Here is a 128459-nt window from a genome sequence, read left to right as displayed (position 1 = left end):
TCTGACATCGACAAGGCACGTTTGCCCAGAGAACAGCTGCTCACTGGACATTTTCTCTTTTTTTCAGACCAACTTCTCTATACCTTAGAGATGGCTGTGCATGAAAATCCCAGTAGATCGGCAGTTTCTGAAACAGTCTGACCAGCCAGTCTAGCACCAACAATCCCCTTTCCTCCCCATTCTGATGCTCATTTTGAACTTCAGCAGGTCATCTTGACCATGTCTACATCCCTAAATACATTGAGTTGCTGCCATGTGATTGGATGATTAGATATTTGCGGCAGTTAAACAGGTATACTTATTTAGTGGCCGCTGAGCGACAGAGTGTGTGTGTGTGTGTGTGTGTGTGTGTGTGTGTGTGTGTGTGTGTGTGTGTGTGTGTGTGTGTGTGTGTGTACAGTATATATATATATAGCAGATAAAGAAAACATATTGAGTTCTTGAACATCTCTACATCTTTAACGTTTAGTACAGTATACTACTCTTCTGCACATGGAATCTTCCACATATACATATATATTATGCTTGGCCATCTTTTACTAACAAAGAAGACAACATAAGCAGCTGCATTTCTATACATGCAGCAATTAAGCAGGAGTCTTATTTTCATCACAAAGGGTTATAAGCTCTACTATATAATGTCAACAGAACATAATTTCCACTGGGCACCCCTCCAATAATAAGCACTGTATCAAGGTTAGTTTGCATGCTTCCAATCAACATTTGCAAATGATTGCAAGATTTAACAGAAGCAGTGTTTTCTAATTGTAAACCACTTTTTAGCCAAACATGATTGTTCCTCTTTTCTGAAGTAACAACAAGCATATCACATAGAGCAGATGAGATATGCAAACTAGGCCTCTAGTTTTTTGGGAACCAAGAAAGCTATTTGCTTCTCAGTTATGACTACCGCCAAATTATATCTAACCTAATATCTACCACCAAATTATGTATACTGTTATCTAGAAAATATTTTGTTTACTCTTTCATAAATAATATCCCTATTTTTTGACTGTGGAGACTTCTTTACTTGTGTCATATGATGAAATTATCCAGTTCCATCTATGTGTGTATGTGTGTAAGGGGCGACAGAGAGGAAGGAGAGAGAGAGAGAGAGAGAGAGAGAGAGAGAGAGAGAGAGAGAGAGAGAGAGAGAGATCTACCTGTGCCCTGTGTGCAGTAGGGATTCCACCACAGTGACACAGAGTGAAGATATCCAAGCAGGGCAGAAGAAATATGCCAGAGCCACCCACGGCTCCACTCAATGAGATTGGGCTTTTGTCCCACAATTCCCCTCACTTCATTACTGTCACACCGAGCAGATGGTGCCTTTCACAGACGTACACACACACACACACACACACACACTTTCACTCAAACACACTTTTTGCCCAAGCAGTGTAACTCCTCTGTAACAAAACCATACATAATTAACATAATTATTTTATTAACTACTATACCTACAGCTAAACCTAAGAATTTAACCCTCAATACAAAATATATATATATATAAATAAATCACATGCACACGGACGTAAAGCCGTTAGTTAACTCTGGACTCTGGACAACGATCCCACTTCAGCTAAACCAAGCCATTAGCGCGATTTTGCTGTGAAGAACAAAAAAAATAAAATAAAATATACATTGTGTTTTATCTTCTGGTATCTTTTTTTCTTATTTTGCGCATATCTCCGCAGACAAATACAGCTCTCTGTGTGTGAAAAAGTGTTACTTGTGTTGTTTTCATATCAGCTCCGGATACAGGTAACGTAGTTTCAGTTATGCGGTATGTGCAAAACTGAGTCAATATTGACACATTCAGAAAATAGAGGTTGACCAGTTCTTCCCAATTAATTCGCATGAACTAAATAGCTAGTTCGTGTGCAAACACGTTTGTTCAAATTCCTTCTCAATGCCTTTATAATTGGGCCAGTTTTTTTAAACTGTTAGTACATAATTTTCAACTTTTCTCCTAAGTGCTTAAGCATAAACTGCATAAGTGTAAGCGTCGACTTTAAACCGCACCAGCTCTTTAAGCAGTGCACTCGTACCTCGTACCAGAACATTCCGGCAGGTCTGGTGCCACGCAGCTGCTCATCTGCAGGTCTACTGATAAAGTGAATAAACCTCCAGAGGTCGATAAACAAATCGAACTTGGAAACATGGAAAAGCTCCTGCACCTGCCGTTCACATATATGCCGCGCAGAATCAACAAATGCGCGTTATCTAACCGAAAATCTGAGCCGGCGATAACGGAGGGCTCGCGCCATGTGGCCCTGTGGTAAATAATCACAGCCTCGCGCCGTCTAGCACGCGCCTTAATCGTATCTATTGGTTTAGCGCGGGTCATATTCCACTACAGTAGGACTACATAGATTTATGAGCGGCGAAGGCTACTCGATCGGTTGCGCTTTATCTCTCTCTCTCTCTCTCTCTCTCTCTCTCTCTCTCTCTCTCTCTCTCTCTCTCTCTCACTATTAAAACAACTTGGTCTGCAGTTGTACAATCACAGAGAGTGTGAATGTGGAATTAAGTTAGCATTCAAGGTTCAGCTGCTTATCACCAATGTACATAAAACAAACTGCCATTATTGGTTTTGTTGTTGTTGTTGTTCGGGGGGTGTGTGTGTGTGTGTGTGTGTGTGTGTGTGTGTGTGTGTGTGGGTGTGGGTGTGGGTGTGGGTGTGGGTGTGGGTGTGTGTGTGTGCTTGCATGCGTGCTTCTGTAATGTCTGTGAAGGCTATGTTCTAGACTGAGTAGAACACACATATACCTGTCTCTGTTCTCATGCTCAACTCTTATTTGAACCCCATCTGAGGTCCGTTACCGTAACATCTGGTCAAAGACCTCCTGGAAGGAAATAAGGCGAATCTGATATTCTCGTCATGGTTTAAGATTACTTATCTCTATTGTCCTGAGTAACACAGGCTTGGACCACCCTCTCACACGCACACATTTAAACACTGACATACAGCAAATGGAGAGCAGATGGAGATCATGTGAAAATGCATTTCTCCCCTGTCCTTCTCTCTCAGTACATCCTACAAAAAGCCAACGCTGAGAACAGCAAACTATAGTACTTTATTCTGGGTATAATATTGTACCTTACCTTTCCCCATGATGAGTGTTATTGCATGATATATAGGTAGAATGTCTTGTGGTATACAATCTGGGATGATGGACAAGCTCCTTAGTAAGCTAAACTAGGCTGTTACTGCCCCCCCTCCAACACCTCCTCATCCCCCCACCCCCACCCCACACCCTCTCAACAGTTATTTCCAGATTTTATTACCTGATTGGATGGAACACCTGTGAAAAGGTGTATGAAGACTCCCATAGTGCTGAGTTAGAGGTATCTCTATGTATAGGATGTTACTGGTTATTCCAGACATTGTTATTCTAGAATACTCTAAAATACTTTTTAATAATGAGACAATGTGGATTTGAAACTTGATTGTGTTCATTTGAGATCATGCCAAAGTCTGAACCTGCAGGACCAGAGTCCAGCCCAGTTCAGTGACTCTTCTGCTCTGACACACCTACTACACCTGAAAATTTATGTCAGATGAATACACTGTGTGTGAGTAGGGAAATACTCAAACTGTGTTAGAGTCTGGCCCACCAGGTCACAACATGGGCAGCTCGGTGCAAAACTGGCATTACTTTCCTTTTACTAATAAGACTGGACAGAATGTAACATTTTATCATGCATATCAAAGAAAACTCCATCTATTACTCATTTTTCATATCGGTCACTTCAGTCATGTGTAAGAAATGGTGACAAATCTGTTTTATGTTTTATTATTACCTGAAGTAGGTGTCATTTTAGCACACCCCCCCCTTCAAACGGGCACACACACGCACACGCACACATACACATACACATACAAGCATTTTACAGGCCTGAACTCTGCCCACCAGTGATGGAGCAATAGTGGGATAAAAATGGAGAGGAAATGGAGGTTTTGGCTTTTATTACCCATAACTACCCAGGAGTGGAGACATCACCTCTGCTGTAAAAGTGAATGGCACCTGCTTTAGTGTTGACTTAAAATTCCCCCCTCCACCAATATCTAATCATGTGCCACTGACAAACACTCCTCCTTCTGATAAACGTTTGAAACTTTTAAATGCTGTGTTCAGCACAGAGATTGTTATCCCACAAGGGTGTTTCATGGTCTGGCTAATGGTTATACCTAAGAGGTAAGAGGCAGCCATGGGTGCTACACAGACCTGGAGAGACCCAAGTACTGTGTTATCTCTGCGGAGCTTATTAACAGACAGCTAGTTTACTGGTGCAGACTAAACAAGCACAGTTGCCACAACACCTATGGACTCATTTACCTCTAAATGGCCACCGTTCGTGTTAAAGGCAACACAGTGTAGTAAAGATGAAGGAGAAAAGTCCTCCCGGTGATGTGTGGGTCTGGTTCTTTTATTTTCGTAGCATTTATACGAATGGGACAAGAATCAACAAACAGCAAGACACTTAGCAACAACAACAGAGCCTATGGTGACAAATGTTGGGCAGTGGTTCTCTTAAATCATTTCATTAAAAGTTATGAATCATTATAACAAAAAGCTTGCTGAAGAGCATATAAGTAAGTCTGGAAAGTTGTATGCCTGCAAGTTGATATATTCACAATAATATTTAATTTATAAGATAAGACAGAATTGACTGCTGTTTACTGTATACTTATGTAGTAAAATCAGTGTCAAGTTATTTCTTATCCCTTTGCATTGAGTACTAATGTTTTAACGCTATTTTCCATGTTTTTTGAAAAGCCATGTTAATTTAAGTAGCAGTAATGACCATAATACAGCCTAGTGCCGATGACAATTGATGGAACAGGAGTAAGGAACTCTCACTGTCAGATTTAATGAACACTGCACACACGGCAATAATTACACGGCCTGACCTTTTGCTTCATTCTATAAGAAAGCTTCTCCACCCGGCACCTTCAAATGATGGACCAATCAATCAGTGGTCCCCTGGCTGGCTTCATCATGCTGTCCCTCTCAGAGATGGAGTGGCAGCTCTCAGCCCCGTGCTTTTGTGCGATAAGACTGATTGGCCCTCCTGACTGGCTACCTCTACCAGCTTGTCGGGTAAAGGTTCCTATTTTCAAATCGACGTCCTTGAAAAACTTTGGAACACCTGCTTTTTAAATGACGCTTGTCTCCAGTTTTGAAGGGTTTTTTGGGGTGGTGTTTGGAGCTGGGGTTCAGCTGGGGCGCAAGGGAGCCAGGGTGGGGTGGGGGGTGTGGGATGTTACGGGGGTGAGGCAGCCTTCGCAGAAGGGGGGGGCAGAGCAGGGAAGTTTGAAGAGGACGCTTTGGCTCACAGCCATTGTTGGAACAAAAAGGCGACTCTCTTTACATGCATAGCCAGACAGAGAGGACTGTTCTAGCTTCCAGTAAATCCAAATAGAAAAAAAACACCCATAAAGAGAAAGCTAGAGAAAAACAAACCATCTTCACATCTGCCCACTGCAGCATTTCAGAGTGTTTCCCTCCACTGCTTTTAGTATGAAATATTTATTTGATTGCATGCATGGCAGTACATTAAAGAGCACAAACTGGTTGGATTTGATCGTTCTTACGTTCAGTATTGTTCATGAGGTTGTGGGCAAATGGAAGCCGTCCCTCTGCAAACAGTGAGTAAATAGGGGAGAATTTGTGCACAGGAGTATAAGAGGGACAGGTGCAGAGAGAGAGAGAGAGAGAGAGAGAGAGAGAGAGAGAGAGAGAGAGAGAGAGAGCAGTCAGAGTAAAACTAGAGAGATTCTCCAGGTGAGGTGGCTTTAGTCCAGGATGGGCTGGTTTGCTTTTTCTTTTTTTTTTTAACCCAACTGAATTGAATGGCAACACCTTTTGTGGTCAAAACTGATAGCCTACAGCACGGAACAAACTTGGGCTTTACTGGTCCTCTTTTTATAGCATCTGTTTTGTAGGAATCAAACAACACCAAAACTAAAAGTGATTTTAGAACGAAAGGACAACTCATGAACTAAGTGTCGTTACTCTAACGGGGATGGGAGCTTTTAAGCAAATTGTTCGTGTTATTTCATTTGCATTAGCATTCATGGCATTTAGCTGACGCTTTTGTCCAAAGCGACTTATGGCTTATTATTGAATCATCGCTTACAGAATGTGTAAGGCAGAGGTAGGAAGGTTGTTCACAGCTTTTCTTTACATCTGAAAGAAACAGAAAGAAACGTTGATGGTAATGGTGAAATAAATAATTTGAAGAATCAAAAATAATTGCGTTTTCTCTTTTCTGTGTGAGGCTACTATATTCTCCAGTCAAAACCTCTGAAACTACTCCAACGTGTCTCTGTCACAGAAAGGGTAAGCGTCTTTATATCTTTTGGCATCAGCAGCAAAAAGACAGAATTCACACAACAAAAGGGTGAAATGTTTCTTTGCAAGGTCTTATATTTCTCGAGGTGCTACCACCTTCTTCCTTTCTTTAAAATATCCATGGAAAGTACCGTTGTGGTTTCTTTCTTTTTATTTTCTTTCTTTTTTAAGCTCCTTTCTTCAAGTGGCTCCTGTCAGGCCTTATTGTGAACAATAACATGTTCTTGATCACTTGGCTGGTTAAATTAAAGGTAAAATAAAAATAAATAAAGCTATAATAAAATACACCACTCGATCACTGTGAACTAAGAGGACATTCAATCAAAAAATCTGAAGTAATTTCTCCTCATTCCAGCAAAATGCCACACTGCCTTCCAGGCTGCTCGGGGTGAGAAAGCACGGCTCTCTTCCCTCCCTCTCCCGCACTCTTCCCGTCCTTTCTTTTATTCCCCCTCTCCTTTCGCCCGGTGAGTATTGTGTGTGTCTCTGGGCAGTGTGACACTCAACATCATTAAATGCAGGCCTCAGCCTTTGGCCAGATCAAGATAATTAACTGGAGAGGTCACAAGCTAATGAAATGAAAAGGGTCCCTCTAAAACTGCGCCGACTAATCCGCCCTGTAGCAGCACCTTTTGAGACGGGCAACTACGGTGGAGAGGAGACCCAGAAAAGAGCAACGCGGGGCATTATCAATAACTGTGGATGAAGGGAAAGCGGAGCCAGCCGTAGTCTGGAGCGTAGACATTTGGGTGTAATCTCATATCTCATCTAACTAATCTGTCTAACAAAACCACGTGTTTAAGGTTTGTATAATACTCGTGTTGAACTGTAGTGATGTGGGCTGTTGATCTCCACAACTGACAGGGAGTAAACTGGGGGAAGCTATTGCGATTATTCTGAAGCAGATGGGGTTGTTTCAGGGTGAAATGTAACAGATCATGTCCCGACATGTTAGATTTAGTGGCAGAAGAGAAGTTCTCAAATTATTGGGGTTTAGCAAGTGAGTTGTTTTATGTATACTGCACAAAAGTGTTAAAGTTAAATGTGTTTGTAATCTAAACATTTGGCGTATTTCAAGAAGTGTGTAATAAACTGGAAATGAAGCTGGGATAGGAAGCCAGACCAATAGAACGGTATTCATAAGTAAATTAAGATGGGTTTTTGAGCTCGTCCATACATGTTCTTTACAAAAACATTTGGATTTATTAAGACATTTATTATGAAGCACTGCAGGGGAAACCCAATTTCAATTTGCAAAACATCTAAGTCTTTCTTAGAAAAAGGCTTGAAGGAGGATTCGATATTTTTAAGCAAGGGAAGGCCATCCGAACCTTTCTTAAAAGACTATAAAAGAAGAAACCCCCTAGCCTGCTGCAAAGCTCTCTATGTGAGCATATGTGAGGTAAAGGGTTGGTCATTTGTTATAATATTCTCAGGTTCTATATAAAGACTCAAATTACTACATTTCAGCCAGACATTGCAATATTCATTCTAAAATAGTGGGACTGCATGGTGAATGCTCTTATCAGTAGCTGGAATAAAAGTGGCATGATATAATGATGAACATCCATCTAATTAAATCACTTAAATATAATTATTAAAAATGGAAAGGATGTGAATTGAAAATATTCAGTTTACATATTTATTAAACACAATAGACAGTATAAAGAATTGTATAATATGCTGTTCAATGTCTTTTCAAAACTAAGAATGACAGTACTACATGGAAATCATGCTGGTCTAACTCAATAACATACATCCACAACACAACAACCATTTGTAACCTTTCAAACAAACCCCTGTGTTTTTTGCAGTTGTGAGTTCCTATTGCCACAGCAGCAGTTTTGCTGACTCCTAGGTGTCACATGCCATCTAAAAAAGAGGCATACTAACATCAAACAATGTGTGTTTCTAACTGGCAGATATTCATTATCATTTGCTGGTGGTAATACCTTCAAAAAGTAAGCCAAAGTATCAATCCAAAATACTAAATTGATCACATATGACGGCCCACAAATAAACACCTTACATGTTAATGCACTGTGTGAAAAATCTGCAGCACACTACAATCTGAATTCCATACCAGTTCTGTCCGATTTAAAAATATGCTCCACCTGGGTGAGCATATTAGGGTGACTATATGCTTTTTTGGCCACATAATAGTCCTTGCAGTAGCACACTATATGAGCACTCCTCTCACAGAGGATGACGAAGGCCTGGACAGAGACTTCACACTGCCGCAGCAGCGGTGAGTAGTGTGATATAAGCTCACTATCAGAAGAGCTTACCATCGTCCAAATTAATGAAACTCAATTAGCAGTTCTGTTGGTGTAGAATTACCCTGCAAATAAAGAATGCTTCTGACAAAAGGAACTGCAGATAGAGTGCTGAAAAAGAGCGGGTGTGACAGAACAGCGAGAGGAGGAGAGGAGAGGAGAGAGGAGGGGAGGAGAGGAGAGATTAAAATTGTTTGAATTGAGTCCACACTCAGCCCATTCATTTGGTATTCTGCTCAAATCAGAGCTTTTGTTCGGGCCAAAGTAAAGTGACGTCAATCATCTCGACCTGGTTTTGTTATGACTGAACAATTTATTATGAATTTGAAACCACACATAAAGAGCTAGGCAAGACAAGGGGAAGGGTGGAGAGAAAGACAGACAGATTGAAAAGGAGAGAGGCAAACAGCAAGACAGAGAGAAAGACAGAGCTAGAAACAAGCAGCTAGACAGAAAGAGGGAGACGAGAGTGAAGTTTGCCACCACCAGGCTACTTGCTCTCTGGAACCACATCAAAGTGACAGTAACGTCCAATCAGATTTGTCTTACAGGCATTACATGATGAATATGGCGCAGCCGCGGCACAAAAGCGCCTTTGTGGGGGCCTGGAGCGGAGGCCATTCATGGCCCCAAACAGCCAGCCAGAGTGGAAGTAAATGGTCAAAAGGCCCTCACCAAAAAAAAAAAAAAAAAGCAGCCAAACTTGTGCAGCACAATGGCCCATGCAAATGACAGCAACCCTCACACCCCTATGGTCCAGAACAAGAGTGAGAGAGAGAGAGAGAGAGAGAGAGAGAGAGAGAGAGAGAGAGAGAGAGAGAGAGAGAGAGAGAGAGAGAGAAGAGAGAGAGAGAGAGAGAGAAGAGAGAGAGAGAGAGAGAGAGAGAGAGATTCCCCTCCCCTGTTAGGTCGTCTGAAGTTTAGAGCTCCTTTCAGTTTTTGCTGAGAGGTGTCAGTTGAAAGTATTAGATTGTGCACATTCAAACCCCCTTTTCTTATGGCAACCTAAAAAAGATTTTTTTTCTTCTTTTTTAAGGTAGAAGTCCACTGACTTTTTTTGTCTGAGTGCACAGGCAAAATAATGCTTTACAGAAGGAAGAATGGCGCTCCCTTTCAGGACAGCGTTAGAATGCAGTAGCGAGGCCTCTTGACAGCCGCCTGCATGAAGAGGCAGTATAAAACTTTTGGGAGAGAAAACCAATGTACCATTTCCACTTGCAGTGGAAGGAAGCTAAAAATATGGAAATGGTTGTTGAAAAATTTCACTCTGTCAGTCTGTAGCAGGCTTCACTAGGTGTGTTCAGCCACACAATGAGGAAGCAAGAATTTACTTCTACACTGAGCCATTTCCTAGACGATCCAGTTTAATGTTTGAGGAAGTACTCTCTTGTGGTTCAAAAATATTAAAGAACAACTTTAGGGCATGTAGGGTCCCATCCAATAAAGTGACAGAATAGCTTTTTTTATGCCAAATAAACTTTGCCTTGTACATGTTTACACGGATTAGAATATGGACAAGTCGAGTACATTGTTCATGTATTATAAATGGCTGCATTGTGAAAAAAGACCCCTTCTGTCTTTTTTTGTTGTGCTGACTATAAATTAAAAATTATTCATTGAAAACAGTGTCATGGCTGCATACACACACACACACACACACACACACACACACACCGACACCTGCACGTACACAAAACGCATGCACAAGAATACACAAAATCACACACACAAGCACAGGCCCAAAAACACACACAAGTGCATGCAACAGAACATAAGTGTGCACTTTCAAATTGTATATGAATTAATATCTCCGATGACACTAACAAAAAGCCCAAAGACTTCACGAGCACTATCTCTGGAAATAGATTGTCTGAGAAAGCCCAGCACACACACCACACCAATGTCCACATCCATCACATATGTGTGGTGTTAATTAGTTACCTGGGTTGGTGTGCACAAACAACATGGAACTGGTTCCTATACTTTACCTTTTCTAGTTTTAGATTGACTGATCTGTGACTGCCAAAACATGACAGCAACATCACCAAGATTGAATGAACTCTTACATTGTTTATATCTATTTGGACTTATGTAAGCACTGTTACCACAGGAATGTTTGGAGTTATTGAGAGTCTGGCTCAGCTGTGATGCAGAGAAATAAAGACTGGGGTAAATACAGAAATAATAAAATGTTATGTTACAGATCTTTACATGATTTACACATGGCTATAATTTCACTATGGTGAGACCAGGTGTTCACTCAACACATTGGAACATTGGAATGATCTAAAAATGAGATGAACAAAGGCCCAGACGTTCAGATCACAGCAGCAGCAGTGATTAAACACAAGGTCTGATGAAGTTATCTGCTTGGACAAAATATAGTGGCAATGTTTTGGGTTGGGGAAAGGGTTGGGTATTGTCAACGCATTAGGCAATAAATATCAGCATTTCTGGAGAAAGCATCATATGTATATGCATACAAATATGCAAATGGACATGATTACATCAATTTGTGAAATAATTCATTGCATAAAAGTAACTTTTGCTTATATTATTTGTATATGTTACCAGTGAAGTTACTTTTGTTGTCAGATGTTTACATATAAAAAGAAGTCAGGGGAAAAAAAACAACAACATTTCTATAAATAAATAAATAAATAAAAAACTTTTTAAAAAACTTCTTTAAATGGATGAAGAATGGGAATGGTGAAAATTTTAGCATATCATGAACATAAATAGATTCCATTTACTACACTGGTTTCTCGCATTCATTAATAAACCACCGCTGGCTGATACTCAAACAAAACGTAACTATTGTTTTGAATACGGGGAATGTTAACTAAAGGGATGAATTATTGCTAATATAAATCATTTTCTCTTTTATTCATGTCCAGAGTTCATCGGACAGGCGCGAGTCACTGGCCAATGGAAGCCTCTAACAGATATGGGTTACTAAGTGCAGGCACGTGGCTTGCACCTGCTTAAAGACTGATCAGTGTGGTGGGTGCGAGCGCGGGTGGCTCAGTAAGCTAATGCTTGTCCATGAAAGAAAAAAGTGTGTGGTTTCCAACGGAGAAACCTAACACCTTGCCTTGTTATGCCTACCGGACATAAATATAGCTAGAACTAGAGCCATTTTCCCTTTACTTCTCCTACTGGTCCTCGTCATTGCTGTTTTTTACGGACGCAGACTATTGTACAACTATTTTAGAGTTGTAGGTCCTGATGGCAGTAACCGAGACGATAAATGGGCCCAACCCTATAACGGTTTATTATGAGGTCCCTGCGCTTTTATTACGCTCGTTTCGAATGCGAACCCCTGCAGGTGAAACTGAAGTCATTATATCGTTTCTGCTCGGCTGGAGTTGCTACCAGTGTTTGTTTACAATGGGAAGTCCTATATTACGTATAATGATCCATAAACGCCTGTACAATGGACGATACAATGAAGTGGTGTGAAAGGAAATTTGACTGGTTTATGAATAGGCTGAATGACGCGTCTGGTGTGCAAGAGGCTACAGCCACGACTTTATCTGAATTAATCTCTGCTGAGCAATAAGAATTTTTGACCCACTTTTCCTTCTTGACTTAACTGAGCCCTCAAAGTAAAGGATATACCAATACATTTTCTTTAAAAAAAAAAAAACAACACTGTTAGACATATCTTAATGGAAAAAGTTGACGTAACTGAAATTAACATGCAAAGTTGCAGAAAAAGACGGAATGTATATATAAATAGAGTGAATTTATTTATTTAAAAACTTTTTACACAAAATATATATGTTAAAAATCGCGTATATGTACATTTTTGCAGTCTACAGAAAACTGAGAACAAGTGCATACATTGAAAAAATATTTTCTTACATGCGCCTTCAACAAGGAGCAAAATATATCTAATCATCATACTGTATGTTCTACCGAACACATCCTATTCAGTGTTAAGAGCAACATGTCTTCTGACTAATTAGGCTACCACGGGGTCATTGTCACAAATAAGCAGTTTACATGGTTTTTTGCTCGGCATACAAAAATAAATCTTCATTTTTTAACAATACAGCTTATAGTACAACTTTCCACTCAAGAAATATTGGCGTCGAGAATTTCAGCAGACCCGGCGACACGCTTTGGGATAAAACTACCCCACTGACTATTCGACTTAACTGGTTGCTGTTCATTAAAAATGGATTTAAAGAGGTGGCATTTTATCAACATAAAGTCTATAATTGCACTTATCAACTCAAATCTTTGCGTTGAGTCTACGCGACAGTCCTTTATCCTTAAATCTTTAGAGCGAATGGTTCCAGACGGAGTCGCAAGGCGAACTTCAGCACCGTTTAAATCCACGTTTCTCTCACAGAAAAAAGGGGGACTCAGCATGTTGCCTAAAGCTGCAAACTGTTGGCATCTGCAACGTTTGGACGAATCGATGCCAATGCTGGAAGAGCAAAAAGCGTAGCCTAATTCGACGATCGGGCAACTGGAGATGGTGTCCCCTAGAATGAGTTTGTCATCAGTATCTATCGAACCATGTCGTGAAATCCAGAAGCTCTTGATCTTCAGAGCTCAGATGCTCGTAGCTGCCATCGTCGGAAGAATAAGACGAATGGGGCGATTCTGGGTCGCCAGAGTACGTGTTGGACAGAGTAGGAGACGGAACGCCGCACTGAAATGCTGCCGAAATGGCATCGTGTTCGTCTAAAAGTTGCTGCAGAGCGCGGATGTATTCCACCGCCGAGCGCAGAGTCTCCACTTTGCTCATCTTTTTGTTGGCTGCTCCGTTCGGCACGTGTTGGCGCAAGGTCTGAAAACCCATGTTGACTTGTTTAACCCTGTTTCTTTCCCGCTCGTTACGCCTGGCCACGGCGACCGGCTGCTGCTGCGGAATGTTGTAACCCAGTCCGTTGAAAGTGAGCCTCCTCTTACACCGCAGGAGTTCCGGCGAGCTGGAGCGCTGTCTTTTCAGCACTTTGCTTTTGCCTTCACTAGAGGCCGCGTCGGGGATAGCGCACTCTTGCGCTGATCCGTGCAAGCTGATGGCGGCGCGTCTCTCTGCGCGCCCAAAGGGGCACGGAACTTGTGGTAGCTGTGTAGTTATGACAGTACTGGTCTCCATCTCGAGGTTGGGGTACACCAAGCCGAAGGGTTGCGCCAATCCACCCTCAGACTAACAAGGCGAGGAAAACAACAAAAGTGGCCTCGTACCGCTCTCGTGTCTTTCGCGTGTGGGGCCGTTCTTAGTGTTGTGGTCCAAGTCTCGACTGCCCCCCTACCAGTGGTCGATCTGATACAAACTTTGGCAGCACTTGGCTTTTTCAACACGCGTCCGACACCCCACCCCTTAAAAGATGCACGCTTCTTTGGAAGACCCCGCCCCGCTGTGTGATTCTTCTGCTCACCGACTCAGCGAGCCAGGCGCGTGGCTCCAGGAGCTCAATAAACAATCCAACGCTTTCACTGCGCCAGCACGCGCTGTGCTCATTTACATTCCAATATCTCCAACTTGAAAGCCTATTGGTGGATTCAAACGACTTGCAAACTTGCAAAAAGAAAAAGAAAGAAGAAATGGGCAGAAATGAAAGTGAATAGTTTAGTGCTTTGAAATCCTTTTGAATTTAACAATGTACCGTTGGCAAGAATACAATTTATCAGTCTTTCCGTGTTTCTCAGGAGGGCGTTTAAATTCGTAATTCCGAGCAGACTCCGTGGTATCCAAGGTGATTGTAGAAAATTAATGTCAAGCGTATGGCCCAACGAGTGTCCATTGCATATTTGCATGGTGCAGAAACTTCACCGAAAACTGAGGATTGTAACATGTTTTTTTTTTTTTTTTCAGCAGACAGTACAAGTGCAAAAATAACCAAATTTCCCCTTCAGAATGAAGTTTGCAATCGTCAGCGACTTTTGGAATAGCCGGACCGGTTTGGCAATTCCGCGTCATGCACTTTGAGTGTTACTAAAGGCTATTGTTTAGGATGCCATTCGAAATATGTCGTGCACATTTCAAGCAAATATATAAACAAAATACTTTAAACTATGTTAGCTACGCCCCAAAATTGCCAAGGCAAGTTTTTACAGAAGACTGCCAATGAATGAAATCCAGTGACGCTCAAAATGTGCAGTGACAGTGTGATATTATTCTTTGACGTTGGCAAGAATAATGCTGTGTTCGATCTACAGCGCAGTTTGTGCCAGATGAACTATAACCTAACCGTATCTTCACCCTTCGCTAACCTACTGCTGAACTTTACTGGTGGTAGCCTAAACGACGAATAATTGAGTGTGAATTCTTCATTAATGTTTGTTTTACAAACTGTACGTATTGTGGAGACTAACTTCGAAAGAAAATAACAACAGTCTTAACCTGTATTACCATAGTGGTGGTTCTCGTTCACTTTTCGGCGACGCTGTATTCATCAACATCCTCCTCTTAAGACTGAAATGGTAATAAAATGGATATATTAGGACATCTTGTGGTGATTATTTGTAGTGCAGTTTACGTTTAGGAAACGGAGAGCCCGATCTTCTCCGGAGTTAACAGACGCGTGGACTTAACGTGCGTGTTCCCAAGAAACTCTACAGGGTGGGAGGGCTGCGTTCACATAGGCCGTAAGCCAAACAAATCAATAAGAAATACGGCAATGTAGCGATAAACAATCAAGTGAAAACCAAATATTTATAATTAAATGTAATATTATTTAATAATTAATGTATTTATTTAATTATGCACGTATGCATATCTGTCATTTTCAGCCTTCAGTTTTAGGGGGACAAAGTTTAGCTAATATTATCTTATGATCTACTATTGTCTTATGATCTAATACTGTCTTATGATTTAATACTGTCTTATGACAGGCAGGTCATTTTCAGACATAATTTGTGGTAATAAGGCTGCGCCAGAGATTTTGCAAGATTTGATGAGAAAAAAAGGTTTACTAGCAAGGAATTCTTTGAAAAATGCACTTGGTATTTTAGGAGTCTTGTGGTCACTGAGATAACAGAAAAGTGTGCATGGTGCGATGTGCCAAAGGAGAACATGGATGTCTGTGTAAATGGCCTCCGTATATCACTGGAGCCCCAGTGTGGTCTAAATAATCAAGCTATTTCTGCAATGAACAGGGAAAACAGGGATAAGGTTAACTAAAAGATAAACACACCCACAATGATGGCAACTACCCCTGGAAGCAGTAATAATCCAAAAAGAAGAAAGATAAGATGCAATAACTGCAAGTAAACATTTTCAGTGATTGCCTGCACACCGGCTTAGAGGTATTTTAGGAATTATGTTTGTATTTCTATAATTTGTTTGAATATCTCTGACTCTACTGTGCCATGGTGAGACCGGTGTCAAGCTCAGGAGGTGGCCTCATCCACCTTCTCCCTGTCTATCTTCCCTCTCCATCTCCTCCTCCTGTCTCCTGTAGTACCCTCCTTTCTGGCTAAGAAAAACAGAGCCAAAGTTTCTCCACCCATGCAAATAAACATCGAGGATCAGCACAGTTTCCTGACACTTCATCTCTGAATTTCTAACACTATCTGACACCTCGTTGTTGAATAATGGTGTTATCCTGAACCAAGAGAATTGTGTGCTGGACTTACTTCCTTTTAAGAGAGATAAGGACAGTCTGGTTTTTTCCTCAGGGACTGAGAGAAATATTCTTATAACTGATTGTTTATTCTGTTTCCTCACCATGGCTGATGGGCAATCCCCAGTAAATTTTGGGAGATTCTTGGAAACGTCATAAATATCAGACCTGCACTTCAGAGAACGGAGAGACAAAGGTGCCCGAGCAGACCGAGTAGCAATTCAAAGAGGTAATAGATCACAAAATAGATCCATGAGCAGAAGAAAATTCCTTTTAACTCTTTTTTTTCCCTACTGATAGACTCTAGAAAAGTAGGAGCAGATTAATAGACTGGCTGAAGAGTGTAAACATCATAAATCTTACCTCGCCCTCCTCTGCTCAACAGGCTGAATTAGTGGCTTTAACCCAAGCATGCAAACTTGCTGAGAGCCAATGGATCACTATTTGCAAAAACGCTTAGTATGAGTTTGGGATCGCGAATGATTTTGGACACCTGTGCTGTCACAGAGGCTTCTTATATTTACATTTATGTTTCTGGCATTTAGCGGACACTCATCCAGAGCGACTTACAAAAGTGCCTGCATTTCAGTCTGCATTCGAGGTACCTGTGACTGAGTTGGCACAGGTGCTTATGGGAGCAATTTGGCTATCCATTCCATTAGCCATCGTGAAAATCAAAGCACACACTAACAGTGATTCAAGACAACAGGCTCGCTAACATGGCTAGCCACTCATAACATCTCTCACTGACACAGACTGCAGGAATCCTGATATCTCCTCTACACATGAGCTACAGTCCAATTCTCTGCACTGGGAAACTTGAACATGGGTTGACTGGTGCAAAAGTTGAACCAAAGAGTATTTGGTCAAAGGGGTGTTAGGACCCTGTCTAGGCAATAAGGCTGTAACAGGTGTATAGGGGGTAACACCTGTTACAGCCTTAACAGGTGATCCGATATGAAAAATGACGAGGCCAGAAGGGACCAATTAGTGAATAAAGCGCAGGTGTGTTTTACAAGCCTTTTGTACAAACATGCAACTGGTATGCGTGATATAACTTTAGGAGTTATACCAGGCCAACATAAGAAACAAAAACCCATGCTAAAAGAAAAAAGACACCTGACCTACCCAAAAATCGCTAAAATATACAGTTTTACAATAACTCCTTAACCAAAATTACATAAAACCCTGAAAGAAATGGCAAGCACTCCCTAAAACCAGCAAAACTAAACATAAACCATATAGAAATATACAAATATACAAAGGCAAGCAGGGTACAAGTAACAAGGCAGATAGCAGAGTAGTATTCCAGAACAAGGCCTAACACAGGAGTCTAGCCAACAGTTGAGAGCACACACACACACATACCTCAAACATACCTGAATTGAGAATGCTGGCTACACTGGATATACTAAAAAGTGTTACATTTGAATTAAATTAATACATTGGATTTTTTTAGTGTTGCTTTTAAACTCTATATTTCTTTCTCTCTCTCTCTCTCTGTGTGTGTGTGTGTGTGTGTGTGTGTGTGTGTGTGTGTGTGTGTGTGTGTGTGTGTGTGTGTGTGTGTGTGCGCGCGCGCGCGCGTTATTTTTTGGTGTCATTAAATGAGTGACTTTTTTGACTTGTCAAATTGATATCATTCTTCCAGCAGGAGGCGTTCATGCGGGCGTGTAATTAGGTCACGGTTCTTCCCGCAAAGTCTAATTATATCTCCTACTCAAACCTTAGGGTTTTTCACTCATGTACTTCCCAGGAGTCCCAGGAGTAAACTGCATGCTCATGTATGTACACATTTCTTCGAGGCTGCAACTTTTTGTAAGTTATGGCAGTTTAAACAAATAACTAAACAAATAAAGGTGTGTAATCATAAAAAGTGGGTCAAACTACCACTTGAATGTTGTACAGGTATTATCACAGCCTGGCTGTCTGAGTTCATAATATTTCATGCTTCCAAATAAAGATTCTTCTTTTTTTTCTTTTTTTTTTTTTTTTTGGAAGAACTATAGGAGCTGCAATAATAAATGTTGGCTAGTGACTCACAACTGATCTGTTACAAGCCCTTACCATAAAAGTCCCACCAATGCATCTTTAGCCCATGAGCTTCCATGGCATTTTGTTAAATTCTGACACGAAAGAATGGCGAAGAGACTGCACTTGTCTATATCGACAAGAGTTTTGCTTGAGAGAGAAAAGGGATGTGAGAACTGCACGCATGTGAGAGAGACCCAAGCTTAGTCGAATCACGTCTGTGCAAGCTCATCTCAGCCACATGAAGGCAGGAAGACACTTCCATTAAGTTCTAAGAAGGAAGTGCACAGTAAGTGTGAGATTCATTTCCTTTTTTCATAAATTAATGTGGGAAACAGAGACATGTGGCTTTGCTAGTGTGAATGAGCAATATTCTCCTGGAAGACTGAAATCGTGTGGCACTAATTCTACAACTGGTTTCATATATGTGTAATATGGTAAAAAAAAAAAATAATAATAATAATAAATAAATAATAAAATTAAAGTTTCACACAATGGGAAACATGTTGTTCCCCTAAAGGATGCACAGACATAGCTAACCAGACAAACACCTGTTACTGTTGCTGATATGATGTGTCATAAGAAACCACCGTTCATGCTATTTGTGGGCATTTTACATCAAATGAAGAACCACTGTATAATGCAGAACATCACACAGCACACCACCAAGATCCCAAACACATAATTCACCGTTAGTGCCCATCTCTGTTTAGTGAACAACCAAAGCAGGTGTTGTCAGTAATAAATAACCACTAGATAGAAGTGATCTGATTCCATGACTAAGCCATCCAGAATGTAATCTTTGAATTCACCACAATAACTAGATATGATAAAGCATGTTGTATTATGTCTCAGTGATGACATTTTGTAGGGGGATTTTTTTTACTCTTAAGATTGTTGGTTATGCTACAATGATAATGATGATGATGATGATGATGATGATGATGATGATGATGATTGTTGTAGATGACAATGACGATGATTATTGTTGCTGTTGTTATTACAGCTTTTCAGCTTTTTATTTACAGAGTTTCACTGTTCAGTTTCGGCGTACTGGGATGAGGCCAGAGTTTAACTGTTATAGCTCTGCACAAGTAACAGGAGATATGCATAATTGCCACTAGATTACAATAAAACCAAAATCAGAAAACCGACACCTACGCACAAACTAGTAAAATCCTTAGAATTTTCATGATACTGTCCTGAAATGTTTTCAACATAGTTGTCTCGAATGCTGAATGGTTTTAAACGCGGATTTCAAGCTCTGCTGGTTTCAAGCTCTGCTGCAGTGCTGAGGCAATAAAGATGATGAAACTTTAACTTTCCTCTTTAACTTTCACTTCCGATAGGAAAATTGAAAAGGTGCGGCTGTCGCTGTGAGAAGCGTGTCGCAGTACTTGAACAGGTGGAATTTCATTGCGTCACCAACAGGAAATCCATACATGGATAAAAGACAACTCCGTTTAGGCTTAATGGTAAGTCCCTTAATCAAGCGTCACGCTGCGTATAAATACTGAACTTAGAAGAAGACTTCTGAGAATGTTTGAATGTTACAGTGACCTAGCTTATCAGCAGGTGGTCGTGAACAACATGTCAGCAGTATTCAGGTAGGCTAAACGGTGCCGACTGCGACTGATGTACCTTTTTACTGAACGTCAGTATCTATATGCACATTCTAGAGGCGTCGAATCGCAGCCGTCTATGCGCGCTTGGATTTCTAGTATCATTCCCTTATAAAGATAGACATGGAAATGACGCCGATTAGATTGCTGGTAGTCCTATGCTGAAAGTTGACGCTCTCTGTCGTTTCGCAGCATCGCAAAGCCTCAGTTTGGTCACTGGCTTCTAGAGCAGGTGAAGGGCGGCCAGTACGAGGGACTGTACATGACCGGCACGCACACATTCCGAATCCCATGGAAGCACAACTCAAGGAAGGACTGCGGCGACAAGGACAACAAAATATTCCGAGTAAGTAGACTGACTTGCTTCTTCCTTCGAGCGTCCGTGCAGGACGTCAGAGGGCTCTAATGCTGTCTTTTTCTGGTGTAGGAATGGGCAGTAGTTAGTGGTAAGATCAACGAATATCCCAATGACAAGGCAAAGTGGAAGACCAATTTCCGATGCGCGCTCCACAGTCTCAAACAGTTCGAGATGACAGAGGATAACTCCAAAGACGAAGAGAATCCCCATAAAATATATCGCATCATCGGGGCGCAAAGTAAGATACATCTGCTGTGCCTAACCTACCTAAACATTTTAGAAGAAACCATAAGCCATTGTCCTTTAAGGAGTTGAAGGACCTGTCAATTTTCCCCCGTAGACCAGGAGAGTCAGAATACTATGTACAACTCGGCAGACGGACAGTTAGAGGCAATGGAGGTACGTTTCCATAACACTGATCATCCGTAAAATGCATAGATAAAACTCTGCACACGTGTTGAAGCAAATGATTGATATAATTCGTACATTCCACACTGGATAATATTATTATTACATTATATTGTTTTCATACGCACACACATTCTCCGGAGTACACGGGGGGGGGGGGGGGAGAATATGACGGTGCTTATTGTACTATAAAATGTACTATGACACAACTGAGTTTCAGCACAGGAGACAAATAAAGTTGTTAAGCCATTAATCCTGTTTTTCTACAGCATGATGACTTGTTAAGTCACTTGGGCACTTTACATCTCAATCAACCACAAACAGGTATTTCCCTACTAATATTTCTTTTCCATAGTATAATTATTCCACCAAATAACATATATTTTTAGGGTACTGCTTAGAATGTAGTTCTAGAAGTATAAAAGATTAATGATGCAGCAATCCACAGTAACACCTTGCTGTTTTAACTTTCATTCTGTTTTTCCATTTTTATTTACAGACGTTCAACCTTGGCCAGTCTATCCACCGCAAGTTCTGGCAGGTCCAAGCAACAACTTTGCAGCATCCCTACCTGCTGGCCACCAGCACTGCCTGCAGAATAACAGCCTGCTTGCAGTACCCGTACTAATACCGGAGCCCTACACTACAGGTATGTACAAGTCAATAGGTCGTTCAATGCAATTCCTTTTTATGAGCCAGGAGTCATTTGCTTAATGTATCATATTCCCAGAATAACTTGTAACCATTGTGCCCCTATAATAGTTACCAAAGCACTAACTCTGTCTTTGTCCATGTCTCTTCTCAGTGTACCCGCTGGAGAACCTGCCCTGCCCTTATGAGTTGGACATCTCAATTTACTACAGGAGATCCGAGGTGCTGAGGGAGCGGCGCTTGGCTCCATGCATTCAGCTGCACTACCAGTGTGACCAGTCGGAGCTGAGGGGGGAGTCCGTTCCCTTCCCCAGCACAGAGTGCCTAGTGGACCACAAACAGATCCAGTACACTAAGCGCATCCTGGACAGCATTCAGAGAGGTCTGCTGCTGGACGTGAACTTGCTGGGCATCCACGGCTTCCGCCAGGACAAGTGCAGCGTGTTCGTCAGCACCGCGGACCCGGCCGAGGTCCAGAGGCCGGAGCTGAGGAAGCTGCCGCAGAACTGCAAGGAGCTGCTCTTCAGCTTCGAGAAGTACATAAAAGGTAAGAGGGCAGAGAAAGCAGAACCGAACCACGTCTTAATGGCGCCGCGTGTAAAGCTGCTGGAGCGTCTATAAAAAAAAGTACTGAGTATTGTGATCGCTGCTGCTCTTAGACTTCTGAGTCCACCATCCCACACCTGTATTAGTGGAATACCTCCTGATGCTACTCATGTAATGTCATGTGCATACCTTATATACGTATATATAGATACATACTGCTCCTGTGACTGCTATTTCTATTTGTTGTAAGAACTCTAGTTGCTATTGAAATTTTATTTCTAGGATGTCCATCTGTAACACCAACCCCGCCTATATTTTATTTATCCATGTCTCCTGTGCAATATTTATGATACTGTTACACAGCAATTTCCCTCAGGATCATAAGCGTTATAGCATTTTTTATCTGCAGCACTTTGCAGATGTACTGGACATCATTGTAATAAAAGAGGTATTTTTGTAGGTCTGGGCACTGAGTAAGAAACCCTAATGTAACGTCTAGGAATTAGAACACAGAATAGAGGCCTTTGTGGGTCTCTGGGTGCAGAGCAAAGTCTTTGATGCAGGTGGTTTCAAGGTCTCCATGCAAGCCTAAGGCACATAATTCCCATGAGAAATAACTTCATTAGTATCGGGAAATATCAGTTTTTAAAAGAGTTGAAAGCCTTTCTGAAAGATCTGTGGCTAAGCAGGGTTTATCTTAGCACCAAGGTCGGGGTGAGGCTGACCTACAACTTCAACTTGCAGATTCTTGGTGGTGTGAGTTAAGGTTACTTGTTGGGATAATATTTACTTAAACAGTATTGGATTCCAATTTGCATAATGATCGGTAACTATCATATTATTGGATCTCAGTTTGAATATATTGAATAATGTATGGATTAGATATAATGGGGGAGCTTTCAAACATTAGTGTGTAAAAGAAGGTGGGGTGATTACATAATGACTCCTGAAAACTAAAAGATTTTTGATAGTTAGTCATTCTTAGGAGGATGCCTTGTTAACGTTGACCTGCAATAAAGAACAGGACCAGCTATCTTCTTCAACTAATCCTCAAGTCTGCATCTTTATTCATAAATAAAGTAGAAATTATTCCAGCACAGAGGAATTTAGGAACAACATGGCCTTGCTTATTGACATTGTTTCAAACTAACAAATGCTAAAATGCTTTAGTTTCATACATGCTTATCAGTGTAGTTTTGTGACATTTGTACCTCTGCCTCTCAGATCTCATGGATTTTAAAGAGAACAGGTGTGGACCTCCTAACTACACAATCTATTTGTGCTTTGGGGAGAAATTCCCTGATGGAAAGCCACTGGAGAAAAAACTAATTCTTGTAAAGGTAAAAAAGCTAATTGTGCCTTTTTTGACTTTGTTTTTGTTTTCTGCCAAGCCAAGGACTCAATTTATCCCCTTCTTTCTTGTAGATTGTGCCTCTGATCTGCCACGAGCTGTACAAGAGAGCCCAGATGGAGGGAGCGTCATCGCTGCAAAACGACAACATCAGCCTGCAGATCTCCCACAACAGTCTGTTCGACCTGATCGAAGCCACCTTCTGTCTGCCTACAGCTGACTGAAGCGCCTAGCACGTCCGCCTTAGCTCTGCACGCTGGCTGCGCAGCTTTCACTGGAATGAATGGATTTTAAATGATTGTGTATATAATGTTAGGATGGGAAAACTGTAACAATGATGTAAGATGTAACAATTGTGAGTGAAACTTTTGTTTTTCTCAGTCATGCATTTAGCTGTCCATTCAAAGAAATGCCGTCATGAATCTGAACTTGGAAAACTCTAAGCTCTAGCAAAGAGCATGTTACAAGACTTTTTTCCAGTGAGAAATAAAGTGAGAAAACTCTAATTATTTAATTTATACCATTTGCAGTCTTGATCATGTTGCATCCTATGGAATTTTATAAGAAATCAGTAGTTTTCTCATTCACTTTTGCTAATAAGGACCTAACATGGTTCAGGTTTTATCTTCTAGTGAAGAATGTCCCTTGCTCTGCCTATAGAGCTACTTTTTATACCTTTTTGTATGTTACTTTAAAAAGTCTCTTTTGTGGGGGGGGGGGGGGGGTTTGGGGGGGGGGTTTCTCCAACTTCATGTATTTAAATAAAATTATTCTTGTTAAACCTACGTTTGATTTACTATATGCAAATGTACATTTACTATATTTATTATATGCAAATATAGATAAAGAATTTTCACTTTTATTAAATAAATGCCTAAAGAAAAAGTATTTACAAAACAGAGTGGATTCTCCAGTTCTCACTGAGAATCAAGTACAATTCAAGAATAAGACAGCACATACTACACATGTAGATTTCAACGGGCTGCCTTAGGCTACGAAGGAGAAATTTATCTCCTGAGATTTTGTATTCCTCATGCACTACCAGGATAGATGCAATTTAGACTTAGTTATAGCGAGTCACATTTTGCCTTGTGAGAAAGAAAAGATAACTAACTTATGTAATTATTTTTTACATATCTAAATACTGATGCAAAATGAAATCAAAGAAAATAATAAAACACACTGATGATTGATGCTTTTACATAGACAGAATTAACTCTTGATCCAAGTTGAAGGAAAGGCCAAACATGGTCCACTCCTACTTATCAGGGGTGATCCCAAACACCACCACTCTTTTCAGAGTGTACATCTTTATATTCTCACACACTTAAAAGCGCCAAACTATATGCCCACAAAAGAAAAAAAACAAAAAAATCAAATCCAAAACAAATTGGCAAACCATTTTCATATTCAGCAGAAATTTACTGGCAAAAACATTTAGTAAGAATCTGTTTCTATGCAGTTTAACAGAGGACATATTTGAAAACTGTGGCTGTTAAATATGTACTGTATGGCTTATGGATTAAACAAAACAAAAAGATTATTCTGCTGTTTAAAGTTGCCTTACAGTTCTGTCATGATACAATTTTCAATTAGTAGACAAACACACCATGTATATAAAGTTAGATCTCTTTTACATTTTTCTTTTTACTCTGAAAATAAAATTATTTTAAAAGTAATGAGGGGGGGGGGGGGGCATTAAAGGGACAATACCACCAGTTTAAAGCATCTTCTTACAACCTTACAAACACTGGACAATTGAACAAGTTCTCAGCAGAATTTCAGTTGGAATTTCCAGTGTCTATTTAGCCCCACAGAATCCCATGATTCATTAAATGATACTTCTCAGACCTAATAACAGCATTATAGGTGGAGGATTTGATATGTATTTGCAGTTACCAACAGGCCAGTACAAATTAAGCTCATATCACATCTGGATCCTCAGTTAGAACTTGGTTTTATGATAAGTACATACATCAGTACTAATTTCTTATTTTCAAACAATTTTCTTTTCACAAGTCTATAGTACACACCAACACAGAATGTTACATTGGACTTTGTGTGTGTGTAACCATGACAGATGTCAAGTACTGCTATTCTGCTACTGAACAGGGCTGATTTTCAAATGCAAAGGATTTAATTACATCAGTACAAATATGTGCCAAAAAACACGAGAAACAAAGTGGAGTGGCTTCAGTGGTCTACCAGTCTTGAAATGTTGCTTGACAACCATGTTTACCAAAAATGTTGAAGGAAAAAAAAAAATGCTCCTGTCATTATTATAGAACTAGCAAGCTAAAAATTATGAATATATCGTCTGTACCAGTGGCATACAAGTATGCTGATCTGTATGTTGAGCTCAACTGTACATCTGGAGTACGCCCCTACCATTGTAAAATATTTTTTCCTCCAACCCAATACAGTGTTTTTGTAAGGAGCTAAACCGAGACAAAAATCCAAACAGAAGTAAAACAATTAATTGAACAACTGAATTCACAATTGCTTTAGCCCTTGTAGTTCCCAGCAAGTTTTGAGAGGAGTTGGACTAACAAAGTTGTTGCATTGAGCAGACTGGATGTGTGCTTAAGGGCCACACCCTTAAGTCATTAGCCTGAAGATTCAGAGGTTTTGGGCACTTCAGCAGTCTGCCTCTGTCCAGAGTCCTCCCCTTTGCGATGCTTCCTGGCGTGTTTGTACTTATCCACATATGCTTTGACCAGGTTAGCTACTTTCACTGGGTTAATTTCACCACTCTTACTGTGACACACCTAGTGTGCAAAAGGAAAGAGCATGAAACCAAACATTGGTTAAAAAAATTCAGTATTGGGCAGACTGAACCACTTGTACCTTAGAGAGGGGAGAGAATGTGAAATTGCATACCAATGAAAACAATCTATTCTAGGCTTTTTCTGAGCCAGTTCCACTCTCCCCACCTAGAGGGGCTTGCCTGGCAGATTCTAAAACAGGAACACATTCTCTTACCTTCTGAACAGCCTTCCGCAATATTTCTTTGTACTCCTCCTTTGTTATGTCCCTTTTCTGATAAAAGGGTTTGATGGCCAGCTTTACCTCCTCTATTGCCCGCTCCTGCATGTGAAGTTTCTTCATGTACTGCATGTATGAAAGGACCATTCACGAGGTTACAGACTACATTTGGTAGCCTATATTTTAGGAGTTCTGGTAGATGGTTTGAGGATGTTCAGGTAACTTAGGAACAACTTTATGTCTATTGCCCTAATCTATTCCTAACCATTAACCTTAATGCTCAATGTAAATCCTAAATTTAACCATAACCCTAATCAAGATGAATAATCCTACTGTAGATTTATTGTACATTTCTAAAGTGTAAAAAATGAAATAATTTAATGAAATATTAAACATTGTAGACCAGGAGTTTTGCATCTAGTCTAAATTCCTCATTCATCTTTTACTCCTCCCCCTCCCCCACCCCCCCATTTACAGTCAAGGCAGATTCCTGGGATTAGAATAACCTGGGGTTATTTCCATGGCTCATTCCATAGTAACCAAAAGGATCCAGAATCTTTAATAATGTAGGAGTGCATTGCATAAAAATGACTGACACCGTGGATTCAGTCGGGACTATGATTACATTCCGCCTCCGCTTGTCAAACTAGTAGTTTGTAGTTTTTCCCCCATTTAAAAATGCATGAGGTAACTTCTGTGATGAACCAGAGCCAGTATCCTCTGCCGAGTCTAAAATGTCTTTGTAAAAATAAAAAAAATAAAAAACAGAAAAACTTGCTTGACATCAGTTTTAAATATCTGCTTAAAGTCTGCCTACGCACCTTGTCTTTGTGATGGAGATCCTGTAAGAGATCTTTTCGATGGGATTTGGATCCTCCCTGGGCTGGGGGATTAAGGCTTGCAGATGATGGTTTGGGCGCCACTGGGTTAAGGACTGCCTCCTTGGGAAAAGAATAAAAGGGGGGGTGGGGTGTGATTAGGTGCTGAGATCGATATACTTAATGTGTTTAACGTGCTTAACTGAATTGTCCATCATGGATATACCCTTAAGAAGTTCCACACAATGACTGCTCCAAAGCAAGCAAGGATTACTTTACATCACAATTACAATCTCTGCCTCAATTAAAGCATGTCTGAAGCATAATAAAAATACCTGTAATTATAAATACCACTGTTTACCAAATGAGTGCTCAAGCAGAACAGTAAAGGCAATGCTTAAGTCTGATGGGCATTCCTGTTAGGGTAGTCCATGCTCCTGACCGTCCCATGTGTGGCACAGACTGGCACAGTGTGCTCACCTGTACCAATAACCATCACTGGTCATAGTAACTGAAATAACAACTATGAAGACTGAAGATTATCGCTAAATATACACTATCATGAAACATGGTCAGCACACATATTGCTATGCTTTAATACTTCAAAAACAAGAATTTTGCTTTGAAAAAGCCTGTTGCAAAGTCTAAAACCAGCAGCCTTCCAAGATTCCAATAACATTGGCCTTGGCGCTTCACATCAAGTTTAATAAAACATGGACACGCTAAATCTAAAGTGCATTTGAACACTGCAGAGGTGTTCAAAATTAATAGTCTTTGTAAAAAACTTTCCTCAAAGGCAGCCATGTCTTATTGCTGGTTACAGTTTCCCAGCATTAGGGTTACTTTCATTTACCAGGAAAGCACTGCAAGGCTGCTTTCAGATTCAGTCATGTGGCCTGTACTGGTCTCTGCCAAGTGCATGTGGAATTCTTTCACAATAATAGGACATGCTGCCACCCGGTGGTTGTCACCAGCCATCACACATCTTCTAGTTTTGTGCAGCTCCTGTGCTCTGAGCCAGAGACAGAAGGAAGAGGACAGCACCGTACCTGCCCAAAGCTTTGTGTGGTGGAGGACAACGCAGCCTTGCGGGATCCTTCCTGCTTCAGTTTTAGTTTAAATAGTGCAAGTTCTAAAAGTGACACAGAAGAAAAGGCTGTGTTAACGCTATTAATAGCATAATGTATTATTAGATTAATGTTTTTGGGATGCCTTTCCTACCAAGTTAGCAAAAGCTTTGCATGTGTGTAAAGTGTATTTCTGTTGAATATTACATCAGCTGCAAATTTTGCATTCCATCACACAAATATTCATGCATCTTTCTATGGAAGGTAAAAAAGGACAATTATTTTAAAAGTACTTCATACACACAATGACTTTCTATGAGACCAGCAATTATCAGTTATCACTTTTTGCACTAGTCTTAACTTTGTCCACACATCTTGCATAAAATAAATTACTCATCAAGATGTAAATGATTAGTGATTTGAACTAGAACCATAAACTCCTAACTGCCAACTCCTAACCATAGAACTCATTTCAACTATGTTAGCCAAAAATTGGGCAAATTGGGCAAAATCTCTCTTTTTTTTGGCAATGCAATATCTAAATATGTCTAATCCAAAATATCTAATACAAAGTCTACTAGTGTACAGAAAACACTATACTGTGAAGTTGTGTGATCCCCACAGACCATAAAGACCAATCTCTAATCTAGCATATGCAAGGCAAATGAAGGATCACTCACTGCTCATCTTTTCTGGCTGAGGCTCCTCTGGTTCTTGGATGTTCCAGGTAACTCGTTTGCCCTGTGATTTGGCCTTGGTGCCTGCCATGACTAATACTGGCTCCATCTCTTGTTTAGACCCTGCCGTCTCTTCCTGTATAGTAGGCTGGGGCTCTTCAGTGCCTGTGGTATTAGTTACTGGAGCCTCCTTCATCTCCTTCTTAATAAAGTCTAAGTTGTCAATCAAGTAGTCCACATTGATATCGTCATCTGAAGAGTCCACATGTTCTTGCTTCACTGGGTATGGATGTTGGAAAGGTTCTATTTCCATCTCCTTACTTGCCACTTCAGGCAAACTCATCAATTCACCATCAGTCTCATTTTTAAAGTCCAAAGGAGCAGGGTCAGATGGGTTCAAATTGATGACTAGAGGACCATCACTGCAACAGTGGTCCTCATCATCATCATCCCAAAACTGCTCTACCTTAAACTGTTTTGATGGTTCTAAAATATCATTAGTACTTTTTTCATCTTGTTGTGCTGTGTAACTAGCCTGATCTCCCTGTATGGTTTCCATAAAACTGACATCAGTGAATTCTTGGCATTTTTTCATGATAGGTGATGCAGGTAGTTTTTCCTTTTTAATTTCTTCAGGATTCTTCAATTTGTCACAACATTTAGAATACTGCTCCTCTGTTTTTATATCCTTCAGTATCAGAGACTCTTTAACCTTGCTAATTGGGAAGACCTCTTCTTGTTTGATATCTTCTGGTTTGGTTTCATGGGGTTTATCTGATATACTGATCAATGGAATCTCTTCTGTGATTTCTTCCTGCTTCTTGCACTCTTCAGTTAAGGCTAAATACCAAGGACTACTGGGTTTAGATTCCTTTTCAATTGATACAACTGATAGAGTAGTCTCACAATCATTGCCTACAGTGTCTTTTTCCTTCTCCAGTGAGAGTAAAATGTCATTAGAACTGCGATATGGCTCCTTTGACTCCATAGAAGTAGATTCTAAAGTTTTTTGGATGTTCCGTTCTTTGTGGCGAGAAACCTCTGATATATCCGCTGTCTGTCGCCGATCTCTGGATGTAGCTCTAGAATATATCCTTTTTGAGCTCATCTCATCCGAATCCCCTGGTTCTGAGGAAGACATACATGAAGATGGCCACTCTCTCCTCTCTCGGGACCTTGATCTAGATCTAGATCTAGAGCGAGAACGCCTTCTTTCTTTGGATTTCTTCTGGCAATCTTTCCCCCTGCTGTCACACTGCTCATGGCTCTCGCGTTTACCTTTTCTCCTCCTTGAGCTCTCTCTGCTGCTGGAACGAGTCAAGCGCCTCCCGTCTCGTGAATGTGAATGCCTTCGCTCTTTAGATCTCGAGCGGCAATGCTTTCTTTCGTTGGATCGCGAGCGAGATCGTCTGTGGCTTGGAGATCTTAAGCTTTTGCGCTTTCTATCTTCTGATTGCAAGTGTTTTTTAACCTTATGACAGCTTTCAGAGTCTCTGGATTGGAGAGGTGACTGCCTCCCTTCCTCTGACTTGGATTGTGGTAATCTTGTTTCTTTCTCCTTGCTCTTGCTGCATAAATCAGAGATGCTAGGTACTGATAGCACTTCATCACATAACCCATTATCTTTGGGGACATGGGACTCAGCTAAAGGCTTAGATTTCACAGGAAATGTGAAATCGCCTGGTTCAGCATCTGGTTCAGTTTTCAACTCTACCTTGATCTTCTTGTCACCTCGATGACTGGAGGTTGAACTTGATCCAGAGTGACTCCCAGATTTTGGCGACAGTATTTCAGGAGATACACTCCTCTCTGCATCAGAGATCACAGGACTTCTGCTGGACGCTGTAACAGCAAGGCTAGTAGACTGCATTTGTCCAGTGGATGACTGGTGGGAAGGCCATGGCCATGGGTCATCCTTGGGAAAAAATGTTTCCTCTTTAACTTCCACACATTTTCCAGAACTTTCTTCTTCCTCAGGTGAATCCAGGTCCATGGGATCAGTTTTAATTTGATGTTGAGCACTTTCATTTTGTCCCACAGTTGGCAGCATGATCGTGGCACTTTGGCAATTTGCCTCATGGCGGTCATTCTCAGATTCACCTTCTGAGGAATCAGATCCTGTGGGATTAAAAGGATCATAAACCTCACTCTTCAAAGAGGTCTTTTTTGCCTGGGAATGGGATGACAGCAGCAGTCGTTTGTCCTTTTGGTTTTTCTTTAAGGAATCCTCTCCTTTTGCAGATATGGCTGGCTCGGGTGCAGAAAGCCGGCGAGAATGCCACGAGTTCCCGCTGGTGCTAATACGGAAACTGATGGAAGAAGAAGAGGATGGCCAAAGATTTGATGAAACACTGGCAGATGTTGAAGGAGTGGAGAATGAATTGGAGAACGAGGCAGAAGGGCCTGATCTAGCTGGCCTTTGTCTCTGGCTGTCTACGGACCTATTTTGCTGACTTGTACTTGCCCCCTGCTGGTCAACAGACTGCTGCCTGCCTTTGTCACCTGCTAAGCTTGACAAAGACGATTCCGGTAGGTTGCTGCTGTGGCTCCTGCTATGTCCATTTTCTCTTTTAATCTTTGGTATCCTTGGGAGCACAGACACATCCACCCATACCGATTTAGGTGGAGGTTTCTTTGCAGGGGCTTGTTGAGTGGTACTTTCTCCTTCCCCACGGTGAGTGTCATATGCATTGCTCATAACCCTTGTAGGGTGTTGGCCTCTGACTCCACAGATGCCCCACTGACAGTGGCCAGTTCCAGCAGGGTTTGAGTGCATAAGTCTCTGGGGGGGTGGCATTTGAAAACATGGGTGGACAGACAGAGGTGCACAGGGTGATGTGGGCACTGGTGATGCTGGACAGGGGTGTGGGGAGGAGTGTGATGATGAAGGACCGGATGAGGGTGCAGACTCTCTGCTCAACTGGAATATACTTGTTCCAGTGGAGGGCGAATGCCCCATCTCTCCTAAATTGGGAACACCACTCCTTGGAGAAGACAAGCATACTGAAACAAAAAGAAAAGTCAAACTCAGGACCCAAAACGGCTCTTGCACAGCAGATCTGCAAAGAGATATACAACAATCAGCCTCAACATTAAAACCACCTGGGTATTATTATATAGGTCCCACTTGTGCCTTGAAAACAATTCCAGAAAACTCCACATATGCTTAAATCAGAGTGTTTTGGGGAATTTGGACACCAAGTCAAAGCCTTTGTCAAGTTCCTCAACCCATTCCTGAATAATCTTAGTCATGAAGGGCTGTTCTTGGTCTGTAAAAACATTCAAATACATGGTGCATGTCAAAGTAACATCCACATGAATGACAGGACCCAAGTTTTCCAAGCAGAACATCGCCCAGAGCATCACATTGCCTCTGCCAGCTTGCTTTCTTCCCATACTGCATTTTGGTGCCTTCTCTTCCCTATGCAAGCGAAACACACACACTTGGCCATCCACATGGCATGATTAGTCATCCCAGATAACCTTCTTCTATTGTTCCATGGTCCAGTGCTGATGCTCATGTGCCCACTGTAGACGCTTTCGGCAGTGGACAGGGGTCAGCATGGGCACTCCATCTGGTGTGCAACTAGGTAGCCCCATATACAATAAGATATGATACACTGACTGTGCATTCTGACACCTTTCTATCATAATCGGGATTTTTCTTCAGCAAGTAGCTACAGTAGCTCTTCCGTGGAATCAGAACAGACAAGCTAGCCGTTGCTCCCCATGTGCATCAATGTGCCATTGACAGTTTTCCGGTTGTTCCTTGGACCGCTTTTGGTGGATACTAACCACTGTATACCAGGAACACCCAACAAGACCTGCCATTCTGGAGCTCAGATCCAGTTCACAAGCCTTCACAATTTTGCCTTTTTTAAAAGGTGCTCAAATCCTTATGCTTGTTCATTTTTCCTGCTTCCAAAACATCGCCTTCAAGAGCTGACTTCTCACGTGCTGCCTAATAAATCCCACCCCTTGTAACAAGATAATCGATATAATGACATAATTGATGTAATGAGATAATCAAATGTTATCCATTTTACCTGTCAGTGGTTGTAATGCTGTGGCTGATCGGTATATATTATGATTACAGTCAGTATTAAAAAGGGCAAATATATATATGAATCGTGTTTCATTTTTAAGTGTAATGTGTACTTCTGCTCTAATGCAGTTTATGTACAATCTGTTTCAACACTAACATTCTTCCTGAGTGAAACAAATAACAAAGCAAAGCAAACTTGCAGCCAAGAGCTCATGGCTTACCCGGTTTTGCGGCTTTGAGAGAGCCGTCTCTGTTGATGACCACGTCGGAGCTGTCCATGAGCAGCAGGCTCTGTCCGCTGAGGATGGTGCCCAGCAGGTCAGGCAAAGCTGCAGGCTCGGCCACCTCTTCTACCAGGGGGATACCGTGTCCTCTCCCGCTAACCAGCCAGATAAGCCAACCAGAGTCACACATCAACCAAACACGCACACACCTCTAGAGAGCAGATTTCACATCCTAAAGTGTATCCAGCATTTTTGATAAAAAAATACAGAGAGAACATGTTAAATGTACTGTGTCAGTCATAACACTGTGGTTAATCATTTCCATGTACTGATATCATAACTTAAATTTAAGAACTACACAACTGATAACAGAAGCACTCATAGACCTCAGTCGGGTCCATGGGGAAATACATCACTGCTGTCTTCTCACAGATAAAGGCCCAGGTAACCTAATGAAATACTGCAGTGTTTGAAAATAACCTCCTCTTGTCAGAGGCATTTGCATGAGCGCTGCAGTGAGAGTGCATGGGGCGACCCCTCACCCAGCCAGGCCAGCAGATATGGGTCTTGCCACAGGCTGGTGTGAGCGCAGCGCCGACTGTGACAAACCCCGGCGCTTAGCCTGCAGCAAAGAGGCCAGAGCCGGTGCTTGCTCCATCTCTTCATCCCTGAGAACCACACACAAATAAAAGGCACCTAATAATAATATACAGTAAATGTCAACTCTACACACATGAAAACAAAACTCTAAAAGCAGTGAAAAAAATACATAATAGTAAAAATATCGAAGATGAATGACCTCTGATAACTGTCTCAATATGACAACTGTTAACCTTGATTAAGGTTACAATAACATTGTCAAACTGACCTGTCATCAAATGGGTCGAGGTCGAAGGGGTCACCGTAAATGGAGAGGGAAGCGGCCCCAATGTCTGCTCTCATGCTGCCCAGCGTTTGCTCGGAGGGCCGATACACAGAGGGGATGGAAGAGCTTCGGGCAGGCTTCCGGATGCCTAGGTTCCGTGCGATGCGGCCGCGGGCCGTGACCTCCTTCACCACCTGGGAGGACAGTCTTCTTCATGAAGCTAATCACTACAGTGGTTCATATTAATCGGCATGTTCGGCCCCGCAGCTTGGACTGGGGGTAAAACTAAAGGGGGGCACTGTGGAGCAGAAGATCGAACTGGATGACATGATCCATCCTGCTCAGGCGCAATGACAGACAGCTCTTCTGCTGTTCCCCTCTCCTACAGTGTTCTTAGAAAACCTCATCCATTTACATTCATCATGGTTTAAATGCTGATTCAGCTGGGGGGGGGGGGGGGGTTGACATGTATTTTTATGCAGGACAAATCCCAGGGAAATTTCAAATGCTACAGAAAGTGCTAATGTGTGAAGTAGGCCACTACGTACCATTTTTTTTCTCGATTTTGCCCTCCTGTGCTTACGCTTGCGTCTCTTCGTTCCCGTGCTTGGAGCTTTACTTCCAGCAGCTTTCCCTTCTTTTTTGGTTCTCTTCCTTTTAACTGTATTAAAATATTACATATTCTGATATACAGCAAGAGGACTAACTACAGTAAACAGAGAGAATGTCAACATTTCAACTACTGCTGACCTAGTACTGTGTGCAGCGACAAAGATGCATTTATCTCTCTACACACTAATCACTAATCACTGATGACAGCAAACGGGGACGGGCGATGTCACTGTTCACGAGTCGTAGCCGCTACCTGTCCTGCGTCTCCTGTGGGATCGTGGGCGCGGCGTCAGATCGCGCACGTACACAGCTGTGTTGAGCCCAGCCACCACAGCATCGATGGTCTCGTCGAGCCAGGTGGACTGCGTCCAGTAGTGGGGAGCAAGCTGGCACACAGCAGCAAAAACAGCACAGCCGTCATTCAGCACGCCTTACAAACATATGCAGAAATAGCCCTGGCAGACACAATGCACTCAGTAAACACTTAGGATGTCTATTACTAAACAGCTTGATTAATGTGACGGTGACACGGTCATACACACTGACACAAGTCAAACACTAACCAAATAATGCAAATGAATCTGTCAGTGGTAATTCAATCAGATTCCAAACAGGCAAGATTAATAATCTGATGTCCACCATTATTAACGCACTACATTGTTTCTTAAAGCTTTTTAAACTTAAAATTAGATGTGGTCAGCAAGTTTTCAAAGGGCTGTTTCACTGAACATAAAGCAACTTTGACACCCCTCCTATAATAACCAACCAGGAGATGGTTTCCTGAACGCATCACAGCATAAGCAACATCGTTAAGACAGTAGTCTCCCTAAGTGTTCATAATGCTTTTATGAGGACCATCTATTATTAGTTATCCCTGTAAACCCACAGCTATAGAACATTAGAATAGCCAGGCAACAGCAGCATGCAAACCTGGGCAGCAGTGCGTGCCTGTGTGATGCGGTGTCGGTTGACGTTGGCGCGGACCCTCTCGCTGTGCTGCGTGCGTGCAATGGCCCGGGTGGGCCTCGGGCCTGCCGGCCGAGAGTGGCTAGTTGTGGGAAGAGTGCTGCTCTCATGCTCGCGCAACCGTTCACCCCCTGCAACAGGATGAAAGATCTTTCTAAAAGTGAGGTGGTTAAGTGAGTCTGAACAACAGTTTTCTATAGTTCTAGGCACATACATGACTTGTAACATGTTAGAAATAGTTTTGTTGCATTTTTTTTTTTTTACTTGTGTTGTGGTTGTTTGCCGCACATTCTGGGCAAAACCACTCTTCAACAGGTACAGCATTCAAGGGTGGTGTCAAGCACTCCATGTGATACCTATAATAGAAGAGAGAGAGCGTAGAGAGGTCTTTAAAAAAAAAAAAAAAAAAAAAAAACCTCACTCACTACAGCACTTTCCAGAACATGGTTGTTTCAATAGGCTGAATCTGTTGCTGAATGACAACATTTTAACCTGTCCTCTGACATTAGTTCTTATTCAAACAAAACAACAAACAAAAACAACAAACCGCAGCTAGAAACTGACTGACCCAGCATCACATCCATCACAGAGCAGCAGCCGATCCTCGCGGTCGGTACCCCCGCACACCTCACAGCTGGTCTGCTCCAGATCCACATCCAGCTGCCCTTCTTGGCCAGGCTTTATGGGTTTCTGAACTGTAATCTATACACAAACACACAGACAGACAGCATTTCTGTATATTCAAAGACGTCAAAGATCACTGTAAGAACTACGGTACCCAGTGCTGCTTTTCTTTAAGGTCACCAAAGGTATTCTGGCCATAATCATTTCAGCTACATACTGTTTTCTGGACTTTTCCTCCATAGCATTTTCTCAGCAGGATAGTAGTGAAGGCAAGCCGGTCCACGGGACATGAGTTGGCATTCTAATGACAAAAGAAAAGAAGGAAATTGAACATGCTGACCATTCAGACTATGATAATGAACATCGTGACCAATCTCATGGTCCACCAAGGGTACGAGCATGAAACCTCCTGAGAACTGAAAGTTTTGTCCAGGTGATGATACAAGAAGCTGCTTATTAACTGCATCTGAAGACTAGGTAGCTAGTTCTAGCTTTGATCCTGGGCTCATCCTACACCCTACAATCTTATAATGCATTATAATCCAGCTCTGTAGTGCTAACCTTGGCCCACTCCAGAATGCAGTCCAAACAAAAGTAGTGTTCACAGCTCTCAGGCGTTGCTACCGGTTGCTCATGGAACGAGTTGAGGCAAATGGGGCATTTGTCCGCATCCTCATCTGAACTCAAGCCAGCCAGGTGAGTAGGTGCACTCCCCACTGCCTCCTGTTGGTCCTTCTCAGCATCTTCACCTAGCAAGCACAGTATAAAGATGGAATAAAACACCCATAACTGAAAATATGAATATTTTTTCGATAATATACATTGCCATTGTTATATTGTGGAGAGCAAAAGTTATTACTGTCATTTTGATAATTTAACAACAAAATGCAAAACAGCACTTCATTGAAATGACACGTTCATACGTTCACTGGCATCGTCCTCATCCTCTTCACCATCCTCATCTTCTCCACCCAGGGAGTCATGATCATCTTCCTCACTGTCTGTTGCTCCTTCCTGTGAGTGTTCAGTATCTTCTGAATTGTCTTCAGAGTGACAGATATATTAGATCAGGGAAGGAATAAGCTATGAGGCCATGCATCCCAGAATGATGACTGAATAATCAGTAGGCTGTACACACCTTCATCAGAGATGATGGATGCAGCAGGTCTTTTGCCCTTTCCATGGGAAACATTCTTATTGATCAGCTCATCCTGACTGTCCTCTTCCTCCATGACTCCTGTGTATTTCAGTTCTGAACTAATGAATAGAAATAAGACGCTATAAAAATAGAATTATATAACGACAAACAACTCATGATCGCTTCAATTAATCTGTATTTAAAAGCATGAATCTTTGGTGAAAATTCCATAAAATCTTCCACTGATTTCGCTTGTAGCGACATTTGCGGCTTCAGTGCGACGCCGTCATTTCTATTTGCATCTTATTGTGGACACAGCAAACAAACAGTTGTTCATTTCCATTTATCTTAGCCTACGTTGGACAGTTATAAAGACATTCTTATGTTCTTTTCCATAAAGTAACTAACAATGACAAAAGTCTCATTTTACACAAGTCCGAACAACGGCCGGGATAACAACATCCCCGCTGGTATTTGGAAGGTATCTTAGCTAACGCGAAAGTGACAAGCTAGCTAGCTAAGCTACAAACAAAAGCATGACCCAACTCACATTAGCAATCTTTCTTGACATTATCATTAAATATGGGATTTCATGCTTTTCAGCTTTCCACACGTTTCAGCTATGCAGAGACTACATGCGCTGAGATTTACTTAGCTATCAAAAACGGGAGGGTATAATGAAGGATAGTTAGCTAGCTCGCCCTACTCTCTGGCTAATTTTAACTCATCTGCTATGCTTGCTATAATTAATGACTCGGCCGCTGTTAGTTGCACTCCAACTGAACCGCGGTCGTTTAAGACATTAGTGTGCTCATTTCTGACTGCATTGGGAATTTATAAGTGTAAGTCATATGCACCTACCCTGAACGGATATGTATGACATTATTTGCACTTTGTAGTCCAGCCCGTTCGGGTTTTGAGTGACGCTACCGGCTGGAGAAAGCGACGGAAATGGCCGAAAGCACTCAGATCACTGTCACACTCTTAAAGCAACAGTAACGGCTATTGTGCTTTATTTGCATTTTTATTCTGTAACTTTCTATAGACATATATTCTACCAAAAGTATGCTTCATTATATTAGTCTAATTACTGGGCTTGTCAAATCTGTTCTGAGAGCAGCACTGTAACCTCAGTAACATCTCACAACAGACTGCAACCGCAATTGATCAGTGTTGGGCAGCAGCTGCCTAATTTACCAATACCTAATTTACCAATTTCCAAGCAGATTGAGGTAATTTTCCGATCTTACTTTAGAAAATGTACCATTTTAGCATTATTATACATTATTTAGAACAGCCCCAAAAGCTAATTGTGAAATTCTGTCAGATTCAAATGAATGTTCTTTTATATTTATGTATTAACCACTGTGATAGTTTTATTGTATTTTCAATAGGAAGGGTTTTTTTTTTTAAATAGTCCTCCCACTTAGTTGACCAAAAAGAATTTAACAATAAGATTTTCATTTGTTTCTTATTTATTATTGTCATTAGTACATGCAGAACAGAGTTACCAAAAGGTCTAAATTTTGAGCTATGACTTTTGGAGGCTATTTAAGTTGTGCCTAAACATGCAGACGGAAGAAGTGCCAATGCCAGTAAGTCAGGCCATGTTGAGGCTGAAAAGTGACCATAAATCTATCTGAGCCATAGCCATCCCATTAGATGTATTAAAATGAAGTGTGTGGTAATTTGTTAAGTAGCAAGAGTGCACTAGTGGGTTTAGCATTCACAAACAACCTGGGAAACCATAGAACTCCCTGGTAAGAAATGGCTGAGAAATATGTTCAATCATACTTTCAATAATAAAGAGTAACTATTAAACTGGAAAGAACAAACAAACCACTATTCAGGAAGTAGAAATTTGCCTAAGATTGCCATAAAGAGAAGTACATAACAGCATGACTTCAGAGGGTTTGCCCCAGGATGCCAACCGCTGCAAGGCTTTAGACCAGAAAGGCCAGGTAGCAGTGTGTTATGGTACATGAAAATCTTGTAGAGTTATGGGACAATGGCCTCGTGACATATGAGAGGAAGCTTAACCTGCACCAGAATGATGGGAAGAGGAAAATATCTAGAAAAAAATGTTCATATTCCGAAGTGAACCATGTCCTGTGCGAAACATGGTGGCATGAGCATGCATGATCTTCACTGGAATGGTCACACTTTGTGCATGTAATGCCTGACAGTAGAATAAATGTGTCCTGAAACATCAGATCTGATCCAACTACATGTCAGAAAAATCAGTGGAAATTGTTTCACATTGAAGCATGACAAGTAGTATGTCTCAAAACATACTACTAAATCTGATATGGCACTTTTAAAGGCCAGAAGGTGGAATTGCCTTTAATGATAAAATTGTTCAAACAACCTGAACCTCTCACAATATTATTATATGTCTGTGCCAAGGTGTCAAGTGGTAGTGGCAGTGATAGTTCAGTGGTTAAGGTTCTTGACTTGTAATTGGAAGGTTGCTTGTTCAAGATGCCACTGTTGGGCCCCTGAGCAAAGCCCTTAACCCTCAATTGCTCAAGTTGCACTCAGTCATAATTGTAAGTTGCTTTGGTTAAAAGTGTCAGCAAAATGCTGTAAATGATCAATCAACTTTTGATCAGATGTTCTTTGTGTCCAACTGTACATAGACCATAAGCTAAGGTCCTCTGCAAGAGGTATGCTCACTGGCATGATTGTATTAAGGACACCTTTTTCAAAATCCCCTTGTACAAAATGGCTTTTGTTACACACCCTGAAATGGGGGGAGGAAAAGTGCCAGACCTCCAATATAGATGTCATTCTGAATGTACACCCTGACAGTCCTTCTTTTATTTTATCCAATGTCTTGGAGCAGAGCCAAAATAAGTCAGCTATAACGACGAAAGCATGCACCCTCTCAGTGACACATAAAGTGTACTTATATTACCAGAAATTATTAATCATCTAATGACAAGTCAGACTGTTACACCCATTGAGATTTGCAGTACACTGTATACTGACTTACTAGAAATGTAACACACACTAGACTTGTAATAAAGTCAGTATCCCAAAAAGTACAAACTGAAGAACTGTCTTATCATTAATTAAATTCCAACATATTTAGGTATCTGTATAAAATTTACTGGATATGAAAAATGTACAGTAAAGTGTTCCTTTAGTTAATTCCTTATAATTCTGTTCATTTAGGCCATAGAAGGCTTACGTTTAATATCAAGCTATCACGTTTTCATTTATTGCGTTTGTTAAAAATATTTCGCTCTGTGCTCTAGCTTTTAACAAGTATTTTTACAATTTCGCAATCCAATCCAAGACCCTATTCTTACTGAGTAAACTGTCTGCTTGGGTTTATTTGATAAGGCTATAAGGCCTTTCAGAAACAGACGGGGTTTTTTTGTTTGTTTTGTTTTGGTTTGGGGGGGGGGGGGGTGGGAATGGCGTCCTCGCGCCATCACACACTCTCTCTCTCTCTCTCTCTCTCTCTCTCTCTCTCGCTCTACTATCATGCTGCATCCTTGCTACGTGCACATTTACACTGGCTTCATGGCAACAGGGTACACAAGCGAACAGAGTCCAACCACTTTTTACGGCGGGTAGGGTATTCGTTTATAAAAGTCACAAAATCATTTAACATTGGTCTCCTATTCTAACGCTACGTTAGACCCCCCATTCTAAATTCAAATGGCAACTGAACGTGCTATAAAGTCACAGAAAAACTGTCAACAGCAGGAAATAGACGATGCGATAATGGTTCATTCCCAAAGTAAGACGTGCAAAACCGAACGCACCGCACCCCAACTATAACTCAGACAAAATCCACCAAACACGTTCGTGATACAACGTACGCCCCCTGAAGTCTGCCATTCGATGATTTTGTGTGAGGGGCGGTATTTATCCAATAAATATAAGTTGCTGCTGGCTGACTATTATGCCAGTAAAACCTGATTTGCATAAGCAGGTCAGGTTGCAGATGCAGAGGAGTGGGCAGGGTTGGGATAGCGCAAGTGAACTGAACTTCTGCGCTGGTCTTCAGAACCATGCTCAAAATGTTACTTCATTAAGAAACGTGTTAATTTGAAGAAACGATTGCTGTGTTCCTTTAATTTTAATGGGGCGGTCCACCTGGTAATTGGATTCATTATATTACCTTCGATTGAGGCCATTTGATGGAAAACTTGAGCGGTGAGTAAATGGGTTACAGTATAAATATCAGAAATATATTTTATTATTATATGTCTGTGCTATGTATACAAACATTACAGTAGAAAATGTTATATATTCGTATAACTGTGATTTATATTTTCCCTACATTCTCGGGATTATTTTTAATGATCAGCTAAAAATAGAGGTGCACTAATTATTTAACCATATAAATGTTGCCACTTTGTAGAGTGGCCTCTTTTTAAAGACACTTCGATAAAACACGAGTTAACTAAGACCAAACAGTGTTAAAACCGACAGTTTGGTTTGTTTACCCCGCAAATCTAATCTTATTCTTTGATTTCACATGCAGGCCAAACCTGTACTGGTTTAAATAAATCCCTATGCTTTAAATATTTAAGGTTGAAATGTTACCCAACAAATTGATTTATATTTAACCTCGTAACTGAGTAATATCGGCGACAATGGTGGTTTATTGTGTTTTTGTTTTGTCTTTGTTTTGTTTTTAAATTTAGTATTAATCAATGCTTCTCATAATTACTTTGATCTATTGTTTCCTATAGCATCGTGCGGCGCGTTTCTCAACATGTCAGATTTCTGAATGCAGGTAAGCCACTGACTAACGCACATTGCGCCTATTCTCGATTCCACTGTGCGTGTGACAGCGGCTAACCAGCTCTTGGATGTGTCTCTGAGTTGAGCAGTCGTGGGAATGCCCTTCGGAAGACTACTTCATATGTCGCGCTGAACGGGTATAGCCCTTTATTGGATGTTTTCCTTCGCCATTGTGGTAGTAGAGCCTACGTGCCAGATGTCACAGTAAAGAACTTTCCAAGTACCATAGATTTTTCATGAATACCAAGCGCTACGGAATCTTGACTGAACTCTGATATCGAGTTTTGATATGTAATGCAAACCCGTCTTTATGCGGGCACTTGTATTTTAATGTTGTTGTATTTTCTTTACACGCTACTTACGTGTTTGACCCCTCTTTCAACCTCTTAAACTTTTCAAGTTAGTGTTATTTGAACCAGTTTGTGATTGGAAATACCCAAATGGTGAGCACACTATAATAGCGCTATTTTGAGGACACTTTTAAAAGCTCAAATGTGCACTGTACATGTCAAAATTAAAATTTATTTTATGTAGATTGAATGGTTTTGCTTCTTTTTTCCTACTTTAAATATGGAAATGTTTTTACACAATTTCTCATTTTTATGAACATTACTAGTGACATCACACCCATAAGTAAAAATCACCCTTGTCCGTAGTTTTGTCCAGCACATGCTACATTCACTTTTCTCATGCATGATGTCCTGCGGAAGCAAGGTTTTCAGCGTGTGTGCGTGATGGACACAAATGTTTATACTATGAATGGCTTTGAGCCACAAAAGGGCATTTCAAAAGTTTACGGCGTGACCATATTCACGGAAAATACTTGAGCCTGTTAACCTCTCTGTGTAAGAATGCGTCATCATTCTTATAAGTATTAAGAGGAAGGCGTGAGGAATATTGTGGCTTGCCCCTCCTTTTTATCCTATATACATTTCTAATGTCACCTATTGCCCACTGGACAGTGTGAATGCTGCTTGCTGTGTCCCAGAACCTCCATGTTTCAGACTGACAGGTGCTAAAGCTGTTGGAAATCCCTGATGTTATTAATATAATCTGATTTCACATAATTAATTTTGATATTCAAACAGACAATCCAATACTGAACAGCTTGCACACATTAGTGTAACCAAGCTGGTCTTAATGATAATACTACCATGGGTTTGATGCTGTTGCATGCTCAAATCATTTGGAAGGAAAATGGTATATTCTCCTAATGTTAAACCTGTTTGTGCAAAACTGCCATAGGTAAAAAGTGAAAACAAGGAATAGTGTGTGTGTGTGTCACTGTAACTCAGGCTGTATAATTAGAGTCGTGTAATGGCAAGTGAATGTTGTGTGTGTTCTGATGGAAACATACAATATTTTGTAGCTGTGTTTCGTAAACATGAATGCACAGTCTTCCATGTGAACAAGATGAGTACTTCCTCTACCATTGGGGAAAGCTTTTTTTTTTTTTTAATATAGCTGCAGTACATATTATAAAACGTATTAAGATTATTTCTTGTGCTACTTCTCATTCTTTAGTGATAAAAATAGTAAATTGTGTTTTAATACTGAGGTTTAAAATAAATACATAATGGGCGACCTTCAGTGACCAAATTAAAAATGATGACACAACAGGCCCAGAGTCAAGGTTATCTAAAACACAATGCACAATGTCTTTATTACACTTAAATACATAAACAAAAGTAATAGTTCTCTAGATAAATCTTTCTGGTAATATCTTACAGTAAATACATGTTTTACAATGCAACAAAATGTAAATATATTTGTATATACAGTAGATATATATGGTTATGTTTATGGATGGGATCATGAGGACAGTAGATGGTTAAGTATATAGGTGTAATAAGAGATCCTTGGCCCTGCGCCCAGGTTTTACCTCCAAGACGACTCCTTGGATGTCAGGACTGCAAGACACACAAAAATATGATATGGAGTGATGCTCTCAGTGTTCGATTTTGAAAGCGTGACACGTTCAACCACCCAACAGACCCTTACGAGCAGAAAACCAAGCACCACAAGCTCTCCCCCTTTAGCCCATGACACACAAGAAGCAACTTGAGAAGAAGGCACCACAACCCAAAGGAAGCCAGGAAGAGTAAATTTTAAAAAAGTAGGTGCATCACATATCTGGTGTATTACACATCCGGCATGTTTCTTTTTTCTGTGTTCTTTCACACTGTCAACTATTCAGATTTAAAAAAAAGACATTTCAGCATAATTAGAAGTTCATATGATCATTATTAATAGTACCCAATTAATACTGACAACAGGCAACAACCAGAGGGCTGAGAGTTCTCAGGAATAGCAAAACGGTGGGCTGTCCATGCTACGGGACATCCAACAGACAGCACGTTAAGAGGGGCACGTAGCCATGTACACCGCAAACTCCCATTGGGCTCCAGAGGGTCCACTCTATCACCCTCACCTGCTGTCACAGACTGGGCAGCAGTTACCTGCACCAGACTTTAAGTGTCATGCTTTGACATGGCAGTAGCCCCTAAGGCCAGTATGACATGTAGAACTACAAACTATGTTTCAATGTGAAGAAAAGTTGGTAACGAATACGGAGAGTTCTCATTTTAAGATAATGGTCATGTTATTCCTTAACAAACAAACATTCATTCACACAGCAGCAAATGATTTTACATAGCATTAGACATTTTCTATACACTGGTCGATATTAGTCAAAAAAACAAACAAACAAACAAAAAAACCTCACCTAATACAACCATTTCACATATTCGAATATTTGTCTGTCTAGCACAATGGCTCATTCATGCTCCAGTATGTCTGTACAAAAACTGTGCCAATTGTACAACATAACGTACAACAATAACAGCGGTGGCATATCGTGATCATCATTGTCAAGCACAATGTCTTGTTCTGTTGATAAAGCAACTTACAAAGACGAGCATTGTCAGTGGAATTGTAATAAGAGAGCCATCCTATCACTCAGTATCTCTCTCTCATATTCTCCCTCTCTCTCACACACACACACAATCAGTAATGCACTCAGACATCTCACAGTTCATTTTCGTTTGGTTCTCTGCTGTTCAGCTAAACCAAGATACAGGGCTAACACACATGACTCAAGGGAGAGGGCACAGACACCAACCCAGATGGCCCAAAGTCCAGCAAAATGAAGAGAAAGGTGTTTACCAGAACAAGTCAGTAAATGCAGAGGCTCAGGGACAGAAGGAAAAGGAACACTTTAGTTTCTCATCATAAAATCAGAGCCAAAAAAACAAACTTCTTAAGCACCACGTATGTATTCACCTGTTGCCAAATTACTGTCTACGTACAAATGTTGTACTGAGTGAAAATGCAAATGATACAGAACAGTGCAAGCAGCATGTGATAACACTGCAGATCTCTGGTCTCTGATCTGGTCTAACATATGTTCAAAATTAGGCTTTTGAACACGCTGGAAAGATCTGGCTCTTAGTCATTTAAACTAAAGTGTTGGTGAGGACAAAGTTAACACTTTACATGAAGGGCACCAGACAAGGTCTTTCATAACAAGGACTATGACACTCCTTTCATTATAAATACATATTGTTTACGTCTACATATTGTATATAAATAATGAACATAATTCTTTTAGATGCAACAGTGAAACTTCCTTCGTGTACCAATCATGAAGCAAACTACATAAGGTCAGTAGATTGTTTGGAAACAGTGAGAACTTCAAAACATATTTCATGGGATTTCTGACTACTGACCCTTGCATCCAGAGCGCTCTGTAAGAATGTGACGTGAGCGCTGCTGCTCCAATCACAGCTGCAGAATGAAGCAGGAGCTCACAGCAGGCCAGGCAAGACTTTCTAGAGGAAACCATCCACACGCTAGTTTACAAAAACCTAATTTACCAAACTCTGTGCACTCATGCACGATTTTTATTTTCGACCTCATGCTGAGAAAAATGTGGAATGAACCTCTAAAGTCCAAGTGGACACAAATGGACAATATAAGGGTTCATTCGGTACTGGGTATTTTGCTGTACATTTATAATTATGAGTCATTCATTTTTTCCTCCAAGGGAAAGTGCAGTATGCAGGTCCCCTCATACCATCCTCAGTAGAATATGCATTCGTATGCTGTAATAAAGATTTTTCATGTGCAGACCACGACACTACCACTGCACAATGGCCACTTACACACATACAGGAATGTCCTCGACTGCTATATGTGTGTGTTATAGGTGTATAGCTTTTTTTCCCCTTAAAAACCTTGCATGGTGCCACTCAGATGAAGTGTTAGCAAAGACACCACATATACAAGCTTTATTAGAGAGGGGCTGTTAAGGAGAGGGCGCCATGCTGGGACGTCCACCCCGGCGGGGCCTCTGCCGCAGGGCGGGGGAGGGGGTGGGGCGGCTGAGTAAGCAGGGCTGCAGCAGGTGCTCACACATACACACCCTCGGGGTTGAGGCTGGACACCAGGGGGTTCTGCAGGTTGCGTGGGTGACCCAGGAACTGCTTGGCTGTGGGCCGCGAGGGTAAGGCTGTGGAGAGGTGATAGGAGCAGAGTCAGTTAGACGGTAGAACGTCCAGGATCGGCCAGCACGTTGACGACAGTGGCACAGGATGGATAAACATCTTGTGGACATGTAAATCACCACATTACCTGAATACAGTGTGTTCCTTTCTCTGACACAGGCTGAAGTTGCATGCAAAAGAGATAACTCTGTGTGTGTGTGTGTGTGTGTGTGTGTGTGTGTGTTTGCACATGGGTGCTGTACCACTGTCCATGTCCCGGTCCTGCAGTAGCAGAGTCAGCTCCAACTGGTCCAAGTGTGGGTGGAGCTCTGTACGGGTGGAAGGCGGGGCCGGAAGTGCTCCGGTCTGCTGGATGAACTGTTGCAGGTTGCATTGTCTCAGCTCCTTATTAAGCTCTTCCAGTTCCTCCTGCTTAGTCTGCACACATGTGAGGGACAGGAGCGCACACGCATTTACTACACACATCTCTATAGTGTACAGTTCATGTACTGCATAATCAAGACAGAACTCAGGGGTCCAGGTCTGCTGCCTTGCCCGATGTAGGTCTTGCACCCCTAATAAAGTGGTGCCGGACTAGGAGAAAGTGTGCAGGGTGGAGGCCTGAGGGAGAAGGGTGGTGGGGCATTTCTGCTCTAGAGCACTGGACCTTAATACAGGGTTTCATGACCCTCCACCAGTCCACATTATTGCACTGTTCCAGTTCCAAACAAAACAGAAGAAGGTATTCAGAGGAATATGAACAGAACTGTTGCAAATTGCCGAACATAAATCTTTACAAATTCTAGACGAGAAATAATAAGCTTGCCAAACTCATCGTTGCGATTAAACTTGGCAGGTATATTATAGAGACCTTCAGAAATATTTATCAGTTGCAGCATATCAAAGTACTATACAAGTACATGGCGCTGCCACCGGTGGGCACAAGAGGGCGACATGCTTTATAACATGACGTGCATTATATGAGCATGAAGTTCATGCCTTGTGGCTCAATCCATAGTAATCTAGGGATGTGTCCTCTTAGGGTGTGTTTTAACACCTTTAGACTGTGAATTATTAGTGAAATGACATAGGCCAATTACCACAGAGCCAGACAAGTCAAGACTAAAAACAGTCTCTGTGCCAGACACAACAAGATACCTGATGGTTTCTTTGAAAACATGTTAATTCTGACAGTTTTCATACTTTCTAAATGCTTGAAAATGGGTACTGCTTATAAGAACTACAATTTTCCTGACATCTAATATTACTGTATTATTTATTTACATATGATGAACATGATTCAAGTGCATGGTTCTTCCCTGTTTGAAATGTAGTTTGCCTTTTAGTCTATAAAGAACACATTGGGCATGTACAATGGACTTTGACGGTATAGACAGCAGTGAAAAACAGTTACAGGCCTCATTAGTGGGCCTCACCCTCTAATGGACCTGCCTACCTGCAGCAGAGTCTTGGCCTTCCCGAGGGCCTTCTCAGTCTCCAAAAGTTCCAGCTCCAGCTCAGCCCCATGTTTCTGCCGACTCTGGAGCTCCGCCTTGGCTACACCCACCGAATCCTCTGCCTTCACCTGGCTGGGTGGAGCCTCCAGCCTCTCCCTCTGAATGTCCTGCTCCAGCTGGTCCGAGTGCGCGGCGGCCTCGTGCAGCTTGTGGCCGCAGTCGTCCAGCTTGGCGTGTAGCTCGCCAAGTCTCCACCTCAGGCCCCGCTCCTGCTCCGTCTCCACCCTCAGCTCCTTCTCCCAGAGCTCCTCGTGTTCCAGCTCTGCCTGGCTCCTCAGCAGCGCCTGCTCCAAAGTCTCCAGGGCCTGCTCCGGACGCCGCGGCTCCGGGCTGGGCCGCCGCTCCCACGTTTGCACCTCCTGCTCCAGCACCTCCAGCTGGGCCTCCAGTGCTTGCAGACGCTCCTGCTGCTGGAGAACATGCCGGAACACCTCCTCTTTGGTGGGGCCAGGCAGGTGTGCGGCGCGGGGCGCCGATGTCCGAGGCTCTGGAGAGTCTCTGGCACATGGAGTCTGTTTAGGCTTGGTGCGAGGGGAGCTAGTGGGGCCCAGGTTGAAGGTGAGCGACTTCTTGGGCACTCCGCGTTTCAGCGGCTCTAGTTCCGAGGGTCTGTGGAGGGGGAGGGAATGGTCGTGCGAGCCCAGGCCCTCGCTGCTGCTGGGGCCTGTGCGACGCAGGTAGAACTGCACCTCGCTACCATGCTGCCCGAGCTTGGCCAAGGACTCCAACGGCCGCTCGGTGGCCTGAAGTTGCCGCTCTGTGTCCCTCAACCTCTGGATAAGCACGTAACGGCCCGTCTGGCCTGCAGAAACAAGCACAGTCACCTGAAATCTCATCTGTGTCCTCTTAACTGCGCAGTCAACATCAGCATTAAGCCAGTCACCCGGGACATAATTAATAGAGAACTATGCTGGACCATCAGGTCAACAGAGACCACTGTGTTTACTGTGGTCATGTCACTCTTTTAAATGAGTATTTCTGGCTTACAATTTGGGATGGCTCCTCGCTCCAGAGCTTCCATACTCTATTTAATTAAAACTATAAAGCCAAATCTTGAAACATTAAACAGAAAAAAAAAAAATCTAAATAGGTTAAATGGGAATGGGCAACTGTGCAGGGTATTCTAACACAGAATGCCAACTACTCAATGTGTTTCTGACCTATAGATAGACACATCTATCCCCAGTTCAAATCACACTGTTCTACGGAGATTCTCCACTGAAAATTATTTTGAACCTTGAACTACGATAAAACCAGCCAATGTACAGTGTAAGAAAATCATGTGCCACACATACCTATGGCCTGAGCCAGGGCGATGACCACATCCTGACAGGACGTCTCCTCGGACAAACCGCACACCACCCGCACGACGCCATCCACCCACACCTTGAGCTCCATCAGCTCCGCACTGGAACTCAGCTCAGCCGAGAAAGACCAGATCTGGGTCTGATCAACCCTGCATGACCAGGCGCAGCTCCTGGAGGAAAACATTACCAACGGCGACAGTTCCGTTAAGCCACACGTTGTGGATGGAAAAGATGAGCGCCAGTTCCAATGAACCGCGAGCCTGCCTTCTCAAAAGAGTTCCAGTGAAAGGACAGCTCATGTTTAATGACTGTGATTAACTGAGCAGGTTTACAGCCCACATGGTGAATGAGTGACTACAAACACAGTATGACAGCGCAAAAGGACTCCGATAAAGAATATTAAAAGAATATTCATCTTTCTGCTGAGAGCCTAAAGCTAAAGGACTTTAAGAGGCAGTTTAACTTGCTGTCTCTCCATTCCATTTTTGGGAATCCCTGTAGGTTTCCCAGAATTTGGAGTTTGCAAATTCCTAAAGTTAACAAGCAAGAGTTAGCAGGAGGTACTCATTGCTCAGGGCGTAGCTCTGTTCCAATTAAATGCACTGCTGACTCTTCAAAGGAGATACGGCACATTGATGCTTAAGGGAACAGACAAGTAGAGTGCAGTTGGAGTGGAAGAGTGTGGAGATTATATGTGATTGTGCACATGCATGTGTGTGAGCATGCGTGTCTGTGTGTGTACGCATGTGTGTGTGCGTTCATGCTTGTCTGTATGCAAATGCAAGTGCTTTCGCTCTAAAGCCTTGTATAAGGGACAGGCTGCACAGTTTTGCAAGCACGCCACAGCAGAAGCCCCACCAGTGCAGCAGGTAGCAAATGAGGCTGCAAGCATGAGATTAATGCGACTGGGGCTTGATGGATGTTGGCCCAGCGCACATTTACTGCACTAGTTTACAGCTTTTGTAAGCAAACAGTCTGGCAAAGTCAACCGTGTTGAGTCAGACAACCCTCTTATAGTGGAGCTGGGCAATGAGAAATAGCAAAAGCAATCGCCCAGCAAGCGACTGCCACTTAAATGAATGGCCCATCAAAGAATGAGAAACAGGTTGAAGGGAAAGGCAGATTTCGAATGAAGGAGGCAGAGGTAAGGAACCTTCCAAAACAGCTCCTCCTGTGGAGTTCCTAGACTACTTTCACACCATGAGGGGAGAATGGAAACAGGCGGGAAGCAGAATTCTCAGAGATAGCACCAAAAAAGGAGGTGCCCCGTGGAATGCTGTGACTTCATCCTGTTTGCCGAAAGTCCGGTTAGTCGGTGCACTGAAAGTTGTCTTCACAGGAAATCACTGCCTGACTCATCCAAGTCCATCAACACTCTATTTGTGATGAGGAACAACAGACATCGCTTTGGAACAATAAACAGAAAAGGTGTACCAGTGAGAAACAAGATTCAGTTTAGCACCATCCTACAGCACCTGTCTCAGCCAGCCCTCACCCTTTGACTGTTCTATCCATAAATCCTGCAGCTGCACTCAGTATATACTGATATGTTACTAAATATTATCAGGACCACTAGGTACAGAGTACTGACGCAACTACATTCATTTCATCAACCTGAGAGATGATCATTGCACAATCATTAAGATAAATGTGAAATGCTGTAAAAATGGTCTGTGGCTAATGTTTCCAGCTGCTGCCGATGTCATTCATCGTCATTATTATTACACCCGAGCACTGTCAGTAATATCAGCGGTGTTCCCCAACCCTCCCCCACGAGGAGTCCATGGAATGTTACCTTACAGGCCGGAGGGGGGGGGGTTGGGTGACAGTGTGTTGGCTGACTAAAACAAATCGTCTTTTGTCTTCAGTGCTTAGAGAGACTCGCAACTTAATTCAAGGCCCCAGGGCCCACGTACCTACCCAGCTTGTGGGTTACCAAGGTTACCGGTCACTAAAGCTATAAGTAGTGAGAGGAATCAACAGGTGCCACTGGGGTTAGTAACATTTTAGATTTAAGCTACGAGAACATTCCTTGCTTCCAAAGTAGTCTGAGGGGGGACTTTCCATTCAAAGTGTGGGTCTCAAGAGAAGATCAATTTTCATGCTCACAAAAGGAGTAATAGCTTTTCAGTACAAGAGGTGAAAAGTGAAAATCTAGCAGAATGCAATTACCTCAAAATGTAAACACTGCCAAGTATCTGTGGCAAAAAATAAATAAATTAATTAATTAATTAATACGATGCACATATCCCTGGTGGAGATCTCTTTGCGTGACAGCTGTGGATCTCAGCTCAGGGCTTGGAGGGGTCTGGGTGGGATGGTGTTCTCTCACTTTGATCTCTGGGGGGGAGGCTCATCTCACACTCACTAGATCACTCACACATGTTCCAGACCACAGCAGTAGAAACGAGGACGAACCCAGCCCTGAGTAACCCATCTCAGACCTCCCCTCCCGCAGACTGCCAAAGCTATGATTACAAAAGTCCCTCCCTCTCACCCCCCCCCCCCCACCACCAACACCAACACCACCCCCACCACCAACCGCCCCTGTCACAGATCCTCAGGATGGGCAAATCATCTCGAACAAAAACCAAGCACAGGAGTAGACTTTGACTGTAAGGCCGGGGACATTCAGTGGGGTGTGGTCATATCTTAGCTTTGTCTGTTTTGGACAATTACAGGGTCTCTTACATGCTAAAGAATGCATATGCAGCAAAACAACAAAACTTTGGATCACGCTGACTAGTAATGAGGATTTCAACATCAATAAAAAAACAAACAAACAAAAAAAAAATCTGTCAAAAACCTGACAGCAAAAACATCACAAAAGACACATTTACAATGATATACCTGGCATATATTGTACCACCATAAACTGATACCAGTCTGTTCACAATAAACCTTTGCACTTGATCTAGTGAGGATGGTTCCTTTGGGCAGAGGACATGCGTGAAGTTTCATATATCTCACCCAATCTCCACCTGTGACTCCCACTTGAGGCAGCAAACAATGTTGAAATAAATGATCAGTAAGGAATTACTAACCATGGCCTCGTACTAAATTATGCATCAGATGCTTAATAGTATCGAGGTAATAAAGAAAAGATAATCTTTTCAGATCACTGATACGTATAGAATGAAACTGCAGGAAAAGTGTTCCGAATACTCGAGGCGAGACAGTTGTGCCCTCCCTTCCGACTCACATGCTGACTGAGGCTGGGGTAAGCGGCCAGTAACTGGGGCTCTTTGTTGGGTCTTTGCTTTCAAACGGCTTCAGGGTGATTTACTCACAACAGCATCTCCGGCCAGATTTATTCGCTGTAGCTTCTACTGCCGGGTAGCTCCATTTTGACACAGCAGACTGACTGTACAGACCGTACAGTATCTTTACTGAGAATGAAGACATAAACAGGAATGCATCGGGGGAAACGCACGCACACGCATGTACGCACACGCACGTGCACACACATGCACGCACACGCACATGTATTTCTTTTCCCCTCATGCGGAAAGAGCAAGCCCTGGCACTGTTTATAATGAATGAGGGTAAGCAAGTAAGCAAATAAATAAACAAACAAACCCACAACACTAAAAGAAGGTCGGTCCCACATGGTTCTCCATGTTTATATGACCTACCTCCTGTTAAAACCAGTCAACAGAACAGCTGTGCATTTACAGCACTCCAGCCAACATGTCCTTGTGCACTTCCTGTGCCTTAATCGCTATCTGTCACACACGTCCTGGCCATGCCACCGAAGCAAATCACGAATGACCTCATTACTGCCGTTCTCTTATAACCTCCCAATGAAACGACCGCCCAGGTCGGATGTGTGGAGTTAGCGGGTGGATGCAGTCCAGCCCCGGCAGCTAAGCGGTACCAACTCTGCCATCAGCTTTCTCATTGTGCATGAAAAGGGTCAGGTTAGACTATTATTTGTAACCTAATCTCAGGCCTGGTTTCCTTTGGCTCTAGAAAACTGCCTCAAATCAGCAGACATGCCTTCCTGTTTGAAAACAAGCTGATAACCAAAAAGGTGCTTAGGTTCATTTTGTTTCCATAATTAACTGCTCTGTAATATGGCAACTGCAGTTACAAGCTAAATCGAGTTTGTAATGGCGCGTGTCCTCTTGCGTCGTTTCCTCCTGAAGAGAGCAGTAGGCTCTTTGTGTTATCAGAGCCAGACGTGCGTGTATAATGTCAGTCATATAATGCAAAAATCATTTGGCTTGTTAATTACGCGGAACGGTTGCTTGTCTGCCTCAAAGCGGGAAAAAAAAAAAAAAACAGACACTGGATGAATAATGCATTTCACAGCACAGTCATTTGGCAAATATTGTTCTGAAATAAATCCCAAACACGTGATTTTCCCATCAACGTATTTTAGCTTCTGTAGAACTACAAACACATTAGCTAATGAGATTGTAGATAGAAATGGTGGCACAAGAGAAACCACAGCCAGGGAGAGAAACAATAGACAGACAGAGAAAAGGAAAGAGGGGTGTGTGTGAGAGAGAGAGAGAGAGAGAGAGAGAGAGAGAGAACACTCGAAAGAAGAGTAGGACTACATATTTCTACATCTGGGTCATCAAAATTCTCATCAATGTTCCAACTTAAAAGTATGGCTCCATATTTCCAGTACAAAAGAGAGAGGAAAAGATAAAACAAATAAGCAACAAACTAAGTCAAGCAATACAGTGAAATACAGTGAGCTCACCATGCAGCTCACCATGCAGTTCACAGCCTGTCGTATAGCAATGGTCCGCATGCACCCACAACTGAGCAATTTATTACAGGAAACCTTTTAATGAAATATTTCATAATGTCAGAATGATGGTGTGTATTAATAAGGTCATCAATAAGTGACTCATCACGTAGGCTTGATTACAGAGTCAGCCTAGGGAAACAAAGCTTCCAGTCACTAGGGTTCTGGGGCATAATCCCTGCCTGGGCACAGGGGAACAATAAAAACACACACACACACACACAGACACACTTTGTGGGTGTCCTGCTTTGTAATTGCACCGTGGTGTTCTGACTCAGTGCACCTTTTGCTGTCATGGGGCACCACCTAGACTTTGGCCTGCATTGCTGCGACCACAAAAGACCGCCACCATTGTTCTGTGTTGCATTTGGAGAAGTGAACAGATCCTCACAGCATTGAGGAAGTGTAAGTCTGTGTTGAAATACTACTAATATCTGTGTTCGTTTTTATTTTAACCATTGTAAATTTTGGATATGTTTATGTTTAAGACGCTGACGACCAATGCATGAATAGAGTGTGCTGAAATAGTTTTAGTTTATGAAAATAGTTTTGACACTTAATACCAATACCATGTCCGCGTCTTCAAAACTCTTCACACAGTCTGCTTTTGAAATATGCACCTCAGCCCATCAGTTAACCTTTGGTGCAAAATGCACTTCAACCACCAAAACATGTCATATTTCATTCAAAACTGACTCATGCTGCAATAACTATAATGTATGCTTTCTCCCACAACACTACTTTGTCACTTGATGTACAGTTAACTTCAAAACGCAAACAACTTGTAACACTGATATTTCCCATTTTTGCATCCTTATATATTATTTCAAGGCATCTAAAGAAACTTTTGGTCTGTTGGCTTACCTCTCACAATAAATGGCATCACTGAATGTGTTAATGTTACAGTAAACTGTAAATGAATGAATGTTTTACTGTATCAAAAACCCAGAATAAGAATATTTACAGTATAATGTAAAATCAATATATGGTAAAGAAACAAAATCACAAAAGAAACAGTGTTCTTCAGGGGGTTTACTCTATTTTAGCATTTCTTTTCAAAAATATTTTCACTACATACAGTAGTTTGCACATAATTGTCTGCCTACCAGTAACAGACATCTACTGTTGGCCTGGTCCATCCATCCTGACCCCTGCGTTTAGCCACAGATTTTCATTGATATCAAACTGAATAACAGCGCACAAACAAAAACACCTGGGTAGGTCATTAGCTGAAATGACAAGCAGGTGATTCAGCCATACATGTACCGCAGTAATAGTGGACAAATCTCTTCAGTGACCACTACATCTTTATTTTCCCTATACACATGCACAGTTCAAGGCAAGCTTGACCACTTTTATTTTGATGATTACAGTGCTGCCAAAAAGCCCAAAACTGAATACACTGACAAAACCTTCTGCTAAAATCAGAATAATCTGTTTTATGCATTTCAAGTGTTCATTTGTCTGACAAAATGCAACATATTTCCATCTACAGTGATTAGAATTTTGTTGGCTTTTAAACTGACAGCGAACACTGACAGAGAGGTATTCAAGGAAGAAGTGATTATCTAATGCCTTTTGTATCAAAGCAATGCGCAAACAGACAGTTTAGTTCACATAGCCTACTGATATGGTGAATGTGTTGAGTGTTTTGAAAAAGTGGGCATAGTACTGAGTACAGGGCATGTGCTACTGCTTGTATAAAAAATGTTTTTTTTTTAAAGACCCAGGAAGGTACTCTACTAGACACAGAACAGACAACGTAGTGGCAATGGGGTTGTCTACAAAGTTCTGCTCGCTTGTTACAAACAATATGAGGAGTTTGCTCAGCAGAGGAAATGCAATAAGATGCACCTGTTCATTTTCATTATTAAATGACTGCATTCATTTTCTTCGGTGAAAGCATCCTGTCCTTGGTTGACAAGCCTGTGCTATTCCTGGCCTGTGTTAACATGGTGACAAGGAAGAGAGACACAGAGTCCTAGGAGCAGGAGACACTGAAACAGAGGCCAAAGCGATAGGCTTGGATTATTAGTCATTTAGGCTCTTTTTACAACATCTGCCGTTTTGGATCGTTCAGAAATGTTTTTTCACGTTTTTCTGCGTAGTGTGTCTGTCTGCTTTAAGGTCATGTAAATGATGAATGTCGAAGCCTGAGAGACCGAGCAACGTGAGCGACCTGGAGCTCCTGGACCATTTGCATGCCAACACGGGAGGCTCACTGAACATGAGACTCGAGGAACACAGGACTTGAACCTTCTGCAGCTCATACCACCGCAAAGACGAACACGTGAAACCCACAATGTCCCGCTCTACGTCTATATCAGAGGCAAGGGAATATAGACAGTAATTAGGAACTTGAGCATTAAAAAGTGATACATCTTGTCTCTAATTGCACTTTGCAGTACTAATGTTGCAATAAGCAATATATATATATATATAAAATTACATATAGAGCAAGAGAGACTGCCTAATAAATCCGTTTATTGACTGATTGATTTGTTTGTTTATCTGTGCAATGAACATTCCAACCAATTCCTGACATTCTAGATGACGATTGCACAGTGAACATTTCCAGATCGGTGAACACTGGCATTCACAACAGTTGTGATCAGTTTTGAACAAAGTAATCTTTGATGATGTCACATCAAAGGCTTACCGGTGTAATTTAACGTACTGCGAGAAATAACCCAAAAGCCAGCTACATCGCAGAGCCCGTACTGTGCGGCCATAGCGGCAGCCAGCTACTTTTGCCCCAGGCTCCAACTTTCTGAGCGGGAAACCTCCCCTTTCTGGGAGCGGGATCAGGGAGACAGGTGGAGAAATGCATACGGAATGTGCACGGTTCAGGTGACTCACCCGGACGGCGAGCACTGCATCTGCTGGATGGGAGAATCCCGGCTGATTCGTGCACAAACATCCCAAAGAATGTGCATTGCAACACACATTCCAAGTGTGGGAGCCTTTTAAAACATGCATTCCACGCGTCCCCCGGCCTATCCTACCCCGCGCTCGGATTCCGGGGCTGCGCGGCGGGGCTGAAATCTTAAGTGTTTTTCTCGGAAAAGCATCGCCGCAGCATGGCGGCGGAGCTGCGAGTTCAAGTTCCTACTAGTTCTTGCGGAAGCGTTCCGGCAGCAGACGGCAGGGAGAAGAGCGGCGCGCTTCTCCGGGCCGCCCTGGCCCCGGGGCCGCCGGCGGAGGAATATTTCTAGTGGAAGATGGAGGGGGAAATGACAACCTCAGCACACTGCAGGCTGTTCACTTGCTCTCTCATTATGAGAGCTCGACCCAGTGATTAGTCTGAAAGCCTGGAGGCGGGGGAAGGCACTGGCGCTTGGGTTTGTGTCGATGTTCTGCGCGGTGGTCATGATGCATCTAGTGAAAAAAGGGTCATAAATTTACTTGGAATGCCAGACCCGTCCTGCTTGCGTGCCAGTGGGTGTGAAGGTTCCGGTGGCCACAGCGCGGCAGGGGAGCGGGTTCTTGCGGCCGGGACGCCTCTGCCCAAGGGAAGTGCTGTTAAAGCGGAGCCGTAACACAGAGGAGAGCTAAACTCAGAGACCACCGAAGGACAACTGACTTCTGGCAGATGAGCCTGGGGAAGTTATGATGAGGTGTTAATATGAGGAAGACAAACTCAGAAGCATTCAACAGCCTCGTCTTATAGCTGGGATTCTGCAGCTAAACTTATATTAACGGCAAACACGGAGATTGGCTTCGGGTTGAAAATAAGAGCCAACAGAGGAAGAGCAAGAGCTTTCCGTGTTTATTGCGAGCGCTTGCGCCGACACCCAGAAATAAACCTTTATCTTCGTGGACTTGAGCACTCCCTCACGTGTGCAGAGCCAGGTTCGGCATGTTCGCCGTTGCCAATCAGTAGCCTGGCCCGACGTGTCCTCGCAACGCCACGGTCAGCCACCAACGACCAGTGGTGGCTGTTCACAAACGGGCCTTCATACTGGGACATTGAAAGTGCCTCAGTGCCCTGTGAACGTGCAGGGCTGGGCTGAGAGAGAGGGGAACCAATGGTATCGCCTTTCTCGTGTAGACTCGCTGCCCTGCTGCTTGCCTTTAGCCAGCACATGAACGTAACCGATACCGCTTAACTCATGTCTGCTGACGCAATCCGTCTCCACGCTGGAGATGTGCGCAGATGATGGTCACGAACTGTTGTGCGTGTTTTAAACTTTCAGCGGCCCCCCACGGCGTGTTGGTGTATGCAGCCGTTGGGTGGCGTGCAGACACTCAGCAGCGCAATGATACAGTGAGAAGCATTTTAGTGTTGAAATGATATGCAGTCGTGATATCATGCACTTAAGAATTTCCTGTACTGAATGCAGTGATAACCTCAACACCGTCCTATTTCTCTTTAAAGCTTGATGGCACTTTTCGGCCCGCTCTTTGTTGCGCGCGTACGGTGTGAATGCCTGCTTCTGTAGATCTCCACCTGTGTTCCGCGTGCGTGCAAAGCAGACAACAGCCGTCACACAGGTTAGAGCACGGCATTCACACCTCCAGCTCTCACTGCGATAAAGGCCAAATTCACTCCCCAATAGGGACACCCAGGTCAGACCCATCACCCCACCCACAAACAGGCCTTTATCAGGGCTCGCATGCTGTCGGAGGTCAGACGTGAAGGGGGCCGTTTGCTCTCACAGGCCCTTCTGCGTGACATGCCCGTCCCCCTCGGCCCGCAGCGCCGTGTCTCTCCGACGGACGGTGAAGCAGCAGGGACGGCCATGGTGCCAGTTCCCCTCGCTCTGCGTCACCGGGTGGCACCTGTGTGCACCGTGCAGCGGAGGGCTAGCTTCAGGAGAAGCTCTCCGACGCTGCCCGTCCTGGACCACAGAGTTACTTCAATATGGTATAGATTTCTCTCGCACCTCCTTCACAGGATGCTGACCTTGAAAGCTAAATGGGTTTATGCTGTACCATCTCAAAAGTTTCTCACTTTCATGCACATCTTTTCACACTGTGCCAGATCTGTCAATGAAGTGTGAATGCACGGCGTCACAGGGCAAGGCATGAGAACAGACACAAACAAAGCGAGAAAAAAGGGGGGTGTGAACCCGAGAGGGGAAGAGAACCACATCAAAAGCAAAAACGGATAGAATATATATATATATATATATACCCAGTAAATAGTTAGAAATCAGCTGAAACGTTTTCTCTCGGGTGAAACTGGGGACAGATCATATACACCTTTCACTGAACCCAGCAATTTTTACCTGAAACTACAAACACACATACACGCTTACTACTCAATACTGACTGATCATTCACTGATCTGCTGAATTCAATGCAGATAACTGCCTGCTAGCAGTGGAGTTTATGAGCCCTGCCCTTTTCAAGGAACTTATGAATAGGTAAAACTGCTCATCTGCCTTAAGATGCCTTTACCTTAACTGGTCTATGCCAAACAGGTAAATGAATCCTGCTTCATACAGCTAAACGCATCCTCACTGCTACCGAATGCAATACTACAGTCACAGCCTGGAGCAGTGAAGCCTAAAATGTTCTCTCCACTGTCCTTCTCTCCCCGTTTCCTCTCTAAGCCACATGAGTGTGGCGTGGGTCAGTCTCTTAGCACCCCACAGTACCTTCGTCCCTAATGGACGGCTCCGTACACATACCTGCGGTTTTCCATCACGACCGCGGGGCAGACAGAGCTCACCAGGCGGCCTGCGCATCACCCCTGTGAGCCAGGCCTCACATCACATTAACAAGTCAAGCGCTGAAGTGCGCCTCACCCCAGGGCTCCTCAGTGTGTGTGTGTGTGTGTGTGTGTGTGTCCGTAACTACTGCTGGGCTCAGCTGTCAATCACTGGTCCAGGGAGTGGTGGTTAGTCAAAAACCCAATACTCACGATTTTTATTTACACCGACGGTTTTGGAATTCTGCGATTCCTTAAAAGAAAGTTAAAGTTGGGATTTCATTTAATGGGGAGTTAGTTTACTCAGTCATCCTCTAAAATGAGAGTAAAATAAGATCAATAACTGAAATACTAAAATCTGAAAATGAGGGAGAATTCAGGCCCTGTCTGGGCATGAAAAGTCCAATAATGTCCAACTGCTCGTGGTTTCAGAAGCAAAGTAAGACATTCTGACACAGGGAAGGTACAAGTGTCCTTTCATAAGCTATTCTCAGCACGACCATTAGCAGGTCAACTTGGAGCAAACTCCGTAGATCAAGTAGACATTAGAGATGGAGTGAAAATAAACAAAGTTCAGAGGAACGTAGTGGGAAAAGCCCAGATAAAGGGATGAAAAAGAAAGATACATTTTTATACCCTCTGCTAATCACTCTACACACACATGCATGCGTTCTTTCCATCTTTTTCCCTCATCCTTTCCTCTCTCTCTTCCATACTGTTATCCGTTATCAATGACATTATCTTTTCAGGCCGGTGCAAAGCACACTGAGAAAGTTTAATCACGCCTGGTTACCATCAAGACAACAGGGGCAGAAACACACTTTTTCCCCCTCTAGTGCTTGGCTAAAAATACATTTCTGCCGAAAACCTCATTTACAAACCTCATAGCTTTTATGTGGAAATGAATCACCTACTTTCATTAGCAAGTGTTTGTTTTTATTGGTGACAGACTGTTGACTGCTAAATGAGAACACGACAAGCGTGCTGGGCAACTGAGTCAGTGGCCAGTGTCTTTGCTCACTGTGCCATAAACTATGCAACACTGAGCCAGTAGCAGAGGTTCCTCATCACAGGGTCAGCTGTGGGAAGCAGAGAGGCTCAGTGCAGGGAGAGTTTACCCTGCCTACTCACAGCTCCAAATGCAGACGCTACCGCCAGCAGGTTCAATTAAAGCTACAGAGACTATATAAAAAAAAAAAGTTAGCCATGAGTGAATGTGAGCACGCGCGCGCGCGCACACACACACACACACACACTTACACACACACACACACTTTGAATCTGTGTCTTACCCTTGGAAAATAAAAAAGGATCCTCAGATTCCTTGGAAAGTTGAGCTCCTTTAGGCGACCGGTATCAGGACAGGCTGAAGTAGGCTAAAGTCCAGTAAAGGTGTGTAGCAGCTAGGCTGAGACTCACTTTACCCGGGGCTGCTAGGGGTTAGTCTTTCTAGGGGCTTGTGAGGAATGCAGCCCTCGTCACAGCGCTTTTCTCTGAACGCACTTCCCACTCACATCTGAAGCTGTTCAATATCTCTCTCTCGCTCTCTCTCTCTCTCTCTCTCTCCTGACACTGCAAGCACCTCCCCTTCTCCAGGTAGGAGGAGTGTCTTATTTCCCCCTGCTTAGTTTCTGCGTTTCACTCCCCCTCTTTGCCTGTCTCTCTCCCTCATTCACAAACTTCATGCGCACACGCTGCCTTCAGTGATTAAAAAAGGTCTTTCAAAATCTTTTTTTAAATGCTCTTGTAAATGGAGAAATGGACAGTAAATGAGAGCCAGAGTAATGTCATGTCAGACAGATGGCTGTGGAGGGTAACCAGAGGCTTGTTCCGGATGTACCTATTTTATATGCTCATCTGACTATGCAAATTGCGTTCGCTCCCTCTCTCTCACTCCCTCTTGTTCTCTCTCGATCGCTCTTGTAAGGAATTATTTTGCATCTGAGGTAATAGTTCTTCACACATGTGCTAATTCATGCTGTTAATTACTTTGAGAGGAGTGTGTCCTATATTAGCAAAGGAACAGATATAAATCCAACTCTTCAGGTTAAACAACACACTATAACAAAGATCTTAATAATTAAACAAATGTAAACCGGTATCCCTCACATAGTAATGGTTCTAGACATGTAGATAGGGCAAAGATTTGATACAGATCATGTAAACATCTGGGCATCTCTGTCTGTAAGCTAACACTGGGATACAAGCCCCCCCCCCCCACACACACACACACACACCCACCCTATCAGACATATTCAACGAGAACCGCTCATCAGACCAAGGCTAGGCCTGTTTTTCATTATCACTTTTCTGTCCATCTACAAGCCAGCACGCATCTGCACACAACGCACACACAAACACAGTCTGTAGTGTCTCACAGATGCCTCCTCTTCCAGCTCTGTCTCTACATGTGCAATCCACAGCTGAGCAAATTAAAACACAACAGACAGCCTCCCTGTCCTATACAGGCCTATAGGAAGGGAAGAAAAGGAGCAAAATAAACACCGCTGCAGAAGACTGCTTATCCAGGAGCTGCCTACGAAAAGGTAAAAGGTAGGCCAGTCTATATATTAGTGCGACTGTATGGTGTAACAACATCTTGGGTGAGGCGCATGTGTGACTGTTTAAGAAATCATTCATAAACAAAAAAAGAACAGTAAAACAGTAATAAAATAAAAAAAATTAAAATAAAAACACACACACAAACAGTAGGTCTGTGTAGCTATTTAAGAAAAAGTCATCTTTCAAAACCTCCCAGTGTCTCAGTATTTTTCAGTACAAACATTACAGTACAAACGTAGCATTATCACAAAATAAGCCCAGAGCACAGGGTTTAGAATAGCCCCTGTGAAATCACAGTTACCGCTCAAACTCCTGGATTTACCCCTGGCTAAATTTCACAGATGCCTTGCAGGCATTCCTGGGAGTTACTCCTCCCCTCCCCCTCTGAAACGGTGCAGACCCCCACACTTTCTGGGTACTGCCCCTTTGGCACTGGGATAAGACTGTGGGCCTCCTGTAATGTTAAAAATACAGTATTTGATATTTCACATTACATTTGGGAGTCATGTATTAGCAAGCCATCCTGCTGCATGACATGCGTCTCACACGGGCACTGCAGTAGTAAATGGTAGCCATGTTCTGTAGAAGCCAGCGCCTGGTCCACTGTCTCCAACATGAAACATTCCGCTCCATTTACGCCTGTGAATTATCCTAATTTTGCACATATCTTTCTTAGCATTTCAAACCCAAACTTTCTAGTTAAATTGACTTAAAAGTTATCCTCAGCCACACCCAGTCTTTACAGAAACTGGTGCCCAGATGCTCAACCACAAGCAATCAGTAAACACAAGCCAGCGGAAGCAGCTTAATGAGGCTTATTGCAAAACCATTCACATCCTAGAGACCAGTACCTAACTGCTCATCTCACCTGCGCTTTTTTTCATGCTAAAGGGAACAGGAACAGTGTGATCGTTGAGATGCCAGAAAAGTAACACACGACCTGTCTAAGAAGTCCACGGTTAAAACAAAACTCTTTGCGGTACTGCAGTTGGAGTAGGAGTCATAAAACTAAAGGTCTAACAAAAAGAAATAAATAAACAAATAAATAAATCAGAGGTCTACCTGTTTCAACCTGACCAAAAATATTGATCTTTAAAGAAAAAAAAACAAAAACAAAAAAACCAATGCCTTTCCATGCCGCAAGCCTGCTGCATCTGTGTTCCTGCACAGGAGCTCCTCCTTGCCGCTGCCACCTTTGGCTCGGACCCGGAAATGTGGGAAGCCACTTTGTGGCAATGGTTGTTGTAAACATTGCTACATAATTACATTTGATTTTCATACAGGTACATTTTAAAAAACACCCAACTTGCAGATCCTAAATTCTTCTGTTATGTAGGTTACCTGCCTAAAGGCATTATTTGTTGTGGAAAGAACAGGATATCATAAACGGGTACAAATCTAGGCTGGTGATGTGGGCTGATAAACAGAACTTGTTTGTCAACGGCAGCTCGGCTCAAGACCGCTAAGCAAGGCAGGTGTGAGTCCTGGTAATAATTACACACATTCCAGGCAACATGTTTTAGACAAGCTCAGCTTCAACCTCACAGAGTTCAAATTCATACTCTGCAAAATGACTGGCTTCTAATAACACCCAGGTGTGAAGCAGCACAAATGAGAGATTTTTTTTTTTGTTTAGTTTTTTTTTAAACCACTTTCTGGCTTTTGTGGACATTACCTTCGCATATACAGCAATAAGAAAACAAGGCAGTATGGCCTAATTGCTGTTTATACTCTTAGAAGTTAAATATAGCTCTGCTCTGTCATTATGGTCAAAATCATAACAATGCTAAAATGTCAATTACACTCTGTGTTCTTTTTGGTTCCATAACAAGCAGTGATACTCACACTCCTTGACAATAAAAATTTGACATTTTCACTCTGGCAAGAGGAGCCAGGAGCACCACAGTAAGCCACTGAATTCCTCTCAGAGGAACTTGTCTGTGATTTTTTTTGTTTTTTTTACACGCCAAGCTGACTGTTATAAAAGATTAGGCCTAAAGATCCAGTTGGGAATAGCTGATAGTAACTTTAGAGCTAATTCTGGCACTATAAAACAGCATAGACAACATACATATTTTATGTTTTTAAAATCAGTGTTATGGATTTTTTTTTTTCCAATGCTTCTATACTAATGGTCTTGTAATTTGCAGCCATTGCTGTCAAAGCAAAGAGACTTCCTTAAAAGTGTCTGGAGAGGAGAGTGAGTAGGGCTGGAATGTGTCAGTAGCCAGTCCCAGTGAGATAGCTTTCATCACTCTCAGTGGTGGAGCAGGCTGGGTCAAACACAGGTCACCAGAAAATGAAGAAAAGCACAAGGGGAGCAAACACAACACAACCAAAGCTCTCGATCATGTGAACAATGAGTCTCTCTCTCTCTCTCTCTCAAACATGAACAGTTAAAAAACAAAAACAAAGGATGCCAATGTTTCTTGAATTTCTGCGTTTTGGGGGGAGGGGTTGCATATTGTGGGGGTGAGAGCACTCTCTCAGTCAGACACAGAAAACACAGAAACGTCACAGGTCAAAGAAGTGTCACAGGTCACATACAACCATACATCTCCGTCAGAAAGAGAAGACAGAAGCATCACAGACGTGTCACAGGTCACAGAATTGCTCCAGGCAGAACATGAAAAGTGTTAGCAGAGCCCACACTCCGCTGTGGTTTTGGGGGGGGGGGGGGTGGACATCCTTAGGCATGGCTCAACACGTGTAGTGAAGCATATGATAACAATACAGGAGTGGCTTTGTCAGAGGGAGGGCCAGCCATTCTGTGTTTTGTACTTTTGTATCCGTTGGAAAAGTTCTGTTCCTAGATAAGCAAGATGCCCACAGTCGCTTTCAAATACTACACGAGATGTGCAGAGAATCTTGTGGGTCAGTTGATGTGTTATTTTTTTGTGACAAAAGCTCTCAGAAGGCTTTTCGACACATGAGAAAATGGGACTGTAAAAAAGGGCCCCGTCAGGTGCACAAGGTTATGAGGTCAAAGGAAACAAACATGGAAGCTTGTTGGTCAAAGCATCAGTCCCCTCATCACCATCATAGTCAATTCTGCTCTACTGTCTTTTCTCTCGCTCTCTGACTCTTTTTCCTCAGACTCAAACACAAATAGAGACAGCAAATAACCAGAGAGAACAATGATGCTTTCAAAAGCTTTCACCTTCATGCCAATTTCCATCAGAGAGCGCTGCTGGCAAATATAGCATGGCGGTATAAAGCTGATGTATCAACTTTGCTTGACTGTTTCCAGCTTCACTAATGCCAACTTGTGAACTAACAGCAAGGCAAAAGCAAACAAACAAACTAAAAAAAAAAAAAAGCTATCAGAGTTTGTTTTGGAGAAGTATCTATGTGAATTCTCCCTGCAGCTGAATATGTGCTGCAGGTTGCTGGGCAGTAGAGAGGAATTAAGAATTAAAAGAATGTTAGTCTAAAATGACGTCTGATAGGTGGATTCCTGAAAGCGACAGCCTTCAGGGGCTAGGAGACCTATGACACGCTGCCAGCAGGAAGTTCAGGACTGCTCATGTCAATTATCCTCTTGTTTACTGTCATTCAGCACTGGGTTAGCTGGGATTCAGAACTGGCCCATCTTTTTTTGTAAAGCAGGCCTACCTATATTCAAAGGCACATTTGGTCAGTGTCAGTTCCAAACTTCTAACTACAGGTTAACCTCTAGAACCTGTCAGCTATCTAACTATTTGGAGGCTGGGACCGCGTCTAAGAAGGGCTCATTATCAGTAGCCAGTTCACTTAATAGAAGGCAGTCTATAGCTTCAATTTTTATTTATAATTTTCTATGGCATGTGTAATTTTCTCTTGCATTAAACACCTAATCCACAGCATTTACCAGATCAAGACGACGGACAAGATCCTGCCGGGTGCCCCACGTTATGTTCTGATATTCATGATTGATTTGTAGACCTTGCCAAAATTTTGGAAAAGTTGGCTTGTTAATTCTCACCTCTTAAGAGAACTGACAGTAATATACTGTATAGTTTTAAAACTAGTTTACGGGTAATTGCTCTCAAAACTTAAGTAACAGCAAACCTTTTCTTATATACCAACAGGACAGCTTTTTTATTACCGTAGAGAAAGAGAAAATAACTTTCCATTAATTACAATGAATAAGGACTTTTTGAAGATATGGGTAAGAAATAATGGGGGGGGAAAAAAACAAACAAACATAAAATTTTTTTCCAGTCAAATCTTAAAAACTATGTAGCACCTGCTCAGATTGAGCAGTATAAATCCACACATGTACATTAACTTTGCAGGAGGCAAAACATTCATGTGACATGAACCAGCCGAAGCCAACAGCGAATACCTAACACAGCAGGGTCTGCTCTGACTGCAACCAAGAAACAGAAGTAGGAGGTGGAGGGGGTAGTAAAGGGGTGCAGCCATGTTCTGTTGCCCAGGAGACCGATGCTCTTTCAAAGAAATGGGCCAATGACAAAGATTGCCAATTGTGCCAAGACAAAAAGTCACATGACGGCACGGCTGCTGTTCGCACTGCACAAAAAAAAATTGGGGGGCTGGAGGAGTGGGAGGTTTGAGGGCCTCGGAGAGTTACAAAAGAAACTCAAGTGAAGCAGCCCACCATGCTGAGCGCCAAACTTCACTCGTCTTCTTTTTGTCTGCGTAGGGACCTTTCCACTACTTGTTAACCAAACCTCAACTTAATTCACTCACCTACAGCCTCTGCTTGCTCCTGTGTACAAGAAGAGATTCTTCATTGCATTCAATATCTGTACTAGATACTGACCTAGTATAGATATCTAGTATAGATCAGATGCCTCTCACACATTGCGAACCAAAGTACTATGATTTTATATTAGGCTAGAGTGTAATATTAGTTGCACTGTAAAAACTGACAAGGCATTTCTCTTATAGTACATCTGCCATACATAGCCTGCCAGCGCAACTGTTGGGTTATATTCTTTATAACAGACCAGTGAACACAAGAGACAAATTTTCAGTTCTTTTTTTATTGGAAGGTCCAGTGAAAATTGCCCAAATGAGCCAACTTTAATGTTTAATGTGTGACATGACTGCTGATCGGTCTGAACTGTCTTATGCAGTCTGAACCCCTTAAACTGAAATGGAAAAAACACCTGACAATGCACTAATGGTTTATATTGATTCTTAAGTAGAAACAAAACAGGATTACTATAATAATAATTATTATAATTCCTTACAATTGTTATTATTATTATTATTATTATTATTATTATTATTATTATAATCTAACCTGGGGAACATAAGTCAAACAAGCAAATGTGTAATAAAGTAATTCTGTTACTCTCATACAGTAAAAGTTAGGAGTCTAACAGTTCTATGAGAAGTATATGCTGATCTGTGAAAGATGACATGAAAGTCAAAGCATGTGTAAAATAAAGTAGGGGTACAAAGGCATGTGGAAATGGTCAAGTTAACTCAAGGTTTACGGTGTGCGTGTGTGTGTGGGTGGACAAACTGTGAGAAGGACGACCGTGAATAAGCACGTGCTATCTCCAGCTGGTACATAAGCCGTTTTCTTCTCTTTCTATCAAACAGCTGGACAAATGGTTCACTGTGAAGTGCTTTGGAGGCAGAGGGAGAACTGACACCACTTGATATGGGCCAGCATTTCAGCGTCCAAATCACAGATTAATGTGAATAAGACAAAGGTTTAGACGAATGAGCAAAACAATCTAAACGTAATGTGTAGGCTAGGTTAAACATCATAGAAATATATATGGCTAGTTTTCAAAATCTGACTGTAACATGAGAATGTAGCCAAGAGATTTTTAAATAACAGAATATGGTGGTCTGCATTAGGTCTATATTAATACCAGTTAATGGGTGTATTATTTGAAACTTGATGTGCTTTGGTGAGAAATGCACACCACTGTTAGCACACACACTCACAACTGAGAAAAACTTCTAGCAGTGTTTTTATAATGATGTAAGCTCGAAAATAGCCAGGCTATATCACAACATCGGTTTTTGGTGGTCACTAGGGTATGCGTCACATTAGTGCACACAAATATGGCTTGATGTACATAAGATACAGAGCCACACACTAATGTACACTAAATGGCTAAAAGTATGTGAATACTAATTACTGAGTTCAAGTATTTTAACCATCCCCATTGCCAACAGGTGTATAAAGCAAAGCATAGCTATACAGTCTCCATAACCAATTTTTGGCAGTAGAATTGGTCATACTCAAGAGCAGAGTTGACCTTAAAGATGTCATTGTATGACAGTGCCTCATTAATCACAAGTCAACTGGTGAAAATTCTGCCATGCTAAACCATATTCTGCTCCATTCAACTTTAAATGTTGTTACTGTGAGATTTGCCACAAAAAAAGGAGAAAACAAACTCACAGAGCAGAGTCACTGAGTGCTGAAGCACGTAGCATGCGCAAAGTTTCCAACAGCCTCTGGAAGCAATATCAGGAGAAGAACCATGTGTAATGAGCTTCAAGAAATGTGTCCACACTGCCGAGCAGCTGCGCACAAGCCTAAGATCACTATGCGCAATGCCAAGCGTCATCTGGAGCAATGGAAATGTGTTCTCTCAAGCGATGGAGAACTTTCCGGCAAAGGGCAACGTTACAGGGTACAAAGACATTTTAGACAATTACATGCTTCAAACTCTGTAGCTAGAGTTTGGGGAAGGCCCTTTTCAGCTCCAGCATGGCCGCGACCTTGTGCACAAAGTGAGGTCCGTAAAGACTTGGTTTGAAGAGTCTGTTGCCGAGGAACTACAGTGGCCTGCACAGAACTATGACCTCCACCTCACTGAAAACCTTTGGGATGAATTAGAGAAGAGCAGGCCAAGCCTTGTCAGCCAACATCAGTGCCTGTTCTCACAAACAAGTGAATTCCTACACTCCAAAATCTTGTGGAAAGCCTTACTGGAACAGTGGAGACTAATAGCTGACAGAGTGGGGGCCATCTGCAAAGTACTGCCCAAGGTTTTGGAATAGGATGTCCATCAAGCTCATATAGGTATGAGAGTTAGGTGTCCACATACTTTTAGCCATACAGTACATTTCACTGTAGGTACCTGTCCACACAGTGGCAACAAACCGCAGTAATAAGTGTACACTATAAATGTATCAACATGAGGAAAAGCTTCCCTACAGAAATATGAGGACATGGAAACAGCTGTTCATAGCCAGACCTATTACATCCATCACCTTCTTACATAAACTAACGGTGGTGCCCAAACAGCCATTCTGAAGACAGGTGCAGTGCATTTCCAAATGGCAAAAAATATTAGTGACATCATACGACATGCTGAGTGCTGCCCATCATACACGCACATACTTGTAGTTGGTGTCATGTAGGTTACTTATCTGAATTCCCTTAATGCCCCAGAACACGGCTATTGGTCATTGGTCAACACAGATGTTGGTCATTCCTCTTATTAAGTAATTTATCACTCCTGCCTACCTTTACCACGTAGCGGAATGGACCTCGGGGCATAAATGAGAAGCAAGGCATCTCACAGAACTCTCAGTGGTGGCAGTCCATATGAAATGTGTCTCCAATCCTAAGCAAACCACACCTTTACTTCATAAACAAGAGGGACCTCATCCAGGCAACTTTCATTTTTTAAAAAAAGCACCGGTTAATTAGCTAGATATGCTAGTTAAGACTGCGAAAGTCAACTAAGTTAGCAAGTTAGCAAGCTGTCGCTAGCTAGAAAGCTAGCTAGCGTTAGTTACCATATGAACGCCGCTTTGAGTTAATCAGGTGCACTGCACTTGACCACTTCATGATAAAAGAACCAACTTGTGGCCAAGTTAACTTGTGCAATGTAAATGGAATACAGAGTCATGATAATTTTAATAAGCTATTAAACTTGATTAAGCCCGGCTTTATTATTTTGGAGCTAGAAGAAATTTCAATATGTCCAAGTTAGCTAGCAATAGCGTACATATTATTCGACGCCGACACGCGTTTTCCGATTGAATTATATTTTAAGCGGATAATTCGTGTAGCTACATAGACATAAAAGCTTCTTACGTGTCCGTCTTGACAAAGAAACGTGACTCGAACACACAGCTCCCAAACTTACCAACTTGTTTCTTTTCTCGTCAGTCTCGCTTCGCCTCGAGAAACGCAATGCTGACTCCTCGGTCCTTTCTCTTGCTCTGCCACATCAGTGTACACTTCTGTTGCCATAGCTCTTAAAGGAGTACCACTGATAAACAACTTACCATGCCTTTGGCTCTTTTACGAAACAAACAAACACACACACACAGTTCATAATAATAGTTCATAATAATAAACATTGTTATTTTATGAGTTAATCAAGTTCAATCTTACTGCCAGTCACAAAGTAATTTGTGAACATTTACAACAGCATCCTTCCATATGGATTATCGACAAGCTTCAGATAATACACAGCAAAACAAATGTTTAATTGCAACAGCCATACAATGTTGAAATAATATGAATTGCAAAAGAGGTGCAGAATGACTGCAGACATTAGCTTTTAAATTCCCCTGCTTTTCACAATGTGCAAAATACAACTAGGCTGTTTTCATGCATTAAGTCAAATAAAGCAGGCCTGTAATCTAGTGAAGCCTGATTTATAGGAGGGTTGTGAAGACTGTGTTCTATGCTGTTGGCTCTACACATAGTGTGAAGGGAAGTCCTCTTACACCAGTCTCCACAAGCAGAGATTTTCTCATGAAATTAAGAAGTTGTGTGTTAAAATAAGTAAGGTTGAACCGAGCCATGAATGTAAAGGTGAAAGTGGCTGAAACTGTATATAAACTAATTATTAAACATGTAGTATGGTTAGTGTCTGTCAGACTAAGGTATTAAAGCTTAAAAACAGGCTGGGCTGGACCCCATTAGGATATTCCAATGCATCCAATAATTAAAATTGATAATCAATTTTCAAACAAACATTGAACAACAAATAAATCATAACATTATGTAATATTATTCCATTAGACATTTTTATTGACATATAACTGAATAAATATGTAGTCATGATTGCTGTCATGTGCATTGTGTTTTGAGGTTCACTGGAACTGGGAAACATATTTGAGTGACACCTGGAATAGCATGTCTACATTTCTTTGATTTGCATTCAGAATTCCATTGCGAGCACACATGCAGGTGCATGGTCTGGTGCACAGGATTAGACTTGCTCAAAAATCCAAAGGCAATACTGAAGGCACTCAGCTGGTGTCAACATGGAACGGCAAATGAGGAGAGGACATACCTACCAGGGTTCCAATCAAAATGCAGAAAGTGTTCCTCATACGCTTCACCATCATCTGAAAGGAATTCTCACTCATTAATATATTCCAGAGAGCTGCCTCTGTGGTCAGAGCTCACATTTACCTCCAGTCAGCCCTGGGTTAGAGTCCTGGGTAGGGTGGCTGCCTTCAGCCTTTGTTACACATGGCGTCAGACGTGGGATCATGGGGAGGCCGTTAAGAGTGTTCCCCAGGTTGAGGAACCCACCCCTGCTGTGAGGGGATGGTGTAGCCCAGTGTGAAGACCCCTCATGTGGGGCATGGGTGTGGCCCTGATGGAAAGGGCAGTTGTATGTGGACAAGGTCATGCACAGGGGCACTCCCCAGAGGTGAAGGCAGTGTGACTGGGAACGTCACCCCCTGAAGGGGAGAATGGTGTGACAGAAAGTGTCACTTTTGGTATTGGGACAGACTGGAAGGCTAATTGGGTGCTTTGGCTATGGCAGGGAGCTGGCTCTTTGGTCTGGTGGGCAGCGCTCATGTTTACCTCCCATCAGCCCTGCGTTTGAGTCCCAGGTAGCGTGGCTGTCTGCAGCCTTTGTTACAGCTATACCTTTATGTTGGATGTGTGATCATCTTTCAGATATTATGTAAAACGCCTATAAGGAAAGCGACGTGGACAGGCACTCACAGAGCACCCCCAAGTGGTGCAAATAATATTACTAAAATCTATAGTTCATTTGTCTTGTCTTTTAGGTAAGTGGAAACAAGCCACATTTAAGTTTTAAAAGCAATTAAATAATTACATCTTAGCTTTAAAGGCAGATGTGAACTCTATGCTTTGGATAGGAAAGAACTGTAGCATAAAATATTCATATTTCAAAAATATTTACTGAGAAATTATGAGAAAATTAAAGCAAGACCAACATTTCATTATATAGTGCAGAAAGAATAAACAGTTTATCAGCATCTTTCATTCACCCACTCGTCCTCAAACATGTCAGGCCTAGCCTGCTCAGCATGGTGCTGGAATGAGAGAAAACACTATTACTACTATTATTACTGTCAAATAAAGAGCTTTTATTGATTCAGCACACACTCTTTCTGAAGGTGCCTGAGATCAAGGAAAGACAGGCAATGCCACTAGGAGACAGTACTTCCTTGGGAGACATAGCAGTCCAAAAGGTCTCAGGGCTAGTGGCTTCAGTCCAAGTTAGGACTTCCTTTGCCAGATAGGAGGGCTCGGTGGCCAGACGTTCTCTGAAGAATGGCTTTTGCTGTATGTGGGCGTGTGGGCGTCCGCCTCTCTTGCACCGTGGAGCATATGATTGGCTTGCGCTCACCGTCGGACAGATTATTTCCATCAGTAGTTCCTGCACTAAAATAAAATGGTTCAACTGTCGCATTAAGTAACTTGAGGTTGGATATGTGAAAGTAATAATGGAATTGCACAAATAAGAACAGAACGTACCTGTGCTCCATAAGCGGGGACGCCACAGGGCAGGAGCTCGGCCTGTGAGGCTTACAGAGGATGTGAGGAGGAACAGGTTGAGATTTCATAGGGCTCACAGCCTTAAGTGCTCTATCGCGTCTTGGTAATGTTGGATCTGGTAACAGGATTTCCCTGATAGGTTTTTGCATTCCAACACTTGCACTGAGTCTAAGTCTGCGGGCTCGGAGCGCCACTGCCATTCTGCCACTAGAGGGAGCTGTGTCTCTGGGTGGCGGAGATGGGGTGTGGTCTGATAAAGAAGAGAGCCTGGTCACCTCTGGGAAAACGGCACCACATGGATTTAATAAAGTAATAAATAAATAAACAGATAAATAAATAAATATTGATTAAAAAGTTATTTACTAAACGTGAGTCCTGCAACATGCAGAGAAACAAGGGGGTCTACCTGGTGGAGAAGACTGAAAACAGGAGTCAGGAGAGTCAGTGTCTCTGTGGTCAAAACTCTCTCCTTCCTGTTCGTTTTCTGCTTCTCTGTCACTGATGAGGCCGCGATTGTGACTTTCTTCGTCATACTCTTCATCACTGTCGTTACCATCATCATCTTCATTGCTATGGACGAAACTCTGGGCCTGGTCGTCTTTCTCAATGGCCAAAAAACGCCTATTATTTAAGATATATAATACATATAGTGAGTAAACAAAGATGACATAGAAACGTTTTGTTGACTGCTTGTTTTACAAAATGTGTATGTGGAACAGGCTTCAGTGGTCCGTACTTGCTGTGCTCTGCCCTCCAGGCTCGTAGTTCAGCAAAGATGTCACTGCAGTCCCTTTCCACGTCACACGTGTGTTCTGGAGCGTAACCTCCGAGCTGTGTACAGGGCCTGGCGTGGGAGCTGGGACCTTGAAGCTAGAGGAGAAGAAATGATTAAGGAGTACGCGGGAAAAAGAGAGTGAGCGAAACAGAGAGAGAGAGAGAGAGAGAGAGAGAGAGAGAGAGAGAGAGAGAGAGAGAGAGAGAGAGAGAGAGGGGAAAGAAGAAAAAGGACAGTACGAGTTAGAGAGAAAGAAAACGCAGAACATCAGACGTATTGTTGGTACAGATAAAAATGAGGCGCTCTCTTATTCTTGATAAGCATCCTTTAGTTTTGAGTTTTTCCCACCTGACTTTAGGGAGAATTTTATGATACGATGCAGGCATAAATTGCTTTATCTATGTAATATGATTTCACAAGTGGTCTAATGGTAGCACTTCTATATCCATAAGCCTACCCTTATCTTCTGACGTCGTGCCCGAATAGCTTGAAGAGGATTTCCACAGAAGAGAATTCTTCCTACCCCTAGGAAGACAGGTTGCAAAATAAGTTTTATTAATGAATGGATGGTGCATAGGCTTAGATATATATGCTGTGAAATGAACATTGGTTCAGATATTGCTTACTGTCATATGTATAATATGTATAAAGTGCTAATGCACAGTACAGTTCTAATTGTAGCAATAGTAATGTAGTACAGTCTCTGCATATAACAGGTAAAATTGTTCTATACACATTTTTAAATTTTAAATGTCCTCAGGGAGACAATTACGGGCAGTAAGAATCACATCGCGTCACACAACTCATTCATGGAATACTGTGGAGATGTGGAGCTACATATGGGCAATACAGAAACTCTATAAAAGCACACCACTGGGCAAATAACATTACTGTACTGCACCACACCACCAGAGGTGCCTAGTCTTGATGAATGGCAGTCTGTTCCATCAATTATTTAATATGAAGAAGGTGAGAAATCCACTTATGTCTGACCATGTGTCAGATCGCTGGCCTCTGGGTCTGGGGTATCTGGATCGGAGTCCACTGAGCTTGGTCGGGAGCCAGTGGAGGAGGACAGAGGCCTGACCGTGCCCGGCCCACTGGGGAGGTCACTGGGGCAGCCACTGGCATCTGGGTGTTGGGCGGAGCCGGGGCGACTCATGCCACGCGCACTGGCAGCTCTGTCCTCTATTCAGACATGACAAGACCCATCTGAGCATGGAACTTTACAGCTTTGCTTGGAGGCACATATACGAGGAAATGACTTAAAATTAATCATGAAGCGAATGATTAATAAATTATTCAATACATCGATCAGTCAATTTCCCTGAACGCATGATATCTGTCCAGACCTCGAACTTCCAAGCAGTTGCTGGTGCTCTCTATAATGGAAGGATTGTCTTTGATGGAATATTTGAGCAGGGCCCAGTCTTGCGTCATAGCGCTGGAGCAGCAAGGCTCCTCTTCTTCTGTCGGAACGTCATCCAGGTAACGCAGCTGTGGAACCAGCTTTCTCACTACAGACCTGTAGTTGTACCTGTAGTCAGGCACCTGTCAAACAAACACACTGAGTCGATCTAACAATGATCTAAAGAGAAGTGTCAGGTCGGGCTATGCAAATATGTTGTTGGTTAATTTTTACTGCAGAATAACAGTAAGAAACCTGAATAATTTTGTTCAAAAATGGAAGCAAATGTTTAACCATCAGTGTGTTTTAATGTATATTCAAGGCATAATCAGGATATATAGCACTATAAATCACAATCTGGTATTTTTATCCTCTATCCCCAAGGTTAGTGGAAAACTCAGAAATGTGCCCACAGACCCAACGACATTGTGTGAGGGAGAAGACTTAGGCACATGCCAACCTGATAAATGTTCTCACTATTATAAAAAAAAAAAAAAACGAACAACAACAAAAAAGGCTATGAATATGTCACCTGGAAGGTGACTGCAAAAACAAAACAATTCCAGGTGAATAACCAGGCATGTGAGTAACTGGAAATTCTGAACCAGATGGACCAATAAAAACTTATAGTCTAATAAACAGAATGTAACACATCACTCCAAGGCACATTTTTCCACAAGCAAAGAGGGTCTGTGCCTGTGCGCCTGCTACATGAACCCATCAAAGCCACCGTATGACCCAATTTTATCACCGGTATGAGAAGGGGGAGTGAGAGACCAGCAGACAAAACAGCCATGAGTGCAAATTAACACTGCGACCTTTCAAACCCATGTCCATGACTAACGGGCACGCGAGAACGCGAGAACGCAACAGGGACACAGAGGGAGGATAAAAGGCGTGCGAGCGCGGACATCCCTTATTCACTACGAGAGTTGATGCATTTTCAGGAGCCTCTGGCCTGCCTGTTGCTTTGCCCCAGTTTCATAATTCCTTGTGGTGAGTGAAAATAAACTGATTACTGGGTGCCTGGAAACCAGTGGAAGAGCCCAAATTGAATAAAGATTGGGTCTGCAATCGCAGCGGTCCCTCTCCAGTTTGTCCTGCTACGGTGCATTAATGAAAACCCTTCCTTAGCTCTTTTCGCTGTACCTCAAAACTGTCAGAAGGACTCCCCCACATACATTCGTATAGGTGAGTAGAAAATCCACACTACTGATCATTATCTGTAAAAAAAAAAAGTAACACTTACAGTGAGACCACAGAAGTCAAGTCACTTTCGTGATTTGATTTGCCATTCCTATTTTCTAAAGGTAAAAAAAGGTAAATGGGTCTGGCTCCTTGGATCTTTCCTTGTGTCTATCACTACTCTCTGGTGTTTTACACTTCCAGCCATGGTCTAATGGACACGGCCTGGAACGGCGAGATCAAACATCAGCCAGCCACTTTCATGTCTCCGAGGAGGCTAATTGCATTTCGATCACCTGCGGAGCCATTATGTCTCCGGCCCTTGAGGTCGGTTCAGGGAAAGAGAGACAGGGAGATGGTGGACAAGCTCGCGCAGCAGACACGAGGCGCGAGGCGGCACTGCACGACACGACGGTCGTACGCCTGCGCAGAAAGCGCTTCTGAAGCGACAGTGACTCTGTAGGTTTCCGTGGGAGGTGGGAGCTGTGGCCACACATCTGTTATGGTAGCATCTACACAAGACACAGCATTAACTTTGGTGCCGATCTCGGAAGTGCATGCCGGGAGCGGCTAGTGTGCTAATGCCTTTAAGTGTGTGGCACAAAGTCAGAGAGTGTCAACGCCGAGAGACGCCAAGCCTCATAATCTTCCTTTTGCTTCCAGCCTGCCCAATCTGATGCCTCACCACAAATCCCCACCAACCATCTTGAATCCCCAAAGCACCACTCACTGATATTAAGCAACAACACTCAGCTTTAAATAAGGGATCAATGACTAAGCTGTTTCTTTTTTGGTTAATATATGTTTGTGATTACTTATTTACTTGAGTTATCTGGGGCATCGGTAACAAACAAGCCACAGCGCACTAAGTGCTGATCTGAACTTGAATTATGGAACGCCAGGGATAATTGACTAAGAGCCAGCTGGGAGACTGCTGGTAGTAGCAAGATTTTGCCCAGGGTGTACCTCTACTGCTCCTGGGTGGGGGCTTGTGCATACAGGGTTTCCCTCCAGGGACAAGGCTCTGAGCTGCCCGCAGAGGCCCAGGTACTGCACCTGCACCAGGTCGTCCACGTCGTTCCCCTCCACATCCAGTAGCTCCAGCTGCTCGAGCATGCTGACTTGGCTCAGGTCCGACACATTGTTGTAGGCCAGGTACAGCTCCTGGGAAAAGATGAAACGGGGATAATAAGAACAAGGGAACTGCCCGGTCTGTCCCAATACCACAAACGAACACCGTTCACTAACCTGAAGTTTCAGATTACCTTAAGTGAGGAGAGCGAAAGGATTCCGTCCAAGTCAGCCAGGCCACAGCGAACCAGCGAGAGGATACGGAGGTGGGAGAGCGTGGTTCCGAGATCCCTAAGGAAACACAGTGAACCATGAGCGACCACACCCCGCTGCTCAGCCTTCGCCCTGCTGTGATGGTCTTCCCCCGGCCAAGTGCTGAGCCCCCCACCCCCGGTTGCCCCAGTATCGCCCTGCTATCAAGTCTTTCACGTCCCCTCTCAGTTTTGAGCAGTCAAGTATCGTCTGCCTGTGTCACGCCTCTCCTCCCTTCTGCCATGGAGTCCCTCACATCTGAACCTGTCAGTAATAATCACACACTACAGTAAATGATCCAGGCACCGCTGAAATCCCAGCAGAGAAGAAATGTTTGAAGGTTTACCGATGGTCTTGAAAATTAAAAAACAAATTGAAAATTAAAAATGAGTGAACTGTAGGTCCAATTGTAATGATTTAGGGGCATATAACCCAAACTGGAACCAACATATACGCTAATATTCAGTAATCAGAATTAGGACGTTTAAGATCGGTCTCCACACCTGTTTCAGTTTCCCTGTGTTTCTCACACATACACACACTTGCTCAAACTCACATACATTTCTTTCACTTACGTCTGGTGGACCTGTTCTCTAGATGGATCAAATCCACAAAGGCATCCTTAGGGACACTGGGTAAACATGCCACATCACCACATTCAGGTAAGAGGATCGAGTACTATACTCCAGCACTGGACTGGAGGAAATGCACCTGTGCAGTCTAGCAGATCACAGGGCCGGACTGAGCAAAGAGACCCAAGTTCTGATTCCTGACCACATCCCCAATTCCTGAAGCACAGAGGGCTCTCTCTCTCACACACACACAACGCATGTGAGTAATAACAAGAATTTTCCAATTGACATCACTTCTGTTTCATTCTGCCCTCATTCCATTACACTGAACTTAGAAATACCGGACACATGCATGCAAAAAGACATACACAGACTGATTTTCATTTTTCCATGTATTTGTCCTTTTAATATGAAAGATATATTTCTGAAATGTTGACAGCAACACAGTATGTCTGGCATATTGTAGGAGTGGCAACCAAAAGAAGAGAACTGGAGCCTTACCGCACAGATAAGATCAAACTGTTGTTCATTTTCAGCTGCACAAGACTGGGCAAGTGCACACCTGCAACACAACAAAAGAGTGGAGACATCAACACTTGATGATGTAAATATCATCAGTTGAGTCTTGCACTGCGTCCAACCACACCCAAGATCTTAAAACTCTGCTCATTAGCACAAAACGCATCCCTTCAGAGAGACATGATTCACTTCTGGCTGCATTAACTTCCGCCCTGCCTAAATGGATTGAGCAATTGTGCCTTTCTCATAGCAAAGGAAATCATTTAAGAACAAATGAGTAAGATCCCCGAGAGCATAAGAACTAGAACGTTTGAGCTCTTGCACTGTAAAAAACATATATCAGTCATTTGCCCTTTTTGTGTAATCAGTTATTTTACTTTTTGATTTTGTACGTTTGTAGAATGTGGAAGAACAGTATATGGATATTATGGTTTTTCCTTGCAATGACTCATTTACTAAAGAACAGTTGAGCCCTTGCAACATGTCCGTTTACTTCTACAAAATAAAAACAATAGTATATAGCATTATTGCAAGTTTTATTTTTAAATGCCCACTTGAATTAATTAAGGTAAGTCTAAATATTTAGGATTTTATGTAATTTTAATGAGATGGTTGTACAGAATCAAAAACTAAAATAACTGATTACACAAAAGGGGGAAATGGCTGATATGATTTTTGATGCAAAGGCTCAATTAATGCTGCCCCTGTAAAACAAGAGTAATTATCATAACAGGATAACAGTGTTTAGGGAAATTTAACTTGGCTGAAAGAACTGGCTGCTGGTGACCTTTTTAAATACGAGTCACAATTAGACAAGCATTATAGAAATCTTGACAACCTATGTACACATGGATGTCTCCATTTATCATATTCACTGACATTTTTGCTCAATAACTGGATAGGGCACTTATGTGTATCTCACCAAAGTTGCCCAACGTATTCTGCCGGGTGTCAACACACATCTCTAGGGTTGTGACTTGATCTAAATCATCTGATCCCGATAGATTTCTCTGCAAGGCAATTAATAAACACACTTTTGGATTCATTGACCAGAGCAGGCTCGTTTTTATTTGTGACAGAGAAGCAAGGAATCTGAGTTTCGAGACCTTACCAACTTTTCTGGAGAAAGGTAAAGATCAATCAGTAGGTGCGAGCCCTCGGGAGTTTTAGGACTTGGGTTTATTTGGTAAAATCCGTCGAATTCTGTAACAGAAGTACGGGCTGTAGCTGGTCGCCTAACTGGAAAGGCGTCTTGTGAAAAACTCATCTTCGCTTTCCACCAATGTGAAGACGGTATCGAGATAATTACACTTGAGTTCTTTCTCTTTTTTCGAACCAAAGCATTTAACCCTGTCTATCTTAACTCGTCAAACTTTGTCACATTATATAAGAGTTAGGTGACAGGCAAATTTACATCGCTAGCTAGCTAAATTACCTAGACTACCCTGCAAGTTAAACCAGACATTCTATACAAACAACCACTTATACCTAGCTATGTAAACTAGCTAACTAGCTTACTAAATGGTTAGAATAGTTTACATTACATAATCTAAATTTTATATTTCCAAGTATTTTCCTAAAATATGGTAGATGTAAAACCAATTTCTTTGTAAGTATTAATCCAGCTAGCTATCTTAGTTTGTAAAACATTTATAATTCCAGTGACTGATTGACCAGTTGGATGTTTTGCTGCGGCTCCCTAGACAAGTTTGCTTGACAACGGGAACATCTCTTCCTGGATACGCTTCGTCAGGACTACAGGGAGTTGTAGTCCGTTAATGGGGTTTTGGGACCCCATTTAAGATTACAGTGCTTTCATGTTGCCCTAAAAGTTGTTCAACACTTCAGGCGCATTTTGCCTATTCCATTCTTGTTATTGACAGCTATTATTCGTTAAGGGAAAAAGAAATGTGAGAAGCTGTAAATGTCGGAAAAAGTCCAATTAACATATTAATAGGACGTTATTGCGAAACATCTCGTCAAATACGTGTTTTCAAAATAAGCCTTGATGTCAAACATAACGGTGGTCAGCAGGAACGCCTTTTGTGTTTTACTCGCTGGGGCGGTGCTGCTAGCGGAGCTGGGGCGTGGGCTGCTTCAGTCTTCAGCGCTGGAGCGGAGCACATTGTTCGCGGGCTGAGACACTAAAGCTAGCGATCATCACCACCGATTGATTTCCGAGCAAAGGCGATCCGGCTGTTTTTGTGCTGTTTTCAAAGGTTTGGAGCTTTTTCAGACATATTGAGAAAGGGTGGTTATTTACGGTTATTACACCTTCTGTACTGAAATTTAATCGGGACATAGCTAGTCTGGATCAAGTGGACCGAATCTCCGTAGCAAATTGGAGCGCTGCCTGTTGTAAGTAGGACAAATTGTTATTGTAAAAAAAACTGTACAGAGTGGTCACCACCTTACAAAATACTGGTAAAATATGGTCGTGTTTAACCTACTGGTTTACCCTGATCTAACAGAAAACTAGATCGTGGTTTTGAATCGTCATTCAAAATTCTAGACCATCACCAACAGGCATAGTGGAGAAAATGTGGTTTAACAGTTTCACTTATTTGTAACACCGCTGATTTAAAAAGTAACACAAGCGGTTTCTTTTTGCACTGCCCTATGTTAAAGCAACAGGCAAGTGACACTGGAATAGCGGAGCTACCGCCAGCAGCCCGCTAGTGCCGTTGGAATCGATCAAAAATTCTGCCTCTGTCCTCGGGAACTTCCGAGTCGGCGTTGGCTAATTTTATCACACGCTTTCGGTTCCAAAAAGCAGGACGAGTTTTATGACCGTTAACGTGAGTTGTCTTATGTGAACTTGTGCCTTATTAATATAGGCAGATTGAATTCAAGTTTGGGTTGTCTCCATGTGACAGCTGAGACCTCCACACGGGTAGGGTTGACGCCCCACCATACTGGAGCGAGCAGGGAGCAGTGCGGAAGTTGCACACCACTACAAGCTATTAGAGATTTGTGGTCGTTTCTTCCTCGTGTTTTGCGTATACTCTTAATATTTCTATTCATGGTTTACAGAATGCAACAGTTATAAACCAACGCCGATGCCGCCACGTTCTGTGTGTATTTCACAGGTTAGAGGCTCTACATAATCTTAAAATCAATACAGTTAGTCTGTACATTAGCTGTTATTTGATAGTAATTATTCTTTAGCATGAATGTGACTGTTCCCACTCCTCCAACTGGCTGATTCTAATCTTAAAACCCCACAGGCCTAGAGGTGTCAGCGCATGCTTAGAGATAGAAGGGGGAAAAAACACAAGAATCTGTTGAGTCGCTGGTTATAGAGGAAAGATGAAGGCTTGCACTATACCTTCAATAACTTAGCTTAAAGCCCAGCAGTCATTACGTCCGAGCACAGTTTTCTTGGGGTATTGTTTTTATAAAGCATTTATTGCTGCAGAAGGAATTCTAGTGGTTGAGTCACTTTCCTTATTGCACTCTTAAGTCTTTTTTAGCAGCGTATTTTTTACTAATGCCCTGTCGAGTCAAGCCTGCGGTGCAGGATAGTTTTGCAGGACATGGCTCTCACTCGCCCGTGTTGTTTAGAGGAGTGATGTCAAAGCTGGTGCGGAGCCTCACTCATGCGTCCGCAGTGTTTAAGACCGTGTCCGGACTCTCCAGAGATCCCTTTTGCTGTCTTCACTCCATGGAAAATTGATCATCACTGTAGGAGGCAAGCACCTTAGCCAGAATTGATCCTTTAACCAAGTAGATGGATTGTAAAGGATCTGGCCCAGGGGAGATGTGTTGACCATATTTCAGTCTGCAAGTCAGTTTTCTGTTTGCCATTCTTCCTCCATTAATGCTAACTGGATTCATAAATATTTTTAAGGAATGCATACTGGATCACAAACAAAAGACTTCATGGACTTTTATATGAGGAAATAATCCTATCCCAAAACGATTTACTCTATCAACGTACTTTTACATTTTGAAACTAATGTCAAAATATTGCTACTGGGCCAGCCCTGGTTACAGACACGGTCTCGTATCTATGTCCAACGCAGTGGCCTCAGTGCCCTTGCGGTTGGATGTAACGCGCAACCCTTGGGTTTGTCTGTGGACTCTCCTACTTAATGTCTCAGTGTGCTGTCATGTAAGATTACCCTCAGGGTCCAGAGGGCTTATAGGGTTTCCAAGTGAGCCATTCATCCACCCAGCTTGCTGCTCCAGGCTATATGCAGCCCCTGGCATGAGCGTGGCGCATTCACAGAGCCAGGGGGCTGCGTGGCTTGTCCAGCTGCTTCCACGGTCACTTTCCAAAGACGCTTCAGAATCTGTCCTAGAGGTCGCACACTTTTTTATTTACTTAAGTCCGGCGGCTCAAACATGCGTAAGGCTGAAGCTGATTTTTCGAGACTTGATTTTTGAGATCTCTGTCATGATAAAGTGTGGTCAGGATATGTTGCACAAAAATCTCTGTTTCAGGGATTTGGTAGCGCAAAACATGGACCCAGATGTGTTTCATGTACGATTTGTGTTGGAGACACTGTTGGGATCGTCGATATTAAAAATAGCTGAACTTAAGCATTTTTTAAATTTGATTTGTCCAGCATAAACCAGATCATTTCAGATACAGATCAGTTATCTTTCATAAGGCTTACCATGCTCAGTAACTAATTATAAGAGGGAGACACCAGGCAAGGACCTCTGCTCCTCTCGGCCTCACTCTGAGCAGACAAAATGCCCCAACAAATAATGCTGATATCTTGAAAATTTAAATTTCCAAGAGTTTGCCTGTATTATTAATCCACAGTGCCTGTTTTGTCAAATGCTGTTTTGCTTTAAAATAGACAAAATTCAAATAAGACACAATCTAGAAGGTTGGTAGTCATTTGTTGACTCTTATAGTGAGAATAATAACTATCCATTAAATTGTTCATATTCTTCATGATCATTTTCACTTGCCATTTGATGGTTGGAGATTTTTTTTGCGCGTAATGATGGTTGTTGATTTGTGTGTGATGTGGCACGTTAAAGCAGAATTCTATTTATACCATGAGAGTTATATCAATTACCTACATCTGTGATGCTCAACATGTGACACCCCCCCCAAAAAAATTTATAGTGTGTGCCATTTGAAACTAACATGCCTGCAAAATCCCGTGCCTTACTGATGGGACGGGCATCTATGCAGATGTCTCATGACAGTGATGTTTACCCACTTATCCTTAGGATATATAATGAACAGGAAACCTAAAGAAAAGGTTTTTGGTCACATGACATCTGAAAAAGCTGAAAAACGTGGAACCCTGGGGGTTTTCAGAGTATCCACTACCTGTATACTGCCTGTCTTGCCGTCTGTAATCTGTTGATCTGGTCCTTCCTTTTCCTGTAAAATGAATCACCTGTTCAGGATGTGATCACAGTTAATCATTCACATGCATTGGTCTTATGGTTGATCTTCAAGCCTGCCATCACGCTGACCTGGCTTGGGGGAGTGGGCGAGGTGGGGTGACCTGGGGGGGCTTTTTTATTTTCATGTAATTTGAACCCAAAGCCGTACCGAATCTGTTCATTTAAATACAGCATGCAAGTGATACACATACCTGCCGTGTTTCGGTCATCAATCTTTCTCTATGGTGGTCTTCTGCCCTCTCTTCTGGCTCCTGGCGCACACTTGTATCGTGATTGTGGAGGATCCGGTTCAGCGGCACCCAGCTGAGCCTTGTTTTGTAGGGCGGGGTTCTAGCTAGGCACACGCACTCCTGCTCATCAGCTGTGGTGGTTGGGGTGTGGCTGGGATCAGACCAGGCCTGCCAGCACATGGCGTCGGGTTTGACTCTCGCCTCTCGCCGTCGTATGAAAGTTTGTGGTTTTGAGTATTTTGTGTCAGCTGGCTCTGGGCTGCTGTTACAATGAGGAGGTTGTCATCGCGGAGAAGCTGCTGAGCCGCAATATTATTACCTATATTATTTGCCATAAAACCACTACTGTTATCCCTTCTTCATAGGACTAACTGCTTATGTAATTATACATGCTTCTGTATTATTGTGTGTGTGTTAGTGCTATAAATGGCTATGAGTCTAGTAGTAAATGCATAACATATTACATGCTCACACAATTATTAAAGCAATAGCGTAGAAATACAAATACAAATTATTCATAATGAAAAGTATTTATACTAGTTTAAAATTGTGTCTCAGAGTATGTATGTTATATTAGGAATGCCTGTCATTTTGGACGTAATCCTGGTGCCTCTCCCAGAGCTAACAATGGCAATACACTTTGAATTGTATATATATATATTATATTATGTAGCTGTGATAGCATGAAATACCTCCCAGGAACTGCTGATATTGTTGCATTAGATTTTGCTATACTACTAATTTATTTTCTGCACGTATTTACTCTTATAGCTTGTGAAAAACCACTAAGTGACATTTATTAGTGGGTCTGTTTTGTCATTTCAGCAGCTCTCTCCGTTGCCAGTGAACTGGTAGATTGCTTTACTGTTTTGCTAACTCAGGACTGATCTCTGACCTGTAGGAAAACTTTTCTTTTTTTTTTTTACTTCTGTTATTTTGCACTTCCTCTGATACAAGTAGACTCGGGCTGGTCTTTTATTACTTTACACTGTTTCCTGATAAGGGCACCACATCTTGTTGAAATGAATGTGAGATACTTCAGATCAGCCGACAAATGCCTAAATCACCTCATGGTTTTGGCTGTCAAAATGCTCGATTAGTGAATGCTGGACTGCATGTGCTGGGCACACTCCTCAGAGCGAAGCTTGCACACTCTTGCCGTAATCAATTGGCTGATGGCTTTTGATCAAATGCTGTGATACTGCATGAGTCAGTGTTCCCTGTACAAGTCGTTTTCTTTTTCTGTGGAGCTTTAAATGTTGAATAATCCTGTGGTAGATGGTAATGTTTGATTCATGCCAGCAATACGTACTGGCCACACCCAGCCGGTCGCAGTTTATGAGAGAAACAATATAAGTGCATTTGTGTCAGGGGTTATAGTATTTATGGCAAGAGGTACAGAAAAATATTCCATATTTTTGGTTACTTCCCCTGTAAATTTGTAAAATGTCATAGACATCCACAGCGTATTTCAACAATACACCAAATATCAACTTGTACTGTGAAATATTACTATATCAATCCATTACCACACGGCACGGCTCAGGGTAGGAGGAACTGGCCTCTAGAATCAGGCTGATGATGGCAGGCCATTCTGCATGCTGGAAAGCCCACTGTAACCTAAGCCAGACTAAAGCTCCTAGTGCCTCACCCTCTTGGGAAGCAGTACCACTTTTTTGTTGTTGTTGTTGTTGTTGTTGTTTTTCATTAATATACAGCAACACCATCTGCCTGGGCAACTCTAGATTATATTTAGCCATGGGTTACATTAGCCTCTTTGTTAGGACTGGAGAAGCTCTGTACTCGTTAATAGAATGCTGGCACAGGAAGAAGCAGGGCTGTGGTTTGGCTCCGCTGGGCTCTCTTAAAAATGCATCTCTTAAAAAGAAAAGTCCTGATCTCCCCTCTTGATTGGCTGAGGGAGAAGGGCATCTAAAGGTGTTTCCCGTGCTGTTTTACAACAACCGGGCCTTTGACCCTCACACAACAGTTGAGTATTCCACGACATGAGAATGTTTGACTTTGTGCCATATATAAAGCTCACCCATCCCGCTACACACATGCTTGTTTGAGTTTCCATTGCCACCAATACTGTAGATAATTGCCAGCAGACCGGTTTATTTCACTATGGTAACACACGTGCTTATTCATGCCGCGTGTGTGGTGTTTGTTTGTTTTTTTTGCTTCTGTTCCCGTAGAGCTGCATTACTGTGAAGTCCCTCAGGGGTGAGCAGTTGAAGAGGAGCAGAGAGAATGACTGAGTACAAGCTGGTGGTGGTGGGAGCTGGAGGTGTGGGCAAGAGTGCTCTCACCATCCAACTCATCCAGAACCACTTTGTGGATGAATACGACCCTACCATAGAGGTAAGGTGCGTGTGCGTGCGTGCGCGTGCGCGTGCGTTTGCGTGTGTGCGTGCGTGTGTATGCCTTTGTGTGCCTGCATGTGTATGTGCATGGATGTGTCTGTGTGTGTGTGTGCGTGCGTGCATGCGTGTGCATGCCTTTGTGTGTGTGTGGGTGTGTGTGTGTGTGTGTGTGCGCATATATATTTGCATATCTATGTTGTTTATAAAGTGCTTTATGAGTGTGTTAGTTTAACTCATATATTTTTATTAGAGACTGGCGTCTTGGATATGAACACTGTTCTGGGGAGGTGTGTGTGTGTGTGTGTGTGTGTGTGTGTGTGTGTGTGTGTGTGTGTTGTGAATCATAGTTTCAGACCCCCTCTTTGGAACAGTATTATTGGAGTTTTGTTGGCATGAAAGTACTTGAAGTATTGAAGTACAGTATTACCAAAATCATTCATACTATTTGAGGTGGTGTTCATGACAAAGCATGAATTGCAGACCTAAATAAAGTCAGAGGTGTTTATGGGTTCTAATAGTGCAGTAGAAAATAATGATACCTTACTCTTCACTGATACTGTGGTGATGTTAATGGTGTTGCATGCTGTCCGAATCCATGTTGACATGCTGTTCATTTAATAAGTTCCAGTTTTGCTCAGATTGCTTAGGAAGCAATGTGCCAGAGGTGGCCACTACTAAAATTATAATATTCCAAAAGATTTGTAAAATACACCAAAAGAATCTGAAAAGATTTATACGCAATTTAAAAAAATACGCAATTTAAGTATTTCAAAGACTTGATTAGGAATTTCTGATTTTATTATGACAAATGTTAAATTGGAATAAAATGGTCTCAGGCTTTTTTCCTTCACCGGTGTGCTGACATCTGTGTGTCTGTCTTTTCTAAAGCTCAACACTGGTCTCTTAGACTCCACCTTTTCTCTCTCTCTTCTTTGACTTGTTTCTGCCTTCTTTCTTTTTTTAAAATCTCTCCTTCTCTCCATCTCGCTTCACTGTCGGTATGCTACTATCGTCGGACGAATCCTCAGGGCTATCCCTGTAGCCTGCGCCAGTGATTGCGCGCACGCGCGTGTGTATGTCCATGTGTTCGCGACATTCTCGTCTCTCTTTTCTCCTTTATCACCATGCCAGTCTCTGTGCAAACAATGTCCTTTTCATAGCTGGTCTCCCTGCAATATCTGGACCACTGGCCTACATGTTTGCGTGTGTTAGACACTGCTGTCAGTAGCATTCTGTTACAGGGATTACAACTCATTTGTTTTCTTTTCCCTTTTACTTTTATGAATGGATTATCCATATAAAAAATAAATAAAACACATCCATATGCATCCACTTTATTAGACATAGTTGTTAGAAAGACCTTGTATGTTTATGTATTACTGTGGATAGTTTTTGTTAGTTATACTTTAGCCCTTGATCACTGGGCAGCTTCTGTTCCAGATTGCTGTGGGTTAAATGACACTGCTTTGACACTGAACGGCTAAAAAATACCACCTGGTCAGCAATGGTCCTGAAACTGGTCAGTAACGAGCACAGTACACGGCAGATGACGACTATACAGTTAGGCCACAAGGTCTGTTCTATAATTGTAAACTCATAATAAAATGCTCATATGAAATAAATGAGTTTCATAAGGTACAAGGCAGGTGTTTCGGAGACCGGCTGGTTAGCAGCATGAGGCTTTGTGGTCTTCGAGCATCAACACCAGGGCGTGGACTTACGATGTTCCTTAGCCTGTCTTTAGGAAACACCTCCCTTTTCCCAGGACTCGTACAGGAAGCAGGTGGTGATTGATGGGGAGACATGTCTCCTGGACATCCTGGACACAGCAGGTCAGGAGGAGTACAGCGCCATGAGAGACCAGTACATGAGGACAGGCGAGGGCTTCCTCTGTGTCTTCGCCATCAATAACACCAAGTCCTTCGAGGACATTCATCAGTACAGGTGCTCGGGGTCCGTTCGTTATTTTATCGAGCCCGAAAAAAGACTCCAGGGTACAGAACAGGTGGGGAACGAGACAGCGTTTCACATCGCCTATAACCCACCACAGGCCCATGCTATTTAAAAACCGAGGAACACCACCTCCGAGCACAACCGCCCTCTGCCATTGTCGAACCAAATCTCCGACCAGCTCCTGCAGCATCTGTCACGGCTAAGGGAGGCACAGCCTCCTACTGCTAGGCTACAGTAAGATACCAGTGAAATCGATCTGAATTCTGAGAGCCAGTGTGTGGGTGGAGAGGCGAGATACCGATCACTCAAGGGCATGGAAAGACAACGGGAGAGGAGGATGAATGAATAACGCACACTTTGTCATTTAGTGGAATGCACCATAGGTAGTGAGGTTTGGTGGCGTATATAGTGATTTATGGTACACAATAGAAAAAGCATCAGCTTGGTCTATAAAAGCTAACCTTGAAATGTGGCTTAAACCTCAGCAAATAAATCTGTAGATTTATATACTGATTCTTTCAGTGTTCCACCCTCTTTGGCCATATGCTTCTTCCTGTGTTTTTAACAATGAAAGAAAAAACGAGTGTCCTAGAATACCTCTACTAGTCTGATAACACATCCAGTGGAGTTTTACAGCAAGGAGAATTTAAAGAACTGTGTTGGCGCTGTCTGTTTTACACACACATACAACCACTCACCCACCCACACACACACACACACACACACACACACACACACACACACACACACACACACACACACACACACACACACACACACACATATATACTCGCTCACACTCTGTGGTGGCATCGTCTTACTCCTGTGCCCTCAAATGGAAACCTGCCAGAGCACTGGTGTACAGGACTCTGCTTGCAAACATGCAGAAGCACTGGTCTTATAAGTAACTAAGACTCTCTGCTTTACCTGAGGCATTGACTTGAAGCGCCGTGAGCTTGGGACCACCTGTGCAATAGTTTACCACAAATGTTTGGGAAAATAAATAAATGAATAAAGGTTAGGCAAAGCAGAAGCAAATGTTCCTTTTTGAGTTTGATTTCCCAACGTGCCCCGTTTTGTCTGACAGGGAACAGATCAAACGGGTGAAGGACTCGGACGACGTGCCAATGGTGCTTGTGGGTAATAAATGTGACCTCCCGGTTCGCACAGTGGACACGCGGCAGGCGCAGGAGCTGGCCCGCAGCTACGGTGTCCCCTACATTGAGACCTCAGCCAAGACGAGACAAGTGAGCACCCACCACAGGCTTTAACGCTCCCACCCACAGAACTGGGGAGGACAGGGCCTCAGACACACACACACACACACACACACACACACACACACACACACACACACACACACACACACACACACACACACACACACACACACAGAGTCACACACACACACACACACAGAGTCACACACACAAAGACTGCGTGATGTTTTTGAGATGAACGCGTTGCGTGACGCTGTAGGTGATTCATTAGCGGTCATAAGACCGCTAATGAAGTCCATTCTCATCATCCTCTATTGCTAGAGTGTGAATACATAGCACAGAAAATGACTGTCAGTAGAGTTTAAGAAAAATAATTTAGCAAAAAAACAATTGCCTGCATCCTTTCCTGCATGTATCTCAGTGCTCTTAAATATAATAATACGCTAGAGAGCCTACCTATAAACCAGAGAAGTGTTTTATTGTTACAATGTCCTCTTACATTGAGAGAGGAGAGGGGAGGGGAGGGGAGGCGCAGGTGCACGCCGTCAGTGAGAGTTATGAGAACTTATTGAGAAACATATTGAAGAGGATCCAAAGCGTTTGCGTGAGCCTGATCTGCCCTTCTTGCTCTCTTGGCATCTGATGAATTCCCACAGTGCGATCATTCCATAATGTTAGTGGAACTCTTCCAAGTGCACATGACTGTGCTGTGCATTCTGTCTAAATTTAAATTCGGAATGTTCTGATGCTGTGGAAAATCTCAGAGCTCCGTATGAGAAGATGACTGCAGCCAGAGAGAGAGAGAGAGAGAGAGAGAGAGAGAGAGAGAGAGAGAGAGAGAGAGAGAGAGAGAGAGAGAGAGAGCAGACTCTGTCGGTAATCAGATAAGGCTGTGGTCCTGCCACACGCCGGTCTGCAGTCTCTGAGGCTGTGCTCTATGGCCTGGCAGACAGAACCAGTCTTTTGCTGGGGGTTAATGTGTGGGTGAGTGTGCTCTGGCCTCCCAGGGGGTGGGGGGTTAATGTGTGGATGACTGCACTCCGCAGGGCGTGGAGGACGCGTTCTACACACTAGTACGAGAGATCCGACAGCACAAGCTGAGGAAGCTCAATCCACCCGACGAAAGCGGCCAAGACTGCATGAGTTGTCGCTGCGTGGTGTCATGATATAAGGTGCTTAGCACACTTTGGAATACACACACGCACACACCCTAATCTATACAATCAAGCTATAGCCATAGAATAACCCTCTTTAACTTTTATTAAAGCCATTGCCAACGCAATAGATCCCTTCATCCCACCAACTGCAGGTTCATATTTAACTTCTGTATCTACGCAGGTGCTTGAAAAGGCTTATGGTTAAAACTAATGAGAAAGGAATCATCTTCATTACTGTGGCACTCTCCTGTTATTCACATAAGAGCATATTTATGTAACTCTAGTCTGAATGCACTCTGGGGTGTGATTGTATAAGCAGGCAATGCTATTTACGGCCTCCCTTTCCATAAAAGCACGGCTGTGCAGCAAGCACGGAACAGCGCAATACAAGTGAAAGATACAAATCACAGGAAGCTGGGAGATCTGCTATTTCCCCCCCAAGATCAGTAAAGATCTACAGAGCTATCTGGTGTCGTCAATGTCACGGTACTGAACTTAGATCAGTTTCTGCTGTTTATGTTGTAACAGATGCCGTTACTACTGTCTGGGCCGCACTGGGCTTAGATTAGTTTTCTCATGACGTTATCCCATGAATCATGAGTATAATACTGTATGGGCACTTTTATCTCACATCCGTGCATAGCTGCATGCAACTTTTGAAATGACTTATGAGAAAGACCCCTGTTAAAAGATTTGCATAATCTATAGCACCATTGTTACTTTAAATAGAGATGCAGTTGAAGGGAAAAATAAACCTATAGGTTTACTTTGGGCTGAAAAACAAAGGGTTATAACACACATTGCTGCTTCTAAGCCACTCCTCTGTCTGTATTCTGGGTGGAAAATTGCCGCATTTTTTTTGCAGTGCGTAAAAAAGACTGTTGTTTCCTCCTCAGCCGACCACTCTTTGAGTTGAGACGTGGACCTATGGCTCCAGCAGACAGAGTGGACCACAGAAGGAGGTACAGAGACTCAAATCATAACCGGAAATTACAAACAGGAGCCAAAGCAAAGGTGCCGCGTTGACCGCACAGCGAACATTCAGAGGAAAACTGGTGCCTTGCCCAAGACCAGAGCTGACCTCCTCTGGTTGTCCACATCTGCCTGACAACACACCACTAATGACTTGTTTCAGTTTGTCTGTTCTTTAACTCCAGTGTGATAATCCTGGGCAGCTCCTTCGATGTCCTCTTAATTTATTGTACTCCTAAGTCTCAACACTGGCTTTTTAATGGACGCCGGGGCTCTCACACTCCCATCATAAGGACTGGACACTAGTGACGTCATCTCAGGCACCTCGCGCCACTCTGATGCTGTTCACCGACAGCAAACGGGCCTGAAAATGAGAGCGCCGAGAGAAGCTGCCGAGAGAAAGAAACTACATGCCTCACCGGAGTTGCTTCTCTCCTCACAGTTAGCTACATTTGTTTTGCTTAACAGGCCATTGATTTAGCACGAGACTCTCGTGACGAGATTTGCGTTGATAACCGTGGGGACTTGGCTCTACCGCTGCATCAGATACACTGCGAGTGTTGGTCCATGTGTACCCGTTGTACCAGAGAAATGTTGAACAGGCTGGCTGATTTATTTTTTATTTTTGCCCAGTTACTGGACTTCAGTAAAAATAGTTTTCAAGATCTGCATGTTTGGCTAAAACTTTGATAGCACAGATGGCGTGTAACATGAGTGTGATGTAAAATCGACTGCATATAAGTACCAGATATTATAATACGGTTCTGGATACAACAATTCAATAAGATCTGACATAACATTCCAAATATTATTTAAAAAAAGTATCAAACCTTTTTTTTAACCTATTTGAAAGGTCCCATTTGTAATGTTAATTTTCATGGAACAGTATGAAATGGTTTTAAAGTTAGTTTTGGTTCTTGCAGTTAGTTGTGCATTGTCTGAATAAGTAAAACAAAGGAAATAAATACCCCTAGTGAATTTTTGGTGTGTTATTTTGCAAAATCTACCAGTTATCATAATAACCTGATACTTAGCGCCATCTACTGTTTGGCTTTAAGTATTTGGTTATTATTACTATGTGTTGACTATGGTCCTTTGCTGCTATTTAATGAAAAAATCTAATATGTACAATAACTGCTCTAATGCAGAAGGTGAAGCCATCCTCCAACACAATTATTTCCCGTGTTATGAGAACAGAAGCCTGCCATACCAGGAGTCACTGCACTTACAGCTAAAGAGCATTTGTCTGATGCTGATAGCAACAATACACATTTGCATATGGTGTATTGGTAGTAAATCTACATTGTGGAGATTTTAGGTCAAATTGAATGTCAAGTAAATGGATTATAGGAAGCAGCGGACTGCTAAAAATTAGTTTCTTGATGTTTGTCAAACCATCTGAACTATTAAACTGAAAATGGTAGTAACTTCTGTACTCATTCTGTGCCTTGATAATCAGACATGGGAATAATAGCCTGAAACTGCACTCAATTAAATAATAATAGTAATTATTATTATTATTATTATTATTAAGAGCTCTTTAAGGATTATGACTAATATTCAATTTACTCAGGTAAAACACACTCACACGCACACAGACATAATCTAATTTTTGCAAATTTTATCTAGATCTAAAAGAACCAATATTGATACGCGATTCTTGATTCAGTTTGTTGTCATTATGAACCTCAGCTACTGGTTCTGTATTACGATGGGCCTGAAAACCAGAGTGAAATAACTCAGCTCTTAAAACTGCAGTAATCGTGTATTTAAATAGAAGCCTCCTTTTCAATGATTTTGCCTGGAAAGGAATATTTGAAATGGATCTCTGTGCTGGGAATAGAGTTCTGAAGAGCTGTTTTAAGAGTGCGACGCTGACGTGACTGATTAAACAACGCCCAGAATATCACTTGAGATTAAACCAAAAATTGATAGGTACAGGATCAATAGAGCACCAAGTTTAGAAGTGAAATTGGTTTAGTACGTGTTTCATTGATTGACAAAACGTTGGCATACTGCTTTCTTCTCCATCATGGGAGTGAGGTGTATTAGGGCAGGTGATAGTCATTTACTGTTGTCCCTAACAGAAAGTATGTTGGTACTAAAAAAATCTGCAAACTCATCACATTTGTCATTTCTGTGTTCTGATGGGCCATGCTGTGCATGGTTATTGGCTAAATGTGTAATCTGAGGCCAGACTTATAAATAGCACCCATGACAGAGACAACGCGGTAGTAACCCGAATAGCACTCAGAGATGATAAACCGCCGCTGCAATATGTACATTCGTGTGCATGCTAATGTACAGCTGCAACCACTTTGAACTGTTGTGGTCCTTCATGATGCAGTAAAAATGTAATCCATCTGATGACTTTACTCCTTGACCGGAGTCCTCTAGCAGCCAATAGCATTCTATAATCAGCTCTGGCAGTTACTCCACAACATTTACATTTACATTTATGACATTTATGGCAGAACTGGATGCATTTACTTGAAGTCATTCACACTCTGATAAGGGTTGAGGTCATACTTTTTCCAGTTGCAAGAGGGAAAAATATTCAGTTGGAGTACTGTCCAAATCGGAGAACAGAGGCTTTATTTACTGTAGCTGTTTTCATTTCTAAGTGTTCGGAGTTCCGAGGTGTTTGTAGAATAGCAAATGTTTGGCTGCACGCATTGACCTTCCTCACTCAAACCATATTTGATGCCATTTTTGATTAGAGTGGCCCAGAATTAATTTAAACCTCATCCTCTGTCTCTAACTCTCATTTCCCCTGTTCCGTTTTCATTTCCCCAGCCGTTCTGTAAACATCTCAGAGTAGTTACTGTTACTTCCTGTTACTGTAAGTACAGCAGTGCTGCTTAAAAGTTCACTGGATGAACATTAGTTGGTAGAACATTGGTTGGATAAACATTAGTTGGATGAACGTTTGTTGGATGAACATTCGTTGGTAGAACATTGGTTGGATGAACATTAGTTGGTAGAACATTGGTTGGATGAATGTTTGTTGGATGAACATTAGTTGGTAGACCATTGGTTGGATGAACATTAGTTGGTAGAACATTGGTTGGATGAACATTAGTTGGTAGAACATTGGTTGGATGAACGTTTGTTGGATTAACATTAGTTGGTAGAACATTGGTTGGATGAACATTAGTTGGTAGAACATTGGTTGGATGAACATTAGTTGGTAGAACATTGGTTGGATAAACATTAGTTGGTAGAACATTGGTTGGATGAACATTAGTTGGTAGAACATTGATTGGATGAACATTAGTTGGAACATTAGTAATGTGGTTTGAATCCTTACAAATAATTGAAATATTGCAGGAAAGAACTGAATAAATTAGTGTAAAAACAGTTCCACATAAGTATGATACAATCAATATAGTGGTACATACAAAACTCTAAAGCAGGCTTAGCTGACTTTAAATTTGGATCAAGTTGGCAAAAGGAAAAGATCTATGCAACTTTGAAAGAGTATTCATTATTAGGGAAGAACTGTATTAACAAATTAGCTCAAATACAACTGTGTTTTGATAGTAACAGTAACTACAGTGATATCTGCATTTAAATGTATGGGGAAAACAACAATAAATTACTGGAGTTTAATTTTTACAACCATAATTTATATAGGTCATATTTACTGACCTAAAATACTTTACTTTTCCCAATAGAAGGTGTTGTCTAACATCTTTAATCATGATTAAGTTGCTAGGTTACAAGGTGATACCAATCTGTGTGCTAGTAATCATATATTATTTGACAGCACTAGTTTATTGGTTCTAACTCCAAACAATGCTATTGTGTATGGCTCAAGAGAGTTGTCTAAATACCTGATAAAGACTGAAAAATGTTGGCACACTAATCATATTGTTAGGGCAATTCCAGAACATTTGACCCAGAGAGGCTGGTACTAGTCCATTGTGATTGCAAGCTGGATCAATATTTTGGGAAATGTCTTGGAAAGTTTTCATTTAGAAAAAAAAAAAAGTAGAATATGCATAATTTTAAATTGCAGTAATCCACGTCGGACACATGCAAAAATGAGTGGACCTGTTTTTGTGCAGGAAATTACCTTTTCACTTTTTTTCCGTTTCATTTTTCTAATGTCCCAGCACTGACAGAAATGTGTAGAGGGGAGCTCCTTAATGTTAGTCCTTTTGAAGACAGAGTTTTGGTCTTAATCTTGCTAATCTTAACCTTAATATGATGTGAGAGTTTGTCATGAAAAACATTTCTCAGAGGCTAAGCATTGTGTGCAGGGATTTATTAAAATGTCTAAAGAATTTTACCTGAAAGTCAAGTCTAATAAAATATCCTTATATTTTTGCACCATTGACAATTAAAACAAACCTTTTAATAAAGCTGAACATTTTATATGTAACGGTGATCGGAGAGGAGCGAGATTTATTATGGGCAAATCCAAAATCAGAGTCGTTTAGGCAGTCCAGGGTCATAGAGCCAACACGAAGAGTACGGGGAAACATGATTAAAGAAAACAAACACACGAAGGCACACGGGAAAGCAGGCTATAACTAAGGCTAGGGAAAACTCAGGGCTAAGATACACATTCAAACAATAATTCAAACATCCATACAAACAATGAACAGCCACGAGCGAGGCACACAGCAGGGTTTAAATACGTGAACTAGAAACGAGGGACAGGTGTAAGCATTCAAACAATGCGAGGACAAAACGGAACTAAACTGAAAACAAGGAAAACAGGCAACACGGAAGATGGAAGGGACTGATCGTGATATTATAAAACCCATTCACAGGTTAAAGGTACAGATAAAGGCACAAGGCTAGGGTAACTAGGCTAGGCTGCATAAAAGGTTGGTGAAGACTACAAATTCCAGAGTGCACTTTATTCACCCTTAGACAGGTAGCTAGTTACACCGTGAGACTGACCATTTTAACAGACAGTAAATTCAGCTGTCTCTTGGAGATAAAGCTGGGAGATAATGATGCATGTGCGTATTAGCTATGTCACCTATGACGCAAAGGGTTAAAAATAGTTATCTCATTTGGGGCTTGGCTTTAGCCTGTTACATATAATAAATCTATTTAATATGTCTGTACTGTAAGTTGCAAAAGTGTACACATGAATGTTGTTAAACACACTGCTAGAGTCTCATTCAGAGATGTGGTAGCTGTTAAATACTATCATGTTGCTACCTACCTAGTGCCAGCTAGCTACCTTTATGCACTCATAAAGCTATCACTTGGAATCTCCTGCTGCCAGTTTACAGCTGGAAATTTGAACCTTTGCTGGCTTGCAAATTGCTATATAAGATTAAATACAGCATTACAAAATAGCAAAAATGATTCGTAATAAGTTTTAAATGCTTATCAAAGTGAATATTACAGGTTTCAGTGATTAATAGATATTCTAAATCTTATTAACGTTAGGAACCACTGAAAAAACGGGGTTGTGTGCTGCTTCATTGAGGCCAAAGTTACAGTTATTAGCAGGTTTCTGATGAAGAAATAAAATATCTATTGTGATTTTCATTTAACTGTCCAACCACAAAAGACTGGTTCCCATCTCATCAGAACTGTGTCTTACCTTCCTCTTAGTTCAGTGGAATGACTCATGCAGAAATAGAAATAGCCTGCCAAAACATTAATAATATTTAACTGCACTATTTTGATATTAAACGAAATCGGAATTGGTTGAAAAGGTTAACGTTAAAACTAAATGCTAAAACGTTAATAATAAAGCTTGTAGGTTAAAGTGGATTGCACTGTAAGGTAGCATAGAAAATTTAATTTGTTAGGTGCCATTATTCTTTTATTGTGACACCTTTGGTCTTAAATAAAATGCTACAATTTAAAAGTGAGAGGCATGATCAAAACAAAAGTAGTCCAGACAAGGTAACCCACAGAAAATAATGATATTAAATACAGAAAGTGGATCAGTAATTACATGTGAATGGTCAAAATATTATTGAATAAAAAGCAGTTTTGTGTTTTGTGTTTTCCAGTAAAGGAGATGGAGAACCCTTTGTGTCACGCTTGGGAGGTGGAGTCGCTCGCACGTAAAATCCAACAAATTTAATAGGTGAAGGACAATCCAAACTCCAAATGTTAAAAAAACAGGTGTAGGTTGATATTAAGAACAATAAGTACAAGCAGACTGACAATGAAAGGGGCTGGCTCAGACGGAAGACAAGGAGATTGGCAAAAGTCAAAACAAGGAACAACCTCAGCAAAAAATCACAATAGAACAGGGGATTCTGTGGAATGTAGTTTGCAGGAAGGCAGTCTGAGGCTGAAGGCATGACACTTTGTGGCAAAGTTTTAAAGTTGTGTTTTGATAGATTTTTAATAGCTGTTCAGTACATGTGAGTTGTTGTATGAGTGTGTAAAATATGGAATCAATTCTTAATATTGAAACAGATGGGAAGTCTAATCTCTATGTAGGCCATCCAGGAAGTAGTACAGGGCATTTTTACAGGAATTTGTAACAGAGCCTACAAGAAAACAGGAAAGACATGCACTTTGTGTGTGTGTGTGTGTGTGTGTGTGTGTGTGTGTGTGTGTGTGTGTGTTTTTATTTGTCTGTGGTTAGCATTTATCTTAATTTTAGTCCCATGCTTTTATGATACTGAAGTAAATTATATACTACAACATCAACTCTGTTAATTTGTTGTCATAGTTTAACATAGTTTTTTTCAACTAAAAATATTCTAAAAATGTCATGTTATCTGCAATTTATAGGCAATATAACTCCAGCTGGCTATTGGCTCTCCTTAAATCCAGGAAATAAGCCTGCAGAAAACCCAAGGCATAGTCCAAACACACGTACTTCAAGGAAAGACAAAAACATAGCACACCTATTGTGTGTTATAGTTCAGGAAAAAAATAGGGTGTCTATTTAATCCAGCATAATCATGACAACTATAACTAAGAAATCTGTGAAGAAAATGTTACCTAAGGTAAGAACTCTAGTTCTTTTCTTTTTTTTATCACAGTAGCAGAGAAATATCCGTCTTGAGATATATATATATATATATATATATATATATATATATATATATATATATATATAAAATGTGTGTGTGTACTAAGATGTGTGTTGGCATGCTCCTAGACATATAAACACAGAAAAGTGGTTTTGGCAGAGATCATAACTGTCCTGTCCCAGTACAAGTACCTGGAACCAGTGCTAGACAGATTTGGTGAGTGGTTCACAATTTTTGGCCAAGATAGAGGTACATTTGTGCTTAACATAACAAACTTGACATTCTTCAAATCACACAGAACTGTCATTAACAGTTTAATCTTACAAAATGTATATTTGTTCATATTAAACAGTTTACACTGATGGCACTGTGAAACAATTGATAAGCTTGGTAGGAACCATCCAAGTGGTGTGCCAAGGTAAGTGACTACTTATCTTTTTCATAGATTAAAAAAGTCACAGTGATATCTCACGATTGTGTCAGATTCTAAAGAATGCGGTGTGCTAAAACGTAAAATATTTTATGTTCTAGGGAAGCATTATAACACCCCAGTATGTATATGGTTGGAACAAAGCTATCCCTGCACTGCTCCAATCTGCTATGTACATCCCACCAAAGAGATGATGGTTATTTCAAGCAGCTATATGAATAATAATGGGCAGGTTTTACTACCCTATTTGGACGAATGGACACATGCAAGTTTTCTTTTTCTTTTTTTCTTTAATAAACACACTCAGTTGCATCCAATTTCTGAAAAGAGTTACAAATATGGATAGTTATTATAAAAAAACAAAACAAAACCGAATTATCTTAAGGTAAGCAACTGGCTAGTGACAAATGTCGAATTTAACCTGAACTCTGTGTTTGTACAGTGGGAAAATTTTTTTTAATAATAATTGTAATAATTATGTATACAGATTAATGCATTTGGCACTATATAATGTAAAACATTGCAAAGACCTTTTGAAAAAGACATCTGCAGAACCAATGTTAAACACGTGCAGTCAAATGTCTGTGCTTGTTTGTGTTTATCTGTTCTACAGCCTGAGTATGACCTCATTAGCCTGATTCAAGTGATGATTGCTGTCTTTAGTGAGACGCCTCCTTTGTGTATGCGGCCCAAGGCAGATAAAAGTAAGAATGCCACTTCACTACTTTAGTGGCTAATGCACCAACCACACTCTATACTCACTATTTCTACTTGTTTATCAAGTCTGTGTGCTATAATATGTGATATGACGTCAATACTGGTGAAGTGTGGTGAAGTGTGTATCTGTACCCACAACAGGCATGTCTTGATAACCAAGAGCTCTACTTTACCATAACACCAACTCTCTCTGTCCTTTGCTCAAGTTGTTTTAGGGAAATATAAATAATAGGAATATAGATTTAGCCTATCTTTAACAATACACTGTCTCAAATGTCTAAGACTATTAAAGACATTTATTACATACAATGATAGGATACTAAATGTAGCATAAATGTAGGCATAAATGTAATGAACAAATCTTAATTTGCCTCATATCTTAACCTGGATTACATTTGGCACAGGTTCGGAACAAAAGGCCCTAACAAATTCACAGGCATACTCAGTGGCAGAGAACTGTGTGGCACTGTTGAGAGAGGATGGGCTTCCTTTCCAAGGAAACAATGAAACCAACTGTTGACTGTACGAACTGTATTCATATTTTGTATTGTATGCATTTCATTTAATGGTATTTATTAACATTTAATTATGTGTAATTAATGTATAAAATGTATGGTACACATTACTAGGACAACAAAAGAGATTATCCATTGTCAGGAATGCAGTGAAGCAAGATTTAAGTTTGCTGTTATTAATCACAGATGTAATACAACTTGAATGCATCATTTGTTTTAATGGCTAGTAGAAATAAAACTACATTTACATTTACATTTACGGCATTTAGCAGACACTCTTATCCAGAGCGACTTACAAAAGTGCTTTGTCATTTACTCATAGAATAAACTAAAATTCTTTGAACTAGACTTATTTAAAAACATACATTCAGGTCTGTTTGAATATCATCTGTGAAAGATATTTTGAACGAACTATACTATCCTAGTACTATCCTACTATAAGCATTTCCCTGTCTTTGTTAATACATGGCTGGTTAACAGTAAATAAAAGACTCTTACTTTGAAATATCGTAGTCAGTTTGCGAGAAAGTCAGGCAATCCATTTTGGCAAAGTACACGTCACTTGTGTTATTGACCATTCCCGTGAAACTTGTAACTAGCTGTCAGAAATTTCAATAAGTGACTTGGTTAGAGACGGCTGAATTTTAACCTTGACTGGGTGATATATCAGTAAGGTGGTCGTCGTCTACTTATCTTAAAAATAATATTTAATGCATCAGGGTTTTTCGATTTGACAGGTTCCTGGCCGTGGCTCGGATTAGCGGAGACTAGGCGAGTGTCGAGGAAAGTAGCTAGCTAGCTAGCTAACTAGAAAGCTTAGCAGTTCGCTACCTGCTTAGCTAACATTGTATATATTTAATTTAGCTAACGTTATCTATTTATCCAAGTTTTATCTAGGCTTATTTCTCAACAATTGTACCTAGCTTGCTAAGTAAGTTTTAAGGGATCGGCTATGGCGGTTGTCAACGAAAGCGCACTTAAAAAGATGCTCAAGGTACGTTGGGTAACTAGCTAGGGGTTAGTTATTATAAATTAAGGGATTGATTATATTTGAGTGATTTATGATAGTCAGTCAGCCAACTTGCTGGAATGCGGCATTTAAATTTGCAAGCTAGAGTTAGCTAACCACAATCTAACGTGAACTAGGCTGAATTAGCCCATTAGTCACGCGGTGTTTGTTGATTGTAGTGAGTTACTGGCAAATGAATGGCTAGCCATGTACAGATGTGTGGCACCTTTACACGAAAGTTAAAACAACTGTACATGATCACTGCCACGACTGTTCCATCGTATTAACGTTAAACTGTTCAACCAATTACGATTTTGTTTATTGTCAGAACACTGCAGTTAAATAATTTTAGTTTTTGTAAACAGTAGCCATCTAAGTTTACATTACTTCATAAACTCAAAAGCTCAATCGAACTTCTCTTTTTTTTTTACTGGATGTGAGTGGTTCTTATTACTTAAATTGTATAAATAACCTTGGATATATTTTCCTGTCTTGTTCAGCAATACAAATACCGCGACCTAACTGTTCGTGAGATTACAAATGTCATCTTGCAATACAAAGATCTTAAACCTCTGATGGATGCTTATGGTGAGTTTTGACCCTTCTGTTTCCCATTAGTCAGATAGTTGTGCAGTATATTGTACAGATATAAAAGTTTGTTGTATCTGAGATGTTTCTAACCCTAAAATGAGTAATAGGCATAATTAATAATATTTCTTTCATTTCATTCATAGTGTTCAATGATGGATCATCAAGGGAGTTAATGAGTTTAACAGGAACAGTGCCAGTAAGCTATAGAGGTGCGAAGCCCAGGTTGACAAGCGAGTCTTTGTAATCATAAAGATGTTTTTAATCCATGGATTACAATTTCAGATGAATGCAGGTTATCCCCTAATGTTGTTCTCTCTTTAGGAAATGTGTATAATATACCTGTTTGTCTATGGCTGCTGGACACGTATCCCTACAATCCTCCCATTTGTTTTGTGAAGCCTACCAGTGCGATGATGATTAAGACTGGGAAACACATTGACGCCAATGGAAAGATCTATCTGCCCTATCTGCATGAATGGAAGCATGTAAGACACATTCATCTTGGCATTCATTAATCTATAAAGAACGTTCTTTATGTTTTGGGTGAATACATACATTCATGTTTCTAAGTACTTATTATATTAAATGTATATAATTATACTCACATTACCTTTTAGGTATAAAAGCTTGTTGAGTCGTCTTGTGACCTTAAAACCTTACTGTTCTGGCTGTTTGGTGGGCCACTTGCCTGGGTACCCACTTGTACAGTGGAATATAAGTATGTCATGGTCAGGTGATAAACATATGTGGTAGATTTGCATGATGCAAATATATTTTATATGGCAGTGGTAAGTATGCAGCTGTGCCCGTTTAACTGATGTTCATTCACGACAAGGGAAAAACGAAGTATCTGGTTACTCATCTGCCGCCTTAGGAAAAGCTAGCCTAACCCATATATTAGTGGATTTCTAATTTTTAGTAACCTTTCTGGTTCTGAAAGGTAATGACAGGTCTCATATTACTCAAGCACTTCAAATTAAGAGACAAATGTGAGATCAGTACCGGGTACCTTGTTTTGAAGTGTAATTGTAATCTGTTTGTGTGTGTGTTGTCTCGTCCAGCCTCAGTCTGACTTGTATGGCCTGATCCAGGTGATGATTGTTGTTTTTGGGGAGGAGCCTCCTGTGTTCTCCAGGCCCACCACTCAGCCCCCCTACCAGCCCTTTCAGGCCACCGGGCCCCCCACTCGTAAGATGCCTCAGTATGCTTTGTCACACACAGGATCTTTTAGACATTCATACCACGCCCGTGCATCGCTATCGGTTCTCAGGAAGCCTTTAAAAATGTAACTGTGAAAATGTGCATCGTATGACATCAGTTTTTCATCATGGAAATTGATTTAAAACTTTAAAAAATTTTGTCCTCTAGATCTGGGCCTTTACTTTCAAACATTCCATTGTCAGTGTAATTTAGTTCAGGTCTAGATATAATCTCTTCAGAAACGGGGTTGTGGACGTGTATGAGGGCGATCTGCGTAACGCCTGCCTCGGACTAAAGGTGTCCCTCATCCCCGGCATTGTTTTGAGCATTTGCATTATCGTCTCTTCCATCTAGAGTCCTATATGCCTGGCATGCCTGCTGTGTCTGCCTATGGGCCAAACCCTAATCCATGGTAATGCGCTTTCCAAAGAACTCTGTAAATTATGAACATGTCCTTAACAACATGATGCATCTGTGAACATATTACCACAGTGCTGTAGGTCTTTAACAAATAGAGGAGGTCGGTTTGATGACGAGAATACAATCATGTATTCTTGATGCATTTGGTATGTGTGAGCGAGTGGTTTTGTAATTTATGTATTTTTTATGCTGTAGTGGTTACCCAGGCTATCCTTATCCTGGAGGGACTACGTATCCTGCCACAGGGGGGCCTGCACACTACCCTTCCCAGCCTCCAGTTACTACTGTTGGTGAGTTATGATCCTGCTTGTTTTTTGGGATTTGTAGTTCATTAAATATATTTAACAAGAACTGCTGGACTGTATACAGGTTCCTGCTGAAAGTAACCCTGAAGATAAGCCTGAATCAGGATGCTAGCAAATGTAAATCACTTTAATTGCAAGGCCAAATTTCAAACCCCATCACGTTTCTTTTTTTAATTTTTAGGTTACACTCTAAAATTCAGTTTAGTGTTTCTAGGATGCAATACAGTAGACTATATTATGCAGTTATCCAATATGAATAGTAACTTTGTGCTGAGTGTGCGCTTTCCTTATCCTACAATGTCCACATACAGCAAACAGATGAGGCCATAATAATATTAGAGGTGTTGGTAAAAAAGCATGGCATTTTTATGTTGTTGACCTTTCCCTGACCCTGACCTCTGACTTTCTGTTTGGGTCTACACCTAGTTATTGTGACCCTGCTGGAGTGCTCTGAAAGGTCGAGGCTGTAACTAGATACAAGGTAGAAAAGGTCAAATTCCTTAGTGGATGTAGTTTGAAAGGGCCAGCGTGTAGCCTCCTGGCCTGCGAGCGCCTATATTTAGAGTGGGCTGGGAGGGGATAAGGTTCCATGAAGGGCTTCCCAATGTGGTGGTGATCTGAACTGTGGCATTCACAGTGCTGAACGCAGGTTGGAGGTGGAGTGCTCCTCCCTGCAGGACTGTCTGCTAGAGACTGTAGGGCTACAGCAGTTCTGTGTCAGAAGGGGCAGCTTTTAGCCCCATTAGTTCCTAAATCTGTAATGGTGTTGTACAATATCCGATGTTTCGGAGGAAGGCAGTGCCTGAATCTCCTTCCTCCTAGCAAGCTGGCTGTGTTCTCAACTTGCCCTCTGATCTCCCAGATAGGTTTTCACAAGCCATGTCTTCGCCCTCTTCTGCTTGACTTTTGCACCTGTCTCTCTGTTCTTCAGATGAGGGAGGTTCAGCGTAATAATGCAAAGCAGCAGCTGCTCCAAACCCCAGCTCAAGTGCTCAGTCTTTTCCCCGTTCTGCTCCTCCGACTGTAACTGATTAACTGAAGGCACGGTCTTTACTCGCAAAATAAACTTTAGAGGCTACATTTTTACTGTTGTGGCAGAAAGGGTCATTAAACAACACGATTGTCACCTCGGGCACTTATAAACGTTTTCTTTTTTATATGCAATGTGACATGCAGCTGCAAAATGAAAAGGACCCTCTCCCCTCTCCCTTCAGGGCCAAGTCGGGACGGCACCATAGGAGAGGACACCATCCGAGCCTCTCTCATCTCGGCAGTAAGCGATAAGCTGCGCTGGAGGATGAAGGAGGAGATGGACCGGGCCCAGGCTGAGCTGGACGCCCTCAAACGCACCGAAGAGGACCTGAAGAAAGGCCATCAAAAGTTGGAGGAAATGGTCTCTCGCCTGGACCAGGAAGTGGTGAGAATGGTCCCTGCTAGGCCCAGAGGGTCTTAAAACCTTCAGGCTGGAATCTCTCTTTTGTCAGCGTATGTTCTTGTGGAATGGTTGGTTGTGTTTTTTCCCATCCACTTTTATCGATAAATCCTATTGTGCATTTGCGTCCATAATTGTATTTTCAGGCTGAAGTGGACAGGAATATTGATCTCCTAAAAAAGAAAGATGAAGAACTGACCGAGGCTCTGGAGAAAATGGAAAATCAGTCGGAGAACAACGACATCGATGATGTCATCGTCCCCACAGCTCCACTCTATAGGCAGATCCTGAACCTTTACGCAGAGGAGAATGCCATCGAGGACACCATCTTCTACCTCGGAGAGGCACTGCGCAGAGGTGTCATCGACCTTGAGGTCTTTCTCAAGGTTGGTTCATCTTTTATATTTACACACACACACACACACACACACTGAATGGTCATTTTATTAGAGACACCTGCCCCTCACAGTTAGACATGTGAGCTCAGAGTGCAGCAAGTTTTCTGTGCATCAGTTTTTTTGTTTGTTTGGGTTTTGTGCAACCATGTCGAGAGTATTCTGAGATGATCAAGGAAAAACATGCAGCGAAAGGGGATCCTGTAGCTGTAAACAACTTGATGATGAAAGGGGTCGGAATAGAATGTCAAGAATTGTTCTGATGAACATGCAGTGGAATACAGGGCTCGTGCTACTGTGTCCAAACACCTAACTCATCCCTTTAGCAAAGATGGGCTATAACAGCAGACAACCAGTTCCAGTGCCACTGCTGTATAAGGGAACCAAAAAGCCAAGACTCCAGCAGGCAAAAGAGTGCAAAAACTGGATCACGTGGTCAGATGAATCCAGATTTATGTTTCACCATGCTGATGAGAGGGTCAGAATTTGGTGCAAGCAGCATGAATAAGTGAGCCCTTCCTGTCAGGGTCAACAGTTCAGGCTGGTGGAGGTGGAGTGATGGTGTGGGAATGTTTTCTTGGCACACCCAGGGTCCTCCGATACCTGTGGATGGAAGTTTGAATAGTAGAGTTTACCTAAGCGTTGTGGCCGACCAAGTTCATCCTTTCATGGCAGAAGGACACTTTCACCAGGACAATGCGCCTGGTTCTGAAGTCATTGATCATTGGTTCTGGATTGGGTTCTGAAGGCCAAAGGATGTCTACCATGCTACTAGATGGGTGTCTCTAATAAGTGGCCATTCAGTGTGTGTATAAATATTTGCCAGGAAGCATGTGGAGCTTCCTGGGTTGAACAGTAGCTGATCTCTCTGTTCATGGTTCCCTTGCAGCACGTGCGCCTGCTGTCCCGTAAGCAGTTTCAGTTGCGGGCACTCATGCAAAAAGCCCGCAAAACGGCTGGACTCAGCGACCTCTGCTGAACCCGCTGCTACCTAAAAGCATCTTTTGTCCTTTTCTTTTCTGTTTTCCTTTCTTGCTCCATTTATCACACAAATCTGTCTTTTGGAGTTATTCTCAGAAGTCCACCTTTTGCAGATACCTTTTACTGTTCTTTCTCCTCATTGTTTTCTCATTCGGGATTGTGAGGCACTGAATTATCTATGTCGATATGTATGTAATAAAGTTCTGTTGTGGTGAACGATACCCCGTTCAGCAGATTGGGGTCAGGGCTATGGTGTAAATGTCTGTCTGTTCACGAATGTAGGAATAATATTATGAATCTATGAACACGCTTCCCTGTCCTAGACCTTTCTCTCTGCATCTGTTATTTATTTGTGGCATTCAGACACTTCATTTATTATGTTTTTTTTATATCAAACTATGATGGCAGAGGATTGTAACTATAATGCCCCCCCCCCCAAGGTGGTCATTTAGCCAGAAACTGTTGAATGACTGTTCCACACTCAATTAGGAATAGCGAGGGATTGTGTTGTGTGCTGTATGGTTCTGTATTTCAAATGATTTTACTTCTGATTTGGGCCGTTTCTTCTGTCTCAGAGGTCGGCTTGCTGTATTCTGGTTCATGGCTGTTGCAATGTTGCAATGGCTGTTGCAATGTTTCAACTATAAAGTATGTAGCTGTGTTTAAAGGTATTTGGTTTTCACATATTTTAAATGTTAAAAACTAAAAAGGCTACAACACGTTAGACCTTTTGCCTTCACTTGTGTATGTGGTTTGCGTGGGCCTGTGTGAATGCTCGTATGTCCACTTAGTTTGAATGGCGTTGGCTTTGGAATGCTGGTTACTTTTTTATTCTTTCTAATAGGTTTCATAGCAATTAACAATAAAAAAAAAATTACTTTTGACAAATTATTTGTAAACAGGTTCATATGTTCATATTTTTTCCTTAAATGCACTTTAGGTTGTTAACTAGATTTTATTAATTTGTAAATTCTTTTTATTAGAAAGATCTTCCATGCAACTTTGTTTTCAGACCTGTAGGCATTGATAGCAGTAGCTCAATAAAGCAGGTCTTTTATACTCATGTCTGGTTTTTTATGTACTCATGTTTGTTTGCTTTGGTATTTTAAATTTAGACACAAGCTGTAGACTGACTACATAGTGCATTATTTTGTTCAAGTAAAATTAATCATTCATTAGGCCTACAAAACAGTGGCTGTAAAGTTGTGGAACTGCAAGCCATGCTGTTTCTGTGCAGTCAGCTTTTATCCCTACACATTCTCCCAAGATTTTAGGCACTAGTGCACACACACAGGAGACAAAAGCATTGGGCTCATGTTTAGTCCACCTTTATTTGGAGGAGGGAGTGAGTTGTGAGCTGGCTGTCTGCTGGGACATGACAGGTTCCATGTTTAGCTCCACATCTGAGCAAGATTCTCCTGGAAGGAACCATGTTCCGTTCCAAAATAAAAATACAAAAAGAACCTTTTTCCAGATGAAATGCAAAAGGATGAACAGATATGTATTACAAGTAGGTGGGATTACTATTTAAATAATATCTAAATACATCTCTAATATATGCTCTGCAATTCTTCTGCCAGAACAAACTTCCACTTGGTTCTCAATTATGGTATATTGTTCCACTTAGTATAGATGTGAACAAAGTGAACCTGTGTTCATATAACTGATGGCCATGAGGTCTGAGGTGGAGATTGTCTTTACCCATAAAACAATTACATCAGTGGTGGTGGGGTTAATTTTGTAGTTCTAAACTTGCATGCTTTGATCCAAGTTACTCCCTTGGCTAGCATTTAACTGACAACCCTGGGTAGTGAAGTTGGTTTGACTGTTTTTGCACCAGGATCAATAAATGGTATGGAATGCTTGCTCAGAATACAAATACCAAAAGGCCCAAACTGGCAAATCCTGCTCATAAATAGTTTTTTTCCTTTATTTTGTTAAAGTAAAATTACTAGCACAGCAAGGAAGACAAGGCACCCAAACAGACGATGAATTTTACAAAGGACATTTAACATTTAAATAATTAGTCATGTGAAAACAAGTACAGCATGTAACATTTGGACTTTTTACCCTACAAACATGCAGATATCTGATCTTCATTCAACAATACTGACAGAAAGGTGTACAAATCTACATTTTATAGTCTTTTGTATAAACACATTTTGTGTGGATAAAGTAAAGACACCCCTACCATTTCAGGTTTTTTTTTTTTGTTCAATTACATCCGTCACATATAAAAATGAAGATCAAATGCTGATGTCTGCATATGTTAAAAATAAACATGAGTTGTACTTCTTCACATGACTGTACATCCTCTAAGGTTATTCTCATGAGTGTTGGTCTATGGGACTGGTCTGCTTGGACATATCCAATGTGGTGGAACTTGAGGGGTTAACAGATTATTTTAGGCAAGTTTAAGATTAAGAGGCATTTTGGGAAGCCCCCCCATCAGGGCTGTGCCACGAGTTACATTCTGGAGGCTGGTGGTGCAGTTCACAGGGTCAGCTCCTTCTGCACGCTCCACAGCGTCTCTGCACTCTTCACCAACTGCTTCTCCTCGTCGGGTTGCAGGGTCATGTGCACCACGTCGGTCAGGCCGCTGTTGCCCAGCACACAGGGCACGCTCAGGAACACCTCATCCTTCACGCCGTGCATTCCCTGATGGCAGTCGAGAGAGAGAGAAGAAAAAAAAAAAAAAAAAAAAAAAAAATTAAATCAAGCACGCGCAACGACGCTGCTCCTTTGGGCCACGTCAGCAGGTCCAGACCGTTGTGGGGGTTTGCCATGCCGTGCATTCGGTGATGACTTCTGGGCTGCTATAACTGTGGAGGTATTAGGAGGTATATGGAAGGGACAGGAGGAGCCCTCACCTTAACCAGGGTGGACACTGGGTGACACTTGTGCAGATTCTTCAGGATGGTCTCGCACAGGTCTGCTACGGACATGCCAATGGCCCAGGAGGTGTAGCCCTTCAGCTTGATGACCTCATATGCACTGGAAATCCAGACAGGGAAAAACAGGGAACACTGAGGTTTATTATTTGAAAGTATACTCACTCAGCTGCTCTTAAATGGCAGGCTTACTAAATGGCTAGATCAGAATTTTAATGTTGGGCAATACAGGAAACAATATCTGGAGACATCTTCAAAATGTACACTAAGCATCAGGACATTTTGTTTGAGAATTGGGAATGGACACAGTGTACTAGCAAAAACAGGAATGCCACAATTAAATGGATACAAAAACCTGAGCATTTTCTTTGCTTTATATTATAATTGAGGGTGGAAAAAAAAAAATCCTAAATAAGAAATTGGGCTTAATGATCCATCAACATAATGGCTCCTTGCTATGCAGTTTTAATCTGTCGAAGTGAAACAACCGATTTAGACTTTATAGATGGTCAGCGTTTTAGAAATACTGACAACACCCAGGATATGCTTAGGAAAGACTTATTGCATCATACTAAAGGAAGTGCATTGTCCACAGCCAATAAAAGTGTCATAACTGAAGACTACGTTATAAAAAGATGCTCTGCACAGAAGCACACCAAGCTACCCGGCCAAGGACAGGATTCTCCTTCTAAACGTTTTACTCCCAGTGAACAAACTGCACCCCACCCACCCCCCTTTCATGCCAGACAAGAGGGGACTTGTCAGAAGCAAGTATATTCTATACTTTCAGATTCCCAACTGAGAAAACGTCTTATACAGGAGTTGTGCGTCAGTCAACTAAAGGCCACCAAGGTTGCAGTACACTCATTACCTATCGACCACCATCTTGTGGACGTTCTTCCAGTCTTCTTTATCCTTGTCTGTGCCAATATCTGGATTGAGCCCTTGCAGAGAAACACCAGCCACGTTCATGCCACTCCACACAGGCACTGCAAGAGAGACACACACACACACACACACACTTCTGAAACCGTGGTCTACTGACCATCCTCAACAGCATTATTAACCCATTATTCTAAGTCGCCTTCGTTTACGCCTGTATGATGAATGTGACTAAATCAGTCTGATAATAAGTAAAATGTTCATTCTACTTCACACAAGATGAGCAAAGTAAAGGGGGAAGACAAAAACAAAACCACATGGAAGGGACACGGCTCTCACCGCTGGAGTCGCCATGCTCGCCGATCACCCAGCCATGACAGCTGGAGGGGTGGATACCCAGCTTCTCGCCCATTAGGAAGCGGAAGCGGGCGGAGTCCAGGTTAGTGCCACTGCCGATCACACGGTTCCTGGGAAGACCGCTCAGCTTCCAGGCCACGTAGGTCAGGATGTCGACTGAACAAAATGCAGGAGTCATTGATACGGAGTCTGCAGCCATGATTCCTCATAGTACAGATCTTCACAACGACAAAGCCAATAAAGGTGACCTTTGAGCCGACATCTAAAGTACATTTTATTAAGACGTGAGCTGATACTGTATGATATTAACTGCCAAATGAGGGCAAGTCAAACAGGAGCTTTGTTGGAGGAGAATTTGAAGTCAATAAGAACTGTTGGGACAGTCTGAAGTTCACAGAAGCAGTTTTGGGGGAGAGCAGATGGCTAACCTGGGTTGGACACCACCAGAATGATGCAGTTGGGACTGTACTTTACGATGTTGGGGATGATGAACTTGAAGATGTTGACGTTCCTCTGAACCAGGTTCAACCTGCTCTCACCCTCCTGCTGACGAGCACCAGCAGTCACCACTACAACCTTGGAGTTGGCCGTCACGCTGTAGTCTGAGAAAAAACAAAAACTCAGCTTCAGTAGTGCCAGAGACGCGTCTCGGCTTCAACGGTTTGCACAAGTTATTAACTATGGTGAAGTTTGCCCTTCATAAAACTTTTTAATTTAGTTTAGTAGCAAAATCAGTGTTATGCTTCCCACACCTTTGTCAGCCACAATCTTGTGGGTCTTGAGGAAGAGGCTGCCGTGCTGCAGGTCCATAACCTCACCCTTCAGCTTGTCCTCGATGACATCAACCAGGGCCAGCTCGTCAGTTAGATCCTGGACACACATTACACATGGGTTTTATGCCTGAAGCAAGTAAAATGTTGATGCATTTGGACAAGAGACCGCCTCGTTCATTAAAATTTATAGTTTGATTTAAATTTAGTATGTGCGATGTATTAACTCAAAGGTTAAATAAATTTAGACACATTTAAAGTGTTGGAGAAGGCAAAATTTTGATAACGATGTCCTTAAAGTCACATGCTGGTATTAGGCATGCATTAGCTATTAATATTAAGCATTAATAATATTATTATTATTATTATTAACAACAACAACAACAACAACAACAATTAGGTGTGGGACCATGATTGAGTAACCTGCTTTTATCTGTGTAATGGACCTGGACAAAGGAGAAGTCTCACTCAGTCTAGTGACTTTGCTTAGTCTTGAGCTCTGGGGATCACAGTTGAATGTTGCCAGAGATTTTGATCTACTCAGAAACGGCAGAATTCAGTTTATGGGCAGTATGAAAAGCAACCCCTCTTTTTTAGCTTTCCTCTTCATAAACATATATATAAAAACTTCACGAGAGGAATAATGAAGCTTCTGTTGCTTTACGTCTAACGGGAGCCAACACCAACAAGGGTGGTTTCTGGACTGCAACTTGCCAGCGCCTCTGTGAATCACTGAGCATGCATGGGTGCGGAACGTCTCTGGACTACGCGTCTCTGCTCGAGTCTGACCCGAGTCGTCCTACAGCAGGGATCAGTGACCCTGACCCTTACTCGGCTCTCAGATCACACTCCGATTTGCCTGCCCGTATTGCTTGGCTCAACATTATATTCAGCCTATGGGCATGTCAACAAAATCTAGTTTAAACTGATGAATAGTCCAATTCTAATGTTCCATGTTACCAGATTTCCAGTCACCTTGTTCTGTTAAAAACAACATTCACAGTAAAACACCAGATCATTCAGATAATTGCCAAACTCAGCATGCACACACACACACACAATCGTAATACTACATGCATGCTAAACTTGGCACAGAATTGAGTGCACTGACCTTGAGCAGGACGCTGATGGCTGCCGCCATGCCAACCATGCCTACGCCAACCACAGTCACCTTGTTTGTGCTGCCCACGGGCGTCTCTGTGCTCACGTGGGCAATCAGCTTCTCCTTGGTGGATGCCATCTTCTGCAACAGCACAGAGGAATGTTCATTGGCTACTCCAGTCAGTGGTGTTTTGCTAAAGAGCTTTTTGATGAAATGGTCAAATGCTGACAACAATACAATCAAAGAAAAGAAACACTGGTCAGGGTGCAGCTTGCATGATGGTGGTCCAGTGCATTTCATCAGCTAGATCAAGAACCCCATCCAATACAGCGGGCAACAGAATCGACACGTCAAACGATCCAACCTGCTCTACCTCTCTACTGGAACCTTCATTATTAGGGGTCACCATTTGTAGTTGTTTAACACAAATTTGTTACTGCTTGTTCAGTAGACAAGACTAGGCACTAGTGAGTTCATTACTTCACAGGAGTATGTGGCACGCAGAAGCGTGCAGATAAAATAGTTTGTAAGGATTAATACTCAAGTGAGTTGTCAGAAGGAAAAAATCCATTTATTTAAAAAAAAAAATAATAATCACATAAGCCACTTGTAACATGAGGGAGAGGGCAGTCAATAATCAAGTCAACTAACTACATTTTTAATTTTAAAGTAGCTTTAAAAAAAAAAAAAAAAAAAAAAAAAACTCCCTAGATTTGGTAAAGGAGGACAAGGAAAAACGGCAGAATTAAAGCACTGTTGACAAAATTGTAGGAGTGAAAGTAAACTGAAAAAAAAAAAATTCCAAAAATAGATTGATTTAAGTGAACTTTAGACATTGGCTTTCTTCCGAGTGTCCGTCACGAAAACACCCTCAGCTTGACGTCTCAAATTTGCCACGATTCATCCCGGCCAGTGCGGCTCTTACGTAACGGTGGGAAAGTGAAGACGTCCCGACATCTGCAAACTGGAGCAAGCGCCGTGGCCATCTCGGGATGTCAATTTAGGATATGTGGCCCACTTTAAATAGGCTGTGCCACAAATCAATCATCATCATCATCATCATCATCATTTTCCTATGAAGCTTACATACGCTGAATACAAAATACACATACTCAATGGCCGGAGGACGCCTGTTCGTGAAACGCTTTCAGCTCCTACGTTGATCGCGTAATTCAGAACTACTGCTACCAGCATTCGTCACACTGCCCTCGTCTGAGGAACCGCAGACTTCTGCAGGAACCCGTAACCAGTTCGTGTTCAGTTTTACGAGGCACGCAGTCTTATGACTCACAGCATCGAGAAAGCGGCCCAAGCCGCTTATTTGCGCTCTCTACGTCACATGACCTTGAGAGACGAGCTAGACCATGCAACCAACTCGTGCAGATTTATACGTATAGATAAATGACATCCCGCCCAAAATTAGGCTGAACAACAGGTGATGTGACTGAAAAGCAAGATAATGGAAGCTGGTTTACGACAAAGTCTTCCTCGGCGATGGATTATATAACCGTGCATCTGAAGCGCACGTATTCCGCTAAAGGAAAATGGTGGGCCATCGCACAGAGGTTAAAACACGCCATGTAACCGAGAAGGCTACGACGCCATTAGAGGATCTGCACTACGCACGGAAGACCGTTTATTTTACAGCTATAGTACGTTAACACGGATGGACGCCTTAAATTAGGTAGAGGTCTTTTTAACAGCACGAAACCCCCAACGTAGGCCACCATCACGGCATCCACATCCTCACATCACGGGCGTGACAAACGTTAAGTATGAACAGCCTTCAGGCTACAGCCTGCGGTGCGTCGCCGGCCCGTTTCATCTCCAGAACGGAGATATTAAAAGACAGACAGCTATACTTGGTGAATAATATCTATCGAGTATCCACAGCGACCAGAACGTTTCTCTCCTCCCCGATGCAAAACGGTACAAACGACACGTAAAATCCCCCGTCATCGGCTCACCTGCACGCTTTTGTTGGGGGCTTTTTCAGTAAAAGGAGCAAATTAGATGTAGCTGGAATGTGTTCGGCTGGTGTGCAGTCCCGACAGCCTGTGGAGGAGCAGGGGTGTTCCGCAGCGATGGCGCTCAGTGCAGGGGGTGTCCGCTTTATAAAGCCCGGCCCGCTTTATACGGACGGGCTGGGCGGCGTCGTGGGGGAAGTCACGTCCTTGTTAGGGAAACGTCACGGAGGCAGCGGATATGGCCGAATGATTCACGCCTGGGGCGCCTTTCGCATCTTAAGGGTTTTTCCTCTTACTCGCCTGCCCTGTAATATTACGCTAACAGTCGGGTTTTTTTTGTAGTTCAGTGGTGGCACTAAAGCTATTATCAATACTATTTTTTTTACTACAAGCAATAAGGACAATATTTGGTATTATGGTTGGTATTTGGCTCTCTGATTGGTGCTTGTCATATATTAGCACATTTCCTTTCTGCCTAATTATTTGGCAAATCCCTTAGATTTGGTGATTTATTTTTCTCTTTATTTTTACAATATACAGTAATAAAAATCTTATCTTTATAGATTAGAATGTTTAGGTTAGATAGGCTCCTCGGTTACAATATTGCGACAGTGTGTTATGATATTTGAAACTTTGAAAGTGAGCGGAAAATCCAATTGAATGCATGCGTTAGTAAACAAACATTGGACAAAACTCAGCTTTGAATCATAGACCTGATGCAAACATCTGTTAGTGATAAGAATACTGTTCACACTCCAGCACTGTTATTAATTTCACTGCTGCACTAGAACGTGATCAGTCACATTAAAACTGCATGGCCATGTAACACCTCATTTTTTATATATGGCATAAATCGATTCTTTTAAATTCTGCAACATTCTCCTGAGCTTTTAGAATTTGACTACTTAACCACCAGACATAAATGCAAGCTATAGTACTTCTTGTGAACATGTTATTTAAAGGCAAATGACAGCATACATGACAAGGCTATGCCCTAGTTAATAAACTTGAAGTCAAAGATGAATAAACCTATAGGCTACACTGTACATATCATGCACAGATATAAAGCATTTTAGATCAACAGGTAATGACAGTACTAGAGAATATTAAAAATACAGAATAATCTAAAACTAATGCACAAATAAAGATGGTAAGATGCCTAAAATATGAGATCTCTTGTTTGGACAGTGTTTAACAGATGTTTGTTAATAATTTTTAAAAGGTGTGCTAGGGTAAATGTGAGTTACAGTGTACAGCAGTGTGTGCAAAAGGCAGTATTGCAACTGTCTAAAAAGAAATTTGCACAGATTAGGAAAGGTTGCGGAGACGTTTTCCTGGCTTACCTAATCAGATGCATCAGGTCAAGTTGGTGTCAAAAACAAGATGAAAGTTCATTCCGTGCCATGCCAGAACTTAATGATATGAATTGTGTAAGAAATATGCCATCCACTGGTGATAAATGGTAGTGTCATTTCTCCGAAGGAAACTGATTTTCTCTGTCCTACAGAATTATGATCCTAAAATGGGCTTTGATTTTTCAAACTGGCTTTATGGTTGCAGATTTCACTGTCCTTTGAATGTTCTGTCTAAGTCAGTCAAAAAAACAAACAAACGTTTATACAGTAACAAATTGTGAAAAAATGGCTTCTCTGCTTTCTCTGCTTTTCACCTTTCAGTTTGGTGGCTGCCATTCCAAACCTGAGAGAAGTATGGTTTTGTCATTTATCGACTGGCCCCTCCTACTGTCACAGATCCATCCAAAATGTTTAAGTGTTTCCCTGTATATTTAGGCTGTGCTGTCATTAGCATGTCTGACTGAGAGTGACTGTAATGATCAGTAAACACATCCCAGCTCTCGGCGCTGGAACTTGTGTTCGGCCACCCAACTGGGCCATGCAATGACAACACACGTTAAACATCCACCATCCCATACTGTTAAGACTGAAACCATTCCATACTAAGCCTGAGACTCATCATAGTATGTGTGCGTGTGTATATCTGTGTGTATCTGTGTGTATATCACGTGTGTGTGTGTGAGAGTGAGAGTGTGTGTATCTGTGCGTATTTCACGTGTATCTGTGTGTATATCGTGTGTGTGTGTTTGTCACGTGTGTGTGCGCACATGTATGCTGAAGGAGAAGAGTGTCTGCCAGTGTCTGCCACCCCTAAAGACCAGCAGAGGCAGAACAGGATATGAGATTGATTTCATATCATGCAATGTTGTTTTTTGTTCTTACAATCCAGTGAACTGAATCAAGCAAAGATCAGCACACTTGTACTTAAACAGCCAAATACCCCAAAGACTCCTTGTAAACACACCATCCGTTTAAGGAATCTCAGTATCAGGCTGTGTGTATAATTAATCCATTTCAGAGATAAAACTTTATGTTGATGTACAGTTGACAGAAAAAACCCTGCAATAATTAACTGACATACAGTTTCCTGAGCTAGTTTCACATCTGACCAAAGTACAACTGCTTGAGATTTGTGTGTGCATGCGTGTGTGTGTGTGTGTGTGTGTGTGTGTTTCGCCTACAGCTAGAATGTACTCTCATGTCTTACTGACTATTGTCTGGATCTTGACGCCCACAGACAGAGGTCTGCCTCTCCTCAGGTGGTAGCTCTGCTTATGAGGGAACACAGACAATGTGCTCCCCAACAGTGGCCAAGCACGCTGTGATTCACAGCCGCATGGATGCCTCTCCTTCAGCCTTCCATAGTTTCAGCGCATTTGGGGTGAAGGTTATTTTACATGCAAAGTTTTTTAAGAGTGAGTGTCTATTTAAAAGTGTAGTGAAATTCCTGGAATGCAACATATAAGTAAAGGATACTAGTCATACAACTTGAAGTCTGAAGCGAAAAAACACACACAGAAACACAAAAATATAACAGGAGCCAGTTCTGCTCATCATTTCTCTTGCTTTCAATAGAAAGGTTGATTTTGAAAGCACACATGACACCTGCCTGTCTGTTACACGTGTAAGAGAGTTCTTTCAAAAGGTTAGGCCTACACAACCACGTTAACAATCACATTAGCAACCACATTAACAATGGTTTACTGACTTTTCTAACAATCTTTCACTAGAGTTTCTAACAAACACCAACCTAAAATGTCAATATTAAGACAGTTAATGGTTATCTGTCAGGTTTTGGCAAGAAGTGACAAAACAAAACACAAAACAAAACAGAAGCGCAATGTCAGAGTTTGTAATGTTCCTCTAACAAAAACTTCAAATTAAAAAAAAGCAGTAAAGCAGTGTTGGGACACTCTGGCCAGTTATCTGGTCTTAGCTAGCCTAGACTTGGATCACACTGCAGTGCAGATGGTGAATTTCCATTGGAAATTCATTTAAGTCTGAGCTTATGCTTCATCTGTATCTTTGAATTTGGCACCCAAATTCTAGTTTTTAGTTGGGAAATTTACAGATGGGGAGTGTTTTAGGGGTCACCTCTCTGCAACATGACACACTAATAAGAGGTGACCCCTAAAACACTCCCCATCTGTAAATTTCCCAACTAAAATTTACTGAAACATTCATACCAGGTTGGACCTCAGATATTCACTGAGTTTGACATACAAACCCTGTTGCTATAAACTAGAAATCCATTTTTTTTGTCTGTCCTTAATACCTACACACAGATTTATTTGCAATGTTTTTTATTCTAAGCATAGTTTTCAATTGTACATTTACGGTATTTAGCTGACACTTTTATCCAAATACAACTTGAGCAATTGAAGGTTAAGGGTCTTGCTCAGGGGCCCAACAGTGGCAACTTGAACCCACAGCCTTCTGATTACAAGTCAAGTACCTTAACCACTGAGCTACAACTGCCCTAGTATGGTATCCTACAGGAACTATAAAGGCAAATCATATAAGAATATATTGTGATTTTGTTTTTATATAATGCATATTATTGAATTTTTATGCATATTGTTGCAGTCTGCCAGCTGTGGAAGATTACAACTTACAGTGTGTATAAAATATAAACTATAAAATATAATAAAGCAGTCACTTATTTATTACAACAAACTGTCCTAGACTGACACTCATCTACTCACACGAGCTGGATGAGAAGTGGAACGTCTGGAGATCTGCACTGAACAGCTCAGTGAAACAAGATCTGTCCTGATAGGTCACAGGACCAGCTGGAGTTTGTCTCTGTGCATGTATGCCATTTAACATACAGTAGGAAAGCGGCTCTCCTGCTAACACGCGGAGCTGGGGTTAATTGAACTCGTAAGAGTGGGAGTGTTCCCCACTATGGAGGGCAAAGATTGGGGTGAAGTGAAGAAAGTGAGAGAGAACGGTGCACTTACTCCTGCCATGCTGCCTGACAGTGATTCATGTGCCCAGTGACACGGTTTGTCTCAAGGTCAAGCGAATGCCTGCCAGGCGAATGCCTGCCCCTCTGTCTGGCTGTTCTGCTGGGCTCCTCCCACTTCTCACCTCCCTCCATCTCCGTCTCGCCCGCTAAGCCCCTCCTTCACTGCGCAGTTGCTTGCACACATCTGTCTGGCCATCTGAACTTAATTTCACTGGTGTTCATTGATGGGGCCTCCAAAGTTGGGCGGTGGGAGGTGGAGCATAGTGTACACACAGACTGTGGGTATGTAACAGCACAGGCCGGCAAGGCCCCGCACAGACAGACTGTGGGTATCTATCTGGACAGGCCGGCAAGGCCCCACACAGACAGACTGTGGGTATGTAACAGCACAGGCCGGCAAGGCCCCGCACAGACAGACTGTGGGTATGTAACAGCACAGGCCGGCAAGGCCCCGCACAGACAGACTGTGGGTATGTAACAGCACAGGCCGGCAAGGCCCCGCACAGACAGACTGTGGGTATGTACCTGGACAGGCCGGCGAGGCCCCGCACAGACAGACTGTGGGTATGTACCTGGACAGGCCGGCAAGGCCCTGGTTTGAGGTAACAGCTGAAAGCACACTACTGCCCTGGTCCCTGAGCTCCAGTGAGCTGTGCCTCTCACAGCATCTGAGCATGTTGTATTAACTCAGGATGCAAGACCCTAACGCAGCAACATCCAGGCTTTCCCGTTACCATGTGTAGCCGTGCCCGCAGTACCCTTGTTAGGCTGCGCAGGAGCACACCTACCTCTGAGAAACTAGCGCACGATGAGACGCAGGCAGCCGTTAGTCGCGCTGCTCAGACACATGCTGTCCAGGGGCTGGCATCGATCCCTCAGCAGAGCGGGCAGGGGGAGCAAGAGGGAGCCAGAGCGTGGTGCCCCGCGTTAGGACTAGACATCCGGGCTAACGCGTCCACCTCCGCAGCTCACGCCCCACCCTGACAGGTCTGCGCCTGCTGCTCCTGTCTGCTACCTCCCCGTCTCAGTCCATCTATCGCTTTCCCAACATCTCCCCTTTCCTTGCGAGAGAAAAGACAAAAACCTTAGAGGAGCTTTCCCCACGCCCGTTCTTTAGTCTGTGTCTGACTCCGAGCTCAACATAAGCCTCTAACACCCCCCCCCCAATATAGCTCATGACATCAGAGCACATCTTAGAGCTGTTTGAGGTCATGACAGTGATGTCACAGTTCCTTGTGAGCAGGTTCCCATTCTTTTCCCCAAAAAGCAAAAACAAGAAAAGTGAAAGAAAACACATATACTCAAGCAAATGCACGAGTGAACCAAAGACCGAGAAGCCTGCACAGGACGCCTCGACGACTGTTTCCAAACCCCCTGCCTCCTCTGGAACAGCTCGCACTGCCACTTTCACCGTCACACTCCAGTGGATAAAGAGTAAGCCATTCTCACAGTGCAGCTGGCCTTTTGGGCAGGTCTGAGGCACAGAGCCTGCGCTTGCCATTACCCAGATTCGTTTTGAAACCATTTTTGCGACTCTAAATGCCTCCATGAACCATCATGTTGCTTTGGTTAATGTGCTGGCAGTGATTATGTCCTGATGAATCCTCCATGCGCAGTACAGCCTGCAAGTATTTAACCCTAACAAACTTAATTAGCCACCACCATTCTCCATTCGATCGCTAACAATTAGCGTCTTATATAGCACTTATTCACCTTATAATCAGTACACATGGAAAAGAAACTTGTTTTTGCATTTCGACTTTTTCTCCCGGATGCCTTGTTAATGGTCTCTTTTACCTCTACCCTGCCACCTCCTAACTGCAATACCCTCGGGCGAACTGCGTAATCACCATTAAAAAGGAGAAGTGTCATTGAGATTGGATTGCATGCGTATTAATATTCCTAATGGGTGTTTTCAGTCATTGTTCACTAAACAAATTCCTCTCTTGGGTCATTTACTCTGATATGCCTGCAGGAATTGCAGCCTTTTAAATCAGTAATACACACATGCGGACGTGGACGTGTGTGTGTGTGTGTGTGTGTGTGTGTTGATGTTCAAGCACTCTGAATTTTTTTCATAGTTGTCTCACATGGAATACATGTGATTAGGAAAGCAAGCATGTATTCTATTTTAACAGCCTTGAAAAAATATATACTTGAATTTATCAAATGTTTGCTGCAGTAAATTTAAAGAAGCAAAGCTACTTTTACTGTGGATTTGACAGAGAAGCTGTCATGCACACTTCTGACCACCAGAGGTCCTCCTCCCCTGAATATTAGTGATCTTGGTGACTCATCCCACTCACCTGAGTCCTGTCTATATAACGCCCTCGGCGACTCCCAATACTTGTAATGTACTTGCGGCGGTTCTCTGTGTGTATTCCAGGCCGTTTGCTATTACTATCTGGGTTCTGACTACGTGGTTGTTTTTGTTGTTTTCATTTTTGTGATTTTTTTGCCTTACCCCTTGCCTGTAGTGGTGCGTATATCTGATTACAGGTTTTTGACCTCTGCTTTTTGCCTCGGGTCTTACCTTATTGTTCTCAGTAGTTACTCCTCTCCATGGATCCGCACTCTGCGTCTGCTTCGTCACACATTTACATTATTTCAGTCTGTTCATGTTTATTTGGGTTTCGTTTGTATCCATCCTGCATCTCTTTGGTACGTACTGTATGAGCTTGGTCATGAATGGTTTTGAATGGTTCTAATACGGCTACAGCTGTCAGTTTCTGTAAACCAAATACAGAGCGACTGGTTCACTCTCTTTAGTCCAGCAGGTGGCGGTACTTGGTTCTAATATGAATCCCTGGGGGATACTTGCTACGAGTGTGTGTGTGTGTGTGTGTGTGTGTGAGAGAGAGAGAGAGAGAGAGAGAGAGAGAGAGAGAGAGAGAGAGAGAGAGAGAGAGAAAGAAAGAATTGTATTGCCACTAGGCACAATCAGGTTGGAACAATGCCAGTAAATGTTTTGTGGTCTGTAGAATCAATCACTCAGTCTGAGAGTACTGTAAAAGTGTATCAGATTACCAGATGACAAGTTTGTGTACCTTTAGGCTGTTTGTTTGTTTTTTTCTCACAAGGTACACACACACACACACACACACACACACACACACACACACACACACACACACTTTCACATGCTTTCCTTTTATTCCCCTCTCACATGTCCTCAAAAACACACATAACCATACACACTTACCCCATGCATAAATTCACTTACCCTGACCACTCTGCCATTAATAAACTAACACATGCTGAAACTGACTTTCTACATAAACCTGATTCTGTGCTACAATGTAATGTAATATACTACTTTCACATGCTTTTCCTTCATCCCCCAGTCACATGTCCCCAAAAGCACACATACCTATACACACTTACCCCATGCATAAATTCACTTACCCTCTGTACTCTGACATTAATAAACTAACACAAGCTGAATCTGCCTATCCACATGGACCTTATTCCGTGCTGTAACGTAACGTGATATACTGGTATCTAAAGGGACTATTTCCCCCTCTTCTTCCGTGGGGTAACATGAGATGAACACGGTCTACTGTCTCAGTGAATACGTGCTTCCACTCTTTGGGTTTCTCATCCTGCTCCGTGCAGTAGCACTCCTGACTGCGCCTGCTTTCTGAGGCCTCCACCGGTTTAAGGGAACCTTCCTAGAAGCTGAATGACTGGGATTCGTGAGCTGCACTGATCATCGCGAATGTCACAGTCTGTTCCAAACAGCTGGGAGCATCTGGGCCTCGCGCTCCTCCGGGTAACGGCAACCGTGGCGGCTCTGCACGCTCGGCTGAGACGGGGGGCCCCGCGGTTCGGCCTTTCAGACACCCACCAGCTCCTGCTGCTTCCAAATAATTCCCTTTCTTCTCGAAACTTTCCCAGCGTTTGCCACTGTTCCAAGGCAGAGTGAAGCATCGCTGTCTGTTTCACCTTAGAGTCTATCCCTGTCCATCCCTGCTACTCCAGATCCGTCCCTAGCATTTCAAAGAAGTCAAATGTAATGCATCACTGCTCAGCTATGTAACTCTATGGATTAAAATACAGCCTTGAGACGGCTGTGCTGGAAACAAATTATGCTTGGTTAAAGGTTAAAACATATGTGCAGATAAATATTTAACAAGGTTTCTTTTTAAACACCACCTGATTGAAATGAAACAAACATTAGTCAAAATATTTACCAATCAATTATTAAATACATTGCAAATTAGTATTACTGCATATTAGTATTAAATATTAATTGCAAATCAATATTTGTCAATCCTCCGACTCCCCCAACCATCTCACTCCCGCCCCTTCTTCCCAGTCCGTGCAGGTTGTGTTCCAAACCGCGCCAGTACGGACGGAGGATACCAGTGGCAGAGGGGGAGAACTCGTCTCCAGCTCCTAAACGCTCACAGATGGAGCGTAATGGGCTGCTCTGTCTGTCTGCCACCGACGCGCCTATTAATCATCCTTCCTGTGCCAGACTGTTCAATCGTGTGTCCGTGCCCAGGCCCGGCCGTGGGGTGCCCTTTGCTGAGGCTGGCTCTCCCTGGCCAAACTCCCACTCTCAGCCATTTTCAGGGAGAAACCGCAGTCTCCGAAACATAGGGCGGCGCGGGCGCTCCTGCCAGATGACCCTCGTCCGGACTGCAGGCACCTGCCATTTGCTCGCCCTGGTGTCCGGCTGCCGGTGCCAGGCCTGTGGGCTTTCTGTGCCAGCTACCTGCCCTCGGGCACATGACCGTCCAGGCACATGCCAGAGGTCTGCCGCGGACAGGCGGACAGGCGGAAAGGCGGACAGGCGGACAGGTGCTCTCTTCACTTTGCACTACTGTGGGCAGGTTAAAAATGCTCTGGGTGTACACAGAGAATGGTGCCTTTTCTAAGCTTCCTTTGATGAATACAGTGGTGGTCCTCTTTTGTACACATTCCTGGCATCTGGGGAAGGAATCAGCCTTTGTGAGCTGTTCGTGCATTGTGGAGCCCTGTACGGATTCTGATCCTGAGATGAGCTGGAGACCCGCTGGCAGGGTGAGAAGTGCAGTCCGAGTCCGATGCAGACTAACACATGCCCCGAAGGGCCATATTTTCCCCAGTTTCTCCAGGTTAGGGCTTTTTCGCTCATGCTAATGTCGGTCAGTTTCACTACGAACAAACATCACCCTTACATGTGTCACCCATTCTCCACTCTCTCTCTCTCTCTCTCTCTCTCTCTCTCTCTCTCTCTCTCTCACACACACACACACATCTTAACACACACTTTTAAAGCCATGTTTGTGCGATAAGCAAAGGTGACACGTTAGCTAGTAGGCTTATGGCTCCTGGCTACCTCATTAGCGGCCCTCTCAGATCCGTGGTCTTGCCCTCCCCCGTCTTTCTATCCGTGGTGTATATCTGCATGCCATTAGCATAGATCTGTATAATAATCCTGACCTGCCTGCTTCGGCACACAAACACTGGGAAAATTGCCAATCAGGCACACAGCAGACAATGTTTACTCTGCTTGTTTGGCCTGGCTTGTCTGCGCATAAACGGTAAACAACGTGGCTGTTCATCTGGCCTCCCGACAAGTCTCACAAAGGTGGGTATGCAGAGGGGGAGAAGGCTTCATCATTACACACAACCGTGCAGATGTCCCCACAGCCTTCACAGTGGCCTGGCCGGACATTCCCAGTGAGGAATTCTGTGCCTTGTCAGGCAGTTCTTGGGGGCTGATTTCAGGTATTGTCACTTGCAAATTGTCAAATCATGGTGACAGATCTGAGATGTATACCACAGACTTATTAGCACCACAGCCATTGCACTGCACTAACTATTGTTCTGTGCAATTAAATGCAACAGGAGGATAAAACATCACAAAGAAAGAATTTAGTTGCAAAAATTTTACTTTTATATATGTGTGTTAGGTAAGTTTCATACAACTATAGTATATTTTCACTCATATGCCTACTGTCTTAGTTCTGTATGTGCAAGAATATACAAAGAATTTTTATACTAGTTTTCCTTTGACAAAAAAAACTTTCAAGGTGAAATCATCTCATCTCACCAGCAAATAATTTTTGCACAAGAACACACACACACACACACACACACACACACACACACACACACACACACACACAGACAGGTGGTCTCAGATCCCTCCGAGCGCAGCGGGTACCCAGGACTGAATGCTGTCAGACTCGGGGAAGCGTGTCATTGTGGGTGTCCCCTGCCTTCTGCACTCCACGCACACTCACATCTATGAGAAAAGTAGGCTGCCAGATGAAGTGGGTGCCTTCTCACACTGAACTGAACTATAGGCTGAGTTCTCTTTAAGCACACAGTGTAACTGCAACAGGTACAGTGCCTGAAACCTAGGGAAAGAAAGCTGGGCACAAATCCTAAGCTTATGTTAAAATATCTTTATGTTAAAGTATCCTTAAGTTAAAGTACCCTTATGTTAAAGTATCCTTACATTAAAATATCCTTATGTTAAAGTATCCATATATTAAAGTATCCTTATGTTAAAGTATCCATATGTTAAAGTATTCTTTCCAACTTTAATTCACATTACACACGAAAAAGAAGCAAGAGGGTGCCCTTTATTAGGCTATACTCAACGGGTTAGTGTAATGTAACAAATACACAATAACTGATTTAAATATATCATCAGTATTTTTAGTTTTATTGGTAGGATTGAAGATTGTGATTTTCACTCCCTTGTGACCTTTTTTTTTTTATAGTACTTTCTTTAGTATGCTTTTTATGTTAGATTGTACTATGTTGATTTTATTATAGTTGTTAAAGAAAGTGACCCCACATCCCTGTTAAAGAGAGCAGCCGGAATACTTCGCTTGGGGTCTCATTATGTCGAACCGACGTCCACAGCGCTGCACCAGCAACTTGTGGTTTGCGGCAAAGAGACGCGCTCGTTGTATGGCGCGCGTCCACGTCAATCACGCTCAGAGGCTGCGGAGCCTCCTGCCTACTCCCGCACCCGCACAGGCGGAGGGAAGCCGTGCACGTCCGCGCCGCGCGATGCTGCTCGGCTCATAACGTTCTGCTCACCTGCGAAGGCGAGAGGAGGAACGCCGACTGACTTTTTCGCAAACTCGAACGCCGTCCGACGGAGAACGAAGCAGAGAGGACGGGAGGGAAGGGGAACACGCCACAGAGCACGAGAACGACGCGAGGAGGCAGCGGGGAGTGTGGAGTAACATCAAACCATCGACCGGCGCTCCACATATTTAAGAGGATTGCGTGCTCTCCGAATAACCGCAACAACGCTTGAAGTGCGTGCTTTGCAGACGGCAACATGTCTTCGACTGGGAAAGAAAACAGTGCTGCCCAACATGCCAATTACGTGGGACCGTACCGGTTGGAAAAGACTCTCGGCAAAGGACAGACAGGTTTGTTCTGCCTCGCATATGTAGCCGAGCTGCACCTCGCCTGCTCGCGATTGCGGTTGCATTGGCGATCGCACCGCAAGAACACTATATCTCAAGTTTATGTTTCCCCAGGCTTGCTGGCTTTGCCGTACACCCGCCACTAAATGCACTTTATTTGTGACAGGTGGATAACGACGACACTTCTGTTGCTGCCTTTATTTCGGCGTTAACCTGTAAAGTGGATGTTCTGGGTAGTCTAAAGATATTTTTCGTGTTGTCTTCAACCTTCAACTTGGGTGTGTTGCGGCGTTTGGGGTCCCCAGCCCAGCCCAGGCGTGCAGCGCTCGAATGTGATCATGAATGTAAACTTGCCCTGTTATCTATCTATCCATCTATCCATCCATCTATCCATCTATCTATTTTTACATCCACATGACTGTCTGCCTCAAAAGCGGTGACCGGTCTTCGCTGCATATGAAAGCTTCTTTCCGTCATCTCGTTGCCATGCGGCGGCACGGGTGCATGTCGCTACATTCAAATAAGTGACCATCTTATACTCTTGACCTGAGGTTGGCCAAAATGAGTACATCAGCAGACAGGCTACCTGATGTGACCACAGCGGATCGTCCTCCCGGGTGGCAGCAGCCGGCAGAGACCGGCGAGAGCCGAAAGTGATGCAACACTTTGGGCTTTTGTCCCGTGCCCCCGGCGTTCCGGTGCGCTGAGAGCGTCTCGGTCCGTCTGGCTTTCCGCACTTGCTTTGGGATATTCCGTGGAGTTGGCAGAACCCGGTCTGGTACACGTATTACTCCCCTCCTCCCTCGTGAAATAGACGTAGGCTGCGTTATTTAACAGCAAAACCCAATATCAGTGTACCTTGAGTTCTCTGACTGTTGTTTCTGTGTATTGTATTGGGAACGGTCATTTAAACATGAAAACTGCATTATAACTGTGAAACTGAGCATCGTGCGTAAACCCCCAGAAGGTTACAGTCTGCAGTGGCATATTTAAAAAAAAAAAAGAAAAAAGAAAAAAAAAAAGTATATTTAGCTCACAGTAGCCAGGAATTGTGTGACTGAATGGTTTGATGTGGGTCCTGGTTTGTTAACTGGCTCCTGTACTGCTGAAGATCTGTTATTTATAGAGCAGAAGGTCTGGGCTGATCTGCCAGCCCTGTACAATGCCACGTTCATTATGTGATTAGAACACCCCCACCCGCCCCACTCACACACACTCATTCACTCACTCACACACACACACACACACACACACACACACTCACTCACCCCCCCAGCCCCCGCCCCCGCCCCAGTGGCCATGTTTATAATCTCCCATGCTAAAGTCTGGCATGTCTGTGCATTCTCTCTCTCTCTCTCTCCTCCCTCTCTCTCTCCTCTCTCTCTCTCTCTCTCTCTCTCTCTCTCTCTCTCTCTCTCCCTCTCTCACATGGACAGGGGCATATAGGACTAGGCATGCTGGTGTTCACTGCTAATGCCAACGAAAAGTCACTCTACTCTGAAATTATACGGTAGAAAGGGTGACAGGAATAGAGGTCAGACAGAGATGTACGGAAGAAAGGCCGGAAGCCTGGCGAGAAGGCATCCTGCGGCTCCTCTCTGACGGCTCGGCCATTAAAATAAAAAATAGAAGAACCATCTGCATGAAACAATGTGAATCTATCTATCTCTTGTTGCTAGGTAATCCTTTCAAATGAGAGAAAATGTTGGTCAGCTTTGATTGGAGTCTCTTTCAACCACGCCCGTCACAAAAAACCCCCAAAAAACCCCACAACATTTTAATATG

At 42.4% G+C, this 128459-nt stretch overlaps 9 protein-coding genes, 1 long non-coding RNA gene and 1 pseudogene across 34 annotated transcripts in view; 6 read left to right on the top strand and 5 right to left on the bottom strand.

Annotated features, from left to right (window-relative positions):
* Positions 1-12367: 12367 nt before the first annotated feature.
* On the bottom strand, positions 12368-15050 carry LOC113581333 (achaete-scute homolog 1b pseudogene; annotated as a pseudogene).
* Positions 15051-19604: 4554 nt separating this feature from the next.
* On the top strand, positions 19605-23709 carry irf7 (interferon regulatory factor 7). 2 transcript variants are annotated; one of them, XM_035534163.2, is made up of 9 exons: positions 19605-19730; positions 20070-20223; positions 20305-20473; positions 20576-20634; positions 20913-20967; positions 21143-21292; positions 21449-21841; positions 23065-23180; positions 23266-23709. In XM_035534163.2, exons 2-9 carry the CDS (start codon positions 20140-20142, stop codon positions 23413-23415), a joined length of 1176 nt encoding a protein of 391 aa, XP_035390056.1. In that variant the 5' UTR covers positions 19605-19730; positions 20070-20139; the 3' UTR covers positions 23416-23709. The 2 variants fall into 2 exon arrangements, with proteins under 2 accessions (XP_035390056.1, XP_026872213.2); XM_027016412.2 differs by lacking the exon at positions 19605-19730 and adding an exon at positions 19762-19862.
* Positions 23710-24030: 321 nt separating this feature from the next.
* phrf1 (PHD and ring finger domains 1) lies at positions 24031-38180 on the bottom strand. Of its 7 annotated transcripts, none has more exons than XM_027016402.3 (18): positions 38074-38180; positions 37213-37331; positions 36998-37117; positions 36636-36823; positions 36292-36375; positions 36019-36152; positions 35715-35806; positions 35415-35581; positions 34738-34870; positions 34421-34533; positions 33876-34066; positions 33550-33675; positions 33005-33162; positions 28742-31741; positions 28044-28126; positions 26998-27117; positions 26174-26302; positions 24031-25959 (listed from the first exon to the last, which is right to left on the bottom strand). In XM_027016402.3, exons 2-18 carry the CDS (start codon positions 37304-37306, stop codon positions 25798-25800), a joined length of 5094 nt encoding a protein of 1697 aa, XP_026872203.2. In that variant the 5' UTR covers positions 37307-37331; positions 38074-38180; the 3' UTR covers positions 24031-25797. The 7 variants fall into 7 exon arrangements, with proteins under 7 accessions (XP_026872203.2, XP_026872204.2, XP_035379396.1 ...); XM_027016403.3 differs by having other exon boundaries at positions 35433-35581; XM_035523503.2 differs by lacking the exon at positions 38074-38180 and adding an exon at positions 37763-37976.
* Positions 38181-41145: 2965 nt separating this feature from the next.
* LOC113581326 (uncharacterized) lies at positions 41146-42509 on the top strand. Its single transcript, XR_003411057.3, has 2 exons — positions 41146-41382; positions 41925-42509. It is a non-coding gene; the product is annotated as an uncharacterized LOC113581326 (long non-coding RNA).
* Positions 42510-43604: 1095 nt separating this feature from the next.
* Positions 43605-70432, bottom strand: rassf7a (Ras association domain family member 7a). 4 transcript variants are annotated; one of them, XM_027016407.3, is made up of 7 exons: positions 70343-70432; positions 69715-69814; positions 49273-49454; positions 47917-48779; positions 46724-46898; positions 46400-46486; positions 43605-43886 (listed from the first exon to the last, which is right to left on the bottom strand). In XM_027016407.3, the coding sequence occupies exons 3-7, from the start codon at positions 49373-49375 to the stop codon at positions 43855-43857; spliced, it is 1260 nt and encodes a 419-aa protein (XP_026872208.2). In that variant the 5' UTR covers positions 49376-49454; positions 69715-69814; positions 70343-70432; the 3' UTR covers positions 43605-43854. The 4 variants fall into 4 exon arrangements, with proteins under 4 accessions (XP_026872208.2, XP_026872209.2, XP_026872207.2 ...); XM_027016408.3 differs by lacking the exon at positions 69715-69814 and having other exon boundaries at positions 70343-70422; XM_027016406.3 differs by lacking the exons at positions 69715-69814; positions 70343-70432 and adding an exon at positions 60995-61314.
* A 1958-nt stretch (positions 70433-72390) lies between these two features.
* Positions 72391-80440, bottom strand: lrrc56 (leucine rich repeat containing 56). 4 transcript variants are annotated; one of them, XM_027016353.3, is made up of 12 exons: positions 79866-80440; positions 79677-79764; positions 78737-78797; positions 77606-77702; positions 77307-77504; positions 75100-75298; positions 74741-74935; positions 74205-74272; positions 73709-73842; positions 73379-73593; positions 72952-73249; positions 72391-72858 (listed from the first exon to the last, which is right to left on the bottom strand). In XM_027016353.3, the coding sequence occupies exons 1-12, from the start codon at positions 80019-80021 to the stop codon at positions 72684-72686; spliced, it is 1884 nt and encodes a 627-aa protein (XP_026872154.2). In that variant the 5' UTR covers positions 80022-80440; the 3' UTR covers positions 72391-72683. The 4 variants fall into 4 exon arrangements, with proteins under 4 accessions (XP_026872154.2, XP_026872156.2, XP_026872155.2 ...); XM_027016355.3 differs by having other exon boundaries at positions 77397-77504; XM_027016354.3 differs by having other exon boundaries at positions 72392-72858; positions 72952-73222.
* A 365-nt stretch (positions 80441-80805) lies between these two features.
* Positions 80806-93006, top strand: hrasa (HRas proto-oncogene, GTPase a). Of its 5 annotated transcripts, XR_014123287.1 has the most exons (7): positions 80810-81112; positions 86559-86724; positions 88492-88670; positions 89767-89926; positions 90946-91071; positions 91410-91542; positions 91953-93006. XR_014123287.1 is itself a non-coding variant. In XM_027016360.3 (6 exons), the coding sequence occupies exons 2-5, from the start codon at positions 86614-86616 to the stop codon at positions 91063-91065; spliced, it is 570 nt and encodes a 189-aa protein (XP_026872161.1). In that variant the 5' UTR covers positions 80817-80973; positions 86559-86613; the 3' UTR covers positions 91066-91071; positions 91953-93006. The 5 variants fall into 5 exon arrangements, 4 of the variants coding, with proteins under 4 accessions (XP_081568997.1, XP_026872161.1, XP_026872160.1 ...); XM_027016360.3 differs by lacking the exon at positions 91410-91542 and having other exon boundaries at positions 80817-80973; XM_027016359.3 differs by lacking the exon at positions 91410-91542 and having other exon boundaries at positions 80817-81112.
* Positions 93007-97912: 4906 nt separating this feature from the next.
* zgc:123278 (tumor susceptibility gene 101 protein) lies at positions 97913-101167 on the top strand. Its single transcript, XM_027016411.3, has 7 exons — positions 97913-98095; positions 98755-98972; positions 99128-99215; positions 99352-99417; positions 99531-99694; positions 100043-100133; positions 100551-101167. Exons 2-7 carry the CDS (start codon positions 98928-98930, stop codon positions 100664-100666), a joined length of 570 nt encoding a protein of 189 aa, XP_026872212.2. The 5' UTR covers positions 97913-98095; positions 98755-98927; the 3' UTR covers positions 100667-101167.
* Positions 101168-101240: 73 nt separating this feature from the next.
* Positions 101241-108057, top strand: tsg101a (tumor susceptibility 101a). The gene is made up of 10 exons (XM_027016356.3): positions 101241-101655; positions 102171-102258; positions 102405-102470; positions 102583-102746; positions 103323-103449; positions 103816-103873; positions 104077-104171; positions 105401-105603; positions 105765-106004; positions 106903-108057. The coding sequence occupies exons 1-10, from the start codon at positions 101614-101616 to the stop codon at positions 106990-106992; spliced, it is 1173 nt and encodes a 390-aa protein (XP_026872157.1). The 5' UTR covers positions 101241-101613; the 3' UTR covers positions 106993-108057.
* Positions 108058-108306: 249 nt separating this feature from the next.
* On the bottom strand, positions 108307-115122 carry ldha (lactate dehydrogenase A4). Of its 2 annotated transcripts, none has more exons than XM_027016357.3 (8): positions 114964-115122; positions 113006-113137; positions 111877-111994; positions 111553-111726; positions 111107-111280; positions 110757-110874; positions 109865-109988; positions 108307-109652 (listed from the first exon to the last, which is right to left on the bottom strand). In XM_027016357.3, exons 2-8 carry the CDS (start codon positions 113132-113134, stop codon positions 109488-109490), a joined length of 1002 nt encoding a protein of 333 aa, XP_026872158.1. In that variant the 5' UTR covers positions 113135-113137; positions 114964-115122; the 3' UTR covers positions 108307-109487. The 2 variants fall into 2 exon arrangements, with proteins under 2 accessions (XP_026872158.1, XP_026872159.1); XM_027016358.3 differs by having other exon boundaries at positions 113006-113134; positions 114964-115114.
* Positions 115123-126257: 11135 nt separating this feature from the next.
* Positions 126258-128459, top strand: part of brsk2a (BR serine/threonine kinase 2a) — a 112463-nt gene continuing 110261 nt past the window's right edge. For 4 of the 7 annotated variants that reach the window (XR_014123284.1, XM_081712865.1, XM_081712860.1 and 1 more), the window contains exon 1: positions 126258-126677. Coding sequence is in view for 5 of the 7 variants with exons in the window: in XM_081712865.1 (XP_081568991.1) it covers positions 126584-126677 (94 nt within the window). In the remaining 2 variants the exon portion in view is untranslated. The remainder of the gene's footprint in view (positions 126678-128459) is intronic. The other 3 variants (XM_081712863.1, XM_081712862.1, XM_081712869.1) reach the window with 1 other exon arrangement.

The sequence above is a fragment of the Electrophorus electricus genome, chromosome 4 (assembly GCF_041902795.1).
Source record: "Electrophorus electricus isolate QZ-2024a chromosome 4, ASM4190279v1, whole genome shotgun sequence".
NCBI lineage: Eukaryota > Metazoa > Chordata > Actinopteri > Gymnotiformes > Gymnotidae > Electrophorus > Electrophorus electricus.
This window is presented reverse-complemented; position numbering and strand designations above follow the sequence as displayed.

What these genes read in the sequence shown, in the direction of transcription:
- irf7 (XM_027016412.2), top strand. Translation starts at nt 19,795, where the DNA reads ATGTTTGAATGTTACAGTGACCTAGCTTATCAGCAGGTGGTCGTGAAC. An exon ending in AACATGTCAGCAGTATTCAG is followed by an intron (nt 19,863 to 20,069) that starts GTAGGCTAAACG and finishes GTCGTTTCGCAG; the next exon opens with CATCGCAAAGCCTCAGTTTG. An exon ending in TCGCATCATCGGGGCGCAAA is followed by an intron (nt 20,474 to 20,575) that starts GTAAGATACATC and finishes TTTCCCCCGTAG; the next exon opens with ACCAGGAGAGTCAGAATACT.
- ldha (XM_027016357.3), bottom strand. Translation starts at nt 113,134, where the DNA reads ATGGCATCCACCAAGGAGAAGCTGATTGCCCACGTGAGCACAGAGACG. An exon ending in CCATCAGCGTCCTGCTCAAG is followed by an intron (nt 111,995 to 113,005) that starts GTCAGTGCACTC and finishes ATGTGTGTCCAG; the next exon opens with GATCTAACTGACGAGCTGGC. An exon ending in CAAGATTGTGGCTGACAAAG is followed by an intron (nt 111,727 to 111,876) that starts GTGTGGGAAGCA and finishes GTTTTTTCTCAG; the next exon opens with ACTACAGCGTGACGGCCAAC.
- phrf1 (XM_027016402.3), bottom strand. Translation starts at nt 37,306, where the DNA reads ATGGAGGAAGAGGACAGTCAGGATGAGCTGATCAATAAGAATGTTTCC. An exon ending in TGAGGACGATGCCAGTGAAC is followed by an intron (nt 36,824 to 36,997) that starts GTATGAACGTGT and finishes TGTGCTTGCTAG; the next exon opens with GTGAAGATGCTGAGAAGGAC. An exon ending in TGTGATGGATGTGATGCTGG is followed by an intron (nt 35,807 to 36,018) that starts GTCAGTCAGTTT and finishes CTTCTATTATAG; the next exon opens with GTATCACATGGAGTGCTTGA.
- tsg101a (XM_027016356.3), top strand. Translation starts at nt 101,614, where the DNA reads ATGGCGGTTGTCAACGAAAGCGCACTTAAAAAGATGCTCAAG. An exon ending in GCCTCCAGTTACTACTGTTG is followed by an intron (nt 104,172 to 105,400) that starts GTGAGTTATGAT and finishes CTCTCCCTTCAG; the next exon opens with GGCCAAGTCGGGACGGCACC. An exon ending in CTCGCCTGGACCAGGAAGTG is followed by an intron (nt 105,604 to 105,764) that starts GTGAGAATGGTC and finishes TTGTATTTTCAG; the next exon opens with GCTGAAGTGGACAGGAATAT.
- zgc:123278 (XM_027016411.3), top strand. Translation starts at nt 98,928, where the DNA reads ATGACAACTATAACTAAGAAATCTGTGAAGAAAATGTTACCTAAG. An exon ending in ACCAGTGCTAGACAGATTTG is followed by an intron (nt 99,216 to 99,351) that starts GTGAGTGGTTCA and finishes CATATTAAACAG; the next exon opens with TTTACACTGATGGCACTGTG. An exon ending in ATTTGGACGAATGGACACAT is followed by an intron (nt 99,695 to 100,042) that starts GCAAGTTTTCTT and finishes TCTGTTCTACAG; the next exon opens with CCTGAGTATGACCTCATTAG.
- rassf7a (XM_027016405.3), bottom strand. Translation starts at nt 56,994, where the DNA reads ATGTGTGTTGCAATGCACATTCTTTGGGATGTTTGTGCACGAATCAGC. An exon ending in ATGCAGTGCTCGCCGTCCGG is followed by an intron (nt 49,455 to 56,905) that starts GTGAGTCACCTG and finishes GTTTTCCTCCAG; the next exon opens with GAGCTGCGCCTGGTCATGCA. An exon ending in GGACCGGGACATGGACAGTG is followed by an intron (nt 46,487 to 46,723) that starts GTACAGCACCCA and finishes ACCTCTCCACAG; the next exon opens with CCTTACCCTCGCGGCCCACA.
- hrasa (XM_027016360.3), top strand. Translation starts at nt 86,614, where the DNA reads ATGACTGAGTACAAGCTGGTGGTGGTGGGAGCTGGAGGTGTGGGCAAG. An exon ending in GAGGACATTCATCAGTACAG is followed by an intron (nt 88,671 to 89,766) that starts GTGCTCGGGGTC and finishes TTTGTCTGACAG; the next exon opens with GGAACAGATCAAACGGGTGA. An exon ending in CCTCAGCCAAGACGAGACAA is followed by an intron (nt 89,927 to 90,945) that starts GTGAGCACCCAC and finishes TGCACTCCGCAG; the next exon opens with GGCGTGGAGGACGCGTTCTA.
- lrrc56 (XM_027016353.3), bottom strand. Translation starts at nt 80,021, where the DNA reads ATGAGTTTTTCACAAGACGCCTTTCCAGTTAGGCGACCAGCTACAGCC. An exon ending in ACCTTTCTCCAGAAAAGTTG is followed by an intron (nt 79,765 to 79,865) that starts GTAAGGTCTCGA and finishes ATTGCCTTGCAG; the next exon opens with AGAAATCTATCGGGATCAGA. An exon ending in CCCACCCAGGAGCAGTAGAG is followed by an intron (nt 75,299 to 77,306) that starts GTACACCCTGGG and finishes TTTGTTTGACAG; the next exon opens with GTGCCTGACTACAGGTACAA.